Genomic DNA, 122838 nt, shown 5'->3' with positions numbered 1-122838 from the left:
GTGAAGCGAGGCAGAGAGTTCCTCAAGATGGGAGCCAGGCTGGAGAAGTCCTGTAAAAGGGAATGTGAGGAGGTAACAAGAGAGGAGAGTAGGAGGTTATGAGCAGAGCAAAGGAGACGGGAGGGAGAGTATCTGGAGACAAGGTCTAAGATATAGGGGGGAGCAGTGCAGTTGAAAGCTTTGTATGTCAGTCAGAGTTTTGTGTTTAATTCTGGATGTCTGGATTGTAAAGGAGCTAGACGGCAGCTAGGGAGACCAGAGAGGACAGAGTTGCAGTAGTCAAGGCGGGAAAGGATTAGAGAGTGGATTAAAATCTTAGTTGTGTCTGGTGTAAGGAAATGTCTAATTTTAGAGATGTTTTTAAGGTGAAAGCGGCAGGATTTAGCCAAGGACTGAATGTGAGGAGTGAAAGAATGATCTGAGCTAAATGTGACCCCAAGACATCGGGCATGCCGGGTAGGAGTAATGATGGATTAAACATCATATTGGATTAAACAGTCCTCAAACAAAAATTTGACTTTCTATAATTCTTTGAGGGATCTCATAGTACTGACAAGAAATCTTAGATAATCTCGCTTTAGATCATTGGGACCTAAAAGGATCAAGCAAAGAAGGAGGGTCTTCTTGTGATGTCATTCAGAACGTAAATAAAGAGATTTAAAGGTAAAGCCATGTTCTCTTGAGCACCATAAAGGCGAGTAACAGAACACTAGAGAATACAAAGAGGTGGTTGAAAGGCTGAAGTGTAGCCTTGTACTGCAAGTTAAGAGACTGAATTGTAGTGATACAGATAAAATAGTATAGTGCAATAATTATTTCTATCCAGAGAAAATTAAAGAAAAATGTAGAGAGGTTGAAACAGTGCAGGAAAAACGTACAGATGAGGTTCACCTTGTAAGGAAAAGGCAAACTTGTATATAGTGTGAGTCAGCGATTAAATCCTAACTTCATGCCACATACAGGAAGGCTATAATGTAATATGTAAATGTAAAACCTCTGCAGTATGAGGCAGGGTAGGACTTGCAATTCATACAAATGTAAAAGTAAGGAATAAGAGATATTCAAAGGAGAAAAGAAAAAGTTAACATGAGCAAAACTTTTAGCAAATCAGAATTCTCCAAATAGAAAGCTAAAGAAACTTGAAAGTGGGAGGAGAAACTGTTTCTGAAAAACCCTTCAATTAAAGTATCTGCCTTTCTCCAGAAGATTGGCTTTATATTAACCCAATAGTAATTGATCATCTCCTGCATTATGCACTGTCAAAATATTTTTTTTCTTCTCAAGATGTGAAATAAAAAATTGTTAAAGCGCCTTCTTCCTCCATATAACAAGCTTACAATGCAACTCACATACGTTATTACAAAGAAAACCGTATAATCGTGGTCTTTGCGTTATTTATTGTTGATCATTGTAGTATTCATTGTTGATCATGTTCTAGAGCAGATGTTTTGGAACTACAATTCACATGATGCTTAGGCACACTGCAGTCTAGCTGAGCATCATGGGAATTGTAGTTCTGAAACATCAGGGTTGCCAAGGGGTAGCTATCACTGCTCTAGAGCTTTGTAGCCTGTGGTGTCTTGCATTTCCTACTTTACCTGCTTTGTAAGTGGTGATTCCACATGGTGGAGGAGGGTGTGATATCTGCTTGGAGCAAAGTCTTGATAGGAGACTTGTAGATGTTATCTGAGTTAAAGGATCGGAATGCACTGAAGTCGTGAGTACCAAGCATCAGTTGAGCAGCTTCCTGAATTGCTTCTATATTCAGACGTCTAGAAATACAAATCAAACTAATCACAATAGTGTACATAAACATAAAGCTAATAGTTATTCATTAAAAGGTTACAATTATAGGTGGATTTAATATTGCAAAAATATATGGATGACCTAGTGAGCTACTATATTACACAAAAACTAATAAATAAGTTCCTTTCTTTTCACAATACCTCTTACCAACATTGCATCACAAATGCATATACGTAAATTCTATGAATTCTTGCACATGCACAGTAAGAGCTGGTGACCCAAAAAGTGTAAAATAAAAAAAGACTCTGCACATTTTGTCAATGGAAGTAAATTGGAAAGTTGTTTAAAATTGCCTGCTCTATCTGAATCATGAAAGTTTAATTTTGACATGAGTGTCCCTTTAACGGTTCATTGGACTATGCATTTACAACATTGCCGGGTGTTCTGTAATGTTTCCCTACCGCATTACGTTTTCCTACCTACTTAACACTTATGGCCACGCCTACAATAAACTTGAAAATACCCCTTGCACACATGTGCTCACTGCCGCAGTCGGCAAACATTATAGAACACCAGCCTACAAAAAACTTGGAAAAACATTTGTGCACGCACGCGCTCACTGCGGATGTCGGCAAATATTACAGAACACTGTCCACAATTTTGGCAACTAGCTGGGGACATCAAAATACCATTTAAAAAAAAGGCTTCCTACAACTATGTTATTTTGTTCTGTATATTCAATATTATTATACTGATTTCTTTGATTAAAGGAGCGAACGTCTTTCAATAAAGCAGACATAATCTAAATAGTTACAAAATGTATTAGCGTTTCATCATGAAAGGGAATGTTTGTAACAATTTAGATTATGTCTGCTTTATTGAAATACGTTCACTCCTTTAAAGGGACAGTCTACACCAGAATTTTTATTGTTTTAAAAGATAGATAATCCCTTTATTACCCATTTCCAAGTTTTGCATAACTAACACATTTATAATAATATACTTTTAACCTCTGTGATTATCTTGTATCTAAGCCTCTGCAAACTGCCCCTTTATTTCAGTTCTTTTGACAGACTTGCAGTTTAGCCAATCAGTGCCTGCTCCCAGATAACTTCACGTGCACAAGCACAGTGTTATCTATATGAAATACGTGAACTAACACCCTCTAGTGGTGAAAAACTGTTAAAATGCATTCTGAAAAGAGGTGGTCTTCAATGTCTAAGAAATTAGCATATGAACCTCCTAGGTTAAGCTTTCAACTAAGAAAACCAAGAGAACAAAGCAAAATTGGTGATAAAAGTAAATTGGAAAATTGTTTAAAATTACATGCTCTATCTGAATCATGAAAGTTTATTTTGGACTAGACTGTCCCTTTAATCAAAGAAATCAGTATAATAATATTGAATATGCAGAATAAAAATAGCTAGTTGCCAAAATTGTGGACAGTGTTTTGTAATATTTGCCAACTTCGGCAGTGAGCACATGCGTGCACAAGTGTATTTCCATGTTTTTTACAGGCTGGTGTTTTATAATGTTTGGCGACTGCGGCAGTGAGCACATACGTGCAAGGGGTATTTGCAAGTTTATTGTTAGCGTGGCCGTAGGTAGGAAAACATAAAGCGGTAGGGAAACGTATAGAACACCGGCTCTGCAAGCCTTAAACAGGGAGTGGAGTAATCAGACTGATATAAAGTTAAGCTCTCCAAACTTTTTGTTGCTTGTATTCAATACTTTCAGCCCTTGGGGATAGAGGCTGAAGGGGGACTACTATGTTAGCACCTTTGTGTGATAACTGGGTTTGAGCTTCTTAGTTTTTCCTAAAGCAATCATGTTTATAGTTAGTATTTTGCAGATGTGGGCATTCGGATGCTTCGTTAACATCTGAATGTGGAAGAAGGTGGCCGCTAGTATCCTTCAGCTCTTTACGGAGCCGCATTTATTCTTGTGAAATTGCAACACATTACAATCTGTGCAAATCCAGATCGTAGTGTGTTGCACTTTCACAAGAACAAATGTGGCTCCAAAAAGGAGCCAAAGGGCACGAACGACCGCCTTCTTCCGCATTCCAATGTTAACATAGCATCCAAATGCCCAATGTCTAGCATTTTGGCACATAGCCAAAACTGTTAAGGATGTCAAGATTCAGTGGTGGTGCACATTAAAGATACATGTAAAGGGAAAAATACATTGATTTAAACATAGTATATTAAAACAGAATGACGATTAAAATCAGAATTTATGCTTACCTGATAAATAACTTTCTCCAACGGTGTGTCCGGTCCACGGCGTCATCCTTACTTGTGGGATATTCTCTTCCCCAACAGGAAATGGCAAAGAGTCCCAGCAAAGCTGGTCACATGATCCCTCCTAGGCGCTGCCCACCCCAGTCATTCGACCGACGGACAGGAGGAAATATATATAGGAGAAACCATATGATACAGTGGTGACTGTAGTTAGAGAAAATAATTCATCAGACCTGATTAAAAAACCAGGGCGGGCCGTGGACCGGACACACCGTTGGAGAAAGTAATTTATCAGGTAAGCATAAATTCTGTTTTCTCCAACATTGGTGTGTCCGGTCCACGGCGTCATCCTTACTTGTGGGAACCAATACCAAAGCTTTAGGACACGGATGAAGGGAGGGAGCAAATCAGGTCACCTAAATGGAAGGCACCACGGCTTGCAAAACCTTTCTCCCAAAAATAGCCTCCGAAGAAGCAAAAGTATCAAATTTGTAAAATTTGGCAAAAGTGTGCAGTGAAGACCAAGTCGCTGCCTTACATATCTGGTCAACAGAAGCCTCGTTCTTGAAGGCCCATGTGGAAGCCACAGCCCTAGTGGAGTGAGCTGTGATTCTTTCAGGAGGCTGCCGTCCGGCAGTCTCATAAGCCAATCGGATAATGCTTTTAAGCCAAAAGGAAAGAGAGGTAGAAGTCGCTTTTTGACCTCTCCTTTTACCAGAATAAACAACAAACAAGGAAGATGTTTGTCTGAAATCTTTAGTAGCCTCTAAATAGAATTTTAGATCACGGACTACGTCCAAATTGTGTAACAAACGTTCCTTCTTTGAAACTGGATTCGGACACAAAGAAGGTACAACTATCTCCTGGTTAATATTTTTGTTGGAAACAACTTTCGGAAGAAAACCAGGCTTAGTATGCAAAACCACCTTATCTGCATGGAACACCAGATAGGGCGGAGAACACTGCAGAGCAGATAACTCTGAAACTCTTCTAGCAGAAGAAATTGCAACCAAAAACAAAACTTTCCAAGATAATAACTTAATATCTACGGAATGTAAGGGTTCAAACGGAACCCCTTGAAGAACTGAAAGAACTAGATTTAGACTCCAGGGAGGAGTCAAAGGTCTGTAAACAGGCTTGATCCTAACCAGAGCCTGAACAAATGCTTGAACATCTGGCACAGCTGCCAGTCTTTTGTGAAGTAAAACAGATAAAGCAGAGATCTGTCCCTTCAGAGAACTTGCAGATAATCCTTTCTCCAAACCTTCTTGTAGAAAGGATAGAATCTTAGGAATTTTTATCTTGTTCCATGGGAATCCTTTAGATTCACACCAACAGATATATTTTTTCCATATTTTATGGTAAATTTTTCTAGTTACAGGCTTTCTAGCCTGAATCAGAGTATCTATTACAGAATCTGAAAACCCACGCTTTGATAAAATCAAGCGTTCAATCTCCAAGCCGTCAGTTGGAGGGAAACCAGATTCGGATGTTCGAATGGACCCTGAACAAGAAGGTCCTGTCTCAAAGGTAGCTTCCATGGTGGAGCCGATGACATATTCACCAGGTCTGCATACCAAGTCCTGCGTGGCCACGCAGGAGCTATCAAGATCACCGAGGCCCTCTCCTGATTGATCCTGGCTACCAGCCTGGGGATGAGAGGAAACGGTGGGAATACATAAGCTAGGTTGAAGGTCCAAGGTGCTACTAGTGCATCTACTAGGGTCGCCTTGGGATCCCTGGATCTGGACCCGTAGCAAGGAACCTTGAAGTTCTGACGAGACGCCGTCAGATCCATGTCTGGAATGCCCCATAATTGAGTTATTTGGGCAAAGATTTCGGGATGGAGTTCCCAATCCCCCGGATGGAATGTCTGACGACTCAGAAAATCCGCTTCCCAATTTTCCACTCCTGGGATGTGGATCGCAGACAAGTGGCAGGAGTGATCCTCCGCCCATTGAATTATCTTGGTCACTTCTTTCATCGCCAGGGAAGTCCTTGTTCCCCCCTGATGATTGATATATGCAACGGTCGTCATGTTGTCTGACTGAAACCTTATGAATTTGGCCTTTGCTAGTTGAGGCCAAGCTCTGAGAGCATTGAATATTGCTCTCAGTTCCAGAATGTTTATCGGGAGAAGAGACTCTTCCCGAGACCATAGACCCTGAGCTTTCAGGGATTCCCAGACCGCGCCCCAGCCCACTAGGCTGGCGTCGGTCGTGACAATGACCCACTCTGGTCTGCGGAAGCTCATTCCCTGTGACAGATTGTCCAGGGTCAGCCACCAACGGAGTGAATCTCTGGTCTTTTGATCTACTTGAATCGTCGGAGACAAGTCTGTATAATCCCCATTCCACTGTCTGAGCATGCACAGTTGTAATGGTCTTAGATGAATTCGTGCAAAAGGAACTATGTCCATTGTTGCAACCATCAATCCTATTACTTCCATGCACTGCGCTATGGAAGGACGAGGAACAGAATGAAGTACTTGACAAGAGCTTAGAAGTTTTGATTTTCTGACCTCTGTCAGAAAAATCCTAATTTCTAAGGAATCTATTATTGTTCCCAAGAAGGGAACTCTTGTTGACGGGGACAGAGAACTTTTTTCTTAGTTCACCTTCCATCCGTGAGATCTGAGAAAGGCTAGGACGATGTCCGTATGAGCCTTTGCTTTTGACAGGGACGACGCTTGAATCAGGATGTCGTCCAAGTAAGGTACTACTGCAATGCCCCTTGGTCTTAGAACCGCTAGAAGGGACCCTAGTACCCATCTTACATAATTTCTCTGGAATGACCAAATTGTCACAATCATCCAGAGTAGATAACACCTCCTTAAGCAGTGCGCGGAGATGTTCTAATTTAAATTTAAATGTCACAACATCAGGTTCAGCTTGATGAGAAATTTTTCCTGAATCTGAAATTTCTCCATCAGACAAAACCTCCCTCATGGCCCCTTGAGATTGGTGTGAGGGTATGTCAGAACAGTTATCATCAGCGTCCTCTTGCTCTTCAGTGTTTAAAACAGAGCAATCGCGCTTTCTCTGATAAGTAGGCATTTTGGATAAAAGATTTGCTATGGAGTTATCCATTACAGCCGTTAATTGTTGCATGGTAATAAGTATTGGCGCACTAGATGTACTAGGGGCCTCCTGTGTGGGCAAAACTGGTGTAGACACAGTAGGGGATGATGTAGTATCATGTTTACTCCCCTCATTTGAGGAATCATCTTGGGCAATATCATTATCTGTTGCATTACTGTCCTTACTTTGTTTGGACACTATGGCACAATTATCACATAAATTTAAATGGGGAGACACATTGGCTTTCATACATATAGAACATAGCTTATCTGATGGTACAGACATGTTAAACAGGCTTAAACTTGTCAACAAAGCACAAAAAACGTTTTAAAATAAAACCGTTACTGTCACTTTAAATTTCAAACTGAAAACACTTTATTACTGAATATGTGAAAAAGTATGAAGGAATTGTTCAAAATTCACCAAAATTTCACCACAGTGTCTTAAAGCATTAAAAGTATTGCACACCAAATTTCAGAGCTTTAACCCTTAAATTAACGGAACCGGAGCCGTTTTTACATTTAACCCCTATACAGTCCCAGAATGAGGCTCTGTCTATAACTAGAAAGGCCCCCATCTGAAAAAGGTGTCCAACACAGTGCCTGCCGTTTTTCTAAACGTTCCCCAAGATTATAATACCAATAATTAGTTAGAATCTGCATAATATGCCTAGTAAAGCAATTGTTTTAGCCCAGAAAAAAGATCTGTCCCTTCAGAGAACTTGCAGATAATCCTTTCTCCAAACCTTCTTGTAGAAAGGATAGAATCTTAGGAATTTTTATCTTGTTCCATGGGAATCCTTTAGATTCACACCAACAGATATATTTTTTCCATATTTTATGGTAAATTTTTCTAGTTACAGGCTTTCTAGCCTGAATCAGAGTATCTATTACAGAATCTGAAAACCCACGCTTTGATAAAATCAAGCGTTCAATCTCCAAGCCGTCAGTTGGAGGGAAACCAGATTCGGATGTTCGAATGGACCCTGAACAAGAAGGTCCTGTCTCAAAGGTAGCTTCCATGGTGGAGCCGATGACATATTCACCAGGTCTGCATACCAAGTCCTGCGTGGCCACGCAGGAGCTATCAAGATCACCGAGGCCCTCTCCTGATTGATCCTGGCTACCAGCCTGGGGATGAGAGGAAACGGTGGGAATACATAAGCTAGGTTGAAGGTCCAAGGTGCTACTAGTGCATCTACTAGGGTCGCCTTGGGATCCCTGGATCTGGACCCGTAGCAAGGAACCTTGAAGTTCTGACGAGACGCCGTCAGATCCATGTCTGGAATGCCCCATAATTGAGTTATTTGGGCAAAGATTTCCGGATGGAGTTCCCACTCCCCCGGATGGAATGTCTGACGACTCAGAAAATCCGCTTCCCAATTTTCCACTCCTGGGATGTGGATCGCAGACAAGTGGCAGGAGTGATCCTCCGCCCATTGAATTATCTTGGTCACTTCTTTCATCGCCAGGGAAGTCCTTGTTCCCCCCTGATGATTGATATATGCAACGGTCGTCATGTTGTCTGACTGAAACCTTATGAATTTGGCCTTTGCTAGTTGAGGCCAAGCTCTGAGAGCATTGAATATTGCTCTCAGTTCCAGAATGTTTATCGGGAGAAGAGACTCTTCCCGAGACCATAGACCCTGAGCTTTCAGGGATTCCCAGACCGCGCCCCAGCCCACTAGGCTGGCGTCGATCGTGACAATGACCCACTCTGGTCTGCGGAAGCTCATTCCTGTGACAGATTGTCCAGGGTCAGCCACCAACGGAGTGAATCTCTGGTCTTTTGATCTACTTGAATCGTCGGAGACAAGTCTGTATAATCCCCATTCCACTGTCTGAGCATGCACAGTTGTAATGGTCTTAGATGAATTCGTGCAAAAGGAACTATGTCCATTGTTGCAACCATCAATCCTATTACTTCCATGCACTGCGCTATGGAAGGACGAGGAACAGAATGAAGTACTTGACAAGAGCTTAGAAGTTTTGATTTTCTGACCTCTGTCAGAAAAATCCTAATTTCTAAGGAATCTATTATTGTTCCCAAGAAGGGAACTCTTGTTGACGGGGACAGAGAACTTTTTTCTTAGTTCACCTTCCATCCGTGAGATCTGAGAAAGGCTAGGACGATGTCCGTATGAGCCTTTGCTTTTGACAGGGACGACGCTTGAATCAGGATGTCGTCCAAGTAAGGTACTACTGCAATGCCCCTTGGTCTTAGAACCGCTAGAAGGGACCCTAGTACCCTTGTGAAAATCCTTGGAGCAGTGGCTAATCCAAATGGAAGTGCCACAAACTGGTAATGCTTGTCCAGAAAAGCGAACCTTAGGAACTGATGATGTTCCTTGTGGATAGGAATATGTAGGTACGCATCCTTTAAATCCACGGTAGTCATAAATTGATTTTCCTGGATAGTAGGTAGGATCGTTCGAATAGTTTCCATTTTGAACGATGGTACCCTGAGAAATTTGTTTAGGATCTTTAGATCCAAAATTGGTCTGAATGTTCCCTCTTTTTTGGGAACTATGAACAGATTGGAATAAAATCCCATTCCTTGTTCTCTTATTGGAACTGGATGTATCACTCCCATCTTTAACAGGTCTTCTACACAATGTAAGAATGCCTGTCTCTTTATTTGGTTTGAAGATAATTGAGACCTGTGGAACCTTCCCCTTGGGGGTAGTTCCTTGAATTCCAGGAGATAACCTTGAGAAACTATTTCTAGCGCCCAAGGATCCTGAACATCTCTTGCCCAAGCCTGAGCAAAGAGAGAAAGTCTGCCCCCCACTAGATCCGGTCCCGGATCGGGGGCTATCCCTTCATGCTGTTTTGGTAGCAGTGGTAGGCTTCTTGGCCTGCTTACCCTTGTTCCAGCCTTGCATTGGTTTCCAGGCTGGTTTGGGTTGTGAAGTATTACCCTCTTGCTTAGAGGATACAGAATTAGAGACTGGTCCGTTTCTGCGAAAGGGACGAAAATTAGGCTTATTATTAGCCTTAAAAGACCTATCCTGTGGGAGGGCGTGGCCCTTTCCCCCAGTGATGTCTGAAATAATCTCTTTCAAATCAGGTCCAAATAATGTTTTACCTTTGAAAGGAATGTTAAGCAATTTTATCTTGGAAGACACATCCGCTGACCAAGACTTTAGCCAAAGCACTCTGCGCGCCACGACAGCAAACCCTGAATTTTTCGCCGCTAATCTAGCTAATTGCAAAGCGGCATCTAAAACAAAAGAGTTAGCCAATTTAAGTGCTTGAACTCTGTCCATAACCTCCTCATACGAAGATTCTTTACTGAGCGATTTTTCTAGTTCCTCGAACCAGAAACACGCTGCCGTAGTGACAGGAACAATGCATGAAATTGGTTGTAGAAGGTAACCTTGCTGTACAAAAATCTTTTTAAGCAAATCCTCTAATTTCTTATCCATAGGATCTTTGAAAGCACAACTATCTTCGATAGGAATAGTAGTACGTTTGTTTAGAGTAGAAACCGCCCCCTCGATCTTGGGGACTGTCTGCCATAAGTCCTTTCTGGGGTCGACTATAGGAAATAATTTCTTAAATATAGGGGGGGGAACAAAAGGTATGCCGGGCCTTTCCCACTCTTTATTTACTATGTCCGCCACCCGCTTGGGTATAGGAAAAGCGTCGGGGGGCACCGGAACCTCTAGGAACTTGTCCATCTTACATAATTTCTCTGGAATGACCAAATTGTCACAATCATCCAGAGTAGATAACACCTCCTTAAGCAGTGCGCGGAGATGTTCTAATTTAAATTTAAATGTCACAACATCAGGTTCAGCTTGATGAGAAATTTTTCCTGAATCTGAAATTTCTCCATCAGACAAAACCTCCCTCATGGCCCCTTGAGATTGGTGTGAGGGTATGTCAGAACAGTTATCATCAGCGTCCTCTTGCTCTTCAGTGTTTAAAACAGAGCAATCGCGCTTTCTCTGATAAGTAGGCATTTTGGATAAAAGATTTGCTATGGAGTTATCCATTACAGCCGTTAATTTTGCATGGTAATAAGTATTGGCGCACTAGATGTACTAGGGGCCTCCTGTGTGGGCAAAACTGGTGTAGACACAGTAGGGGATGATGTAGTATCATGTTTACTCCCCTCATTTGAGGAATCATCTTGGGCAATATCATTATCTGTTGCATTACTGTCCTTACTTTGTTTGGACACTATGGCACAATTATCACATAAATTTAAATGGGGAGACACATTGGCTTTCATACATATAGAACATAGCTTATCTGATGGTACAGACATGTTAAACAGGCTTAAACTTGTCAACAAAGCACAAAAAACGTTTTAAAATAAAACCGTTACTGTCACTTTAAATTTCAAACTGAAAACACTTTATTACTGAATATGTGAAAAAGTATGAAGGAATTGTTCAAAATTCACCAAAATTTCACCACAGTGTCTTAAAGCATTAAAAGTATTGCACACCAAATTTCAGAGCTTTAACCCTTAAATTAACGGAACCGGAGCCGTTTTTACATTTAACCCCTATACAGTCCCAGAATGAGGCTCTGTCTATAACTAGAAAGGCCCCCATCTGAAAAAGGTGTCCAACACAGTGCCTGCCGTTTTTCTAAACGTTCCCCAAGATTATAATACCAATAATTAGTTAGAATCTGCATAATATGCCTAGTAAAGCAATTGTTTTAGCCCAGAAACATGTCTACCAGTTTTTAAGCCCTTTTTGAAGCCCTTTATTCTTTTATGTTTAACTAAGAAAATGGCTTACCGGTCCCCATGAGGGGAAATGACAGCCTTCCAGCATTACATGGTCTTGTTAGAAATATGGCTAGTCATACCTTAAGCAGAAAAGACTGCTAACTGTTTCCCCCAACTGAAGTTACTTCATGTCAACAGTCCTGTGTGGAAACAGCAATCGATTTTAGTTACTGTCTGCTAAAATCATCTTCCTCTTACAAACAGAAATCTTCATCCTTTTCTGTTTCAGAGTAAATAGTACATACCAGCACTATTTTAAAATAACAAACACTTGATAGAAGAATAAAACTACATTTAAACACCAAAAAACTCTTAACCATCTCCGTGGAGATGTTGCCTGTGCAACGGCAAAGAGAATGACTGGGGTGGGCGGAGCCTAGGAGGGATCATGTGACCAGCTTTGCTGGGACTCTTTGCCATTTCCTGTTGGGGAAGAGAATATCCCACAAGTAAGGATGACGCCATGGACCGGACACACCAATGTTGGAGAAATATAATTTCAGCTACTTTTAAGACACACTATGACCTAAATTACAAGTATAGTGCAAAGAACACAGCGCTACTGTGTGTTAGCATACTGCAGTCACTATTACTTCTATTATTTCTTCATATTAAAAGTCCAAAGTTAATTGTTTTTGCTTGAGGAATAGTGTAGGACAGCAATCAATAGCGCAGGGTGCCTTATCTTGTGCTCGCACTACCGCAGTCCTCAAATACCCCCTACAGGACAGGTTTTCATTAAAGCTGAACTAGAGCACAGGTGAAATAATCAGCTGATAGGTGAGAGCAGGTTAGTAACCATGGTTACTGATCAGCTGATTTGCTCTATTTCAGCTATAATAAAAATCTGGACTGTTAGGGGTATCTGAGGACCGCGGTTGAGAAACACTGACCTAGAACATGATAACATCTGCATATTGCATAGCACAGGTGTGCTATAACCTTAGATAATGGGCTTGTATGGGGGCCCTAAGCCGATGGTGTGCAAGTAGTGGAGTTCTTCATGTAGTTATGTGGTATGCTATTGTTAATAATGGTTTACTTCATGTCTCAAAAAGCATTATATTTCAAAGTGGTATTCTCAATTGCTCTTGATTGCAAACTCATCATTTGCAATGAGTGCACTAATACCACTCCCTGTGCTATCCATTAAAGGGATACTAACCCCACATTTTTTTCTTTCATGATTCAGATAGAGCATGCAATTTTAAGCAACTTTCTAATTTACTCCTATTATCAATTTTTCTTTGTTTTCATGTTATCTTGATTTGAAAAAGCAGTAATAAAAGGTTAGGAGCCGGCCCATTTTTAGTTCAGCACCTTGGTAGAGCTTGCTGATTGGTTTGCTACATTTAGCCACAAATCAGCAAGTGCTACCCAGGTGCTGAACAAAAAATGGTCCGGCTCTAAAGCTTACAGTAATGCTTTTTCAAATCAAGATAGCATGAGAACAAAGAAAAATTCATAATAGGAGTAAATTAGAAAGGTGCTTAAAATCTCATGCTCTATCTGAATCATGAAAGAAAAAAAACATAATTTATGCTTACCTGATAAATTCCTTTCTTCTGTTGTGTGATCAGTCCACGGGTCATCATTACTTCTGGGATATAACTCCTCCCCAACAGGAAATGCAAGAGGATTCACCCAGCAGAGCTGCATATAGCTCCTCCCCTCTACGTCAGTCCCAGTCATTCGACCAAGAATCAACGAGAAAGGAGTAACCAAGGGTGAAGTGGTGACTGGAGTATAATTTAAAAGATATTTACCTGCCTTAAAACAGGGCGGGCCGTGGACTGATCACACAACAGAAGAAAGGAATTTATCAGGTAAGCATAAATTATGTTTTCTTCTGTTATGTGTGATCAGTCCACGGGTCATCATTACTTCTGGGATACCAATACCAAAGCAAAAGTACACGGATGACGGGAGGGATAGGCAGGCTCATTATACAGAAGGAACCACTGCCTGAAGAACCTTTCTCCCAAAAATAGCCTCCGAAGAAGCAAAAGTGTCAAATTTGTAAAATTTGGAAAAAGTATGAAGCGAAGACCAAGTTGCAGCCTTGCAAATCTGTTCAACAGAGGCCTCATTCTTAAAGGCCCAAGTGGAAGCCACAGCTCTAGTGGAGTGAGCTGTAATTCTTTCAGGAGGCTGCTGTCCAGCAGTCTCATAGGCTAAACGTATTATGCTACGAAGCCAAAAAGAGAGAGAGGTAGCAGAAGCTTTTTGACCTCTCCTCTGTCCAGAGTAAACGACAAACAAGGAAGAAGTTTGGCGAAAATCTTTAGTTGCCTGCAAGTAGAACTTGAGGGCACGAACTACATCCAGATTGTGTAAAAGACGTTCCTTCTTTGAAGAAGGATTTGGACACAAGGATGGGACAACAATCTCTTGATTGATGTTCCTGTTAGTGACTACCTTAGGTAAGAACCCAGGTTTAGTACGCAGAACTACCTTGTCTGAGTGAAAAATCAGATAAGGGGAATCACAATGTAAGGCTGATAACTCAGAGACTCTTCGAGCCGAGGAAATAGCCATCAAAAACAGAACTTTCCAAGATAACATTTTTATATCAATGGAATGAAGGGGTTCAAACGGAACACCCTGTAAGACGTTAAGAACTAAGTTTAAACTCCATGGTGGAGCAACAGCTTTAAACACAGGCTTGATCCTAGCTAAAGCCTGACAAAAGGACTGGACGTCTGGATTTTCTGACAGACGTCTGTGTAACAAGATGGACAGAGCTGAAATCTGTCCCTTTAATGAACTAGCTGATAAACCCTTTTCTAAACCTTCTTGTAGAAAAGACAATATCCTAGCGATCCTAACCTTACTCCAGGAGTAACCTTTGGATTCGCACCAGTATAGGTATTTCCGCCATATTTTATGGTAAATCCTTCTGGTAACAGGCTTCCTAGCCTGAATCAGGGTATCAATAACCGACTCAGAAAAACCACGTTTTGATAAAATCAAGCGTTCAATTTCCAAGCAGTCAGCTTCAGAGAAGTTAGATTTTGATGTTTGAATGGACCCTGTATCAGAAGGTCCTGTCTTAGAGGTAGAGACCAAGGCGGACAGGATGACATGTCCACTAGATCTGCATACCAAGTCCTGCGTGGCCAAGCAGGTGCTATTAGAATTACTGATGCTCTCTCCTGTTTGATTTTGGCAATCAATCGAGGAAGCAGCGGGAAGGGTGGAAACACATAAGCCATCCTGAAGTTCCAAGGTGCTGTCAAAGCATCTATCAGAACTGCCCCCGGATCCCTGGATCTGGACCCGTAGCGAGGAAGTTTGGCGTTCTGGCGAGACGCCATGAGATCTATCTCTGGTTTGCCCCAACGTCGAAGTATTTGGGCAAAGACCTCCGGATGAAGTTCCCACTCCCCCGGATGAAGAGTCTGGCGACTCAAGAAATCCGCCTCCCAGTTCTCCACTCCCGGGATGTGGATTGCTGACAGGTGGCAAGAGTGAGACTCTGCCCAGCGAATTATCTTTGATACTTCCATCATTGCTAGGGAGCTTCTTGTCCCTCCCTGATGGTTGATGTAAGCTACAGTCGTGATGTTGTCCGACTGAAACCTGATGAACCCCCGAGTTATTAACTGGGGCCAAGCCAGAAGGGCATTGAGAACTGCTCTCAATTCCAGAATGTTTATTGGAAGGAGACTCTCCTCCTGATTCCATAGTCCCTGAGCCTTCAGAGAATTCCAGACAGCGCCCCAACCTAGTAGGCTGGCGTCTGTTGTTACAATTGTCCAGTCTGGCCTGCTGAATGGCATCCCCCTAGACAGGTGTGGCCGATGAAGCCACCATAGAAGAGAATTTCTGGTCTCTTGATTCAGATTCAGAGCAGGGGACAAATCTGAGTAATCCCCATTCCACTGACTTAGCATGCATAATTGCAGCGGTCTGAGGTGTAGGCGTGCAAAAGGTACTATGTCCATTGCCGCTACCATTAAGCCGATCACCTCCATGCATTGAGCTACTGACGGGTGTTGAATGGAATGAAGGACGCGGCATGCATTTTGAAGTTTTGTTAACCTGTCTTCTGTCAGGTAAATCTTCATTTCTACAGAATCTATAAGAGTCCCCAAGAATGGAACTCTTGTGAGAGGAAAGAGAGAACTCTTCTTTTCGTTCACTTTCCATCCATGCGACCTTAGAAATGCCAGAACTAACTCTGTATGAGACTTGGCAGTTTGAAAGCTTGAAGCTTGTATTAGAATGTCGTCTAGGTACGGAGCTACCGAAATCCCTCGCGGTCTTAGTACCGCTAGAAGGGCACCCAGAACCTTTGTGAAGATTCTTGGAGCCGTAGCCAATCCGAATGGAAGAGCTACAAACTGGTAGTGCCTGTCTAAGAAGGCAAACCTTAGATACCGGTGATGATCTTTGTGGATCGGTATGTGAAGGTAAGCATCCTTTAAATCCACTGTGGTCATGTACTGACCCTCTTGGATCATGGGTAAGATTGTCCGAATAGTTTCCATTTTGAACGATGGAACTCTTAGGAATTTGTTTAGAGTCTTTAAATCTAAGATTGGCCTGAAAGTTCCCTCTTTTTTGGGAACCACAAACAGGTTTGAGTAGAACCCTTGTCCTTGTTCCGACCACGGAACCGGATGGATCACTCCCATTGTTAACAGATCTTGTACGCAGCGTAGAAACGCTTCTTTCTTTATCTGGTTTGTTGACAACCTTGACAGATGAAATCTCCCTCTTGGGGGAGATAATTTGAAGTCTAGAAGGTATCCCTGAGATATGATCTCTAGTGCCCAGGGATCCTGAACATCTCTTGCCCAGGCCTGGGCGAAGAGGGAGAGTCTGCCCCCTACTAGATCCGGTCCCGGATCGGGGGCTCTCGGTTCATGCTGTCTTTGGGGCAGCAGCAGGTTTCCTGGCCTGCTTGCTTTTGTTCCAGGACTGGTTAGGCTTCCAGCCTTGCCTGTAACGAGCAACAGCTCCTTCCTGTTTTGGTGCAGTGGAGGTTGATGCTGCTCCTGTTTTGAAATTCCGAAAGGGACGAAAATTAGACTGTCTAGCCTTAGCTTTGGCCTTGTCTTGAGGTAGGGCGTGGCCCTTACCTCCCGTAATGTCAGCGATAATTTCTTTCAAACCGGGCCCGAATAAGGACTGCCCCTTGAAAGGTATATTAAGTAATTTGGACTTAGAAGTAACATCAGCTGACCAGGATTTTAGCCACAGTGCCCTGCGTGCCTGTATGGCGAATCCTGAGTTCTTAGCCGTAAGTTTGGTTAAATGTACTACGGCCTCCGAAATGAAAGAATTAGCTAGTTTAAGGACTCTAAGCCTGTCCGTAATGTCGTCTAGCGTAGAGGAACTAAGGTTCTCTTCAAGCGACTCAATCCAAAATGCTGCCGCAGCCGTAATCGGCGCGATACATGCAAGGGGTTGTAATATAAAACCTTGTTGAACAAACATTTTCTTAAGGTAACCCTCTAATTTTTTATCCATTGGATCTGAGAAAGCACAGCTATCCTCCACCGGGATAGTGGTACGCTTAGCTAAAGTAGAAACTGCTCCCTCCACCTTGGGGACCGTTTGCCATAAGTCCCGAGTGGTGGCGTCTATTGGAAACATCTTTCTAAATATTGGAGGGGGTGAGAACGGCACACCGGGTCTATCCCACTCCTTAGTAACAATTTCAGTTAGTCTCTTAGGTATAGGAAAAACGTCAGTACTCGCCGGTACCGCAAAGTATTTATCCAACCTACACAGTTTCTCTGGTATTGCAACAGTGTTACAATCGTTGAGAGCTGCTAAGACCTCCCCTAGTAGTACACGGAGGTTCTCCAATTTAAATTTAAAATTTGAAATATCTGAGTCCAATCTGTTTGGATCAGAACCGTCACCCACAGAATGAAGCTCTCCGTCCTCATGCTCTGCGAGCTGTGACGCAGTATCAGACATGGCCCTAGCATTGTCAGCGCACTCTGTTCTCACCCCAGAGTGATCACGCTTGCCTCTTAGTTCAGGTAATTTAGACAAAACTTCAGTCATAACAGTAGCCATATCTTGTAATGTTATCTGTAATGGCCGCCCAGATGTACTAGGCGCCAAAATATCACGCACCTCCCGGGCGGGAGATGCAGGTACTGTCGCGTGAGGCGAGTTAGTCGGCATAACTCTCCCCTCGCTGTTTGGTGAAATTTGTTCACATTGTACAGATTGACTTTTATTTAAAGTAGCATCAATACAGTTAGTACATAAATTTCTATTGGGCTCCACCTTGGCATTGGAACAAATGACACAGATATCTTCCTCTGAGTCAGACATGTTTAACACACTAGCAAAAAAACTTACAACTTGGTTATAATCTTTTTTAGCAAAAAAACGCACTGTGCCTCAAAGAGGTACTAACGATTAAATGACAGTTGAAATAATGAACTGAAAAACAGTTATTGCATCAAACTTTAAAACAACACAACTTTTAGCAAAGGGCGCCAAAAACGGCCCCTCCCTCTCCCACACAGCAGTGAAGAGAAACGAAACTGTCACAATTAAAGCAAAAAAACTGCCAAGTGGAAAATAATGCCCAAATATTTATTCACACAGTACCTCAGCAATGTAAACGATTCTACATTCCAGCAAAAACGTTTAACATGAGAATAGTTATTAAAAGGATTAGTGACTTTTAACACAGTAGTTCCGGTGAAATACCATCCCCAGAATACTGAAGTGTAAACATACATGTCATTTTAACGGTATGGCAGGCTTTTCTCATCAATTCCATTCAGAAAATAAAAACTGCCACATACCTCAATGCAGATTCATCTGCCCGCTGTCCCCTGATCTGAAGCCTTTACCTCCCTCAGATGGTCGAGAACAGCAATATGATCTTAACGACTCCGGTTAAAATCATAGTAAAAAATCCCTGTCAGATTCTTCCTCAAACTCTGCCAGAGAAGTAATAACACGCTCCGGTGCTATTTTAAAATAACAAACTTTTGATTGAAGTCATAAAAACTAAGTATAATCACCATAGTCCTCTCACACATCCTATCTAGTCGTTGGGTGCAAGAGAATGACTGGGACTGACGTAGAGGGGAGGAGCTATATGCAGCTCTGCTGGGTGAATCCTCTTGCATTTCCTGTTGGGGAGGAGTTATATCCCAGAAGTAATGATGACCCGTGGACTGATCACACATAACAGAAGAAATTGGGTTTAGTATCCCTTTAAAAGTATAGGGCGGGATAAAAATAAATTCTGCCATGTTAAGATTCTCTGGTTAAAATTTGTAATCATCCACTTGTAATTGTATTATGTGTTATTTGTAGGGGAAGCACAAGATAATGCACCCTGCGCTATCGATTGCGCTCACCTTGTAAATCTAGACCTATTTGTGCCACAGCTTATGTAGTCATGTGACCTCCTCACATACTGAGAGTAACGTAAGCTAACGTTAAAAAATAGTAATCAATCAATTATCTTATTCCAGGAAAATTAATTTGGATCAATAAGCTCTATAGCAGAACTTTAGGGAGCAGAAGTTTTAAGGCAGTGCGCACAGGAAGTCTCTCAAAGGCCTCGCCTCGCTATCTGTCTGAACAAACAATGAAGCCATACGTTGCTCTTATAAAGCCACTCTAGGTATTTATACGCTGAACAAACTTTTATTATACAAAGGTGACATAGCAAACACATTAATTCCATGCTCACTGGTGTGTGAGTCACATCAGAATGTTACCACCTGACAATGAGCAATACTTATACATGCATTAAGACTCACCCTCCATGTGCTGCCCAGCAAAGGTCCCTCTCAAACACTGGAAGGTCTATTCTGCTGCATCCAGTCACCACCCTGTACGTGTAGGTACGAGACAAAGCATTGTACCTTGCATGGAAGTTGTCACTCACACGAATGGCTTTAAGCACACTGGTAAAGGAGAAACAAGAATGTTTGTGACATCCATACAGCTTTTCAGTGTCAGACACAGGGGCATTAAAGGGACACTAAACATGTTCTCATGAAAAACATATCAGCCAAGTTTAAACATTTGTAAAGCAAATCAAATACCTTGTTTGCTGCAATTAGTTTTCAATAGCCAAACTCTGCAGGAAGACCACGCTATTATACCCCCCCCCCCCCCACTATTGAAAAAACAAGCCACATAGAAAGACCTGAAATGTACTGGCTATGTCGCTGGTCGTTAAGGGGTTAAGGGGCATGAAACCCAAAATTTCAGATAGAGGATACAATTTTAAACAACATTCCAGTTTATTTATTTGTTTGTTTGTTTTCTTTGTTGAAGAAACAGCAATACACTACTGGGAGTTAGCTGAATACCTCAGATGAGCCAATGACAAGAGTCATATATGTGCAGCCACCAATCAGCAGCTAGCTTCTAGTAGTGCGCTGCTGCTCCTGAGCCTAGCTAGACATGCTTTTCAACAAAGAATACCACGAGAACAAAGCAAATTAGATAATAATAGTAAACTGGAAAGTTTTTTTTCAAATTGTATGCTCTGCCAGAAAAATAAAGAAAAAAGTTTGGATTTCAAGTCCCTTTAAACAACTAATATAGAGGCTGGTCACAACCTATTGTTTGATCATTTGATAATTATCAGCATGACTTATTAACGCAATCACAATCACATATTTTCATTGCTTATCAGTGTACTTTTTTATTATTGTTTTGACGAGAAATAGCATGTGCCTGTCCTGATTTTCTGCTCACAATTCAAATTCTTTACACTTAAAGCGACAGTCAACACCAGAATTTTTGTTGTTTAAAAAGATAGATAATACCTTTATTACCCATTCCCCAGTTTTGCATAAACAACACAGTAATATTAAAGGGACAGTCAACACCAGAATTTTTGTTGTTTAAAAAGAAAGATAATCCCTTTAATTACCATTCCCCAGTTTTGCATAAACAACACTGTTATAGAAATACTCTTTTTACCTCTGTGATTACCTTGTATCTATGCCTCTGCAAACTGCCTCCTTACTTCAGTTCTTTTGACAGACTTGCATTTTAGCCAATCAGTGCTCACTCCAGGGTAACTTGACGTGCATGAACTCAATGTTATCTATATGAAACACATGAACTAATGCCCTCTAGTGGTCAAAATGCATTCAGATTAGAGGCAGTCGTCAAGGTCTAAGACATTAGCATATGAACCTCCTAGGTTTAGCTTTCAACTAAGAATACCAAGAGAACAAAGCAAAATTGGTGATAAAAGTAAATTGGAAAATTGTTTAAAATTACATTCCCTATTTAAATCATGAAAGTTTTTTTTTTGGACTTGACTGTCCCTTTAATTTACTTTTTACCTCTGTGATTACCTTGTATCTAAGCCTCTGCAAACTGCCCCCTTATTTCAGTTCTTTTGACAGACTTGCATTTTAGCCAATCAGTGTTGACTCCTAGGTAACTCCACGTTTGTAAGCACAGTGCTATCTATATGACACACATGAACTAACGCCCTCTAGTGGTGAACTGTCAAAAAACATTCACATAAGAGGAGGCCTTTAAGGTGTAAGAAATAAGCATATATTAGCCTACCTAGGTTTAGCTTTCAATTAAGAATACCAAGACAACAAAGCAAATTTGGTGATAAAAGTAAATTGTAAAGTTGTTTAAAATGACATGCCCTATTTGAATCATGAAAGTTTATTTTGGACTTGACTGTCCCTTTAACTACACATTTGTGGAGCTATTTTGCACTCATCAAATTCAAAATCTAAAAGGAATTAAGAAACCACAAACAATATTGGTTTAGTTTAGTTGGCTTAATTGGGCATTGCAATCTTATTTTTTTCCTTTTGTATACACATAGTTATGTTTTCATATAAATTAAAAAACAAATTAGGTTAAAGAGACATTTAACTCAAAATTAAGGGAAATAACTGCATTTTACTTCTACTATTTACCTACATTTCCTGTAATTTAACAGTAGAATTGCATAAACAAGTACATAATAAAAAGACAATGCAATAGAAAATAGCCAGCCTCATGTATCATGTGACAGGTATCAGCCAATCAAAGACGCATATACCTATGCACTATGAACTCTTGCACATGCTCAGTAGGAGCTGGTGCCTCAGAAGGGGTGCATATAAAAAGACTGCACAATTTGATAATGGAAGTAAATTGGTATTGCATGCTCTATCTGAATGATGAAAGTTTAATTTCGACTTTAGCATCCCTTTAACTTAGCAGTTCATTACAAAAATAGATCTGACCCTAATTGGTCACTGCAAAGGAGAGCAGATAAACATGCTTAAAAGGACACTAAAGTAAAAATTAAACTTTTATGCATCAAATAGAAATGTCCAACTTCTATTATATCTAATTTGCTTGTTCTCTTTGTATCTTTTGTTGAAAAGCATAGATAGGTAGTTTCAGAAGCAGCAATGAACTACTGGAAGCTAGCTGTTGATTGGTGGCTGCAATATCCAGTTGTGTGAAGAAAAAAACTACACCCTCTTTGAATTCTATGGTTTTATGGATCAGGACACAATAACAATCATCTGGTCCTTAGCAGGTCCTAAAATGAGGTAAATACTACCTCAGATGAACAACAACACATGACATATTACACTGTGTCATGATTTATTTAACAAAAATAAAGCCAAAATGGAGAAGCCATGTGTGAAAAACTAAGTACACCCATACTGCTTCCATAGGAATTAAGAGGCTAAGTAGCAGCCTGGTGCTGCTTATCAAATGCCCTTGATTAATTGATCATCAGCAAGTGTGACCACCTCTATAAAAGCCAAAGATTTAGCAGTTTGCTGGTCTGGAGCATTCAGGTGGGTTTTAACACAATGCCAAGTTGGAAAGACATCTGCAATGATCATAGAGAAGCAATTGTTGCTGCCCAATCAATCTGGGAAAGGTATAATGCCATTCAATAAAAATGTAATCCATCATTAAACAGTGAGTCATATATGTGCAGCCACCAATCAGCAGCTAGCTTCTAGTAGTGCGCTGCTGCTCCTGAGCCTAGCTAGACATGCTTTTCAACAAAGAATACCACGAGAACAAAGCAAATTAGATAATAATAGTAAACTGGAAAGTTTTTTTTCAAATTGTATGCTCTGCCAGAAAAATAAAGAAAAAAGTTTGGATTTCAAGTCCCTTTAAACAACTAATATAGAGGCTGGTCACAACCTATTGTTTGATCATTTGATAATTATCAGCATGACTTATTAACGCAATCACAATCACATATTTTCATTGCTTATCAGTGTACTTTTTTATTATTGTTTTGACGAGAAATAGCATGTGCCTGTCCTGATTTTCTGCTCACAATTCAAATTCTTTACACTTAAAGCGACAGTCAACACCAGAATTTTTGTTGTTTAAAAAGATAGATAATACCTTTATTACCCATTCCCCAGTTTTGCATAAACAACACAGTAATATTAAAGGGACAGTCAACACCAGAATTTTTGTTGTTTAAAAAGAAAGATAATCCCTTTAATTACCATTCCCCAGTTTTGCATAAACAACACTGTTATAGAAATACTCTTTTTACCTCTGTGATTACCTTGTATCTATGCCTCTGCAAACTGCCTCCTTACTTCAGTTCTTTTGACAGACTTGCATTTTAGCCAATCAGTGCTCACTCCAGGGTAACTTGACGTGCATGAACTCAATGTTATCTATATGAAACACATGAACTAATGCCCTCTAGTGGTCAAAATGCATTCAGATTAGAGGCAGTCGTCAAGGTCTAAGACATTAGCATATGAACCTCCTAGGTTTAGCTTTCAACTAAGAATACCAAGAGAACAAAGCAAAATTGGTGATAAAAGTAAATTGGAAAATTGTTTAAAATTACATTCCCTATTTAAATCATGAAAGTTTTTTTTTTGGACTTGACTGTCCCTTTAATTTACTTTTTACCTCTGTGATTACCTTGTATCTAAGCCTCTGCAAACTGCCCCCTTATTTCAGTTCTTTTGACAGACTTGCATTTTAGCCAATCAGTGTTGACTCCTAGGTAACTCCACGTTTGTAAGCACAGTGCTATCTATATGACACACATGAACTAACGCCCTCTAGTGGTGAACTGTCAAAAAACATTCACATAAGAGGAGGCCTTTAAGGTGTAAGAAATAAGCATATATTAGCCTACCTAGGTTTAGCTTTCAATTAAGAATACCAAGACAACAAAGCAAATTTGGTGATAAAAGTAAATTGTAAAGTTGTTTAAAATGACATGCCCTATTTGAATCATGAAAGTTTATTTTGGACTTGACTGTCCCTTTAACTACACATTTGTGGAGCTATTTTGCACTCATCAAATTCAAAATCTAAAAGGAATTAAGAAACCACAAACAATATTGGTTTAGTTTAGTTGGCTTAATTGGGCATTGCAATCTTATTTTTTTCCTTTTGTATACACATAGTTATGTTTTCATATAAATTAAAAAACAAATTAGGTTAAAGAGACATTTAACTCAAAATTAAGGGAAATAACTGCATTTTACTTCTACTATTTACCTACATTTCCTGTAATTTAACAGTAGAATTGCATAAACAAGTACATAATAAAAAGACAATGCAATAGAAAATAGCCAGCCTCATGTATCATGTGACAGGTATCAGCCAATCAAAGACGCATATACCTATGCACTATGAACTCTTGCACATGCTCAGTAGGAGCTGGTGCCTCAGAAGGGGTGCATATAAAAAGACTGCACAATTTGATAATGGAAGTAAATTGGTATTGCATGCTCTATCTGAATGATGAAAGTTTAATTTCGACTTTAGCATCCCTTTAACTTAGCAGTTCATTACAAAAATAGATCTGACCCTAATTGGTCACTGCAAAGGAGAGCAGATAAACATGCTTAAAAGGACACTAAAGTAAAAATTAAACTTTTATGCATCAAATAGAAATGTCCAACTTCTATTATATCTAATTTGCTTGTTCTCTTTGTATCTTTTGTTGAAAAGCATAGATAGGTAGTTTCAGAAGCAGCAATGAACTACTGGAAGCTAGCTGTTGATTGGTGGCTGCAATATCCAGTTGTGTGAAGAAAAAAACTACACCCTCTTTGAATTCTATGGTTTTATGGATCAGGACACAATAACAATCATCTGGTCCTTAGCAGGTCCTAAAATGAGGTAAATACTACCTCAGATGAACAACAACACATGACATATTACACTGTGTCATGATTTATTTAACAAAAATAAAGCCAAAATGGAGAAGCCATGTGTGAAAAACTAAGTACACCCATACTGCTTCCATAGGAATTAAGAGGCTAAGTAGCAGCCTGGTGCTGCTTATCAAATGCCCTTGATTAATTGATCATCAGCAAGTGTGACCACCTCTATAAAAGCCAAAGATTTAGCAGTTTGCTGGTCTGGAGCATTCAGGTGGGTTTTAACACAATGCCAAGTTGGAAAGACATCTGCAATGATCATAGAGAAGCAATTGTTGCTGCCCAATCAATCTGGGAAAGGTATAATGCCATTCAATAAAAATGTAATCCATCATTAAACAGTGAGAAAGATTATTCACAAGTGGCAAACATTTAAGACAGTTGACAATATCCCCCTGAGGGACACAGGTATATCCTACTACAATTCCCTGCGGTACCCAATACCTGCACTGGATGGGCGCTTCATGAGATACTGCTGCAGCTGTATGGACAAGGATTTGACATGCCTGGTAAGCCAGTGCTGCTTAAAGGGACACTAAACCCAAACATTTTCTTTCATGATTCAGATAGAGAATACAAATTTAAACAACATTACAATTTACTTCTATTATTTATTTTGCTTCATTTTTTTTAGATATCCTTAGTTGAAGAAAAAACAATGCACATGGGTGAGCCAATCACATGAGGCTTCTATGTGCAGGAACCAATCAGCAGCTACTGAGCCTATCTAGATATGCTTTTCAGCAAAGAATATCAAGAGAGTAAAACAAATTAGATAATGACTTAGCTTGCTCTACACCTGACACACATTTTTTTCTTTTTTTTCAGATTCTACTTAATCACAAGTATAAGACTGTTCTTTGTACAAAATATGATTTTCTTCCTAAGGTAGTTTCTATGGAAAATATCAATCAATAAATAGTTTTTCCTTCATTGTGTTCAGATCCTGCTAACTCTAAGTAGTGGCTATTACATAATCTTGATGTTGTCAGGGATTTGAAATTCTATCTCCAAGCTACTAAAGATTTCAGACAAACTTCTAGTTTGTTTGTTCACTACTCTGGGATTCGTAAGGGGCAGATAGCTACTAAGGTAGCGTTGACATCTTGGCATAAACAAGTGATTCACAAGGCTTATTTGGTGGCGGGAAAGTCGCCTCCTAAGCGTATTGCAGCTCTTTCTACAAGAACAGTTGCAACATTGTGGGCTTTTAAAAAATTATGCATATTTGGAGCAGATTTGCAAAGCTTCAACATTTTATCGCTTTGATGCGTTTGATTCTTCGCAAGCAGCTTTTGGCAGTAAAGTCCTTCAGGTTGCAGTGTCGGCTAAATAGGAACTGCCAGAAAAATTGTCCCACCCTTTCCGTAACATAGACCATCTGCTTGGGTATTAATGGAGGACTGTGGACCATCATCATTTTTCAAAAGAAAACAAAATTTATGCTAACATGATAAATTATTTTATTTAGTAATGATAATGGTTACCAAGCCCCGTCCATTTGAATTTTTGGACGACAGTTCTAATGACACCTCTACAGACCCTGCTATGACTTTCCTACCTATATGTTTCCTATTCTCTATTTGGCTATACATTAAACTAAGAGAGAAATGGGAGGTATTTTAAGATCTGATATGGGTTCTTGACCTTCTCCTAATGGCGGGAAATATATCCCATATGTTATAGAGGACTGTAGACCATCATTATTCTGAAAGAAAATAATTGACCAGCTAAGCATAAATGTTGTTATTTTAATGTATTTATATTGTGTTTGGTAAAACTTTTTATTTAGTCCTAACCCTTTACGTGAGGACTTCCGTCACGCTAACCCGGCAAATTTAGTTTGCGCACGTGCGGTAGTGTTTACTTTCGACAGTTAACTCGGGCTTACAGTGCACCACTTGTAATCTTGCCCATATTGTTCACAAAAATTCAGTGATATATGTGGAAAATGTGTAAAAGTTTGAATATCTGAGTGAAAACCATATGCAGTTTTGTATCTTTGGGTGAAAACCATATGAAAGTTTGCTCTTTATAATTTAATCAGGCATTTAAAAAAAAACCAAAAACAATATTTTACGTATATCACAAAATATGAGAAACTGCTTCAATTTATGCTTCATTTTTATTTAATTATTGTTGCTTAGGATGAAGAATCACTGCCATAAAACACATAGATTTGTGTGTCCCCCCACTGTCTTGGTTCTACTTGCCCAATCGCTTACAATAGAATTCTCCAGACTTTTTGTTGCGTGATTATGTGTGGATTTTTTATGGACAAGAAATTTAGGACATTTTGAATAGCAATTCCAGGACCATGGCTGCCTGAGGTGAGAAAATTGCAAGTCTGTGTTGTCTTCAGCAAAAATTAATACATCCGGGGAAATTAAGTTACGAGACAACATATGCATATTATTTCTGCCGTTGTGCTTGATTTTTTAAAGACTTATATATGATCTCTAGTGATATGTCTTACATATGTCATACAGCACATTTCACCTTAAAGTAAGGAAGACTACCAGATAATGCAGTATAGATGGTTAATAATAAATACCTAATGCGCTAAACAAAATGAGATTACAGATTTCCAAAAGCATGTTCTAAGGAGAACATACATTGGATTCTGTCTGCTACCCCTTTAAGGCAAAATATGAACATCCAGTACAACAGTGGGTTGCGTGATAATTAGTTACTATGGGAACCGCTCTTTGTGTCTGAGGGTTGCAATATGGACAGGAATGTAGTCTTGTGTGATCACAATCCAAGAATTATTTCTGCTCCATCTCATCTGTTAACAGCAATAAACATGCAGTGCATCGCTAACTTATCCTTTTTTACTGAGGTCCATTTCACCGCCAGCGACAACTGCAATATATTTAAAAAGAACGCTTTTCTGGCCTCAGTGAAAGTTTCCTTCATAATTGAAGCAAGGTGGCTTTGTAAATGAATGGCCTTGACATGTGGCTCTCCTACTGTCTAAAAACAATATCCGAGAACATTTTAAACAACAATTACTAATTTAGTTATTAGACATGTTTTATGCTTTATTTATACAGCGCCAAATCGTCTCCTGAGCTCTACAAGAGGGCAATAAATATATCATGAAAACTAAACAGAACATAAAGAGGAGATGGCATTGTTCCAGTGGGAATTTACAATCTAGGTGTCATCTTGTTAGACTGAACTCTCGCTTCTGTTGCATTTAAAAAATGAATGCTTTCTAGCACCTTAAAGGGACATTAAACACTAAAACATAATTTATGGAGAGTCCACGGCTTCATTCCTTACTGTTGGGAAATACAACACCTGGCCACCAGGAGGAGGCAAGGACACCCCAGCCAAAGGCTTAAATATCCCTCCCACTTCCTCATTACTCCAGTCATTCTGCCAAGGGAACAAGGAAAAGTAGGAAAAACATTAGGGTATAAATGGTGCCACAAGAATAAAATAAATAATAGGGGACTGCCCATAGACAAGAAAAAAAACAGGGGCGAGGGCCGTGGACTCTCCCTATCCGGAAGAAAAAGAATTTATATGGTAAGCATAAATTATGTTTTCCTTCCTAAGATAGGGAGACTCCACGGCTTCATTCCTTACTGTTGGGAAAACTATACCCAAGCTCCAGTGGACACTGAAAGAATAACAGGAGGGAACAAAAAGGAAGAGGTGGACCCTATTCTGAGGGCACCACAGCCTGCAAAAGTTTTCTCCCGAAAGCTACTTCAGCCGAAGCAAAAACATCAAACTTGTAACATTTTGAAAAAGTATGTAAGGAGGACCAGGTAGCCGCCTTACAAATCTGATCCATAGAGGCCTCGTTCTTAAAGGCCCAAGAGGAAGCCACTGCTCTTGTGGAATGAGCCGTTATCCTCTCAGGAGGACAATGTCCCACTGTCTCGTAAGCGTAGAAGTAGCCTTCTGCCCCTTACGCTTCCCCGAATAGACAACAAACAAAGAGGAAGATTGTCTAAACACCTTAGTAGCCTGAAGATAGAACTTTAAGGAGCGAACCACATCAAAATTGTGAAGTAAGCGTTCCTTTGATAAAGAAGGATTAGGACACAAGGAAGGAACCACAATCTCCTGACTGATGTTGCGATCTGACACAACCTAAGGAAGAAAACCTAATTAAGTATGTAAGACTGCCATATCTGCATGAAAAATGAGATAAGGTGGCTCACATTGCAAAACAGAGATCTCAAAAACTCTGCACGCAGAGGCAGCCGCCAATTAAAAGAGAACCTACGAAGATAACAATTTAATGTCAACGGAATGAAAAGGCTCAAGCGGAACCTGTTGTAAAACCCGAAGAACAAGATTTAGGCTCGAAGGAGGAGCCCCAGATCTAAACACAGGTCTGATCCTAATCAGAGCCTTAACAAAGGACAGCACGTCTGGAAGCTCAGCCAGTCTCTTGTGCGATAAAACCGACAGGGCCGAAATCTGTCCCCTCAGGGAACTAGCAGAAAGGCCCTTCTCCAGCCCATCCTGGAGAAAAGATAAGATCCTGGCAACCTTAACTCTGTGCCAGGAAAAACCACGCTCTTCACACCAGATTAAGTAGGTCCTCCACATATTGTGGTAGATACGCAGAGCAACTGGTTTACAAGCTTGAATAAGAGTATTAATGACACTTTCTGAGAAACCTCTCTTGGCTAAGAATAAGCGTTCAATCTCCATGCAGTCAGCCTCAGAGAATCTAGATTTTGATGAACAAATGGACCTTGTATCAGCAGGTCTCTACAACAAGGTAACTTCAACGAAGGAGATAAGGACATCCCCACTAGATCCGTGACCACGTCCTTCGCGGCCACGACGGAGCAATCAGGATTACTTATACCCACTCCTGCTTGATGCAGGCCACCACTCGAGGAAGAAGAGGTAATGGTGGAAAGAGATATATGAGTTTGAACCTCCAGGGCACTGTTAGTGCATCTATTAGATCCGCTTGGGGATCCCTTGACCTCGACCCATACCTGGATACCTTGGTATTGAGACGGGATGCCATGAGATCTATCTCTGGCATCCCCCACTTGCTGCATATCTCTGCAAACACCTTGGGATGGAGAGACCATTCCCCTGGATGGAAGGATTGCCTGCTGAGAAAATATGCCTCCCAGTTGTCCACACCGGGAATGTGGATCACTGACAGCGAACAGAGGTGGGCCTCCACCCACTCTAGAGTCTGAGATATTTTCTTCATCGCCAAGGAACTTCTCGTTCCCCCCCTGATGGTTGCTGTAAGCCAACAAGGTTATATTGTCTGATTGGAATCTGATACACTGGGACAAATCCAGAAGTGGCCAAGCCTTCTCCTGAGTCCACAACCCTTGTGCCTTCCTGGCACCCCAAACAGCTCCCCATCCGGATAGGCTTGAGTACATAGTCACAATCTCCCAGGATGGTCTTAAGAAGCATGTCCCTCGGGACAGATGATCTGGACAGAGCCACCAAGAGAGCGATTCTCTCGACCGGCTGTCTAATACAATCTAAGACAGATCTGAATGATCGCTGTTCCACTGTCTCAGCATGCACAGTTGTAAAGGTCTGAGACGGAACCTGGCAAAAGGAATGATGTCCATGCAGGACACCATGAGACCAATCATCTCCATACACTGAGCCACAGAGGGACTCAAGGAGGTCCTGAGGGCAAGACAGGCCGTAGTTAGCTTGCAATGTCTCTGGTCTGTTACAGTACCTATTAATTCCACCCTGGTTCTTGGGATAAGAGAACTCTTTTCCAGGTTTATCTTTCATCTATGTGATCGAAGAAGACTGAGAAGGGACTCCGAGAATTTTTCCGCAAGACAAAAGGATGGTACCAGAATATCGTCTAAGTATGGGGCTACTGCAATACCCTTAGTTCTGGAAATGGCTAGAAGAGCCCCCAGAACCTTTGTAAAGATTCTCGGAGCAGTAGCTAGGCCAAACGGAAGGGCAATGAACTGGAAGTGCTGGTCCAGGAATGCAAACCTTAGGAACTGAAAGTGTTCCTTGTGTATTGGAACATGAAGGTAAGCACCTTCAGATCTATAGTGGTCATAAACTGGCCTTCCTGAATTAAAGGAAGGATGGACCTTATCATCTCCATCTTGAAGGAAGACAGAACTTTAATTCTGTCTTGAATATCCTCAAGGGGAGACTCCACCTTAATGAGTTCCGACAAAGAGTCGCACCAGTAGGTAGCCGCTCCAGCAACTGCGGCAACTGCAGCCACCAGTTGAAACAAAAAACAGAATTTATGCTTACCTGATAAATTACTTTCACTTGCGGTGTATCCAGTCCACGGATTCATCCTTACTTGTGGGATATTCTCATTCCCTACAGGAAGTGGCAAAGAGAGCACACAGCAGAGCTGTCCATATAGCTCCCCCTCTAGCTCCGCCCCCCAGTCATTCGACCGACGGTTAGGAGAAAAAGGAGAAACCATAGGGTGCAGTGGTGACTGTAGTTCAAACAAGAAATTTTACCCTGACTTAATCGCCAGGGCGGGCCGTGGACTGGATACACCGCAAGAGAAAGTAATTTATCAGGTAAGCATAAATTCTGTTTTCTCTTGCAAGGTGTATCCAGTCCACGGATTCATCCTTACTTGTGGGATACCAATACCAAAGCTTTAGGACACGGATGAAGGGAGGGAACAAGACAGGTAACCTAAACGGAAGGCACCACTGCTTGTAAAACCTTTCTCCCAAAAATAGCCTCCGAAGAAGCAAAAGTATCGAATCTGTAAAATTTGGCAAAAGTATGCAGTGAAGACCAAGTCGCTGCCTTACAAATCTGTTCAACAGAAGCCTCATTCTTGAAAGCCCAAGTGGAAGCCACAGCTCTGGTGGAATGAGCTGTAATTCGTTCAGGAGGCTGCTGCCCAACAGTCTCATAAGCCAATCGGATAATGCTTTTCAGCCAGAAGGAAAGAGAGGTAGCAGTCGCTTTCTGACCTCTCCTCTTACCAGAATAGACAACAAACAAGGATGATGTTTGTCTGAAATCTTTAGTTGCTTGTAAATAGAATTTCAAAGCACGAACCACATCAAGGTTGTGTAATAGCCGATCCTTCTTTGAAACTGGATTAGGACACAGGGAAGGAACAATGATTTCCTGGTTAATATTCTTATTAGAAACAACTTTAGGAAGAAAACCAGGTTTGGTACGCAAAACTACCTTATCTGCATGGAACACCAGATAAGGAGAATTACACTGCAAAGCAGACAATTCCGAAACTCTTCGAGCAGAAGATATAGCTACCAAAAACAAAACTTTCCAAGATAATAACTTAATATCTATGGAATATAAAGCTTCAAACGGAACCCCTTGAAGAACTGAAAGAACTAAATTTAGACTCCATGGAGGAGCCACAAGTTTATAGACAGGCTTGATTCTGACTAAAGCCTGTACAAACGCTTGAACGTCTGGTACTACTGCCAGACGCTTGTGTAAAAGGATAGACAACGCAGATATCTGTCCCTTTAAGGAACTAGCTGACAAACCTTTCTCCAATCCTTCTTGGAGAAAAGACAAAATCCTTGGAATCCTAATCTTACTCCACGAGTAACCCTTGGATTCACACCAACAAAGATATTTCCGCCATATCTTATGGTAAATTTTCCTGGTGACAGGCTTCCTAGCCTGGATCAGAGTATCTATAACTGATTCAGAGAACCCACGCTTAGCAAGAATTAAGCGTTCAATCTCCAAGCAGTCAGTTGCAGAGAAACTAGATTTGGATGCTTGAATGGACCCTGTATTAGGAGATCCTGCCTCGTTGGCAGTGTCCATGGTGGGACAGATGACATGTCCACTAGGTCTGCATACCAAGTCCTGCGTGGCCACCCAGGCGCTATCAGAATTACCGAAGCCTTCTCCTGTTTGATTCTGGCTACCAGACGAGGGAGAAGGGGAAACGGTGGAAAGACATAAGCCAGATTGAAGGACCAAGGCGCTACTAGAGCATCTATCAATGCCGCCTTGGGGTCCCTGGACCTGGATCCGTAGAGAGGAAGTTTGGTGTTCTGACGGGACGCCATCAGATCCAATTCTGGAATGCCCTATAGCTGAGTCAGCTGAGCAAAAACCTCCGGGTGGAGTTCCCACTCCCCCGGGTGAAAAGTCTGACGACTTAAAAAATCCACCTCCCAGTTGTTAACTCCTGGGATGTGAATTGCAGATAGATGGCAGGAGTGATCCTCCGCCCACCTGATTATTTTGGTTACTTCCTTCATCGCTAGGGAACTCTTTGTTCCCCCCTGATGATTGATGTACGCTACAGTCGTGATGTTGTCCGACTGAAATCTGATGAATTTGGCCGCCGCTAGTTGAGGCCATGCCTGGAGCGCGTTGAATATCGCTCTCAGCTCAAAAATGTTTATCGGGAGAAGAGACTCTTCCCGAGACCATAGACCCTGAGCTTTCAGGGAGTCCCAGACCGCGCCCCAGCCTAACAGACTGGCGTCGGTCGTTACAATGATCCACTCTGGTCTGCGGAAGCACATTCCCTGAGACAGGTGATCCTGAGACAACCACCAGAGAAGAGAATCTCTGGTTTTCTGGTCCAGTTGTATTTGAGGAGACAAATCTGCATAATCCCCATTCCACTGTTTGAGCATGCACAGTTGCAGTGGTCTAAGATGTATTCGTGCAAAAGGGACCACGTCCATTGCCGCTACCATTAATCAGATTACCTCCATGCACTGAGCTACAGATGGCCAAGGAATGGAATGAAGAACTCGGCAAGTAGTTAAAAGCTTTAACTTCCTGACCTCCGTCAGAAATATTTTCATTTCTACCGAGTCTATTAGAGTTCCTAAAAAGGGAACCCTTGTGAGCGGAGACAGAGAACTTTTTTCGACGTTCACCTTCCACCCGTGAGACCTTAGAAAGGCCAGAACAATCTCCGTGTGAGCCTTGGCTCTGGGAAAAGATGACGCCTGTATTAAAATGTTATCCAGATAAGGTGCTACTGCAATGCCCCGCGGTCTTAGTACCGCCAGAAGGGACCCTAGCACCTTTGTGAAAATTCTGGGAGCAGTGGCCAACCTGAAGGGAAGGGCCACAAACTGGTAATGCTTGTCCAGAAAGGCGAACCTTAGGAACTGATGATGATCTTTGTGGAAAGGAATATGTAGGTACGCATCCTTTAGATCCACAGTAGTCATATATTGACCTTCCTGGATCATAGGTAAGATTGTTCGAATGGTCTCCATCTTGAATGATGGAACTCTGAGGAATTTGTTTAGAATCTTTAGATCCAGGATTGGTCTGAAGGTTCCTTCTTTTTTGGGAACCACAAACAGGTTTGAGTAAAAACCCAGTCCTTGTTCTGCAATTGGAACTGGATATATCACAACCATCTTGATTAGATCTTCTACACAGGGTAAGAACGCCTCTTTCTTTGTCTGGTCTGTAGACAGACGAGAAATGTGGAACCTTCCCCTTGGAGGGGAGTCCTTGAATTCTAGAAGATATCCCTGAGTAACAATCGCTAATGCCCAGGGATCGTGAACATCTCTTGCCCAAGCCTGAGCGAAGAGAGTCTGCCCCCTACCAGATCCGGTCCCGGATCGGGGGCTACCCCTTCATGCTGTCTTAGTAGCAGCTGCAGGCTTCCTGGCCTGTTTACCCTTGTTCCAGCCCTGCAAAGGCTTCCAGGTTGCCTTGGGCTGTGAAGCGTTACCCTCTTGCTTTGCGGTTGCAGAGGTTGAAGCAGGACCGCTCCTGAAGTTACGAAAGGAACGAAAATTAGCTTTGTTTTTAGCCTTAAAAGGCCTATCCTGCGGAAGAGCATGGCCCTTTCCCCCGGTGATATCTGAGATAATCTCTTTCAACTCAGGCCCGAAAAGGGTCTTTCCCTTGAAAGGGATATTTAGAAGTTTTGATTTGGACGACACATCGGCCGACCATGACTTGAGCCAAAGCGCTCTGCGCGCCATAATGGCGAAACCTGAATTTTTTGCCGCTAACTTAGCTAATTGCAAAGCGGCATCTGTGATAAAAGAATTAGCCAGTTTTAAAGCTTTAATTCTATCCATAATTTCGTCATATGAGGTCTCTCTCTGGACCGACTCCTCCAGCGTCTCAAACCAGAAAGCCGCTGCAGTAGTTACAGGAATAATGCAGGCGATCGGTTGTAGAAGGAACCCTTGTTGCACAAAAATGTTCTTTAGTAAACCTTCTAATTTTTTATCCATAGGATCTTTAAAAGCACCACTGTCTTCAACTGGAATGGTTGTGTGCTTAGCCAGTGTAGAAACTGCTCCTTCTACCTTAGGGACCGTCTGCCATGAGTCCCGCCTGGGGTCAGTAATCGGGAACATTTTCTTAAAAATAGGAGGGGGAACAAAAGGGACACCTGGCCTTTCCCACTCCCTGGTAAAAATATCCGCAACCCCTTTTAGGAATCAGTGTATACAGGGACCTCTAGGTATTTGTCCATTCTACACAATTTCTCTGGAACCACCATAGGGTCACAATCATCCAGAGTGGATAGAACCTCCCTAAGCAATAAGCGGAGGTGTTCCAACTTAAATTTAAATGCTAATGAATCTGAATCTGCCCGCTGAGGAACCTTTCCTAAATCAGAAATTTCTCCCTCAGACATCACATCCCTCGTAGAGTGTTGTGAGGGTACGTCAGATAAACCTCCCAAAGCTTCCGACTGCTCATAATCTGTTCTTAAAACAGAGCTATCTCGCTTTGTAGGAAAAACTGGCAGTTTGGATAGAAAGGCCGTAAGGGAATTATTCATAACTGTCGCTAATTGTTGCAATGTAATAGGCGCCAATGCCCTAGAGGTACTAGGTACTGCTTGCGCGGGCGTAACTGGTGGTGACACTTGGGGAGAGGAAGGTGGACTACCTTCATTACCTTCCGTCATAGAATCATCTTGGGCTACATCTTTAAGTGACACAATATGATCTTTAAATTGTATAGACACATTAGTGCACTTGGAACACATTTTGAGTGGGGGTTCCACCATGGCTACTGAACACATAGAGCAAGGCTTTTCCTTAGTGTCAGACATGTTAAACAGATTAGTATTATATGCAAACAGGCTAAGAAAACACTTTAATCAAATAAAAATCACAATTTGAAATAAACGGTACTGTGCCTTTAAGAAATAAAAGTGCACACAATTTTTACAAAACAGTGAAAAATGCTCCAAATCTTCTGAAATTTTCACAGTATGTGCCTAATGCTTCGATATGATTGCACAACAAGTTTCAGCCTGATTAACCCCTTAATGCCCAAACCGGGGCAGCCTAAAGCCCACAACCGGTAAACAAAACTACAGCACCATGCCACAGCAGTCTGCTGTGGCCCTACCTTCCCTTATGGATTAGTTTAGGGGAAAAACAGCTTCTGTGAGTCCCTCAAGCAGTCTATGGACCCTCCACGTGAAGCAGCATGAACTGTCTGAAGAAATGAACTGCGCAACAGAGGCGCGAAATTAGGGCCCCTCCCACTCCACTCCGGAGTTGTGAGGCCTTCAAAATCACTAATTTTATGCCATGTGGATAGAAAAATATATAATAAATACACCAAAGGTGCTAAAAGTGTCTACCAATGAGTATTTGCTGAATAAAATAATCGATTGCCCTGTCACAGTGTCCACCAGTCTATTGAGCCCTGTTAATAAGCCTGTAATTCTATACTGAGTCTCAAAACATGGCTTACCCTTCCCACATGGGGATTCTTGTCAGTCTTCTAGCATTAACATGTCTTGACTAGAAAAAAGATGACTGAAACATACCTTAATGCAGTTAAGCCTGCAAACTGTTCCCCCCAACTGAAGTTTTCTGCTACTCCTCAGTCCTGTGTGGGAACAGCAGTGGATTTTAGTTACAACATGCTAAAATCGTTTTCCTCTCAGCAGAAATCTTCATCACTTTTCTGCCAGAGAGTAAATAGTACAAACCGGTACCATTTAAAAATAACAAACTTTTGATAGAAGATAAAAAACTACAAATCTAACACCACATTCACTTTACACTCCTGTGGAGATGCTCTTCTGTTAGAGCGGCAAAGAGAATGACTGGGGGGCGGAGCTAGAGGGGGAGCTATATGGAATGCTCTGCTGTGTGCTCTCTTTGCCACTTCCTGTAGGGAATGAGAATATCCCACAAGTAAGGATGAATCCGTGGACTGGATACACCATGCAAGAGAAATCCTGTATATTAAAACATCTTTCTCAGAAAGGTTTCCAGTTTCTTATCCATCGGCTTTCTGAACAAAGAATTATCCTCAAGAGGTATAGTAGCACCATCCACCTTAAGAATGGAGCACCACAAATCCAGTTGAGAGTCTAGGACCAGGAAAAACTATTTAAAAGTAGATGAGGGGGAAAAGGAAGAACCAATTTTTTCCCATTCGTTCTTAATAATGTTCGCCATCTTAACCGGCACAGGAGAAGTCAAAGGAACTTTCATGTCTTCATAAACTCTGTCTAATTTAGGTATCATAGGTTCTTCAGGCAGCGCGGCCTCTGGAACCTCTAATGTAGACGGAACCTCCTTTAATAAAAAACGGAAGTGCTCAGTTTTAAAACTAAAGGATGGTTCCTCAGCAGCAGGAGGCTTAGATGCTAAGGTCTTCGACCCAGAAAGTTCACCCTCTGAAGCTACAGAGGTTAACTCATCATCAGATAACTGGGACATAATAGCTAAATCTGATAAATATTTAGATGACTCCAGGTCAGGTGAGCTATGTTTAACCTTTCTCTTGCGTTTGTTAGAGCAAGGCAATGCACTGAGTTACACCGCGGATTTTAACTGCGCGGCAAAGTCCGCAGGAAGAAGGATTAGATGTGCTACAGGGAACTGCATGTGGAGTGGATAATGTAGCAAGGGTAGTAATCTCATGGGACGCCGAGTCCTGAAAGGTAGATGGCTACGAGGGACTAAGAGCCTTAGCAGGCTTGCCTCCGTTCTTAGACTTTATAACGGTGTTAAGGCATGTTGAACATAATTGAACCATGGCCTCCTCACAATATAAACAGGTATGATTTAGTACAGAAGAAGTACCTTCTAACATGTCAGAGTCCTCCATAGCTCAGGTTATACCCACAGAAGGACACAAGTAAAAACATTTTTTATTATAGAAAACTGCACCTTTATACTCCCAATGGCTGGGGCACTCACCACCTCCTAGACCCAGACAGTTAATAAAGGAAACGCTCTCCTCAGGTTCAAGTATCAGCCGGAATGAAGGGAATGAACACAGACCATACCCGGTCACATGGAGTGCAAGACAGTACTTCCCCTGTTATTACAAGTACAGCAAGTAATAGGAGCTGTGCAACACTTTCAAAAACTGTTTGTTCCAGTCAAAAACACAGTCTATCAGCCCAGGAAAAAAATCACACAAAGCAGCATGTAAATAATTATTACACTGATTAATTAACCCCAAATGTTCAATAAACCCCCTTCAGAGGATATTAATCCTGGATCCTATCAAGGTATAAAGGAGCCACACTGTGACCCTGTTATAGCATTTTATGTGTAAAAAACATAATTTATGTAAGAACTTACCTGATAAATTCATTTCTTTCATATTAGCAAGAGTCCATGAGCTAGTGACGTATGGGATATACATTCCTACCAGGAGGGGCAAAGTTTCCCAAACCTCAAAATGCCTATAAATACACCCCTCACCACACCCACAAATCAGTTTTAACGAATAGCCAAGAAGTGGGGTGATAAGAAAAAAGTGCAAAAGCATAAAAAATAAGGAATTGGAATAATTGTGCTTTATACAAAAAAATCATAACCACCTCAAAAAGGGTGGGCCTCATGGACTCTTGCTAATATGAAAGAAATGAATTTATCAGGTAAGTTCTTACATAAATTATGTTTACTTTCATGTAATTAGCAAGAGTCCATGAGCTGCCTGAAGTACTTTTCAACCAAAGACTGCTTCAGAAGAAGAAACACATCAAAATATTAGAATTTAGTAAAAGTATGCAAAGAAGACCAAGTTGCTGCTTTGCAAATCTGATCAACCGAAGCTTCATTCCTAAATGCCCAGGAAGTAGAGACTGACCTAGTTGAATGAGCTGTAATCCTTTGAGGCGGAGTTCTACCCGACTCAACATAAGCATGATGAATCAAAGACTTTAACCAAGATGCCAAAGAAATGGCAGAAGCCTTCTGACCATTCCTAGAACCAGAAAAGATAACAAATAGACTAGAAGTCTTTCGGAAATCTTTAGTAGCTTCAACATAATATTTCAAAGCTCTAACTACATCCAAAGAATGCAACAATCTTTCCTTAGAGTTCTTAGGATTAGGACACAATGAAGGAACCACAATTTTTCTACTAATGTTGTTAGAATTCACAACCTTAGGTAAAAATTTAAATGAAGTTCGTAACACCGCCTTATCCTGATGAAAAATCAGAAAAGGAGACTCACAAGAAAGAGAGCAGATAATTCAGAAACTCTTCTAGCAGAAGAGATGGCCAAAAGAAACAAAACTTTCCAAGAAAGTAATTTAATATCCAGTGAATGCATAGGTTCAAACGGAGGAGCTTGAAGAGCCCCCAGAACCAAATTCAAACTCCAAGGAGGAGAAATTGACTTAATGACAGGTTTTATACGAATCAAAGCCTGTACAAAACAATGAATATCAGGAAGATTAGAAATCTTTCTGTGAAACAGCACAGAAAGAGCAGAAATTTGTCCTTTCAAGGAACTTGCAGACAAACCTTTATCCAAACCATCCTGAAGAAACTGTAAAATTCTAGGAATTCTAAAAGAATGCCAAGAAAAATGATGAGAAGAACACCAAGAAATGTAAGTCTTCCAGACTCGATAATATATCTTCCTAGATACAGATTTACGAGCCTGTAACTTAGTATTAATTACGGAGTCAGAGAAACCTCTATGACTGAGAATCAAGCGTTCAATCTCCATACCTTCAAATTTAAGGATTTGAGATCCTGATGGATGAATCGGAATATGCAGATATGCATCTTGTAAATCTATGGTCGACATATAATGCCCTTGCTGAACAAAAGGCAGAATAGTCCTTATAGTTACCATTTTGAATGTTGGTATCCTTACATAACGATTCAATATTTTTAAATCCAGAACTGGTCTGAAGGAATTCTCCTTCTTTGGTACAATGAAGAGATTTGAGTAAAACCCCTGTCCCTGTTCCAAAACTGGAACTGGCACAATTGCTCCAGCCAACTCTAGATCTGAAACACATTTCAGAAATGCTTGAACCTTCACTGGATTTATTGGGACACGGGAAAGAAAAAATCTTCTTGCAGGAGGCCTTATCTTGAAGCCTATTCTGTACCCTTGTGAAACAATATTCTGAATCCAAAGATTGTGAATCTAATTGATCCAAATTTCTTTGAAAAATCGTAATCTGCCCCCTACCAGCTGGGCTGGAATGAGGGCTGCACCTTCATGTGGACTTGGGAGCTGACTTTGGCTTTCTAAAAGGCTTGGATTTATTCCAGACTGGAGATGGTTTCCAAACTGATACTGCTCCTGTAGGGGAAGGATCAGGTTTTTGTTCCTTATTGTGACGAAAGGAATGAAAACGATTAGCAGACCTAAATTTACCTTTAGATTTTTTATCCTGTGGTAAAAAAGTTCCTTTCCCCCCAGTAACAGTTGAAATAATAGAATTCAACTGTGAACCAAACAATGTATTACCCTGGAAAGAAAGGGAAAGCAAAGTTGACTTAGAAGACATATCAGCATTCCAAGTTTTAAGCCATAAAGCTCTTCTAGCTAAAATAGCTAAAGACATATACCTGACATCAACCCTAATGATATCAAAGATGGCATCACAAATAAAGTTATTAGCATTTTGAAGAAGATTAACAATGCTATGAGTATTATGATCTGTTACTTGTTGTGCTAAAGCTTCCAACCAGAAAGTTGAGGCTGCAGCAACATCCGCCAAAGATATAGCAGGTCTAAGAAGATTACCTGTACATAAGTAAGCTTTTCTTAGAAAGGATTCAATTTTCCTATCTAAAGGATCCTTAAAGGAAGTACTATCTGCCGTAGGAATAGTAGTACGTTTAGCAAGAGTAGAGATAGCCCCATCAACCTTAGGGATTTTGTCCCAAAACTCTAATCTGTCAGATGGCATAGGATATAATTGCTTAAACCGTTTAGAAGGAGTAAATGAATTACCCAAATTATTCCATTCCCTGGAAATTACTCCAGAAATAGCATCAGGGACGGGAAAAACCTCCGGAATAACTACAGGAGGTTTAAAAACCGTATTCAAACGTTTAGATTTAGTATCAAGAGGACCAGATTCCTCTATTTCTAATGCAATTAAGACTTCTTTAAGTAAAGAATGAATAAATTCCATTTTGAATAAATATGAAGATTTATCAGTATCAACCTCTGAAACAGAATCCTCTGAACCAGAAAAATCAATATTAGATGTTGATGGAACAGCAACAGGTAATGGAACATTACTAAAGGAAATATTATCTGCATTAACAAGTTTGTCATGACATTCATTACAAACAACAGCCGGAGGAACAGTTACCACAAGTTTACAACAAATACACTTAACTTTGGTAGATCCAGCATCAAGCAGCAATTTTCCAGAAGTATCTTCTGATTCAGGGTCAATCTGAGACATCTTGCAATATGTAATAGAAAAAACAACATATAAAGCAAAATTGATCAAATTCCTTAAATGACAGTTTCAGGAATGGGAAAAAATGCCAATGAACAAGCTTCTAGCAACCAGAAGCAAATAAGCAATGAGACTTAAATAATGTGGAGACAATAATAACGCCCATATTTTTTGGCGCCAAACATTATTTTGCGCCTAAATGCTTTAAGCACCAAAAATGACACCACATCCGGTGACGCCGACATTTTTGGCGCAAAAAAAACGTCAAAAAAATGACGCAACTTCCGGCGACAAGTATGACGCCGGAAATGACGAAGAAAATTTTTGCGCCAAAAAAGTCTGCGCCAAAAATGAGGCAATAAAAAGAAGCATTTTCAGCCCCCGCGAGCCTAACAGCCCACAGGAAAAAAGTCAAATTTTAAAGTAAGAAAAATTGATTATTCATATGCATTATCCCAAATAATGAAACTGACTGTCTGAAATAAGGAATGTTGAACATCCTGAATCAAGGCAAATAAATGTTTAAACACATATATTTAGAACTTTATATAAAAGTGCCCAACCATAGCTTAGAGTGTCACAAAAATAAGACTTACTTACCCCAGGACACTCATCTACATGTAGTAGAAAGCCAAACCAGTACTGAAACGAGAATCAGTAGAGGTAATGGTATATAAGAGTATATCGTCGATCTGAAAAGGGAGGTAAGAAATTAATCTCTACGACCGATAACAGAGAACCTATGAAATAGACCCCGTAGAAGGAGATCATTGAATTCAAATAGGCAATACTCTCTTCACATCCCTCTGACATTCACTGCACACTGAGAGGAAAACCGGGCTCCAGCCTGCTGCGAAGCGCATATCAACGAAGAATCTAGCACAAACTTACTTCACCACCTCCATGGGAGGCAAAGTTTGTAAAAACTGATTTGTGGGTGTGGTGAGGGGTGTATTTATAGGCATTTTGAGGTTTGGGAAACTTTGCCCCTCCTGGTAGGAATGTATATCCCATACGTCACTAGCTCATGGACTCTTGCTAATTACATGAAAGAAATTGAAACAATCTTACCTCCAGGATCCATGCTGTGGAACAGAACACAGCCTCTCAAGTGTGACAGTCTTATAGCAGCGCTCCTGACATGGACTTGAGTGAGAGAAAGCAGGCAGTGAAACTCGTCAACACTGAATGCTTAGGAGCTGGCAGTTTCTCAGGAAAACACTTTCCCTGCATCTCCAGACTAACTGTCATCAATACTCTCACTGAGAGGTTGACATGACTATTTAAAACTCGAGTCCTATCTCGAATGGCATATACCCTTTTTCAGGACTCTCCGAATCTTTTGATACTTCTCTGCCACCTTCTAACATGACGAAAGGCAAAGAATGACTGGGGTAATGAGGAAGTAGGAGGGATATTTAAGACTTTGGCTGGGGTGTCTTTGCCTCCTCCTGGTGGCCAGGTGTTGTATTTCCCAACAGTAAGGAATTAAGCCGTGGACTCTCCCTATCTTAGGAAGGAAATATATGATAGATATAATGATGCATTCAAAGAAAAGATTAGTCTGAGAATAACACGTAGATGTATCTTTAAAGTTTCATTAGCTGTTTAAATATTGACAAAATAAGTATCCCGTTTTAGGGCCAGATTAAGAGTGGATAGCAAACAGTTACGCGCAAGTGATAAGGGGTATATTGCAGGTATTTTCTCTCTTATTATAAGTTGAAAGTTAACGTTATCGTTTGAGCGAAATTAAAGTTAACGCCCTCAGAGCTCTGGTTAACTGTTTCACGAAACAAAAAAGTGACACAAAACACATCAAAATACATAACAAAGTACAATTAGATCGGATTCCTGGAAGGGGAAACAAACAGAGGCGCCTCAAATTGCAATATCATCAGCGTAAAGACACAGAGCAGGCAAATAAGAAAACCACTCACATGCGGTGAAGCACACAATAGTGCTAATTGAGAAAGCTGAGACTTCTGACCCGCTCGGCTGACTCAACAACCAGCTCTCCTGGCCAATAATTTCCAATGGTTGCGGTCCCACACTCCTGGCGAGCCCTGCTTAGCTTAACGTTTGTGTCCTTCAAAGTTTACATTTAGTAATACAGGCTGAGTGAGCAGTGTAGGGTTTTTTAATTTTGTAGTACTACTTGGTTTATTTAACACCCCCCTGACCTTTAGGGGAATCATATGGGTATGACCAGGAAGTGCAGACAGGCAGGATTTTGGCGTGGATCTTGCTTTACTTCAAGCAGAATAACATTTTGGCTGTAATCTTCCTGCATTATACTATAGCGTAGCCTCTTAAACAGCTTTAGCAGATATGTGCTTTTTTTACTTATTTGATTCAATGTTGTATGTATGCCTTATCAGTATTTGGCTCTGTTCCTTAATTAGACACATATTACACTGCAGATATTAAATTGTGTGATGTATACGCTTTTCACTATTTTATGAAATTGATAATTATGCTTGATGTTTGGCATTATTTAGAATCTGAGATTTAGACAAATGATTTATTTGCTCATGTTGTGTATGGGTTGCCATGACAACGTAATGGTGCCTTTTTCACTAGGGGGTGGTGTTATGGTCTATTTAAACTGTGTGATTTACTTGTTGTTTGACTGAGGAAGGGTAGAGTATTCACAAAACATTACCCACATAAAAGCTACTACTTTAAAAGGACTGGTAATCACCACACCCTTGACCACGCCCCTGACCACACCCCCACTGGCACTGCACCAGGTGGTCCCAGTTTCACCTCTAAAAATGATGGTAAGCCTATATATATATATATATATATATATATATATATATATATATATATATATATACATATACATATACATACATTATAGAGGTTTGTACATTTAAAAAAAAAATCATGTTAGTGGTCCACGGAAGTCAAAATTGAGAGTTTAGTGGTCCCTGAGGTCTGAAAGGTTGGCGACCCCTGGCCCAGTGGACCTGTAGTGGAAATGTGTCAGGGTTTTTTCCCTGTTGTGTTTGCCATGTGCTGCTGGCAGCCATTTTACTCACCTCTCTTCCTGACTATGGTGCATTGTGGGAGATGCTGCTCACTTCCTGCACTTCCTTTTATGGCCAGACTGGTGTGCATCATCCATGTGAGACAGGATGCAGTCTCAGAATTGTGATGTCATCACTTATTATTTAAAGGGCCTCTGTTCAGTATGCTTTGCCTTTGCGTTGTCTCAGACCTGTTTGTGAGAGTTCCTGTGTATTACCTGGCTGCCTGACGTCCTTCCTGATCCCTGGCTTGTTCCTAACACTGCTATTTTCCTTGTTCCTGATTCCAGCTCGTCTGACTATTCGCTTTGGCTCCTGACTCGGCTCGTCTGACTACCAGGTCTGGTTTTGACTCCTGGCTTGTTATTTGACTTGTGGACTTTTTATTATTTTTTGTTATTAAGGTGTGATTATTTTTGCACTTCTCGTCTCAGTCTGATTCCTGGCACCCTGACAAAATGGCAGTCTACGGCATCTCCGCCCACCGCTGCAGCCTATATTGACTTAAGGCCTGCGGACTGTAGTAGTGATAATAACCCACAAAACGACATCACCTTTGGGCTGCGCCTGCACACCTAATGTATTGAATGACCGGAACACATGTATTGAATTCTAGTGCGCCAGTATCACAAACAACATTGCGAGTGTTATGGAGTCCATAAACTACGACTATATATCACTGGTCTGTGTCTGTGAAACGCTCCCCTCTCAGCTGCATAAGCATACTTAATTCTGGTTACCGGGTACATCGGTCTAATTCATCGCCTGTTGCAAAGGGGACATAAATGTGCACAGTCCACCTATAAACTAGAGACACAACCTTACACCTCCTCTCTATTAGACAAGTTGTCATGAGAGAGGGGAAAACTTACCCATGTTAAGTTTGTAATTTAATGTGAGTCACACCGCTTTACCAGACAGGGGATTTAGGAAACTGGAAAGGAGGTGTGGGCTATATCATCCCTGGCTCTATAAAAAAAGCCAAATCCATGTTGAAAACTTAATTTCCTCATTTCTTCTACAAAGCACCTCTCTCTGCCTAACTCCATGACACCAGGCAAAGAACTACTGGGAGGGTAGGGGAAGTGGGAGGGATATTTATTGCTTTGTTTGGGGTGTCTTCCTCCTGATGGCCAGATCGAGTAATTCCCATATGTTAAGAATGTTTTAATGGAGTCTCACTGCCAATAGAAGGAAATATATATATATATATAAATTTAAATTACATTAAAAAGTTATAATTCATGTCATGGTTAGCGCACTTGAATAAACAAGTTTTTATTAGTGCGTGAGTTACCCAGTCGATATTCGAAGTTCAACTTTTTGCACTCGTCAGGTTTTCGCTCACAAGCTAACTTTTTAATTTAAATTTGTAATACAAGCGCAATCCGACGCACAAAAAACCTCAGTCTAACGAAGTTAATACACAACAGGAGAGCAAAATAGAGCTCCACTTGTAATCTAGCCAAAAATGTTCGCAGTGTATCTGTTATGTTTTACCTGAACATTTAATGGAGTAGTTCTGGTGATAAGGATTTGTGAATTATACAGTACTGTAGGGGAATCCCATATTTATCCAACTGATATACAGAAGTATTGGACTATATGCATTTGCTGTATTTTATGCAAAACTGTAATATCTATCTCTCAGGAGTATGCAGTTTGGAGATTGATATATATCTCTATTTTATAGTGCGATGTTAAGATTCCTCATAATTTTGGTTTATTCAGTGGTAGTGCCCCCTCAAAATATATATTTTTATTTTAAGAGATACTTTTTATTGACACTTTCAAATCAAGCATATGGGTATCATATCTGAATCTATTAATTCCCCTGCTTGTTTGCATTTGTGCAATAACTTTGGCATTAACATTTTGTTTCTGGCATTGCAAAAGATATAAGTACCATGGAGAGGGACTGAACTTCAAACTGAAATTTGACCTTTTTGCATTTGTATTATAACATAAACACCCTTTCTTCCATGTAATTGGCAAGAGTCCATGTGCTAGTGACGTATAGGATTTACAATCCTACCAGGAGGGGCAAAGTTTCCCAAACCTAAAAAATGCCTATAAATACACCCCTCACCACACCCACAATTCAGTTTTACAAACTTTGCCTCCTATGGAAGTGGTGAAGTAAGTTTGTGCTAAGATTTCTACGTTGATATGCGCTTCTCAGCATTTTTGAAGCCCGTTTCCTCTCAGAGTACAGTGAATGTCAGAGGGATGTGAAGGGAGTATCACCTATTAAATGCAATGGTTTTCCTCACGGGGATCTATTTCATAGGTTCTCTGTTATCGGTCGTAGAGATTCATCTCCTACCTCCCTTTTCAGATCGACGATATACTCTCATATACCATTAACTCTACTGAAAACCGTTTCAGTACTGGTTTGGCTATCTGCTATATGTGAATGGGTATCTTCAGGTAAGTATGTTTTCATTACTTAAGACACCCTCAGCTATGGTCTGGCACTTTATGTATTTATATAAAGTTTTAAATATATGTATTGTACTTATATTTGCCATGATTCAGGTTTCAGTATATTTCCTTTTGCAGACTGTCAGTTTCATATCTGGGAAATGCATTTTTTAGAAATTTATTTCTTACCTGGGGTGTAGTCTTTTTTCAATTGACTGTCATTTTTCAAATTTGCGGGCAGATTTAGGCTCGTGAGGGCGAGGAGATTTTTTTGGCGCGAAGTTACGTTTGTTGACGCAAATTCATCCTTTCCGGTGTCTTAGTTGACGCCGGGTCCTTTCACAATGTTGCGCCATCTATGATGCGAGTGTGTCATTTCTGGACGTTTTCGGCGCCAAAAAATATTTTTCTGTTTGTTGCGCATCATTCTTGGCGCCAAATATTTTCATTATTTTAGACCCCATTCCTATTTGCCTCTTGCCTTTTTCTATGTCAGAGGGCTATACTGTTTGCATTTTTTCCCATTCCTGAAACTGCCATATAAGGAAAACAGAATTTATGTTTACCTGATAAATTACTTTCTCCAACGGTGTGTCCGGTCCACGGCGTCATCCTTACTTGCGGGATATTCTCTTCCCCAACAGGAAATGGCAAAGAGCCCAGCAAAGCTGGTCACATGATCCCTCCTAGGCTCCGCCTACCCCAGTCATTCGACCGACGTTAAGGAGGAATATTTGCATAGGAGAAACCATATGTTACCGTGGTGACTGTAGTTAAAGAAAATAAATTATCAGACCTGATTAAAAAAACCAGGGCGGGCCGTGGACCGGACACACCGTTGGAGAAAGTAATTTATCAGGTAAACATAAATTCTGTTTTCTCCAACATAGGTGTGTCCGGTCCACGGCGTCATCCTTACTTGTGGGAACCAATACCAAAGCTTTAGGACACGGATGAAGGGAGGGAGCAAATCAGGTCACCTAAATGGAAGGCACCACGGCTTGCAAAACCTCTCCCCCAAAAATAGCCTCAGAAGAAGCAAAAGTATCAAATTTGTAAAATTTAGAAAAAGTGTGCAGTGAAGACCAAGTCGCTGCCTTACATATCTGATCAACAGAAGCCTCGTTCTTGAAGGCCCATGTGGAAGCCACAGCCCTAGTGGAGTGAGCTGTGATTCTTTCAGGAGGCTGCCGTCCGGCAGTCTCATAAGCCAATCGGATAATGCTTTTAATCCAGAAGGAGAGAGAGGTAGAAGTTGCTTTTTGACCTCTCCGTTTACCAGAATAAACAACAAACAAAGACAAAGTTTGTCTGAAATCCTTAGTAGCTGCTAAGTAAAATTTGAGAGCACGAACTACATCCAAGTTGTGCAACAAACGTTCCTTCTTTGAAACTGGATTAGGACACAAAGAAGGCACAACTATCTCCTGGTTAATGTTTTTGTTAGAAACAACTTTTGGAAGAAAACCAGGTTTAGTACGCAAAACCACCTTATCTGCATGGAACACCAGATAAGGAGAAGAACACTGCAGAGCAGATAATTCTGAAACTCTTCTAGCAGAAGAAATTGCAACCAAAAACAAAACTTTCCAAGATAATAACTTAATATCAACGGAATGTAAGGGTTCAAACGGAACCCCCTGAAGAACTGAAAGAACTAGGTTGAGACTCCAAGGAGGAGTCAAAATTTTGTAAACAGGCTTGATTCTAACCAGAGCCTGAACAAAGGCTAGAACATCTGGCACAGCTGCCAGCTTTTTGTGAAGTAACACAGACAAGGCAGAAATCTGTCCCATCAAGGAACTTGCAGATAATCCTTTTTCCAATCCTTCTCGAAGGAAGGATAGACTCTTAGGAATCTTAACCTTGTCCCAAGGGAATCCTGCAGATTCACACCAACAGATATACCAAATTATGTGGTAATTTTTCTGGTTACAGGCTTTCAGGCCTGAACAAGAGTATTAATAACAGAATCTGAGAACCCTCGCTTTGATAAGATCAAGCGTTCAATCTCCAAGCAGTCAGCTGGAGTGGGTCGAACGGACCTAGAACAAGAAGGTCTCGTCTCAAAGGTAGCTTCCATGGTGGAGCCGATGACATATTCACCAGATCTGCATACCAAGTCCTGCGTGGCCACGCAGGAGCTATCAAAATCACCGACGCCCTCTCCTGATTGATCCTGGCTACCAGCCTGGGGATGAGAGGAAACGGCGGGAACACATAAGCTAGTTTGAAGGTCCAAGGTGCTACTAGTGCATCCACTAGAGCCGCCTTGGGATCCCTGGATCTGTACCCGTAGTAAGGAACTCTGAAGTTCTGACGAGAGGCCATCAGATCCATGTCTGGAATGCCCCACGGTTGAGTGACTTGGGCAAAGATTTCCGGATGGAGTTCCCACTCCCCCGGATGCAATGTCTGACGACTCAGAAAATCCGCTTCCCAATTTTCCACTCCTGGGATGTGGATAGCAGACAGGTGGCAGGAGTGAGACTCCGCCCATAGAATGATTTTGGTCACTTCTTCCATCGCTAGGGAACTCCTTGTTCCCCCCTGATGGTTGATGTATGAACTTGGCCCTCGCTAGCTGAGGCCAAGCTTTGAGAGCATTGAATATCGCTCTCAGTTCCAGAATATTTATCGGTAGAAGAGATTCTACCCGAGACCAAAGACCCTGAGCTTTCAGGGATCCCCAGACCGCGCCCCAGCCCATCAGACTGGCGTCGGTCGTGACAATGACCCACTCTGGTCTGCGGAAGGTCATCCCTTGTGACAGGTTGTCCAGGGACAGCCACCAACGGAATGAGTCTCTGGTCCTCTGATTTACTTGTATCTTCGGAGACAAGTCTGAATAGTCCCCATTCCACTGACTGAGCATGAACAGTTGTAATGGTCTTAGATGAATGCGCACAAAAGGAACTATGTCCATTGCCGCTACCATCAAACCTATCACTTCCATGCACTGCGCTATGGAAGGAAGAGGAACGGAATGAAGTATCCGACAAGAGTCTAGAAGTTTTGTTTTTCTGGCTTCTGTCAGAAAAATCCTCATTTCTAAGGAGTCTATTATAGTTCCCAAGAAGGGAACCCTCGTTGACGGAGATAGAGAACTCTTTTCCACGTTCACTTTCCATCCGTGAGATCTGAGAAAGGCCAGGACAATGTCCGTGTGAGCCTTTACTTGAGGAAGGGACGACGCTCGAATCAGAATGTCGTCCAAGTAAGGTACTACAGCAATGCCCCTTGGTCTTAGCACCGCCAGAAGGGACCCTAGTACCTATGAGAAAATCCTAGGAGCAGTGGCTAATCCGAAAGAAAACGCCACGAACTGGAAATGCTTGTCCAGGAATGCAAACCTTAGGAACCGATGATGTTCCTTGTGGATAGGAATATGTAGATACGCATCCTTGAAATCCACCTTGGTCATGAATTGACCTTCCTGGATGGAAGGAAGAAGTGTTCGAATGGTTTCCATCTTGAACGATGGAACCTTGAGAAACTTGTTCAAGATCTTGAGATCTAAGATTGGTCTGAACGTTCCCTCTTTTTTGGGAACTATGAACAGATTGGAGTAGAACCCCATCCCTTGTTCTCCTAATGGAACAGGATGAATCACTCCCATTTTTAGCAGGTCTTCTACCCAATGTAAGAATGCCTGTCTTCTTATGTGGTCTGAAGACAACTGAGACCTGTGGAACCTCCCCCTTGGAGGAAGCCCCTTGAACTCCAGAGAATAACCTTGGGAGACTATTTCTAGCGCCCAAGGATCCAGAACATCTCTTGCCCCAGCCTGAGCGAAGAGAGAGAGTCTGCCCCCCACCAGATCCGGTCCCGGATCGGGGGCCCGCATTTCATGCTGTCTTGGTAGCAGTGGCAGGTTTCCTGGCCTGCTTTCCTTTGTTCCAGCCTTGCATAGGTCTCCAGGCTGGATTGGCTTGAGAAGTATTACCTTCCTGCTTAGAGGACGTAGCCCTTGGGGCTGATCCGTTTCTGCGAAAGGGACGAAACTTAGGTTTATTTTTGGTCTTGAAAAGACCTATCCTGAGGAAGGGCGTGGCCCTTGCCCCCAGTGATATCAGAGATAATCTCTTTCAAGTCAGGGCCAAAGAGTGTTTTTCCCCTTGAAAGGAATGTCAAGCAATTTGTTCTTGGAAGACGCATCCGCTGCCCAAGATTTTAACCAAAGCGCTCTGCACCACAATAGCAAACCCAGAATTTTTTCGCCGCTAACCTAGCCAATTGCAAGGTGGCGTCTAGGGTGAAAGAATTAGCCAATTTAAGAGCACGAATTCTGTCCATAATCTCCTCATAAGAAGAAGAATTACTAATAATCGCCTTTCCTAGCTCATCAAACTAGAAACACGCGGCTGCAGTGACAGGGACAATGCATGCAATTGGTTGTAGAAGGGAACCTTGCTGAACAAACATCTTTAGCAGACCTTCTAATTTTTTATCCATAGGATCTTGGAAAGCACAACTATCTTCTATGGGTATAGTGGCGCGCTTGTGTAGAGTAGAAACCACCCCCTCGACCTTGGGGACTGTCTGCCATCAGTCCTTTCTGGGGTCGACTATAGGAAAACAATTTTATAAATATGGGGGGAGGTACTAAAGGTATACCGGGCCTGTCCCATTCTTTACTAACAATGTACGCCACCCGCTTGGATATAGGAAAAGCTTCGGGGGGCCCCGGGGCCTCTAAGAACTTTTCCATTTTACATAGTGGTTCTGGAATGACCAGATAATCACAATCATCCAAATTGGATAACACCTCCTTAAGCAGAGCGCGGAGATGTTCCAACTTAAATTTAAAAGTAATCACATCAGGTTCAGCTTGTTGAGAAATGTTTCCTGAATCTGAAATTTCTCCCTCAGACAAAACCTCCCTGGCCCCCTCAGACTGGTGTAGGGGCCCTTCAGAAACCATATCATCAGCGTTCTCATGCTCTACAGAATTTTCTAAAACAGAGCAGTCGCGCTTTCGCTGATAAGTGGGCATATTGGCTAAAATGTTTTTGATAGAATTATCCATTACAGCCGTTAAATGTTGCATAGTAAGGAGTATTGGCGCACTAGATGTACTAGGGGCCTCCTGTATGGGCAAGACTGGTGTAGACGAAGGAGGGGATGATGCAGTACCATGCTTACTCCCCTCACTTGAGGAATCATCTTGGGCATCATTTTTACTAAATTTTTTTTTTTTTTTTTTTTTTTTTATGACATAAAATACATATAGTTAAATGAGAAGGAACCTTGGTTTCCCCACAGTCAGAACACAATCTATCTGGTAGTTCAGACATGTTAAACAGGCATAAACTTGATAACAAAGCACAAAAAACGTTTTAAAATAAAACCGTTACTGTCACTTTAAATTTTAAACTAAACACACTTTATTACTGCAATTGCGAAAAAGTATGAAGGAATTGTTCAAAATTCACCAAAATTTCACCACAGTGTCTTAAAGCCTTAAAAGTATTGCACACCAAATTTGGAAGCTTTAACCCTTAAAATAACGGAACCGGAGCCGTTTTTATATTTAACCCCTTTACAGTCCCTGGAATCTGCTTTGCTGAGACCCAACCAAGCCCAAAGGGGAATACGATACCAATGATGCCTTCAGAAAGACTTTTCTATGTAACAGAGCTCCACACACATGCAGCTGCATGCCATGCTGTCCTCAAAAACAAGTGCGCCATACCGGCGCGAAAATGAGGCTCTGACTATGATTAGGGAAAGCCCCTAAAGAATAAGGTGTCAAAAACAGTGCCTGCCGATATAATCATATCAAAATACCCAGAATAAATGATTCCTCAAGGCTAAATATGTGTTAATAATGAATCGATTTAGCCCAGAAAAAGTCTACAGTCTTAATAAGCCCTTGTGAAGCCCTTATTTACTATCTTAATAAACATGGCTTACCGGATCCCATAGGGAAAATGACAGCTTCCAGCATTACATCGTCTTGTTAGAATGTGTCATACCTCAAGCAGTAAGAGACTGCACACTGTTCCCCCAACTGAAGTTAATTGCTCTCAACAGTCCTGTGTGGAACAGCCATGGATTTTAGTTACGGTGCTAAAATCATTTTCCTCATACAAACAGAAATCTTCATCTCTTTTCTGTTTCTGAGTAAATAGTACATACCAGCACTATTTTAAAATAACAAACTCTTGATTGAATAATAAAAACTACAGTTAAACACTAAAAAACTCTAAGCCATCTCCGTGGAGATGTTGCCTGTACAACGGCAAAGAGAATGACTGGGGTAGGCGGAGCCTAGGAGGGATCATGTGACCAGCTTTGCTGGGCTCTTTGCCATTTCCTGTTGGGGAAGAGAATATCCCGCAAGTAAGGATGACGCCGTGGACCGGACACACCTATGTTGGAGAAATTGATAATTTTGCTTTATATGTTGTTTTTTTCTCTTACATTTGCAAGTTGTCTCAATCTGATCCTGTCTCAGAATTCACTGTTGGATCCCTGCTGCCTGATAACAGTTCTACCAAAGCTAAATGCATTTGTTGTAAACTTGTAGAGATTATACCTTCAGCTGTGGTTTGTAATAGTTGTCATGATAAACTTTTACATGCAGATAATGTATCCATCAGTAGTAGTTCATTACCTGTTGCGGTTTCCTCAACATCTAATGCACAAGATATACCTGTAAATTTTAAATAATTTATTTCTGATTCTATTCAGAAGGCTTTGTCTGCCATTCCGCCTTCTAATCAACGTAAAAGGTCTTTTAAAACTTCTCATAAGGTTGATGAAATTTCAAATGACCAGCAACATACTGAATTATCCTTCTCTGATGAGGATCTATCTGATTCAGAAGACCCTGCCTCAGATATTGACACAGATAAATCCTCTTATTTATTTAAATTGGAGTATATTCGTTTGTTGTTAAAAGAAGTGTTGATTACATTGGATATGGAGGAAACTAGTCCTCTTGATATTAAAAACTAAAATATTAAATTCTGTTTATAAACCTCCTGTGAATATTCCAGAGTTTTTTCCAGTTCCTGATGCTATTTCTGATATGATTTCTAAGGAATGGAATAAGCCTGGTACTTCTTTTATTCATTCTTCAAGGTTTAAAAAATGGTATCCTTTGTCAGAAGTTAGATTGGAGTTTTGGGAAAAGATCCCCAAAGTTGATGGGGCTATCTCTACTCTTTCTAAACGTCCTACTATTCCTACTGAAGATAGTACTTCTTTTAAAGATCCTTTAGATAGGAAACTTGAATCTTATCTAAGGAAAGCTTATTTATATTCAGGTCATCTTCTTAGGCCTGCAATTTCTTTGGCTGATGTTGCAGCTGCTTCAACTTTTTGGTTGGATACTTTAGCGCAACGAGTATCGGATCATGATTTGTCTAGCATTATTAAAATGATTCAACATGATAATAATTTCATTTGTGATGACATTTTTGATATTATCAAAATTGATGTTAAATCTATGTCTTTAGCTATTTTAGCTAGAAGAGCTTTGTGACCAAAATCTTGGAATGCTGATATGACTTCTAAATCCAGATTGCTATATCTTTCTTTCCAAGGTAATAAATTATTTGGCTCTCAGTTGGATTCAATAATGTCAACTGTTACTGGGGGGGAGTTTTTTGCCTCAGGATAAAAAACATAATTTATGCTTACCTGATAAATTCCTTTCTTCTGTTGTGTGATCAGTCCACGGGTCATCATTACTTCTGGGATATAACTCCTCCCCAACAGGAAATGCAAGAGGATTCACCCAGCAGAGCTGCATATAGCTCCTCCCCTCTACGTCAGTCCCAGTCATTCGACCAAGAAACAACGAGAAAGGAGTAACCAAGGGTGAAGTGGTGACTGGAGTATAATTTAAAAGATATTTACCTGCCTTAAAACAGGGCGGGCCGTGGACTGATCACACAACAGAAGAAATGAATTTATCAGGTAAGCATAAATTATGTTTTCTTCTGTTATGTGTGATCAGTCCACGGGTCATCATTACTTCTGGGATACCAATACCAAAGCAAAAGTACACGGATGACGGGAGGGATAGGCAGGCTCATTATACAGAAGGAACCACTGCCTGAAGAACCTTTCTCCCAAAAATAGCCTCCGAAGAAGCAAAAGTGTCAAATTTGTAAAATTTGGAAAAAGTATGAAGCGAAGACCAAGTTGCAGCCTTGCAAATCTGTTCAACAGAGGCCTCATTCTTAAAGGCCCAAGTGGAAGCCACAGCTCTAGTGGAGTGAGCTGTAATTCTTTCAGGAGGCTGCTGTCCAGCAGTCTCATAGGCTAAACGTATTATGCTACGAAGCCAAAAAGAGAGAGAGGTAGCAGAAGCTTTTTGACCTCTCCTCTGTCCAGAGTAAACGACAAACAAGGAAGAAGTTTGGCGAAAATCTTTAGTTGCCTGCAAGTAGAACTTGAGGGCACGAACTACATCCAGATTGTGTAAAAGACGTTCCTTCTTTGAAGAAGGATTTGGACACAAGGATGGGACAACAATCTCTTGATTGATGTTCCTGTTAGTGACTACCTTAGGTAAGAACCCAGGTTTAGTACGCAGAACTACCTTGTCTGAGTGAAAAATCAGATAAGGGGAATCACAATGTAAGGCTGATAACTCAGAGACTCTTCGAGCCGAGGAAATAGCCATTAAAAACAGAACTTTCCAAGATAACATTTTTATATCAATGGAATGAAGGGGTTCAAACGGAACACCCTGTAAAACGTTAAGAACTAAGTTTAAACTCCATGGTGGAGCAACAGCTTTAAACACAGGCTTGATCCTAGCTAAAGCCTGACAAAAGGACTGGACGTCTGGATTTTCTGACAGACGTCTGTGTAACAAGATGGACAGAGCTGAAATCTGTCCCTTTAATGAACTAGCTGATAAACCCTTTTCTAAACCTTCTTGTAGAAAAGACAATATCCTAGCGATCCTAACCTTACTCCAGGAGTAACCTTTGGATTCGCACCAGTATAGGTATTTCCGCCATATTTTATGGTAAATCCTTCTGGTAACAGGCTTCCTAGCCTGAATCAGGGTATCAATAACCGACTCAGAAAAACCACGTTTTGATAAAATCAAGCGTTCAATTTCCAAGCAGTCAGCTTCAGAGAAGTTAGATTTTGATGTTTGAATGGACCCTGTATCAGAAGGTCCTGTCTTAGAGGTAGAGACCAAGGCGGACAGGATGACATGTCCACTAGATCTGCATACCAAGTCCTGCGTGGCCAAGCAGGTGCTATTAGAATTACTGATGCTCTCTCCTGTTTGATTTTGGCAATCAATCGAGGAAGCAGCGGGAAGGGTGGAAACACATAAGCCATCCTGAAGTTCCAAGGTGCTGTCAAAGCATCTATCAGAACTGCTCCCGGATCCCTGGATCTGGACCCGTAGCGAGGAAGTTTGGCGTTCTGGCGAGACGCCATGAGATCTATCTCTGGTTTGCCCCAACGTCGAAGTATTTGGGCAAAGACCTCCGGATGAAGTTCCCACTCCCCCGGATGAAGAGTCTGGCGACTCAAGAAATCCGCCTCCCAGTTCTCCACTCCCGGGATGTGGATTGCTGACAGGTGGCAAGAGTGAGACTCTGCCCAGCGAATTATCTTTGATACTTCCATCATTGCTAGGGAGCTTCTTGTCCCTCCCTGATGGTTGATGTAAGCTACAGTCGTGATGTTGTCCGACTGAAACCTGATGAACCCCCGAGTTATTAACTGGGGCCAAGCCAGAAGGGCATTGAGAACTGCTCTCAATTCCAGAATGTTTATTGGAAGGAGACTCTCCTCCTGATTCCATAGTCCCTGAGCCTTCAGAGAATTCCAGACAGCGCCCCAACCTAGTAGGCTGGCGTCTGTTGTTACAATTGTCCAGTCTGGCCTGCTGAATGGCATTCCCCTGGACAGGTGTGGCCGATGAAGCCACCATAGAAGAGAATTTCTGGTCTCTTGATTCAGATTCAGAGTAGGGGACAAATCTGAGTAATCCCCATTCCACTGACTTAGCATGCATAATTGCAGCGGTCTGAGGTGTAGGCGTGCAAAAGGTACTATGTCCATTGCCGCTACCATTAAGCCGATCACCTCCATGCATTGAGCTACTGACGGGTGTTGAATGGAATGAAGGACGCGGCATGCATTTTGAAGTTTTGTTAACCTGTCTTCTGTCAGGTAAATCTTCATTTCTACAGAATCTATAAGAGTGCCCAAGAATGGAACTCTTGTGAGAGGAAAGAGAGAACTCTTCTTTTCGTTCACTTTCCATCCATGCGACCTTAGAAATGCCAGAACTAACTCTGTATGAGACTTGGCAGTTTGAAAGCTTGAAGCTTGTATTAGAATGTCGTCTAGGTACGGAGCTACCGAAATCCCTCGCGGTCTTAGTACCGCTAGGAGGGCACCCAGAACCTTTGTGAAGATTCTTGGAGCCGTAGCCAATCCGAATGGAAGAGCTACAAACTGGTAGTGCCTGTCTAAGAAGGCAAACCTTAGATACCGGTGATGATCTTTGTGGATCGGTATGTGAAGGTAAGCATCCTTTAAATCCACTGTGGTCATGTACTGACCCTCTTGGATCATGGGTAAGATTGTCCGAATAGTTTCCATTTTGAACGATGGAACTCTTAGGAATTTGTTTAGAGTCTTTAAATCTAAGATTGGCCTGAAAGTTCCCTCTTTTTTGGGAACCACAAACAGGTTTGAGTAGAACCCTTGTCCTTGTTCCGACCACGGAACCGGATGGATCACTCCCATTGTTAACAGATCTTGTACGCAGCGTAGAAACGCTTCTTTCTTTATCTGGTTTGTTGACAACCTTGACAGATGAAATCTCCCTCTTGGGGGAGATAATTTGAAGTCTAGAAGGTATCCCTGAGATATGATCTCTAGTGCCCAGGGATCCTGAACATCTCTTGCCCAGGCCTGGGCGAAGAGAGAGAGTCTGCCCCCTACTAGATCCGGTCCCGGATCGGGGGCTCTCGGTTCATGCTGTCTTTGGGGCAGCAGCAGGTTTCCTGGCCTGCTTGCTTTTGTTCCAGGACTGGTTAGGCTTCCAGCCTTGCCTGTAACGAGCAACAGCTCCTTCCTGTTTTGGTGCAGTGGAGGTTGATGCTGCTCCTGTTTTGAAATTCCGAAAGGGACGAAAATTAGACTGTCTAGCCTTAGCTTTGGCCTTGTCTTGAGGTAGGGCGTGGCCCTTACCTCCCGTAATGTCAGCGATAATTTCTTTCAAACCGGGCCCGAATAAGGACTGCCCCTTGAAAGGTATATTAAGTAATTTGGACTTAGAAGTAACATCAGCTGACCAGGATTTTAGCCACAGTGCCCTGCGTGCCTGTATGGCGAATCCTGAGTTCTTAGCCGTAAGTTTGGTTAAATGTACTACGGCCTCCGAAATGAAAGAATTAGCTAGTTTAAGGACTCTAAGCCTGTCCGTAATGTCGTCTAGCGTAGAGGAACTAAGGTTCTCTTCAAGCGACTCAATCCAAAATGCTGCCGCAGCCGTAATCGGCGCGATACATGCAAGGGGTTGTAATATAAAACCTTGTTGAACAAACATTTTCTTAAGGTAACCCTCTAATTTTTTATCCATTGGATCTGAGAAAGCACAGCTATCCTCCACCGGGATAGTGGTACGCTTAGCTAAAGTAGAAACTGCTCCCTCCACCTTGGGGACCGTTTGCCATAAGTCCCGAGTGGTGGCGTCTATTGGAAACATCTTTCTAAATATTGGAGGGGGTGAGAACGGCACACCGGGTCTATCCCACTCCTTAGTAACAATTTCAGTTAGTCTCTTAGGTATAGGAAAAACGTCAGTACTCGCCGGTACCGCAAAGTATTTATCCAACCTACACAGTTTCTCTGGTATTGCAACAGTGTTACAATCGTTGAGAGCTGCTAAGACCTCCCCTAGTAGTACACGGAGGTTCTCCAATTTAAATTTAAAATTTGAAATATCTGAGTCCAATCTGTTTGGATCAGAACCGTCACCCACAGAATGAAGCTCTCCGTCCTCATGCTCTGCGAGCTGTGACGCAGTATCAGACATGGCCCTAGCATTGTCAGCGCACTCTGTTCTCACCCCAGAGTGATCACGCTTGCCTCTTAATTCAGGTAATTTAGACAAAACTTCAGTCATAACAGTAGCCATATCTTGTAATGTTATCTGTAATGGCCGCCCAGATGTACTAGGCGCCAAAATATCACGCACCTCCCGGGCGGGAGATGCAGGTACTGTCGCGTGAGGCGAGTTAGTCGGCATAACTCTCCCCTCGCTGTTTGGTGAAATTTGTTCACATTGTACAGATTGACTTTTATTTAAAGTAGCATCAATACAGTTAGTACATAAATTTCTATTGGGCTCCACCTTGGCATTGGAACAAATGACACAGATATCTTCCTCTGAGTCAGACATGTTTAACACACTAGCAAAAAACTTACAACTTGGTTATAATCTTTTTTAGCAAAAAACGTACTGTGCCTCAAAGAGGTACTAACGATTAAATGACAGTTGAAATAATGAACTGAAAAAAACAGTTATTGCATCAAATTTTAAAACAACACAACTTTTAGCAAAGGTTTGTTCCCATTAGTAAAAAAAAAACAACACTAATTAAATTTGTACATAAGAAAACAAAACAACGTTTTTTATACACAGTCACTATAAGAATTCTCACAGCTCTGCTGAGAGAATTTACCTCCCTTCAAAGAAGTTTGAAGACCCCTGAGATCTGTCAGAGATGAACCGGATCATGCAGGAAATATAAAAGTAGCTGACTGGAATTTTTTGATGCGTAGCAAAGAGCGCCAAAAACGGCCCCTCCCTCTCCCACACAGCAGTGAAGAGAAACGAAACTGTCACAATTAAAGCAAAAAACTGCCAAGTGGAAAATAATGCCCAAACATTTATTCACACAGTACCTCAGCAATGTAAACGATTCTACATTCCAGCAAAAACGTTTAACATGAGAATAGTTATTAAAAGGATTAGTGACCTTTAACACAGTAGTTCCGGTGAAATACCATCCCCAGAATACTGAAGTGTATACATACATGTCATTTTAACGGTATGGCAGGCTTTTCTCATCAATTCCATTCAGAAAATAAAAACTGCCACATACCTCAATGCAGATTCATCTGCCCGCTGTCCCCTGATCTGAAGCCTTTACCTCCCTCAGATGGTCGAGAACAGCAATATGATCTTAACGACTCCGGTTAAAATCATAGTAAAAAATCTCTGTCAGATTCTTCCTCAAACTCTGCCAGAGAAGTAATAACACGCTCCGGTGCTATTTTAAAATAACAAACTTTTGATTGAAGTCATAAAAACTAAGTATAATCACCATAGTCCTCTCACACATCCTATCTAGTCGTTGGGTGCAAGAGAATGACTGGGACTGACGTAGAGGGGAGGAGCTATATGCAGCTCTGCTGGGTGAATCCTCTTGCATTTCCTGTTGGGGAGGAGTTATATCCCAGAAGTAATGATGACCCGTGGACTGATCACACATAACAGAAGAAAACCTAAAGTTAAATCTAAAGCTTTTAACCGTTTTCGTTCCTTTTCGTCAAAATACGGAACAGAAACCTAATCCTTCCCCCAAGGAATCTGCTTCCAATTGGAAGCCTTCTTCAAATTGGAATAAATCCAAGCCATTTAAGAGATCAAAACCAGCCCCCAAATCCGCATGAAGGTGCGGCCCTCATTCCAGCTCAGCTGGTAGGGGGCAGATTAAAAATTTTCAAAGATGTTTGGATCAATTCAGTCCAAAATCTTTGGATTCAGAGTATTGTCTCTCAGGGGTACAGAATAGGATTCAGAGTAAGACCGCCTGTGAGAAGATTTTTTCTCTTATGCATTCCTGTAAACCCAGTAAAGGTCCAGGCTTTTCTGAAGTGTGTTTCAGACCTGGAGTTATCTGTGGTAATCATGCCAGTTCCGTTTCAAGAACAGGGTCTGGGGTTTTATTCAAATCTATTTATTGTCCCAAAGAAAGAGAATTCATTCAGACTAGTTTTGGATCTAAAGATTTTGAATCGATATGTAAGAGTACCAACTGTCAAAATGGTGACTATAAGGACTATTCTGCCTTTTGTTCAGCAAGGGCATTATATGTCCACAATAGACTTACAGGATGCATATGTTTATATTCCGATTCATCAAGATCACTATCAGTTCCTGAGATTCACTTTTCTAGACAAGCATTACCAATTTGTTGCTCTTCCTTTTGGCCTAGCGACAGCTCCAAGAATCTTTTCAAAGGTTCTAGGTGCCCTACTCTCTGTAATCAGAGAGCAGGGTATTGCAGTGTTTCCTTATTTGGACGATATCTTGGTACTCGCTCAGTCTTTACGTTCTGCAGAATCTCACACAAATCAACTAGTGTTGTTTCTTCGAAGACATGGTTGGAGGATCAATTTACCAAAAAGTTCTTTGATTCCTCAGACAATGGTAACCTTTTTAGTTTTCAAGATAGATTCAGTGTCCATGACTTTGTCTCTAACAGACAAGAGACGTTTGAAATTGGTTGCAGCCTGTCGGAACCTTCAGTCTCAGTCATTCCCTTCAGTAGCTATGTGCATGGAAGGTTTAGGTCTCATGACTGCAGCATCGGACACGATCCCCTTTGATCGTTTTCATATGAGACCTCTCCAGCTTTGTATGCTGAACCAATGGTGCAGGGATTATACAAGGATATCACAATTAATATCCTTAAATCTCAATGTTCGACTTTCTCTGACTTGGTGGTTAGATCACCATCGTATAACTTTAGGGGCCTCTTTCGTCCGTCCAACCTGGACTGTGATCACAACAGATGCGAGTCTTTCAGGTTGGGGAGCTGTTTGGGGATATCTGACAGCACAAGGAGTTTGGAAATCTCAAGAGGCGAGATTACCTATCAATATTTTGGAACTCTGTGTGATTCTCAGGGCTCTTCAATTTTGGCCTCTGTTGAATAGAGAACCATTCATTTGTTTTCAGACAGACAATGTCACAACTGTGGCATATGTCAATCATCAGGGTGGGACTCACAGTCCTCAAGCTATGAAAGAAGTATCTCGGATACTTGTTTGGGCGGAATCCAGATCCTGTCTAATTTCTGCGGTTCATATCCCAGGTATAGACAATTGGGAAGCGGATTACCTCAGTCGTCAGACTTTACATCTGGGAGAATGGTCTCTCCACCCAGATGTGTTTTCTCAAAATTGTTCAGATGTGGGGGTTTCCAGAAATAGATCTGATGGCATCTCATCTAAACAAAAAACTTCCCAGGTACCTGTCCAGGTCCAGGGATCCTCAGGCAGAAGCAGAGGATGCATTGACACTTCCTTGGTGTAATCAACCTGCTTATATTTTCCCGCCTCTAGCTCTTCTTCGAAGAGTGATCTCCAAGATCATCATGGAGCAATCGTTTGTGCTGCTGGTAGCTCCAGAATGGTCTCACAGGTTTTGGTATGTGGATCTTGTCCGGATGTCCAGCTGCCAATCTTGGCCACTTCCACTAAGGCCAGACCTTCTATCTCAAGGTCCGTTTTTCCATCAGGATATCAAATCATTAAATTTGAAGGTATGGAAATTGAACGCTTAGTGCTTAGTCATAGAGGTTTCTCTGACTCAGTGATTAATACTATGTTGCAGGCTCATAAATCTGTTTATAGAAATATTTATTATCAAGTTTGGAAGACTTACATTTCATGGTGTTCTCATAAATTCTCTTGGCATTCTTTTAGAATTCCTAGAATTTTACAGTTTCTTCAGGATGGTTTGGATAAAGGTTTGTCTTCAAGTTCCTTGAAAGGACAAATCTCTGCTCTTTCTGTTTTATTTCACAGAAAGATTGCTAAACTTCCTGATATTCATTGTTTTGTGCAGGCTTTGGTTCGTATCAAGCCTGTCATTAAATCAATCTCTCTCTTAGTTTAGTTTTGAAGGCTTTACAGGCTCCTCCGTTTAAGCCTATGCATTCTTTGGACATTAAACTACTTTCTTGTAAAGTGTTTTTCCTTTTGGCCATCTCTTCTGCTAGAAGAGTTTCTGAATTATCCGCTGTCTCTTGTGAATCTCTTTTTCTGATTTTCATCAGGATAAGGCGGTTTTGCGGACTTCATTTAAATTCTTACCTAAGGTTGTGAATTCTAACAACATTAATAGAGAAATTGTTGTCCCTTCCTTGTGTCCTAATCCTAAGAATTATTTGGAGAGATCCTTACATTCTTTGGATGTGGTAAGAGCTTTGAAATATTATGTTGAAGCTACTAAAGATTTCAGGAAGACTTCTAGTCTATTTGTTATATTTTCTGGTTCTAGGAAAGGTCAGAAGGCTTCTGCTATTTCCTTGGCTTCTTGGTTGAAACTTTTGATTCATCAAGCTTATTTGGAGTCGGGTCAAGCCCCACCTAAGAGAATTGCAGCTCATTCTACTAGATCAGTCTCTACTTTTGTGGGCTTTTAAGAATGAAGCTTCAGTTGATCAGATTTGCAAAGCAGCAACTTAGTCTTCTTTGCATACATTTTACTAAATTCTACCGTTTTGATGTGTTTGCTTCTACAGAAGCAGTTTTTGGTAGAAAAGTTCTTCAGGCAGCTGTTTCAGTTTGATTCTTCTGCTTTTTTATTTAATTTTTTTCCTTTCATTTATGAGAATAAACTTATTTTTTGGGTTGTGGATTAATTTTTTCATCGGAAAAATGGCTGTTTTTATTTTATCCCTCCCTTCTAGTGACTCTTGAGTGGAGTTCCACATCTTGGGTATTGCTATCCCATACGTCACTAGCTCATTGACTCTTGCCAATTACATGAAAGAAAACATAATTTATTTAAGAACTTACCTGATAAATTAATTTCTTTCATATTGGCCATGAGGCCCACTCCTTTTTTATGGTGGTTATGATTTTTTTGTATAAAGCACAATTATTTCCAAATTACTTTGTTGATGCTTTTTACTCCTTTATTTATCACCCCTCTACTTGGCAATTCGTTAAACTGAATTGTGGGTGTGGTAAGGGGTGTATTTTTAGGTTTGGGAAACTTTGCCCCTCCTGGTAGGATTGTATATCCCATACGTCACTAGCTCCTGGACTCTTGCCAATATGAAAGAAATTAATTTATCAGGAAAATGCTTACATAAATTATGTTTTTTTTATGCTAAATGTGCATTAAAATCTATTCCCTACAACAGGAGTAGACAAGGTTTTGCGAGTGCTAAGAGTGCATCAGAGTATCAGTTTCTTTAAAATGCTCCTGTCAGTCAAACACCCTAATTAGACCACAGCTTAGTCCCCTGGTCAATGAGATTCTTGCCCATCTACCTCCTCTATCAGCTCTATCAGTACTTAAAGGGACAGTCTAGTCACAAATAAACTTTCATGATTTAGATAGGGCATGCAATTTTAAACAACTTTTCAATTTACTTTTATCATCAACTTTGCTTGTTCTCTTTGTTGAAAGCTAAACCTAGGTAGGGTCATATGCTAATTTCTTAGTCGTTGAAGGCTGTTTCTTATCTGAATGCATTTTGACAGTTTTTCACAACTAGAGGACGTTAGTTCATGTGTTTCATATAGATAACATTGTGCTCACGTCTGTGGAGATACCTAGGAGTAAGCACTAATTGGCTAAAATGCAAGTCTATCAAAAGAACTGAAATAAGGTGGAAGTCTGCAGAGGCTTAGCTACAAGGTAATCACAGAGGTAAAAAACATAATTTATGCTTACCTGATAAATGTATTTCTCTTGTGATGTATCGAGTCCACGGATTCATCCTTACTTGTGGGATATTCTCCTTCCCTACAGGAAGTGGCAAAGAGAGCACCCACAGCAGAGCTGTCTATATAGCTCCTCCCTTAGCTCCACCCCCCAGTCATTCGACCGAAGGCTATGAAGAAAAAGGAGAAACTATAGGGTACAGTGGTGACTGAAAGTTTTAAAATAAAAATATATATGCCTGTCTTAAAAAACAGGGCGGGCTGTGGACTCGATACATCACAAGAGAAATAAATTTATCAGGTAAGCATAAATTATGTTTTCTCTTGTAAGATGTATCGAGTCCACGGATTCATCCTTACTTGTGGGATACCAATAACAAAGCTTTAGGACACGGATGAAGGGAGGGACAAGACATGGACCTTAAACGGAAGGCACCACTGCTTGTAGAACCTTTCTCCCAAAAATAGCCTCAGAAGAAGCAAAAGTATCGAATTTGTAAAATTTGGAAAAAGTATGAAGCGAAGACCAAGTTGCCGCCTTACAAATTTGTTCAACAGAAGCCTCATTTTTAAAAGCCCATGTGGAAGCCACAGCTCTAGTAGAATGAGCAGTAATTCTTTCAGGAGGCTGCTGTCCAGCAGTCTCATAGGCCAAACGGATGATGCTTTTCAGCCAAAAGGAAAGAGAAGTAGCCGTAGCCTTTTGACCTCTCCGTTTACCAGAATAAACAACAAACAATGAAGATGTTTGACGGAAATCTTTAGTTGCTTGTAAGTAGAACTTTAAAGCACGAACCACATCAAGATTGTGTAACAGACGTTCCTTCTTTGATGAAGGATTAGGACACAGAGAAGGAACAACAATCTCTTGATTGATATTCTTATTAGAAACAACCTTAGGAAGAAACACAGGTTTGGTACGCAAAACCACCTTATCTGCATGGAAAACAAGGTAAGAAGAATCACATTGTAAAGCAGATAGCTCAGAAACTCTTCGAGCCGAAGAGATAGCTACTAACAACAAAACTTTCCAAGATAGAAGCTTAATATCTATGGAATGCATAGGTTCAAACGGAACCCCTTGAAGAACTTTAAGGACTAAATTTAGGCTCCAAGGCGGAGCAACAGGTTTAAATACAGGCTTAATTCTGACCAAAGCCTGACTAAATGCTTGAACGTCTGGGACATCTGCCAGATGTTTGTGCAGTAGAATAGACAAAGCAGATATTTGCCCTTTTAGGGAACTAGCTGATAATCCCTTCTCCAAACCTTCTTGGAGAAAAGACAATATTCTAGGAATCCTAATCTTACTCCACGAGTAACCTTTGGATTCACACCAATAAAGATATTTGCGCCAAATCTTATGATAGATCTTCCTGGTGACAGGCTTTCTAGCCTGAATCAGGGTATCAATGACCGACTCAGAGAAACCACGCTTTGATAGAATCAGGCGTTCAATCTCCAAGCAGTCAGACGCAGAGAAATTAGATTTGGATGCGTGAACGGACCTTGGATTAGAAGGTCCACCTCATTGGCAGAGTCCACGGTGGAACCGAGGACATGTCCACTAGGTCTGCATACCAAGTCCTGCGTGGCCACGCAGGTGCTATCAGAATCACAGAAGCTCTCTCCTGCTTGATTCTGGCAACCAGACGTGGGAGGAGAGGAAACGGTGGAAATACATAGGCCAGATTGAAGGACCAAGAGCTAGAGCATCTATCAGTACTGCCTTGGGATCCCGGGACCTTGACTCGTAACGAGGAAGTTTGGCATTCTGACGGGACGGCATCAGATCCAATTCTGGTGTGCCCCATAGCTGAATCAGCTGGGCAAATACCTCCGGATGGAGTTCCCACTCCCCCGGATGAAAAGTCTGACGACTTAGGAAATCCGCCTCCCAGTTCTCTTCTCCTGGGATGTGGATTGCTGAGAGATGGCAAGAGTGATCCTCTGCCCATCGGATTATTTTGGTTACCTCCATCATCGCTAGAGAACTCCTTGTTCCTCCTTGATGATTGATATAAGCTACAGTCATGATGTTGTCCGACTGAAACCTGATGAATTTGGCCGCATTGAATATCGCTCTCAGTTCTAGAATGTTTATTGGAAGAAGAGATTCCTCCCGAGACCATAAGCCCTGTGCTTTCAGGGAGTTCCAGGCTGCACCCCAGCCTAGCAGGCTGGCATCTGTCGTTACAATGAGCCACTCTGGCCTGCGGAAGTACATTCCCTGAGACAGGTGGTCCTGAGACAACCACCAGAGAAGAGAATCTCTGGTCTCCTGGTCCAGATGCAGTTGAGGAGATAAATCTGCATAATCCCCATTCCACTGTTTGAGCATGCATAGTTGCAGTGGTCTGAGGTGTAGGCGGGCAAAAGGAACTATGTCCATTGCCGCTACCATGAGTCCGATTACCTCCATACACTGAGCCACTGATGGCCGAGGAATGGAATAAAGAGCTCGGCAAGTGGATAAGAGTTTTGATTTTCTGACCTCCGTCAGAAATATTTTCATTTCTACCGAATCTATTAGAGTCTCTAGAAAGGAAATTCTTGTAAGAGGGAAGAGAGAACTCTTTTTTTATCTTCACCTTCCACCCGTGAGATCTCAGAAAAGCCAACACAATGTCCGTGTGAGACTTGGCTAGCTGGAAAGTCGACGCCTGAATTAAGATGTCGTCTAGATAAGGCGCCACTGCTATGCCCCGTGGTCGTAGAACCGCCTGAAGGGACCCTAGCACCTTTGTGAAAATTCTGAGAGCCGTGGCCAACCCGAAGGGAAGGGCCACAAACTGGTAATGCCTGTTAAGAAAGGCAAATCTGAGAAATTGATGATGATTTGACCCTCCTGGATCAGAGGTAGAATAGTCCGAATAGTCTCCATCTTGAATGATGGAACTTTGAGGAACTTGTTTAGAATTTTGAGATCCAAGATTGGTCTGAAAGTTCTCTCTTTTTTGGGAACCACAAACAGGTTTGAGTAAAACCCTAGCCCCTGTTCCTCTTTTGGGACTGGGTGGATCACCCCCATGGTATGTAGGTCTTCTACACAGCGTAAGAACGCCTCTCTCTTTGTCTGGTTTACAGACAATCAAGAAATGTGAAATCTCCCCCTTGGAAGGGAGTCTGAAGCAAAGATAGAGAGTCTGCCCCCTACTAGATCTGGTCCCGGACCGGGGGCTACCCCTTCATGCTGTCTTAGAGGCAGCTGCAGGCTTCTTGGCCTGTTTACCCTTGTTCCAAGCCTGGTTAGGTCTCCAGACTGACTTGGATTGGGCAAAATTCCCCTCTTGCTTTGCAGCAGAGGAAGCTGAAGCTGGACCACTCTTAAAGTTCCGAAAGGAACGAAAATTATTTTGTTTGGTCCTCATCTTATTTGATCTATCCTGAGGGAGGGCATGACCTTTCCCTCCAGTGATGTCTGAAATAATCTCTTTAAGTTCAGGCCCGAATAGGGTCTTTCCTTTGAAAGGGATGTTCAAAAGTTTAGATTTAGATGACACATCAGCAGACCAGGACTTAAGCCATAACGCCCTGCGTGCTAAAATGGCAAAACCTGAATTCTTTGCCGCTAATTTAGCCAGTTGAAATGCGGCATCTGTAATAAAAGAATTAGCCAACTTAAGGGCCTTAATTCTGTCCATAATCTCCTCTAATGGAATCTCCATCTGAAGAGCCTCTTCTAGAGCCTCAAACCAGAAAGCAGCTGCAGTAGTTACAGGAACAATGCACGCAATAGGTTGGAGAAAAAAACCCTGATGAACAAAAAATTTCTTCAGGAGACCCTCTAATTTTTTATCCATAGGATCTTTGAAAGCACAACTGTCTTCGATAGGTATAGTTGTATGCTTAGACAGAGTAGAAATAGCTCCCTCCACCTTAGGAACTGTCTGCCACGAGTCCCGCATGGTGTCAGATATGGGAAACATTTTCTTAAAAACAGGAGGGGGAGTGAACGGAATACCTGGTCTATCCCACTCCTTAGTAATAATATTCACAATCCTCTTAGGGACTGGAAAAACATCAGTGTAAACAGGAACCTCTAAGTATTTATCCATTTTACACAATTTCTCTGGGACCACTATAGGGTCACAATCATCTAGAGTCGCTAATACCTCCCTGAGCAATAAGCAGAGGTGTTCAAGCTTAAATTTAAAGGCCGTCATATCAGAATCTGTCTGAGGAAGCGTCTTTCCTGAATCAGAAATTTCTCCCTCAGATAACAAATCCCTCACCCCTACTTAAGAGCATTGTGAGGGCATATCAGATACGGCTACTAAAGCGTCAGACGGCTCAGCATTTTTCATAAACCCAGAGCTGTCCCGCTTTCCTTGTAAACCAGGCAGTTTAGATAAAACCTCTGTGAGGGTTGTATTCATAACTGCGGCCATGTCTTGTAAAGTAAAAGAATTTGACGCACTAGAGGTACTTGGCATCACTTGTGCGGGCGTTACTGGTTGTGACACTTGGGGAGAGCTAGATGGCGAACCCTCATTTACTTCTGACTGAGAATCATCTATTGCTCTATTTTTAAGTGCTAATATATGTTCTTTATAGTTTATAGACATATCAGTACAATTGGGACACATTCTAAGAGGGGGTTCCACAATGGCTTCCAAACATATTGAACAATGATTTTCCTTGGTGTCAGACATGTTAAACAGGCTAGTAATGTAACAAGCAAGCTTGGAAAACACTGTAATCAAAGTAAATAACACTTAGAATTAAAACGGTACTGTGCCTTTAAGAGAAAAAAAGCTGCACAAATTCTGCAAAACAGTGTAAAAAGCAGTAAACTTAACGAAATTTTTACAGTAGCATCATAAAGCCTTAGTAACTTTGCACAGCTATGCAAATAAACAATTAACCCCTTAATGGCAAAACCGGATTGAAAAAACGTCAAAACCGGTAAAAAGGACTTTCAGCACCTTGCCACAGCTCTGCTGTGGTTCCTACCTGCCCTTCAGAACGATTTGTTTTTTACAGCCCTCAAACACAGCAGGAACCTCTGGAGAAGCAGTTAGATGTCTCTGAAGAAAAGAAACTGTGCAACTGAGGCGCGAAAATAGGTCCCTCCCACCTCACTCGATGTTTTGAGGCCTATCAGAAAAACACCAGAGTGTCTCTTAATTAACCATGTGGGTTAAAAAAACCAAAAACAAGCCACAATGACCCCTTTAGTCCCTTCAAAAAAACGTTATATTTGCATCATTTACTGAATAAACAAAAACATTTTTTCCTAACAGTGTCACCAGTAACTAATGAGCCCTTCATGCAAGCTGAAATTCCTATCCAAGTGTCTGAATACAGCTTACCCTTCCCTCATGGGAATATTGCCAGCCTTTTCTAGAATTAACACAGTCTGTCTAGAAAAATATAGACTGAACATACCTCATATGCAGCTTAGCATGCAAACCGTTCCCCCAACTGAAGTTTTCCTGTACTCTTCAGCCCTTGTAAGAACAGCAGTGGATCTTAGATACAAAGTGCTAAGATCATCATCCTCTTTGCAGAAATCTTCATCCCTTTTCTGCCAGAGAGTAAATAGTACACACCGGTACCATTTAAAATAACAAACTTTTGCTTGAGAAATAAAAAACTAACATTTTTGTCACCACACTCGCTCTGCCCTTCCTAGTACTTAGAATAGGCAAAGAGAATGACTGGGGGATGGAGCTAAGGGAGGAGCTATATAGACAGCTCTGCTGTGGGTGCTCTCTTTGCCACTTCCTGTAGGGAAGGAGAATATCCCACAAGTAAGGATGAATCTGTGGACTCGATACATCTTACAAGAAAAAGTGTATTAATATAACTGTGTTGGTTATGCAAAACTGGGGAATGGGTAATAAAGGGATTATTTATCTTTTTAAACAATAAACATTCTGGTGTAGATTGTCCCTTTAAATTGGACTCCTGAGCCCTGAAGCTCCCTCCAATGTCACATAACCAGCAAGGAGACTGAGCTCTGCTTGCAGTGCTGCTTCTTGCAGGCAAGGGTGGCCACAATATCAGCACTCTGAATAAACACCTGACATTTAGTCCCCATCTGCTAGCCCTATGCCAATATCAGTCTCACAGCACAGAGGACATGTGACAGTAGCAATTTCACTTAAGGAGTCAGCTATCTTCCTCTTACAGCGCTGCTGCACTCAGGCAAGGTATGCAAGGGTCCTGCACCCTATATTGGACATCAGATTGGACCCCAGGTCCTTGCAATCTCTCTGTCACCCCCACATTAGTACTCCGATTGAAACCCTAGGTCTACAGCAACTTGCTTACACTGCCTGAGTACAGCAGCACTCAGATTACAGTTCCTTGTCAGTACAGGGGAGGTCAGCAACACTACGTTTGGCAGCCACTGTTATGTGCCATGCAAAATAACACAGCATGTCAGACATGGCATGTGTTCTTAATTATGTAATTAATTTGTGCTTTGGATAGCTGAAAATGATATAATATTAGAAAATATTACACTGCCCCACTGCAACATTATTCCTGCTCACAGAGCTGGCAGTGGTGTTTATTGTGCCAGTGAAGACTTAATTTGTGTCATATAAGCCACTGCTGACTCTCTGTAAAAGTGTGGTATCCGATTACTGGTGCACGGGCCCTCACAGCATATGTGTGTATGCCACCAGTAATAAGTTTTACTAGAAGCTTTTTATGCCAGTAGAAGTATATTACAAAAATGATTCTGTTTAAAATGAAATGCACTTCATATTTTACCTTTCTATCCCTTTAATTCATTTACATTTACTTTCCTGGAAGAACTCATAGAGGCCAAAGTGTTATTTATAACCATTCATGTATAAAGCCCCAACATATTCTGTTTAATATTCTGCTCACCGGATGGGTTCAGGTATCAGGTGATGATTCAACGCTTGCTCCAGAACGGTCTCAGAAAATGGGGTCTTCCCTGCTGCCCTCTCAATGTCCACATGCGCAGAGTTGCAGATTGCATGGACACCGGAGTCTGTGCGGCTGGATATGTAGAACTTAATGCGGCCAACAGGCTTTAGCTTCTGTGCTGCCATCTACATGCAAAGCAATACATACAAAGAACGGGTCACAGAGGGGTTAGACTATAAATAATGAATACAAACATAAAATCCAGGAACAGAGCTTCAGCATACTATATCATTTGAGGAATATGAATCATATAAATTGGGTACAGGACCTTCAATATATCTATATCATAAGGTGTTCATTAATATAAATGGAAAATCTGCAAATATTTCATGGCAAATCTTTTGTACATTAAAGCTGAATAAAGTTGCAAAAAACAATCTATCAAAAAAGTATGTTGTTTTATTAACCTCTGAACGACCAGCGACGTACCCTGTACATCGCTGGTCTTTTAATGGGGCTTACATTTTTGAAAGCGAGACTATTTTAGCCGGCATGCAAAAGGGAGGGAGATCATAATAGCGTGGTCTTGCTGCTGGATTATTATGGGCCAAAAAGAAAAAAAAAGTTACGACCAGCGATGTACAGGGTATGTCATGGTCATTAAGGGGTTAAAGGGACAGTAGCCAAAAGTAAATGTTCATGTTTTAAAAAGAACATACAATTTAAAACAACTTTCAATTTTACTTCCGTTATTAAATTTGCTTCATTCTCTTGGTATCCTTAAAAGGGACAGTCTACACCAGAATATTTATTGTTTTAAAAGATAAATAATCCCTTTATTACCCATTCCCCAGTTTTGCATAACCAACACATTTATATTAATACACTTTTTACCTCTGTGATTATCTTGTATCTAAGCCTCTGCAAACTGCCCCTTATTTCAGTTCTTTTGACAGACTTGCATTTTAACCAATCAGTGCGGGCTCTTAGGAACTCCACGTGCGTGAGCACAGTGTTATCTATATGAAACACATGAACTAACACCCTCTAGTGGTGAAAAACTGTAAAAATGCCCTGAGCTAAGAGGCGGCCATCAAGGGCTTAGAAATTAGCATATGAACCTCCTAGATTTAGCTTTCAACTAAAAATACCAAAAGAACAAAGCAAAATTGGTGATAGAAGTAAATTGGAAAATTCTTTAAAATTACATTCTCTATCTGAATAATGAAAGTTTGTTTTGGACTAGACTGTCCCTTTAATTGAAAAGTAAGCTCAGCGGCAGCAATGCCCTACTGGGAAACCATTTGGAGAGCCAATTACAAAAAAGCATAGGGATGCAAGCTCCCAGTAGTGCATTGCTGCTGCCGAACTACCAAGGTTTACTCTTCAACAAAGGACAAAGCTAATTTAAAAATAGAAGTAAAATGAGTGCGCATGAAAATAATAAAAAGTTACAAAAGCAAAATGATACACTAACCGTGTAACAATGTGTATTTTATCATTTAAAGGCTATAATCCAATGTTTCAATCTAAGATCCAAGTGACCTCAAAAGGAAAGGGAGAAAAATTGCAATAGTGAAGTTCTGTTTAGTATATATAACGGGTGCAGCAGACAGGAACTTAGTTAAAGGGACACTGAACCCACATTTTTCATGATTCAGAAAGAGCTTGCAATTTAAAGCAACTGTCTAATTTACTCCTATTATCATTTTTCTTTCATTCTCTTGATATCTTTATTTGAAAAAGAAGGCATCTAAGCTAAGGAGCCATGGACAGCACTTGTTTATTGGTGGGTAAATTTATCCACCAATCAGCAAGAACAACCCAAGTTGTTCACCAAAAATGGGCCGGCATCTAAACTTACATTCTTGCTTTTCAAATAAAGATACCAATAGAATTAAGAGAATTTGATAATAGGAGTAAATTAGAAAGTTGCTTAAAATTGCATGCTCTATGTGAATCACGAAAGAAAAAAATTTGGATTCAGTGTCCCTTTAATCACTGAGGTGTGCATTTCATCAAATCTCATCGAGAATGAACTGCAGCCGAGACTTGCAAGTTGAAGATTTAAAACATTAAAAAAACAAACCGACTTGGCATAGAGGATATACAAGACAAGAATAAACAATCTGCAGTTCTACGGTAAGGAAAGAAATCAGACACAACTCAGCATTCACACCTGATCTTGGAACTAACATTAGGTAGTGCAATGTCCCCGTTTCTGATATAATCTGGTTAAAAGTATGTCCGATGTACGTTTTACCAATAGTTCCTTTGGCTTTTTCAAGGAGTCCTTATCTTTTGAGGTCATTTGGATATTCACATAGATTGAAAGATTGGACTATATCCTTTAAATTATACTATGCACATTGCTACACAGCGTTAGTGTATAATTTTGCTTAAATGAAAAGTTGTTTAAAACTGCATGCTCTATCCTATCTAAACCATGCAAGTTTGTGACTTTACTTTTCCTTTATTTTTTTAATATAACCGTGACATCATTTACACGTAGGTTACCAAAGTGACAGTACAACTCAAGTACCAGAACATGTAGTAATGTCCTGAAGAACAGGGCGCTCTAATACGGCATATCAAACATAACTGAGTGACTTGTGTCAACGGGGCCAATTCGCATTCTTCACAAGTCGAAGAATCTGAATCTGAAATTTGAATAGACTCAGCATCAGAATCCTCCATAACTAGATAGAGAATTAAATAATATGGATTAAAGAAAAAAAACTTAAACGGCACCTGACACCCACAATGGCTGGGGCACTCACCACCTACTAGAACCAGACACTAGCAGACTAATTTTTCAGTCGCCACACGGTCAGAAATGGGGAAATGGAAGACCAGAACGACCCAACCATAAGGTTGCGTCACTACCAAAGGCCTTTATGTTCTAGCCAAGAGCCCAGTTAACACTACACATAAGCAGATCAAGTGTGATGAATAGTAACAGCGCCTCCGCCATAGACTTGAGAAAAGAAAGCAGGCGCCGATTGCTAGTGGAGCTGTTAATATGAGTCGGGATGGTTTTGCAGAAAGACTCTCCCTGCATCTCCGGACTCTAACTTTCATCCAGGACCTCACTGAGAGACTGATAGGATTACTTAAAGCTCCCGTCCCATGTAGAAGAGTACTACTCTCCATAAGAGACAAAAACTTCTGACACTTCTCTGCCAACCTCCTGGGACAAAAGGCAAAGAATGACTGGGGAATGAGGGAAGTGGGAGGAGTATTTAAGCCTTTGGTTGGGGTGTCTTTGCCTCCTCCTGGTGGCCAGGTTCTTATTTCCCAGAAGTAATGAATGCAGCTGTGTACTCTTTCCATTTAGGAAGAAAATCTTTCACTTTTATACAGCAATATTTCCATCATCTGCTGGGTAAATTCCCTGAGACTTGTCTGTAAAAAATAAATATCAACTAACTGCGAATCCAGACAAACAACATTTTGCTTCTAACTTTTCTGCTCCCCCAGGTGTAGTACTTCTTCATACAGAATAAAAATAGGAAAGGAACAATACTTTAATGTGATCTAAGTGGTAACAGTACATTCTAAAATGAAAAGGCTTATTTTGTCTTACACACTGGGGTTTCAACTGTATTAAAACCATCATTTCTTTAACTTCCTACATTTTTAGAACAATCCAATTTTGTCAAGGCAGCAACATTATAGTACAAAGTGAACTAGCCTAGCATCAGAGATACATACGGCTAGATCACAAGTTTTTTTCGGTAAGGCTTACCGGGCTAACACTCTTTTTTTTCTTACCGCTCCCTTAAGCCAACGCTGGTATTACGAGTGTTCTTTAAGCCGGCGTTAGCCTCGGAAAAGTGAGCGTTGAGCTAAATTTAGCTCCACATCTCACCTCGATACCAGCGTTGCTTACAGTAGCGGTAAGCTGTCAAAACGTGCTTGTGCACGATTTCCCCATAGGAAACAATGGGGCTGAGCTGGGTTAAAAAAAATCTAACACCTGCAAAAAAGCAGCGTTCAGCTCCTAACGCAGCCCCCATTGTTTCCTATGGGGAAATAAAAGTTATGTCTACACCTAACACCCTAACATGAACCCGAGTCTAAACACCCCTAATATTACACTTATTAATCCCTAATCTGCCGCCCCCAACATCGTCGCCACCTGCATTATACTATTAACAACTAATCTGCCGCCCCCAACATCGCCGACACCTACATTATATTTATTAACCCCTAATCTGCCATTGACAACGTTGCCGCCACTATAATAAAGTTATTAACCCCTAAACCTAAGTCTAACCCTAACCCTAACCCACCCTAGCTTAAATATAATTTAATTTAATTAACTAATAGTTACATTGTAGCTAACTTAGGATTTATATTTATTTTACAGGCAACTTTGTATTTATTTTAACTAGGTAGAATAGTTATTAAATAGTTATTAACTATTTAATAACTACCTAGCTAAAATAAGTACAAAATTACCTGTAAAATAAACCCTAACCTAAGTTACAATTACACCTAACACGACACTATCATTAAACTAATTACCTAAACTACCAACAATTAATTACAATTAAATAAACTAAATTACGGGAAAAACCCCCCACTAAATTACAGAAAATAAAAAAAGAATTACAAGAATTTTAAACTAATTACACCTAATCACCCTAATAAAATAAAAAAGCCCCCCAAAACAATAAAATTTCCCTACCCTATACTAAATTACAAATAGCCCTTAAAAGGGCCTTTTGCGGGGCATTGCCCCAAAGTAATCAGCTCTTTTACCTGTAAAATAAAAATACAATACCCCCCCAACATTACAACCCACCACCCACACACCCCTACTCTAAAACCCACCCAATCCCCTCTTAAAAAAACCTAACACTAACCCCCTGAAGATCACCCTACCTTGAGCCGTCTTCACCCAGTCGGGCACAAGTTGTCCTCCAGAGGGTCCGAAGTCTTCATCCGATCGGGGCAGAAGAGGTCCTCCAGACGGCAGAAGGCTTCATCCAGGCTGCATCTTCTATCTTCATCCTTCCGGAGCGGAGCGGGTCCATCTTCATTCCAGCCGACGCGGAGCATCCTCTTCAAACGAAGTCCTAACGAAGAATGAAGGTTCCTTTAAATGATGTCATCCAAGATGGCGTCCCTTGAATTCCGATTGGCTTATAGCATCCTATCAGCCAATCGGAATTAAGGTAGGAAAAATCCTATTGGCTGATGCTATAAGCCAATAGGATTGACCTTGCATTCTTTTGGCTGATTGGAAAAGCCAATAGAATGCAAGGTCAATCCTATTGGCTGATTGGATCAGCCAATCGGATTGAACTTCAATACGATTGGCTGATTACATCAGCCAATAGGATTTTCCCTACCTTAATTCCGAGTGGCAGATAGGATTCTATCAGCCAATCGGAATTCAAGGGACGCCATCTTGGATGACGTCATTTAAAGGAACCTTCATTCTTCGTTAGGACTTCGTTTGAAGAGGATGCTCCACGTCGGCTGGCTTGAAGATGGACCCGCTCCGCTCCGGAAGGATGAAGATAGAAGATGCAGGCTGGATGAAGCCTTCTGCCGTCCTATTCTGCCCCGATTGGATGAAGACTTCGGACCCTCTGGAGGACCACTTGTGCCCGGCTGGGTGAAGACAGCTCAAGGTAGGGTGATCTTCATGGGGTTAGTGTTAGGTTTTTTTAAGGGGGGATTGGGTGGGTTTTAGAGTAGGGGTGTGTGGGTGGTGGGTTGTAATGTTGGGGGGGTATTGTATTTTTATTTTACAGGTAAAAGAGCTTATTAATTTGGGGCAATGCCCCGCAAAAGGCCCTTTTAAGGGATATTTTTAATTTAGTATAGGGTAGGGAAATTTTATTATTTTGGGGGGCTTTTTTATTTTATTAGGGGGATTAGATTAGGTGTAATTAGTTTAAAATTCTTGTAATTCTTTTTTATTTTCTGTAATTTAGTGGGGGGTTTTCCGTAATTTAGTTTATTTAATTTAATTGTAATTAATTGTAGGTAGTTTAGGTAATTAGTTTAATGATAATTTTGTACTTATTTTAGCTAGGTAGTTATTAAATAGTTAATAACTATTTAATAACTATTCTACCTAGTTAAAATAAATACAAAGTTGCCTGAAAAATAAATATAAATCCTAAACTAGCTACTATGTAACTATTAGTTATATTGTAGGTATCTTATGGTTTATTTTATCGGTAAGTATTTAGTTTTAAATAGGATTAATTTATTTAATTATGTTAAATTAATTTCGTATAATTTAAATTATATTTAAATTAGGGGGGTTTATGGTTAGGGTTAGACTTAGGTTTAGGGGTTAATAAATTTATTATAGTAGCGGCGACGTTGGGGTCGGATGATTAGGGGTTAATTAATGTAGGTAGGTGTCGGCGACGTTGGGGTGGGCAGATTAGTGGTTAATAAAATGTAACTAGTGTTTGCGAGGCGGGAGTGCGGTGGTTTAGGGGTTAATACATTTATTAAAGTGGCGGCGATGTCCGGTTGGCAGATTAGGGGTTAATAATTGTAGGTAGGTGGCGGCAATGTTGGGGGCGGCAGATTAGGGGTTAATAAATATAATGTAGGTGTCGGCGATGTTAGGGGCAGCAGATTAGGGGTTCATAGGTATAATGTAGGTGGCAGCGATGTCCGGTCGGCAGATTAGGGGTTAGATATTTTTAATTTAGTGTTTGCAATGTGGGGGGCCTCGGTTTAGGGGTTAATAGGTAGTTTATGGGTGTTAGTGTACTTTTTAGCACTTTAGTTAAGAGCTTTATGTTCCGGCGTTAGCCCATAAAACTCTTAACTACTGACTTTTAAATGCGGTAGGAGTCTGGTCAGGAGAGGGTCTACCGCTCACTTCTTCCAAGACTCGTAATACCGTCGGGGGATTTGTGGTAGCCTCGAGTCACGGAAGAAAAGTGAGCGGTACACCTGTACCTGTCAGACTCGTAATACCAGCGGGCGTTAAAAAGCAGCGTTGGGGCCGCTCAACGCTGCTTTTTAAGGCTAACTCCAAACTCATGATCTAGGCGATAGTCTCCCATCACAATCTCATAAAATAGTATAATATACATTACTGATAAGAGGGGAGTATCATTATATTTTAATAGTAAGGGGGAAAAGGTTAAAGCAACATTAAACTCAAAGGACCAGATTACGAGTGATGCGCCAACAGTTACGCGCGAGCGGTAAGGTTTTTTTTGGAGATGATGGTGCACATCAGGTTTTTCGCTCTTATTACAAGTTGAAAGTAAACGCGATCGTTTGAGTGCAATAGAGGTTAACATATAGCCGAGTAGAGAATAGGAAACATATAGTTATGAAAGATAAGGGTCTGTAGACTTGTCATTAGAACTGTCGCCCAAAAATGTAAACGGGCGGGGCCTGTGGACCATCATCGCTCCAAAAGAAAAGAATTTATTAGGCAAGTATACATTTTGTTTTCTTTCATAAAAACATAATTAATGCTTACCAGATAAATTCCGTTCCTTCCTGGCAGGGAGAGTACACAACTTCATTCCTTAAACTTCCTCTATCCCCCAGTCATTCTGCCGAGCGAACAAGGAAAAGTAGGAGAAACATGAGGGTATAAAGGTGAAATAATATAAAAAGGGAGCCGCCCAACAAAAATAAATACGGGCCGGTCGTGGACTCTCCCTGCCAGGAAGGAAAGGAATTTATCTGGTTAGCATAAATTATGTTTTCCTTCCATAAGGCAGGGAGAGTCCATGACTTCATTCCTTACTGTTGGGAAAACTACACCCAAACTCCAGAGAACACTGAATGAATAACGGGAGGGAACAAAAAAGAGGCAGACCCTATTCTGAGGGCACCACAGCTTGCAAAACTTTTCTCCCAAAAGCTGCTTCAGCCGAAGCAAACACATCAAACTTGTAAACCAGGTAGCCGGCTTTTACAAATTTGATCCATAGAGGCTTTGTTCTTAAAAGCCCAGGAGGAAGCCACTGCTCTAGTGGAATGAGCCGTTATCCTCTCAGGAGGTTGTCGTCCCGCTGTCTCATAAGCTAAGTAGATGACACTCCTCAACCAGAAAGATACCACCCATGCGGCTGTGCAAATACAAAATAAATTTATAGGCATCATACATACTTTACGTGTAGGTATCTAATACCCCTTTGTTTATAACTGGCTTCAGTAGCCATCACCGTGAAATAAAGAGAATTATTACCATACATTGGTCCATCATATGTGATGATCCCTTTCTGAAAAATCAGATATCCAGCAAATCTAGAGTAGTCTTTAGGAGAACCCCTACTATCAAAAATAAATTGGTACCCAGTAAAATAGTGAGGGACAAAATATATTTAAGCAACACAAATAATGTCACTAATTTGAATAAGAAAACTTTTCTGGGTAATTTTGTACCTAAATGTGGTATTTTTAAATGTCATAAATCTATTTAGTATAGTTTATATAGCAAGTGTTTGTTAAACGTTTTTATGCCTGATGAAACAACATTTCGAGGTTGAGAAATGCGTTGCATGTTTTTATACTTTTATTAAAGTAAGTTTTTACTTACCACTTGCTGACATTCTTTTATTTTTATATTGACAACCTTTGATGTACAATAATTTGGGGATTTTCCATCTGAGTCCTTGGAGCTCCTGATATACCGAAGGCCAGTCTGCTGGGTGACTGTTATAATCCCAGCCTGCTACATTTGCACCAAGAGGGGTGCTATACCACACGTGAGTGAAATATCACTTTTATTACTACTATTCACCGAGCCATACAATACTAGGCCATATTGGCATTGTTTTGCTTTCACCTCATCTAGAGATTGCTGATCCTATACTAGAGGCCAGTCAGCTGGGTGACTGTTTGATCCCAGCCTGTTCCATCTGCACTGTACAAGTGCTTCACCAAATGTGAGTGCAATATATCACATAAGAATTTCCATATAGTTAGACAATACTAGGCCATGTGGCGCATCTGTCTTCCTATGTCATTTACAGATTTCTGAACCTGGATCGTGACCTGATCCTCTACAGATAGCTGCCTGGACCTACAACTACATACTGTTCCTGAGGAGTATACTAACACCTATCACCATTACTTAGGACTGTGGTATAATGGCGTTTTAATACACTATATTATAACATTTTTATATGGTTTCACATTTGATGGGTTGTCATGTTTGCCTATAAATATATCATAACCTAATCTGTGTGACATATATTATCTGTTTGGATGTTATCCAAGGGCGCCCCCTATATATATATACTTTTCTATTTGGTCCCACAACAACACACCCCTTACTAGAGAAAGGGCTACAACACAGATTCTGCCAAAAAGGAGAAAAGGACTCGGATAAGACATCCATAAAGGACACCAATGAATCACAAAGTGGGGCACAAACGAGCCCCAAGGACACAAAGCTAAAACCCAGAAAACCAGGGCCAAGCTAACAAGAACCAAACCATCCAGCAGACGGAGGCAGACCCAAACCCCAGTCTGCACAGCATCCAAGGGTTCAATAATCCTGGAGTCTGAACAGAGAAGATAATCTTCCCTAAGTAGAGTGTATCCACACCCTAGAGACACCTGAAGACAAAGGTCTCCAAAAAACGCTGAAAAGCAGCTCAGAATATCTAAATATTCCAAAACCCTAAGCCTCGTGCTCCAAGCTCATACAGGCGAACATCTGCATCCCAAGATGCAGCCAAACCTTCCCACAAGATATGAACATGGAAGATAAACAGAGCCCTCTAAGGAAGACTCACCAAAAACTCACATAGCCCGAGTACTAAATTAGCAGAGCAAACAGATCTCTGAGCACCAGACCAGCCCAGCTATAGGCATGTCTGATAGACAAGGGGAACAAGGAGATCCCAAACCCCAAGCCTCCTGGGAAATGGAAAATTAAGGGCACTCCCACGGAGAACCCCCTAGGACTTGGTATAGAAAGAGCGCAAATGGACCCCCTTAGGAAGTCCTGGCACAATACCCCTGTCATTGACCACAGGAAGACTTAAATCTCCAACAGTCGGAACAGAACAAGCCACAGAGCCGCAGTAAGCTGCCCCCATGCATAAAAGCAATAAAAGTTACTTGCTCCAACCTCCTGCACGCAGGGCAGGAAAACAACCCTCCAGAGATAGGGAAAAAAAATCACCTCTGAGAACCAGCCGGTACTGAGGTAGTCCAACCCCCCCCCCCCAAAGGGGAGGGAACGGACAAAAACAGCACCCATGCCCACAATGACATGAGGAGGCCGTAGCCTGAATCAAAGTCCAAGACCGAATGACGAATCATCCAGACACAACTGTTGATTGCAACAGAGAAAAACTCCCTCACCAAAAAGGGAAACACATTCTGCCCTTAAGGGCAAACAGTCCACCACTGAATACACTGGGTCGTCATGAACCATTCCAACAGGATCATAAAATATCCAGACCTTCCAAGAAGAATACGAGACAAGAACCCTGTCCTGAACAGTCCACCGGAACGTAAGTTTCCAGACATCCAAAGAAGGATCAGAACAAGAACCTGGAACCGGTTCCCGAGGCCATTCTTAAATAAACTATACCCCCAGGGGAGCACAAGAAACCCCATCTGAAGCAGAGCAGACATCACAGGGAATGTGATCTGGGCTAACCCGGAAACCGGGTACAGGACTCACTCATAAAATTCCAAGCCCAAAAGGGAAGAGAACACCCCTAGTAGGAGACCAACTTCCTACCAAAATGGAGCAAGGCAATGACAAGTCACGCAGCCACTCTAGAGCTCCAGGCACAATGGACAACACTCCCAAAGTCAAAGACTAAGGGAATATTTATGAGAACAAAGTCACTCAAAAATATAGTTCAGAAACAGACTAGTCTCCATAATCCTCTTAGATTATTTTTCCGTAGGCCACACCCAAGAGAGAAGAATGCAAAGCATCCCAAGTCCTGGCGAAAGAACCAAAGCGGAAAGCTATCAGTGGAAAGAAGGAGACAACACAGTCTATTGTCCCCAATGTGGAAACGACTAACTCCCGGAAGTGGCAAGAGCCGCAAGGCCCTCAACTTCCTAACTTAAACGGCCAAAAGCCGTCAAGAAAGGCAGGACAAAGTCCAGACAGCCTCGACCCAAAGGAAGAGAAATATAAACAGGAAATAAATCCTAAAAGGACAAACCCAAGGAAGCCTCGGAAGGCAAGTCTATCAGGAATGAAGGACATATAATCCACCGAACCTCCAACCCCCTACGGGGAGAAGGGTACACTAGTCCCCACAGAGATCGGGAACCAACTGGAATGTTGCAGTGGATCTCAACATGCCCCGGCTGACTAAAATCAAAAAGGCCAATGAGGACTGAATACAATCCCCCATGCCTCTAAGCAAACCAAGGACCATTGTGTCCTCTTAGATGCTAGCTGTAACTTGAAATGAAAAACAAGGAAAACAACCCATTAGTGGTGAGAACCACTCAGTGCCCCAGCCGAACAAGCCAGGCACAACAGGTGCCACGTGTCTGATATAGACCTCAAGACAGAAGGATCTGTACCCAGTCAGGATCAGCCTGAAGCAAAGGGCACCCAGGACTGTCAAAGGCCACACAAGTCACCCCCTAGAAGGGAGAGATAAACAAACAGACAGAGGACGAAAACATGTCCTCACTCTTAAAAAAACCTACATAGAAAAAAACAGAGCGACCACAAAATCGCGAATATCCATTCCAGAGAAGAAATTTCCAAATGAAATATAATAACAAACATGAGCTTTAAAATCAAATAAAATCCATCCTAACCAGATTAACATTAAAGATAGTGCAACCCGCAGGTTATCGCCCAGGAAGAACGGACACCCCTGCAGGACCAGCCCAACAGGGATTCGATACTCCCAACCTCAGAACTGGAAAAGGATACTCAAAAGAAGACGATAAGAAGATCACTTCATCCCCTTATGTCTAATAGTGCATGCCATTCGAAGAGGAAGACTGAGAATCCACCAACCCATTAAGAGTGGGATCCTCTAGCAGCGCCAAAACGTGCCTCAGTAGAACACGAAGGCGCGCCAGTCTATAACGAAAAGAAAAACTTACCCCCGCCAGGGCAAATAAGGACCCTGGCCCCGAAGGTTGCCCCCCTGAAGCCTCAGGGGTAGTCACTCCTCCAGAAGGCTGAACTGGACCAAGCGATCCCAGGCCTGACGAGCCCTGGTTAACAGAACATGGACAATATCGTAAACACACTCCTGGGAGCTGTAAATGAGCCAGCGCCAAGGATATGGCCATGCGGGACCGTGCCGTAACCTCCGGAGGAAACAAGCCACCTTCCAGAGAAGGATAAGCAGCATTTGGGTCACCTGCATGCATAGTAAGGGATGGTTGTAGGGAACGCGCTTCTCGAGAAACAGAATCCCCAGAGGCGGATGACTCAGTGGACCGCTGAATCCCCGATCACGAGGAATGGAGCACTCTAAAACGGCATTCGGAACATAACTGATGCACATGTATTACCCGGGCCAATTCATATTCTTCGCAAGTAGTAGAATCTGAATCAGACATCTGTTTCCAAAAAATAAGAATTCTCCATAACTGGGATACTGAAAACAATGGACCAATAAGACAAATATCAATGGCATCTTAAACCCACAATGGCTGGGGCACTCACCACCTCCTAGGACCCAGACACCAGTGAACCAGAAATTTTTCCGTCGCCACACAGTCAGGAATGTGGAAATGGAGAGCAAAAATGTAACCACGCCCTGTCACAAGGTGTACAGTGTGGTCCATGGAAAAGTGCGCCAGACTGTAAAGGCTGCGTCACTTGCCATACACATAAGTGCCACTACACATTAGCAGACATAATAAAATAACAAATATTATTAAAGACCCCCCTGTTCAATAACCCCCCTCAGGAGATATTAACCCTTGATTCCAAGATACAAAGGCACCTCACTGAGACCCTGTGTTAAAGTTATCCCCAAAAGGTTGTAGCCCCTCTCGGATAAACTTAGTATGATGAAAGTAAAATAAAAAGATCTTACCGGAATCTACGCCGTGGAACAGGAACATGGCCCTTCAAGTGTGACAGATAGTAGCATCGCTTCTGACATGAACTTGAAAGAAGAAAGCAGGCAGCGAAACTCGTCAACGCCGATTGCTGGTGGATCTGTTAACATCAGTCGGAATGGTTTTGCAGAAAGACTCTCCCTGCATCTCCAGACTCTAACTTTCATCCTGACTCTCACCGAGAGGCTGACAGGACTACTTAAAACTCCAGTCCCATTTCCGAAGAGTACTACTCTCCATAAGAGACTATCAAAACTTCTGACACTTCTCTGCCAACCTCCTGGGACGAAAGTATTCTAATGGATATGGAGCCTATTATTGTCCCTAGGAAATTCACCCTGGTACTTGGGGTAAGAGAACTCTTTTCCAAGTTTATTTTCCATCCATGTGATTGAAGAAGACTGAGACTCTGAGTGTTCTTCCGCTAGACAAAAAGATGGTGCCTGTACCAAGATATTGTCCACGTAAGGCGCTACTGCAATACCTCCTGTTCTGACAACGGCTAGAAGAGCCCCCAGAACCTTCGAAAATATCCTTGGTGCAGCAGCTAGGCCAAACGGAAGAGCTTTCAACTGGAAGTGCTGGTCCAGAAAGGCAAACCTTAGGAGCTGGAAATGCTCCCTATGTATCGGAACGTGAAGGTATGCATCCTTCAGGTCTATGGTGGTCATAAACTTACCTTCCTGAACCAGAGGAAGGATTGACCGTATTGTCTACATCTTGAAAGAGGGAACACTCAGGAACTTGTTTAGGCACTTTAAGTCCAGAATTGGACAAAAAGTTCCCTCCTTTTTAGGAACCACGAAAAGGTTTGAATAGAACCCCAAACCTCTTTCTGCTGTAGGTACTGGGACAATTACTCCTAGAGAGGAGAGATCCCGTAAGCAACCTAAAAAGGCAGTCCTCTTCTCTGGTCTTGGTGACAGTCTGAGGAGAAGGAATCTGCCCCTGGGCGGATGAGATTTGAATCCTGTCCGGTATCCCTGAGATATAACCTCCAGGACCTAAGGGTCCTGTACATCCTGGAACCAAGTGTCTGAAAAAAGAGAGAGTCTGCCCCCTACTTGATCCGATCCCGGATCGGGGCTGCTCCTTCATGACGATTTGTTCTCTGCGGGCTTCTTAGTCTGTTTGGACTTATTCCAGGACTGAGCCGGCTTCCAAGTACTCTAGAGCTGCTCGGACTTGGATGAGGATTGCTGTCATTGTGATTTGTACGAAGTTTGAACAAAAATTAGACGATTGCCATTCCTTAAGGCCTATTCTTCTTATCATGCGGTAGGAAGGCACCCTTCCCTCTGGTAACCATAGAAATAATGGAGTCCAGCCCTGGACCAAATAAAATCTTCCCCTTGAAAGGAAGAGAAAGAAGTCTGGATTTAGAAGTCATATCCGTAGACCAAGACTTGAACCACAGAGCCCAGCGGGCTCTCTGGTTTATTCAAAGCCAGAAGTCTTAGCATTAAGGCGAATAATCTGTATATTTGCGTCACAGATGAAGGAGTTAGCAATATTCAGAGCTTTAATTCTCTCCTGAATATCCTCGAGGGGAGTTTTCACCTAAATGAGCGCAGACAGAGAGTGTTGCACCAGTAGGTAGCTGCTCCAGCAACTGCAGCTACAGCTACCGCTGGTTGAAATAAAAATCCTGTATGTTGAAACATCTTCCTCAGAAAAGTTTCCATTTTCTAATCTATAGGCTCTCTAAAAGAAGAACTATCCTCCAGGGAGGATAGAAGTACGCTTACCCAGTATAGAAATAGCACCATCCACCTTAAAGATGGAGCCCCACAAATCCAATTGAGAGTCAGGGACCGGAAATAATTTTTTAAAAGTAGACGATGGAAAAAAAAAGTTCCTATTCTTTCCCATTCGTTATTAATAATGTTCGCCATTTTAACTGGCACAGGAAAAGTCATAGGGACCTTCCTGTCTTCATAAACCCTGTCTAATTTAGGGATCTTAGGTAGTTTAGCCTCTGGAACCTCTAGCGTAGACGGAACCTCCTTTAATAAAAAATGCAGATGCTCAATTTTAAATCTAAAGGAGTGCTCCTCAGCTGAAGGAGGTTTAGAAACTGAAGTCTCAGACTCAGAAAGTTCACCCTGTAAAGCTACAGAGGTTAACTCATCCTTGGATAGCTGGGATATAATAGCTAAAGCTGATAAATATTTAGATGACTCTAGGTCATGAGAACTATGTTTAACCTTTCTCTTACGTTTGCTAGAGGGAGGTAAGGCACTCAGGGCCCCAGACACCACCGACTGTAACTGTGCGGTAAAGTCCACAGGAAAAAAGCCCCCTCCAGATGGAGGATTAGTTGAGCCATGGGGAACTGCATATGGAGAGGGTAGAGTAGAAAGGGCAGTAATCTGTCGGGACATAAATTCCTGAGAGGTAGACGGCTCAGAGGGGCTAATAGCGCTATGAGTATTAGCAGACTTGTCTCCCTTCTTAGACTTTAGAACGGTGCTTAGGCAAATGGAACAAAATTGAGCAGACGGCAAACTACGGCCTCCTCACAATATAAATAAAAATTATTAATCATTACAGAAGGAGCGGAACCTTCTAATGTAGTATTCGAATCCTCCATAGCTAAGTATATATCCACAGAAGGACAAACAAAAAATGCTTTTATTAAAAAAATAGCCCCTTTATAATCCCAATGGCTAACCACCTACTATACCCAGACAGCTAACTGTGAAAACGCTCTCCTTAGGAGTGATGTCCGCAGCAGGATCATAGGAAAATGAAAAGATCGCACCCGGTCACGTGGTGCGTAGGATAGGACTTCTTTTGCTATGAAAAAGGTGCTAAGCTATTATGAGCTGCGGAACACTCAAAAAATGAAAGTGAAACCTGTTTGTTCCAAGCCAAAATCACACGGTCTATGAGTACAAAAACTCTCACATTAAAGCAGTTATAAATAACCCCTAGCTGTTCAAATAATCTCCATGAAGCCCTTGATCCTATCGAGGCATAAAGGAGCCACACTGTGACCCTGTATAGCAATAGTGTATATATAAAACCGTCTTACCCTTCAGGATCCATGCTGAGGAACAGGCACAGCCTCTCAAGTGTGACAGTCTTGCAGCGACGCTCTGACATGGACTTGAGTATGTAATAGCAAGCAGTGAAACTAGTCAACACTGATTGCTCAGGAGCTGTTAGGCGACAGTCTGGATGGGTTCGCAGAAAAACTTTCCTTGCATCTCCAGACTCTAACTTTCATCAATACTCTCACTGAGAGGTTGACATGATTACTTAAAACTCCAGTCCTTTCTTGAAGGGAACATACCCCATTACAGGACTATCCAAAATCTTCTGACACTTCTCTGCCACCTCCTATAGTGACGAAAGGCAAAAAATGACTGAGGGATAGGGGAAGTGGGAGGGATATTTAAGCCTTTGGCTGGGGTGTCTTTGCCTCCTCCTGGTGGCCAGGTGTTGTATTTCCCAAGAGTAAGGAATGAAGTTGTTGACTCTTCCTGGCTTTTGGAAGGAAATGATGATGGTCCACAGTCCTCCATAACATATGGGTTTAATACCCAAGCCGATGATCTATGTTAAGGAAAGGGTGACTCCTCATTAGATTTAGCGCTATTTAGCCCTTTAAAAGTGAGATATAATTTAACATAATAAAAAACAAATTAGGGATTTAGAAACTAACCAAGAAGTAATTTTTAGAGCAGCGGATAAGTGAAGAGGAATTGTTATCTTGGATAGAGAACATTAATTAAGAATTTACGAGAACCTCATACATGATAAGGGATATTGGATGGATGATATGGAATCTGAATATTTGTTGCTGGAATTTCCTAAGATCCTATTATTTTATTTTCTACCAAAAATTCATAAGTCTATAACTGACGTGACCACCCAGGTAGACTGATAATAGATTCCCTCACAGCAAATTTATAGCAGTATATTGATAAATACTTACATAAATATGTGGTCACTCTTATTTAAAAGACTTGAAAGATGTATTAAAATAATAAAACAATTTACAATGAGAAGTAGACATGATTGATAACGTGTGATGTTGCTTCTCTTTAGACTTCCATTAGACATAAAGATGATATTAATAAAGTGGAAAAAAAAATTTAATGGAGATGTTAATTTAAGTTGGTCAAAGATAGTTTTTTATAGAGGCTATTAATTTCATTCTAACACATAATTATTTTTGTTTTAAAGAAAAAATCTATAATCAAATTCAAGAAAAAAGCAATGGTGACTACTTTTGGGCCAAGTTATGTGAATTTGTTGATGCGATTTTGGGAAGAGAACTTCCTTTTTCAATATTAGAACAAGGGGCAAACCTAGTCACTTTTAAGATATATTTATGATATTTGAATTATATTAAAAGGTAATAAAAAAAATCATTGTTATTGTTTTTTAACTAAATAAGCATGAATGTTAGGAATTTGAAATTTACATATGAGATGAGCCAACAACAAATAGTTTTTTCCATGCAACCAGCTGCCATTTGGGTCGCTGGAAGACTAAAATACCAAAGAGTCAGCTGCTAAGAAATGAGAAAAAATCCAATAACGAGGAAGATTATTTGAAGCAATAAGAGATATTAAAAGAAAAGTTTATTGAAAGAGGGTATATGGAAAATGGGATAAAAGCTATTATACAATAAATAAAAGTGCAAAACATGAACATTTGTTACATGGCATGGTTAAAATCATGTGTGAACTGGCACCTGGACATGATATTTTTTAAGTAGACATAACAAAGGTCCGGATATAGCAAAATGTTTTGCTCTTTCCAGGCATGACAACAGTATAAATATATATATATATATATATATATATATATATATATATATATATATATATATATATATATATATATATATATGAATGTGTTTATTAGTATATCATGAAAATTGTTCTTTCATTGGTTATTTAAAGGGGCATGAAGCCCATTTTTTCATTTATTTATTTCAAACTTTTTTTTATTTTTTTAAGAGTAAAGGTATATATATGCAAAGGTATATATTTAAATGAATGTAAAGTTATCTATATAAGCAAAAGTGAAATGATAGTATTGAAAAAATGAATGAGAGTTTCATTCATGAAATCGTTAGTAGATACTTATCTTCAGAGATATTTCCCTATAAACACTGCACGGCTGATAGCTGAAGCTCCGGTCGCCATTTTCAGAGTTTGATGTACAGATTAATCATCTGCAATAAACTAATCGTTGTTCAGCCCCTTTGCACAAACGTAACTGCGGGGGGAAACAACAATTAATAGATTGCAGATGATTCATCTGTCAATCAAATTCTGAAACTGGCTACCGGAGCTTCAGCTATTACCTAACTTTACATTCACTTTTAGCACATGTCCACAAAAATCAAGTATTAATAGAAACACACATATTTCTCACAGACAAACATTAATAAGAAGTATTACTTATTAGCGTAATAGAAGGGGTACCCAATAACAAGGATTTGGTAATTAGGGGTGGGGATTGAAGGGTTACTTTTAAAAAAAATATATATATGAAGTGCAGCGCTCGAAACTCTGCCCACCTGCCTATCTGAAGTTACTACCTCCTTCCTAGGTAGTTATTAAGGTAATTGAAATCTAGAAGTATACAGATGGCGCTAAATAGCTGTGGGTGTTTAATAATGAATGGCAGTTGTGATAGCCTTAAAACATGCTTCTAAAATTGCCTAGCTGAGGATAGACTATGATTTAATTTTAATTAAATATAAAAAAGGGATATTACTAGAAATCAATGTTACTATCTTGGATAGTGCCTAAATTTTCTTATATATAAAAAGAGGGGTATTACTTTTGTTACAGTTTGGGAAATTGCTTATGTTATAGTTATATTTCTATGTATATATTGTTTTTATGTATGAGCATATTTATGTACTGGTATAATATTCTAGTCATATTAATTATCCATGAGAAATATATAAGCTGTCTATTTAATGCCCTGTTTCAGTTACAAAACCATAAAGCCTTTTGTTTACCATATTCTGTCTACCTCAAATAAAATCAGGAGATGGTAAATAAGGGAGTTATTTCCCCAGGCTTTCTCCCATTCAATAGAGTCACCAAATGTTTACATGTAAATAGGAGTCTTTGGCTGTTGGGGTGTGGATGTGGTAGATAACAGGTTATCATGATTTATAGCTATCCACCCCCTACAATAGCCCGTATTTACATGTAAACAGCTAGGACCAATGGTGTTCAGTTTCCCAAATATGGTTAGGGAGGGAAAAATTGAACCAATTGCATTAAAGTAATACTAACAGATGGGGACATGGTTTTAATATATAGAACAAGATTTAGTCAGTAGAGTTAGTGAGGAGTCAGAAGGAGAGGAGAGAGAGGGGAGGATGAGGACAGGAAGCTAGCAGAAACATCCGTACTGTCCCAAACAACCCTATTACAACATCTGAATAAGGTACCTGTATCATGTATATTTGTATAAGTGTATATTTGTCTTGTAAGTAAATGTTAATTGTTATTGTCTTTAGGCCTATGCATTGAATATTGTGCCATTTTATGTTTTTTAGCTGATCTTATAAATAATTGTGTATTTTGAAACCAGCAGTAATTTTAAGAGTCTTATTACATACATTGGGTTATTTATCATTGTTTCATCTATATGTGTATTTATGCAATATTTTAGGCTAGAACCTAGTCAATTCTGCCTATTAATATAATATAAAAATATCTAATCCCATAGCTACAATTTGTACATTGTAAACCCCTTTTTAGCTAAATAATAAGCCAGATTTCATATAGTTTATGTTTTGCATGGTCAAGAAAACATACAATATATATATATATATATATATATATATGCGACAAAAAGCGAAAATGTATAAAGGCGCTAGGCTGAGGGGGTTGGAAAGAGATATGAGAACACAATAAAGTATACCTATATCATACTAGAAGGTGGTGATCCCCTTGGAGCAAAGAACCAACCATATAGCAGCTATCCCTTTGAGAGGAGAGAGAAAACTGCACCAGATGAAAAAAAGAATTCCCCAGCTAGCGCAGTACTTCCCCTCCTCAAAATAATGGAAAAGACAAGAGTACGTGAAAAGAGATGAAGTAGCGCTGGTTGTATAGAAATATAGTTGACACAATCACTATGTGTGAGAGAATAACGAGGAAAAAGACAGAATACACAGCAAATGAAACAACATAAAATATGTGGAATACTATTCTCTAAATGTCCCAGATGCTTGAACACTTATTTGGTATATATGGATAGTTAGAAAATTCCAGACTTGAGGTGTGAGTGAAATGCAGACTTACAAGAAAGAACCTCAATCGTATGAGGTAAGTGATCAGCACATCAGGGAATCCCTCTCGGTAGATTAGGCTTGGCCTCTTAGGATATTGGAGAAACTTCAAACAGCAAGCTTGCCTTTTTCCCTTCTGCTTTCCTGGGTATGGGTGAAACTTCAGGAGGTTAATACACCTTTTCCCTCGGCCTCTTTCAGTATGGATCCTCTCAGGATGGTGGAGAAGTATCAGCAATATATGTGAAAGAAAGAAAGGCCAAAATAGTGTGATAGCGTTTAAAAACCATACACTTTATTTACATACATTCACTCCTAAAAATGCCTGCTTACATCACAAATCCTCACAAGTATGAGGTATTTATACAGCGATAAACAACAAGTGCAATCCAATTTCTGCACTGTTTGCAATTTAATGTAGGTAAAAAGCCACCGATAGCCCCAAACCGATGCGGCCACAAATAGCCACAAACAAATGTAGCCAGTGGATGAGTAAAAAGTCTTATCAATAAAATAGAGTACACCAGAGTATCTGGTTTGTAAGATCAGTCCGTTCCTATTTGGTGAAGTCTAACGCGTTTCAAAGGTTATAGCAATAACTCCTTCTTCAGAGACTGTTTTGTATGTGGACGGATGATCCTTATATTCCCGTATAATCTCGCGGGATTTTTTGGGGAAAGTTCTAAATACACTTCTGATTGGGCTGAATGCTCACACCTCCACTGACGAATGTGAAGTCCATCCTGATTCGTCTGAAACGGAGGTGTGTGTTTTAGATATACAAAGCGGCGTGAACAGAGACCTCACATCCGCTAAGATGGGCGGTATTAAAATGCACAGTAATAGTTCATCTTTTCGGGTGATATAGAGGGATATGCCTGCACTATTTGACACATACTCATGAATCGCAACCTGTTTGCCATATGAAAACGGGCAAAAAGACCATTTGAACCATACATAGCGTATAAGAAACAAAAAACGAAAAAATGTTTCACAATTGGCCTACATCTTACCCCAAACGATGCCCTCATATTCATAATCTAATTAAACAATACTATATCGCAATTATACATTTAGTATAACAGGAGCGGGTTGGCAAAAAAACCCAAAAAAAAACCAGACATCATAATATTATTATACTTTCGTTTAAAAACTTATAGACCAGGTTCGAACCAACAACCTGTGTGTTCAGGGGCAGTGAACTTAACCACTGGGCTACAGCCGCCCAATATATATACACACACTACAGCTTATAATGACCACATATATGTTCATCTTTAAATTTTACATTCTTTATATACATATAACATACATAATCTTGCCCTCTTTCTTATCTTCAGGGAGGAGGGGGCCAATATGTAAGTGAACAGAAAATGGTGCATATACATTTTTGTTATCTGTTGTTGGAGGATCAATGGGTATATATTCAAATCATCTTTGATACAGATATTATACTATATCATAAAAATGGTTCCTTTAAAAAGTAATTCAAATACTTATGTGTAAGAATGTGTTTTAAACTGGAATGTTCCTTAGAGGTATTATAGCTAAAAAAATACATATAATCTAATTAAAAACTTTTCTAAAACTTATCCAACTGGGATGATATTGTAGTCAGGGAATAAAATATATTTATTTAATTTTATATATTTTGAATATTTGTATATTATATTATTATTATATTTTTCTTATATGCCATTTGAATGTGCCCTTGGTTCTATTTAGTAATTAGCAGGAACTTAGTATTTCTACATTACCTGATCTAGTCATGGAAACTAATATTACTGATACTGTAATGTACCTTCCAATGTAATGTATGAAAGTATATATATATATATATATATATATATATATATATATATATATATATATATATATATATATATATATATATGCTACCTGAGGATAACTAACCAGTCTTATATTTCTAAAAAGGCAGCAAGATCTATATCCTTGTTCAGACCGTTTGGTATTAGTGTGTTCATGGTATGAATCCACAAAGTTTCTTTCTTACATAGGGCAATGGTTCTATTACCCCCGCGTGTGTGGGTTTTGACATGTTCAATGATGGTACCTTTCAAACATGATGGGTCTTGGGTATGAACATTTTTATAGTGGAGAGATAGATTATGGGAAGTTTCTCCTGTAGTAATATTTGTCTGATGTTCAGATAATCTTTTCTTATATGGTCTGGTCGTTCTACCAATATATTGTAAATTACAGCTACATTGTAGCATGTATACAACAAAATCAGTTTTACAATTACATAGAGACTTGATATCGAACTCTTTTCCATTATTTGTGGATTTAAATTTTTTTGTTGGTTTGTGTCCATTCATATGATGGATACATGACTCGCAATTTTTTCGGTTACACTTAAAAAAAAACAATGTTTGTTTCCCCAGCCAATTTGAATGGGTCAGTTTGCTGTTTTTTTAACAAACTTGGTGCCAAAACTGATTTCACATTTTTGTTTTTCTTGTATATTATTTTAGGGTTTTCTTTTGTTATATCTTTCAAGAGAGCATCCTTTTTCAAAATGTGCCAGTGTTTGTTTAAAATTGTATTTATTTCCTGGGCCCCCTCGTTATAGGTTGTAACTAAGCTACATGTGGAGTAATTACTTTTTTTCTTTTTTTGAACTGACTCTTTCAACAGGTTCTTTCTAGGGATTTTTCTAGTTTTATTATCTGCATTTTTTAAAATATTGTGATTATAACCCTTTTTTAAGAACTTATTCTTTAGACAGTTTGATTCTTTTTCGTAATCCTCCATTTTGGAGCAGTTACGCCTGATCCTCATCCATCCTTTAAGATGAGGGATGCTTGTATATAAAGCACTTACGTCTAAAGTAGCCCATAGGTAATTTGGTTCCCAATTTATTTTTGTTATTTTGTTTATAGAATCCGTTGAGTCTTTTAGATATGACCTGAGAAGTGGGACTACTGGTTGTAGAAAAGTATCCACAAATTCCGACAATTTTGATGTTAAACAATTGATCCCTGATACTATGGGACGCCCAGGTGGGTTTTCCTTATCTTTGTGCACTTTTGGTAAGTGATAAAAGATGGCTGTAGTTGGATTCTCATTTTTAAAAAAATAAAATTCATTCTCATTTATACAATTGTTATTTTTGGCCATACTTATTAATTCTTGATATTCATTTTGGAAGATTTTTGTCGGGTCCCCCTTAATTCTTGTATAAGTGACCTGGTCCTCTAATAGACATAATGCTTCCTTTATATAGTCTGTTTTTTCCTGTATAACAAGGCCCCCTCCCTTGTCTGCTTCCCTGAAGATAATTGATGCATCTTCTTGTACATTTTTTAAGATTGATTTTTCTCTCACGTTTAAATTGTCTTTCTTAATTTTATATGTATTACAAAATGTATCCAAGTCCTCTTTGACTAAGTTATAGAATACTGGTATATAGTTTCCTTTTGATTGGACAGGGAAATAGGTAGAGGGAGGTTTAAATGTGGTATGTTTTGCATATGATAATGTTGCCTTTTCATTATCATTAATTTCACCTTCCATATTTAATTCTTGGAGGATAATTAAGGCCTCTAGGTCTGTATCAGACATTAATTGTGTGTTGAGATCATTAATGTTATTATAAACATCTTTTTTTTGTTTTTCAAAGTGACGTTTTAACGTTAACTTTCTAATGTATTTGTTCAAATCAATGAACAGTTCGAAAGGATTTGGTCCTTTAGTGGGGGCAAATGATAGACCTTTATCTAAAACACTGATTTCTTCACTTGACAAATTTCTTTTGGAAAGATTAAAGATTTTTGTATTTAATTCACTATTTTCATTTATATCTTTGTTTAAATATTGCGGTCTAATGATCTTATTCGTTGCCTTCCCTTTTCCCTTTCCTCCTCTGCATCCTCTCTGCCTCTTTTTGTTTTTCTGGTTTCTCTCTGGTTCCAATCTGGAAGTTGGGCCAATTGTTGGTTCTGAATAGTGTTGATGTTCCCTATTTGGCTTTTCCTCTGAGGTGGCACTAGAAAATTTATATTGTTCTCACCAGTATTGTGATCTTATTTGTACTGGGGTCCCACTATTCCTATGGGTCTGAGTTTTAGGGTTATTTCCTATATTGCGGTTCACCCAATTTGGTCTCATTCCATTTCGATTGTAGTAGGATTGTGGATTTCTATTGTGTTGGGACTGTGTGTTATTCCCAGATCTGTAGTAATTGTCATAATTTCTATCTCTTGAATCTTTATAATTATGTCGCCAGCTATTGGAAGGTAAATTCTCTCTCGGTCTGTTTGTTACTCTCCCATTGAAATGTCTATATTCATACGTGTTCCTATTAAATGACTGGCTATTTGTATGATGATTTCTATATTCATATGTGTTTCTTTTATCTTGTGGTATTCTAGATACATTGATGTAATTAGGATCTTGTTCCCTATGAGTTTCGTTTTGTAGTGATTGAGGCCTAGATTTGGAGTTCGGCGGTAGCCGTCAAAACCAGCGTTAGAGGCTCCTAACGCTGGTTTTGGCCGCCCGCTGGTATTTGGAGTCAGTGATTAAAGGGTCTAACGCTCACTTTTCAGCCGCGACTTTTCCATACCGCAGATCCCCCTACGCCATTTGCGTATCCTATCTTTTCAATGGGATCTTCCTAACGCCGGTATTTAGAGTCGTTTCTGAAGTGAGCGTTAGAGCTCTAACGACAAAATTCCAGCCGCCTGAAAATAGCAGGAGTTAAGAGCTTTCTGGCTAACGCCGGTTCATAAAGCTCTTAACTACTGTGCTCTAAAGTACACTAACACCCATAAACTACCTATGTACCCCTAAACCGAGCTCCCCCCACATCGCCGCCACTCGATTTAAATTTTTAACCCCTAATCTGCCGACCGCCACCTACGTTATACTTATGTACCCCTAATCTGCTGCCCCTAACCCCGCCGACCCCTGTATTACATTTATTAACCCCTAACCTGCCCCCCACAACGTCGCCGCCAGCTACTTAAAATAATTAACCCCTAATCTTCCGACCGCAAAGCGCCGCCACCTACGTTATCCCTATGTACCCCTAATCTGCTACCCCTAACACCGCCGACCCCTATATTATATTTATTAACCCCTAATCTGCCACCCTCAACGTCGCCGACACCTGCCTACACTTATTAACCCCTAATCTGCCGAGCGGACCTGAGCGCTACTATAATAAAGTTATTAACCCCTAACCCGCCTCACTAACCCTATCATAAATAGTATTAACCCCTAATCTGCCCTCCCTAACATCGCCGACACCTAACTTCAAACATTAACCCCTAATCTGACGACCGGAGCTCACCGCTATTCTAATAAATTGATTAACCCCTAAAGCTAAGTCTAACCCTAACACTAACACCCCCCTAAGTTAAATATAATTTACATCTAACGAAATAAATTAACTCTTATTAAATAACTTATTCCTATTTAAAGCTAAATACTTACCTGTAAAATAAATCCTAATATAGCTACAATATAAATTATAATTATATTATAGCTATTTTAGGATTAATATTTATTTTACAGGCAACTTTGTAATTATTTTAACCAGGTACAATAGCTATTAAATAGTTAAGAACTATTTAATAGTTACCTAGTTAAAATAATAACAAATTTACCTGTAAAATAAATCCTAACCTAAAATATAATTAAACCTAATACTACCCTATCAATAAATTAATTAAATAAACTACCTACAATTACCTACAATTAACCTAACACTACACTATCAATAAATTAATTAAACACAATTCCTACAAATAAATACAATTAAATAAACTAGCTAAAGTACAAAAAATAAAAAAGAACTAAGTTACAAAAAATAATAAAATATTTACAAACATAAGAAAAATATTACAACAATTTTAAACTAATTACACCTACTCTAAGCCCCCTAATAAAATAACAAAGACCCCCAAAATAAAAAATTCCCTACCCTATTCTAAATTAAAAAAGTTACAAGCTCTTTTACCTTACCAGCCCTGAACAGGGCCCTTTGCGGGGCATGCCCCAAGGATTTCAGCTCTTTTGCCTGTAAAAAAAAACATACAATACCCCCCCCAACATTACAACCCACCACCCACATACCCCTAATCTAACCCAAACCCCCCTTAAATAAACCTAACACTAAGCCCCTGAAGATCTTCCTACCTTGTCTTCACCATACCAGGTTCACCGATCCGTCCTGGCTCCAACATCTTCATCCAACCCAAGCGGGGGTTGGCGATCCATCATCCGGTGCTGAAGAGGTCCAGAAGAGGCTCCAAAGTCTTCCTCCTATCCGGCAAGAAGAGGACATCCGGACCGGCAAACATCTTCTCCAAGCGGCATCTTCAATCTTCTTCCATCCGGTGCGGAGCGGGTCCATCTTGAAGCAGGCGACGCGGATCCATCCTCTTCTTCCGTTGTCTCCCGACGAATGACGGTTCCTTTAAGGGACGTCATCCAAGATGGCGTCCCTCGAATTCCGATTGGCTGATAGGATTCTATCAGCCAATCGGAATTAAGGTAGGAATTTTCTGATTGGCTGATGGAATCAGAGAATCAGAATCAAGTTCAATCCGATTGGCTGATCCAATCAGCCAATCAGATTGAGCTCGCATTCTATTGGCTTTTCCGATCAGCCAATAGAATGCGAGCTCAATCTGATTGGCTGATTGGATCAGCCAATCGGATTGAACTTGATTCTGATTGGCTGATTCCATCAGCCAATCAGAAAATTCCTACCTTAATTCCGATTGGCTGATAGAATCCTATCAGCCAATCGGAATTCGAGGGACGCCATCTTGGATGACGTCCCTTAAAGGAACCGTCATTCGTCGGGAGACAACGGAAGAAGAGGATGGATCCGCGTCGCCTGCTTCAAGATGGACCCGCTCCGCACCGGATGGAAGAAGATTGAAGATGCCGCTTGGAGAAGATGTTTGCCGGTCCGGATGTCCTCTTCTTGCCGGATAGGAGGAAGACTTTGGAGCCTCTTCTGGACCTCTTCAGCACCGGATGATGGATCGCCAACCCCCGCTTGGGTTGGATGAAGATGTTGGAGCCAGGACGGATCGGTGAACCTGGTATGGTGAAGACAAGGTAGGAAGATCTTCAGGGGCTTAGTGTTAGGTTTATTTAAGGGGGGTTTGGGTTAGATTAGGGGTATGTGGGTGGTGGGTTGTAATGTTGGGGGGGGTATTGTATGTTTTTTTTTACAGGCAAAAGAGCTGAAATCCTTGGGGCATGCCCCGCAAAGGGCCCTGTTCAGGGCTGGTAAGGTAAAAGAGCTTGTAACTTTTTTAATTTAGAATAGGGTAGGGAATTTTTTATTTTGGGGGGCTTTGTTATTTTATTAGGGGGCTTAGAGTAGGTGTAATTAGTTTAAAATTGTTGTAATATTTTTCTTATGTTTGTAAATATTTTATTATTTTTTGTAACTTAGTTCTTTTTTATTTTTTGTACTTTAGCTAGTTTATTTAATTGTATTTATTTGTAGCAATTGTGTTTAATTAATTTATTGATAGTGTAGTGTTAGGTTAATTGTAGGTAATTGTAGGTAGTTTATTTAATTAATTTATTGATAGGGTAGTGTTAGGTTTAATTATATCTTAGGTTAGGATTTATTTTACAGGTAAATTTGTTATTATTTTAACTAGGTAACTATTAAATAGTTCTTAACTATTTAATAGCTATTGTACCTGGTTAAAATAATTACAAAGTTGCCTGTAAAATAAATATTAATCCTAAAATAGCTATAATATAATTATAATTTATATTGTAGCTATATTAGGATTTATTTTACAGGTAAGTATTTAGCTTTAAATAGGAATAAGTTATTTAATAAGAGTTAATTTATTTCGTTAGATGTAAATTATATTTAACTTAGGGGGGTGTTAGTATTAGGGTTAGACTTAGCTTTAGGGGTTAATACATTTATTATAGTAGCGGTGAGGTCCGCTCGGCAGATTAGGGGTTAATAATTGAAGGTAGGTGTCGGCGATGTTAGGGAGGGCAGATTAGGGGTTAATACTATTTATGATAGGGTTAGTGAGGCGGATTAGGGGTTAATAACTTTATTATAGTAGCGCTCAGGTCCGCTCGGCAGATTAGGGGTTAATAAGTGTAGGCAGGTGTCGGCGACGTTGAGGGGGGCAGATTAGGGGTTAATAAATATAATATAGGGGTCGGCGATGTTAGGGCAGCAGATTAGGGGTACATAGGGATAACGTAGGTTGCGGCGGTTTACGGAGCGGCAGATTAAAGGTTAAAAAAAATATGCAGGGGTCAGCGATAGCGGGGGCGGCAGATTAGGGGTTAATAAGTGTAAGGTTAGGGGTGTTTAGACTCGGGGTACATGTTAGAGTGTTAGGTGCAGACGTAGGAAGTGTTTCCCCATAGGAAACAATGGGGCTGCGTTAGGAGCTGAACGCTGCTTTTTTGCAGGTGTTAGGTTTTTTTTCAGCTCAAACAGCCCCATTGTTTCCTATGGGAGAATCGTGCACGAGCACGTTTTTGAGGCCGGCCGCGTCCGTAAGCAACTCTGGTATCGAGAGTTGCATTTGCGGTAAAAATGCTCTACGCTCCTTTTTTGGAGCCTAACGCAGCATTTGATTAAACTCTCGATACCAGAGTTAAATTTATGGTGCGGCCAGAAAAAAGCCCACGGAGCGTTAACAGCCCTTTTACCGCCAAACTCCAAATCTAGGCCATAGAGTGAGATCTTGTGTTGGTATGTTCCCCCTTTAGAGATTTGATTCTATTTCTACTTCTATTTTTCTGTTGAAATTGTCTATAAGTTATATTAGTTGAAAAATCTGGAGAGTTGAAATTAGACCAATTGTTACATTGTTCTGCTTGACTACTACCCTCTCCTATCTCATTCCAAATTTCTTCTTCATCTCCCTCTAATCTAATTACTCTTTCCATTTCTTTTTTATCATTAAGATCCAGTAGGAATTTTTTATTTTTCTTACTTTCTACTTCTTTTTCAAATCTCTCTATTTTTCTTTTATTTTCCATATCCAGTTCCTTGTAATACACATCTCCCCTGAACATATTAAGTCTTGTTCTTATATCTTTAATCTGATCACTACATTCCTCCACTTTTTTAGTTCTGAATTTAATGAGGATATTCATCAATTTGACAGATATTTCTTCCATAGTGGAATCCCATTCTGAGAGAAGTTCTATTTCAGAACTATCTATGATGGTTGTTTTTTCAAATTGTAACCCTTTGGGGATTATTTTGTATTTTAAATATCTTTCTAGATTGTTACAATCATACCAATGATTTAACTGTTTTTTATACAATTTCTCTAGTTTTTCAAATAATACTTTGGGATCTGTTAATTTATAATTGTCTAATGATTCAGTAGGGTCATCATTAATTGATAGATGTTTTTGTTTCTTTGTAATTTCAAAATAATCCCCATATTCAAAATCTGACATGTTAAAACTCAAATAGATATATAGACAAATGAAAATATATATATAAATATATTTCTGTGTAATAATATATCTGTATATAGACAATATATATATATATAAAAAAAAAAATATATATATATAATAACAGAAATCAGTATTCTATGAGGAAATAATTTGCTCCAAAAAAGGGAAAACAACCTATCTGTGTCCCAGTTCAGAAAGCAGCCTTCAAAAGGGAATAAAATATGCGACAAAAAGCGAAAATGTATAAAGGCTCCTCCCTGAAGATACGAAAGAGGGCAAGATTATGTATGTTATATGTATATAAAGAATGTAAAATTTAAAGATTAACATATATGTGGTCATTATAAGCTATAGTGTGTGTATATATATTGGGCGGCTGTAGCCCAGTGGTTAAGTACACTGCCCCTGAACACACAGGTTGTTGGTTCGAACCTGGTCTATAAGTTTTTAAACGAAAGTATAATATTATGATGTCTGTTTTTTTGTTTTTTTTTTGCCAACCCGCTCCTGTTATACTAAATGTATAATTGCGATATAGTATTGTTTAATTAGATTATGAATATGAGGGCATCGTTTGGGGTAAGATGTAGGCCAATTGTGAAACATTTTTTCGTTTTTTGTTTCTTATACGCTATGGTTCAAATGGTCTTTTTGCCCGTTTTCATATGGCAAACAGGTTGCGATTCATGAGTATGTGTCAAATAGTGCAGGCATATCCCTCTATATCACCCGAAAAGATGAACTATTACTGTGCATTTTAATACCGCCCATCTTAGCGGATGTGAGGTCTCTGTTCACGCCGCTTTGTATATCTAAAACACACACCTCCGTTTCAGACGAATCAGGATGGACTTCACATTCGTCAGTGGAGGTGTGAGCATTCAGCCCAATCAGAAGTGTATTTAGAACTTTCCCCAAAAAATCCCGCGAGATTATACGGGAATATAAGGATCATCCGTCCACATACAAAACAGTCTCTGAAGAAGAAGGAGTTATTGCTATAACCTTTGAAACGCGTTAGACTTCACCAAATAGGAACGGACTGATCTTACAAACCAGATACTCTGGTGTACTCTATTTTATTGATAAGACTTTTTACTCATCCACTGGCTACATTTGTTTGTGGCTATTTGTGGCCGCATCGGTTTGGGGCTATCTGTGGCTTTTTACCTACATTAAATTGCAAACAGTGCAGAAATTGGATTGCACTTGTTGTTTATCGCTGTATAAATACCTCATACTTATGAGGATTTGTGATGTAAGCAGGCATTTTTAGGAGTGAATGTATGTAAATAAAGTGTATGGTTTTTAAACGCTATCACACTATTTTGGCCTTTCTTTCTTTCACATATATTGCCGATACTTCTCCACCATCCTGAGAGGATCCATACTGAAAGAGGCCGAGGGAAAAGGTGTATTAACCTCCTGAAGTTTCACCCATACCCAGGAAAGCAGAAGGGAAAAAGGCAAGCTTGCTGTTTGAAGTTTCTCCAATATCCTAAGGGGCCAAGCCTAATCTACCGAGAGGGATTCCCTGATGTGCTGATCACTTACCTCATACGATTGAGGTTCTTTCTTGTAAGTCTGCATTTCACTCACACCTCAAGTCTGGAATTTTCTAACTATCCATATATACCAAATAAGTGTTCAAGCATCTGGGACATTTAGAGAATAGTATTCCACATATTTTATGTTGTTTCATTTGCTGTGTATTCTGTCTTTTTCCTCGTTATTCTCTCACACATAGTGATTGTGTGAACTATATTTCTATACAACCAGCGCTACTTCATCTCTTTTCACGTACTCTTGTCTTTTCCATATATATATATATATCTGGATTAGTTAGAATTTAATTGTTAATTCCTCAATGAGCCATAAAAAGCTGTGTAAATAAACAGATTTTTTTGGACGTAGTTATCTTGTCACTCTGGAATGAAATCAGAAAATATTGCATAAATATATATATATATATATATATATTTATATATGCACTTTACAAGTCAGATTAAGGAACTAAAATTCCTCATATTAAATAACCTTTAAGACTAAATATAATATTTGTTCTCATAGCATTTTTAAGAGTTAGACTTTTAAAAGTTGTACTCTCTATTATTTTTAAGAGTTGGCGGCCACTTCAGGTAATAGAAATTTACGTCTCCATTAAGATATTTTATCCGGCATATACGTTTTACACGTATGGTGAGGCTATTAGCAGTGTTCAGGCTGAGGCAGCCACCAGCAATAACTGAATTATAGTATATTCTCTTTATTGAGCTAGTAGTAATACCTTGTTGGAACGTTTACTTATATTCAAAGAATCCTCATCATTTGAAACAAATATAGTTTAACTGTTGGTATTCATTTACAACAATTTCTAGCTATGGTTCTGACCATAGAAGATTATTTGGCGAGTTCAGGCTGATCCAGCCACTCAGCAGTGATAAAACCACAATTATTCAATGCCATAAAATAAGCTTATTTCTGGCATCATTTTGAAACCAGAATATCCTTTAAAAGAAAGGATTAAATTTGAAACGTTTCTTTTTGAATTAATAAATAAATATTGTTGCCGGCTAAGCAAAGGGAAGCTTTGTTTTATTAATATTGAAAAGGTTTCCCTCTATTAACTTGTCTTGCCTTTGTTTTGATTTTTGTTTTGTTTTGGCAATTAATGGCATTACAAGTAGTACATAATTAAGGGAATCTTTATTTTTATTTTTTTATTATTTTTTTACTTTATTATCATTTTGTTTTTGTTTTTTTATTTTTTTGTTTCTTCCAAGATGGCTAAAGTATCTGCATTAGAAAGTTTTGTAGCTACTTACATCACAAGTCACAAAAGTAAAGATTTTGCTTGTGATGTTCATGAAAAAGAGAATCCTTGGAAATATGTCCAGGATTTATTTGAAAAAGAGATGACTTTCTCTAAAAAAAAACCCATAATTTATGCTTACCTGATAAATTTATTTCTCTTGTATTGTGTTCAGTCCACGGGTCATCCATTACTTATGGGATATATTCTCCTTCCCAACAGGAAGTTGCAAGAGGATCACCCAAGCAGAGCTGCTATATAGCTCCTTCCCTCACATGTCATATCCAGTCATTCGACCGAAACAAGACGAGAAAGGAGAAACTATAAGGTGCAGTGGTGACTGGAGTTATAATTTTAAAATTTAGAACCTGCCTGAAAAAGACAGGGCGGGCCGTGGACTGAACACACTACAAGAGAAATAAATTTATCAGGTAAGCATAAATTATGTTTTCTCTTGTTAAGTGTGTTCAGTCCACGGGTCATCCATTACTTATGGGATACCAATACCAAAGCTAAGTACACGGATGATGGGAGGGACAAGGCAGGAACATTAAACAGAAGGAACCACTGCCTGTAGAACCTTTCTCCCAAAACAAGCCTCCGAAGAAGCGAAAGTGTCAAATTTGTAAAATTTTGAAAAAGTATGAAGTGAAGACCAAGTTGCAGCCTTGCAAATCTGTTCAACAGAGGCCTCATTCTTAAAGGCCCAGGTGGAAGCCACAGCTCTAGTGGAATGAGCTGTAATTCTTTCAGGAGGCTGCTGTCCAGCAGTCTCATAGGCTAAACGTATTATGCTACGAAGCCAAAAAGAGAGAGAAGTAGCCGAAGCCTTTTGACCTCTCCTCTGTCCAGAGTAAACGACAAACAGAGAAGAAGTTTGTCTAAAATCTTTAGTTGCCTGTAAGTAGAACTTCAGAGCACGGACCACGTCTAGATTATGCAAAAGACGTTCCTTCTTTGAAGAAGGATTAGGACATAATGATGGAACAACAATCTCTTGATTGATATTCCTGTTAGAAACAACCTTAGGTAAAAACCCAGGTTTAGTACGCAGAACTACCTTATCTGAATGAAAGATCAGATAGGGAGAATCACAATGTAAGGCAGATAACTCAGAGACTCTTGGAGCCGAGGAAATAGCCATCAAAAACAAAACTTTCCAAGATAAAAGCTTAATATCAATGGAATGAAGGGGTTCAAACGGAACACCCTGAAGAACTTTAAGAACCAAGTTTAAGCTCCACGGAGGAGCAACAGCTTTAAACACAGGCTTAATTCTAGCCAAAGCCTGACAAAAGGCCTGGACGTCTGGATGCTCTGCCAGACGTTTGTGTAAAAGAATAGACAGAGCTGAAATCTTTCCCTTTAGCGAACTAGCGGATAAACCCTTTTCTAAACCCTCTTGTAGAAAAGCTAATATCCTAGGAATCCTAACCTTACTCCATGAGTAACTCTTGGATTCGCACCAATATAAATATTTACGCCATATCTTATGGTAAATTTTTCTTGTCACAGGTTTCCGAGCCTGTATTAATGTATCAATAACTGAATCCGAAAACCCACGCTTTGATAGAATCAAGCGTTCAATTTCCAAGCAGTCAGCCTCAGAGAAATTAGGTTTGGATGGTTGAAAGGACCCTGAATTAGAAGGTCCTGCCTCAGAGGAAGAGACCATGGTGGACAGGACGACATGTCCACTAGGTCTGCATACCAGATCCTGCGTGGCCACGCAGGCGCTATCAGAATTACCGATGCCCTCTCCTGTTTGATCCTGGCAATCAGCCGAGGTAGCAACGGAAATGGTGGAAACACATAAGCTATGTTGAAAACCCAAGGGGCTGCTAATGCATCTACCAGCACCGCTCCCGGTCCCTGGACCTGGATCCGTAACAAGGAAGCTTCGCGTTCTGGCAAGATGCCATGAGATCCAGATCCGGTTTGCCCCAACGACGAATCAGTTGAGCAAATACCTCCGGGTGAAGTTCCCACTCTCCTGGATGAAAAGTCTGGCGACTTAGGAAATCCGCCTCCCAGTTCTCTACGCCTGGGATGTGAATCGCTGACAGGTGGCAAGAGTGAGACTCTGCCCAGCGAATTATCTTCGAGACTTCCAACATCGCTAGGGAACTCCTGGTTCCCCCTTGATGATTGATGTAAGCCACAGTCGTGATATTGTCCAACTGAAATCTGATGAACCTCAACTTTGCTAACTGAGGCCAAGCTAGAAGAGCATTGAATATTGCTCTTAATTCTAGAATGTTTATTGGGAGGAGTTTCTCCTCCTGAGTCCACGATCCCTGAGCCTTCAGGGAATTCCAGACTGCTCCCCAGCCTAGAAGGCTGGCATCCGTTGTTACAATCGTCCAATCTGGCCTGCGAAAGGTCATTCATTTGGACAGATGAACCGGTGACAACCACCAGAGAAGCTAATCTCTGGTCTCCTGGTCCAGATTTAGCAAAGGGGACAGATCTGAGTAATCCCCGTTCCATTGACTGAGCATGCATAGTTGCAGCGGTCTGAGATGCAGGCGCGCAAATGGCACTATGTCCATTGCCGCGACCATTAAGCTGATTACCTCCATGCACTGAGCTACTGATGGGCTTGGAATGGAATGAAGGACACGGCAAGCATTGAGAATCTTTGATAACCTGGACTCCGTCAGGTAAATCTTCATCTCTACAGAATCTATAAGAGTCCCTAGAAAAGGAACCCTTGTGAGTGGTAACAGAGAACTCTTTTCCACGTTCGCTTTCCACCCATGCGACCTCAGAAATGCTAGAACTATCTCTGTATGAGACTTTGCATTCTGAAAACTTGACGCTTGTATCAGAATGTCGTCTAGGTACGGAGCCACCGCTATGCCTCGTGGTCTTAGTACCGCCAGAAGTGAGCCCAGAACCTTCGTAAAAATTCTCGGGGCCGTGGCTAACCCGAAGGGAAGAGCCACAAACTGGTAATGCCTGTCTAGAAAGGCAAACCTCAGGTACCTATAATGATCTTTGTGAATCGGTATATGAAGGTAAGCATCCTTTAAGTCCACCGTGGTCATATATTGACCCTCTTGGATCATGGGTAGGATGGTTCGAATGGTTTCCATCTTGAACGATGGTACCCTTAGGAATTTGTTTAAGATCTTTAAGTCCAAGATTGGTCTGAAGGTTCCCTCTTTTTTGGGAACCACAAATAGATTTGAGTAAAATCCTTGTCCCTGTTCCGATCGCGGAACTGAGTGGATCACCCCCATGATTAAGAGGTCTTGTACACATTGTAGAAATGCCTCTCTCTTTACTAGGTTTGTCGACAACCTCGAAAGATGGAACCTCCCTTGTGGAGGAGAGGATTTGAAATCCAGAAGGTATCCCTGAGATATAATCTTTAACGTCCAGGGATCCTGCACATCTCTTGCCCAAGCCTGGGCAAAGAGAGAAAGTCTGTCCCCCACTAAATCCGTCTCTGGATAGGGGGCCCTGACTTCATGCTGTCTTAGGGGCGGGAGTAGGCTTTCTGGCCTGCTTGCCCTTGTTCCATGACTGGTTGCCTTTCCAACCCTGTCTGTAACGAGCAGTAGTTCCTTCCTGTTTTGGAGCGGAGGAAGTCGATGCTGCTCCTGCCTTGAAGTTACGAAAGGCACGAAAATTAGACTGTTTGGCCTTTGGTTTGGCCCTGTCCTGAGGAAGGGCGTGGCCCTTACCTCCTGTAATGTCAGCAATAATTTCCTTCAAGCCGGGCCCGAATAAGGTCTGCCCTTTGAAAGGAATGTTAAGTAGTTTAGACTTGGAAGTTACATCCGCTGACCAGGATTTAAGCCAGAGCGCTATGCGCGCCTGTATGGCGAATCCGGAATTTTTAGCCGTAAGTTTGGTTAAATGTACTACGGCATCTGAAACAAACGCATTAGCTTGCTTAAGGGTTCTAACTTTGCTCAAGGCCTCATCCAACGGCTCTGTGCGAATCGCCTCTTCCAGAGACTCAAACCAGAATGCCGCTGCAGCCGTGACAGGCGCAATGCATGCAAGAGGCTGCAATATAAAACCCTGTTGAACAAACATTTTCTTAAGATAACCCTCTAATTTTTTATCCATTGGATCTGAGAAAGCACAGCTATCCTCCACCGGGATAGTGGTACGCTTGGCTAACGTAGAAACTGCTCCCTCCACCTTAGGGACCGTCTGCCATAAGTCTCGTGTGGTGGCGTCTATAGGGAACATTTTTCTAAATATCGGGGGAGGGGAAAAAGGCACACCGGGTCTATCCCACTCCTTACTTATAATTTCTGTAAGTCGTTTTGGTATAGGAAAAACGTCAGTACACACCGGTACCGCATAGTATCTATCCAACCTACACATTTTCTCTGGAATTGCCACCGTGTCGCAATCATTCAGAGCCGCTAATACCTCCCCTAGTAACACACGGAGGTTCTCAAGCTTAAATTTAAAATTTGAAATTTCTGAATCCGGTCTCCCCGGATCAGAACCGTCACCGACAGAATGAAGCTCACCGTCCTCATGTTCTGCAAATTGTGACGCAGTATCAGACATGGCTCTCGTGTCATCAGCGCGCTCTGTCCTTAACCCAGAGCTATCGCGTTTGTCCCTTAATTCGGGCATATTATATAATACTTCTTTCATAACATTAGCCATATCATGTAAAGTGATTTGTAAGGGCCTAGATGTACTAGGTGTCTCAATCCTACGCATCTCCCGAGCGGGAGACGCAGGTACTGACACGTGAGGAGAGTTAGGCGGCATAACTTCCCCCTCGTTGTCTGGTGATAGCTTCTTTATCGGTACAGATTGACTTTTATTCAAAGCAATATCAATACAATTGGTACACATCGTTCTATTGGGCTCCACATTGGCTTTTGAACATGATGAACAAACAGTTTCCTCTGAATCAGACATGTTTAAAACAGACTTAGCAGTGAAAAACTAACAAGCTTGGAAATCACTTTCAATAAGTTTTACAAGCAATATAAAAAACGCTGCAGCGCTTAAAAAATACAGATATAATTAAACAATTCTTAACAAGAAGTGTATTATTAACAGAGGATTGCACCCATTAGCAAAAGGATGATTAACCCACCAATCAGCAGCTTCTAAGATATATAGGTAAGGTAACCTTTTCAACAAAGGATACTATAAGAATACTATAAGGATACTATATAAGGATACTATAAGAACCAAACAAATTAGATTAAATAAATAAATTATAGCGTTGTATAAAATGATACGCTCTGTTTCATGTCCCTATATATATATATATGTATATATATTTAATCAACACCAATAGTGTGACACAACCTTTTTTCAAGCAGATCTTTACTTTGTACAACAACAACAACATACAAAAATACTGCAATAAGTATTTTTCTAGATTATTTTAACATCTAACTAGAAAACACATATAGATATCTCACATCTCATAGTCATCACCAGATCTCAGATAGAATACGTCTATATTCAGATAGAATACTTCTATATTAATTATAATTGTTATGGGGCCAAAAAAAAAACACAACAGATTTTAAATTACATGACGCACATTCAGAAAAGCACAAAGGCCAGACCAGGCTGCAACTTGCTACAACCACACAAATCTCCTAACATGTTCAGTACACCAAACAAAATAAATACCACTGTAAAACAGTTATACGTTTTTACTGATAAAATTATAACATAACATTAATTAATGTAGAGTTTCAGGTCATAATAAGCACTTCTAAAAACAGCATTTTATTTTAGCCAAATAAAGATAATGTGACTTTAATTTGGCGAAAATAAAATGCTGATTGTTTTTAAATAACAAGTCAAGTGCTGCTTCTGAGCTGAAACTCTATATTTGAAGATCTACAAATAATAAATACAAAGTATGGAATCCCTGATGGGGGCTAAAGAACCAGCCTCAAACAGACTCATCAAATAAAGTCCTCCGAGTCCTCACTATCTATCAATGTGACATAATGATGCATTTAAAACAAAGATTTGACTTATTATATATAACTTGTCAACTGTCAAGCAATAATTGAAAGATGGCTGACATTCTGTACCAGGAACACTGTGTCTTGGACTCTTACCCCCTGGCCCACAACTTGGGGCAAGACAGTGACACTGTCACAGTGCCATGTGTGTGGCCCTGGCACAGCATCTCAGCCATCTTTCAATTATTGTTTGACAATTGACAATTTGACATACAAAAAAAGAAAATAAAACCAAATAGAAAATAGTAAAATAAGGATTATATAATACCGGGCGGCGCCGGTTAAAACAATTTGGTATGACTGAGACACAATATAATAATAATACCATGGCTATGTAGGCAAGTTTGTTTAATTTTGAAAATTATTTTTAAATACTTGCAATTTTAAAAAAAAATTATGCAAACAATTTTTTGGATATACACTGTGATGACTGATCCCAACATGTTTTATGACACTTTAAGTCAATTTAGAACAAGGCACTAAGCAGCAGTTAATTACTAACCACCAGTTACAGTTAGGCATCAGAGCAGCCAGCCTCAGTCAGCCTGGCTGTGTATATTATATATATTATATATACAATAAAAATAACTATATCACACTATACAGGATTACAGTGTGATATATAAGTACAAATTAATTGCTGAGAGTCAGTCAGTCAGTCAGATAGTCAGACACACAGACTCTGTCTGATGCCTAGTAACATTCATTGGATATCATATAATATTACACTATTATGCCTCGTCTCGAGCAAATCACCCACCATAATGGGACATCTCCCACGCCACAACTTACTTAGGCTGTTGGTTGGGTCAGTTCCAACCAAGAAAAATATTTCAACACTCATCATACGTACCACACAACATTATAATATACACTCACACATTACATATACACTTGGCTTACTCCCTCTTGGCCTCTTCAGCCGCCCAGCCCTGCTGCCCCTGACTCTGAGCCCTTACCGACTGCAACTGCCCTGCAGCCCTGTGACTCACACATTACATATACACATACTCCCTCTTTGCCTCTTCAACCTAGCAACCTAACTCCATAGCATATTGGCATTCACACATGATCCTTCTCCTTCCTTCATCACAGTTCACAGCTGCCGCCTGCCTCCCTTAGCAACCTAACTCCATGGCTTTCATTCACACATGATCCGACCTTCATCACAGTTCACAGCTGCGCCTGCATGTAACTGTCTGTCTCAGACTGTCTGTATCAGATTCAGACACAGAGTCAGATTGTTGCCTGGTCGGTATCAGTCACAGTCTGACAGTATGGCCCACAGCCGCCCAGCCCTGCTGCCCCTGACTCTGAGCCCTTACCGACTGCGAGTGCGACTGCCCTGAAGCCCTGCTGCCCGTCCCGAGGCCGACCGGTCCGTCTGGTCTGCGTGCTGGCTTGTCACGTGTGGTCTTGTGCCTCTGCCTGCCTGGCCAGTAACTTCCCGCGCAGCGGCGCACGCTATTGTCCCGCCCCCTTCTCCCGCCCACCAAACCAATCAAAACTCAGAGCCCTCCGACTCCTGTCATGGTCCTGGGACTCCTGGGGGCAGAGTTTGATTTCTATGTTAAGCTGATTTCCCGCCACACATCAGAAATGGCGGTAAACCAGCTCAACATAAAAATCAAACTTGGAGTCAATGTTTCATTAGTCTGTGGGTGGTGTGTCACGTGACCAGCAGACGCTCAGCAGTCGAGGGAGGGAGGGTGGGTGGGTGAGCGGGCGGTGACGTCATCATCGGCACTTCATGCTGCCAGGGAAATAATAAAAAAACATTTTTTTTCTATGTCAGCAGGGTCCCGGGCCCCTGATCCTGGCCGGGCCCCTGAATGCTGTCACCCCTGTCACCCCCTGATGGCGGCCCTGAGAAAGACTGTGCAATAATTTTAACTGCGCAACAAGGCGCTAAAACAAGGGCCCTCCCACTCCAATCACAACAGTGGGAGCCCTGATATAACGGTTTCCATGCAGAAAAATATGTTAGCCATGTGGAAAAAATCATGCCCAAAGCGATTTATCACCAAAGTACCTCACAAAAAACGAATAACATGCCAGTAAACGTTTTATTAAAAAACAACATTTTTCAATGTCATGCAAAGCTATCACTAAGCCTGCTACCAGTCGCTACCACTGCAGAGAAGGCTTAAGTATTATTTCAGTGTTAACAGTATTTTCTCAGTCAAATTCTAGTCCCTAGAATATAACTCGACTGCGCATACATTTATCAGCCTGATACCAGTTGCTACTACTGCATTTAAGGCTGTACTTACATAATACGGTAACAGCAGTATTTTCTTAGTCAATTCCATTCCCAGAAATAAAGTACTGCACATACCTCATTTGCGGAGGACCCCGCATGCTATTCCCAGTTTCTGAAGTTACCCCACTCCTCAGAATGTCGAGAACAGCCAGTGGATCTTAGTTACGCCTGCTAAGATCATAGATAAAAAACGCAGGCAGTTTCTTCTTCCAAATACTGCCTGAGATAGAAAAACAGCACACTCCGGTGCCATTTGAAATAACAAAATTTTGATTGAAGAATAGTTAAGTAAAAACTCCAGCTCCTCTCGCGACCTCCTTCTTTGTTGAGGGTTGCAAGAGAATGACTGGATATGACATGTGAGGGGAGGAGCTATATAGCAGCTCTGCTTGGGTGATCCTCTTGCAACTTCCTGTTGGGAAGGAGAATATATCCCATAAGTAATGGATGACCCGTGGACTGAACACACTTAACAAGAGAAAGTAAAAAATTAAAGGGCAGAGCAGTAGCAAGTATGTTTGCTGCATGCTTGGCAATGAATGCCAAAATAGAAGTTTTAAATGAAGCCCTTCACAATTCTAAAGAAAATGTAATTCTCAAAGAAAAAGAAATTGACCAGAAAGAAAAAGAAATTGACAAATTGGAATGTAAAGTCAGTTTCTTAACATCACTCAATGATGAAATAAAATGCTTAAAAGAAAAAAGTGATGAAAAATGTGCTACTGAACAAACAGAACTTAAAATGTGTAAGGAAAAATTGATTAAAACAGAAAATGAAATGGTTAATATAATTTGTGAAAATAAAGTTATCCAAAATATACTTACACAGTCACAAAGTGTACAAAATACTCATTTGCTACAAACTTTGAAAAAAGATGCATCCACCCAAACATATTCATTGAATAACTGTGAAAAAATGGGGAAGACCAGGAATGCAATTTCATTTGATAATTCCAACAAAACTGATAAAACAATCAATTTGATTTTAAAAGATACAGTAAATAAATATAATGCAAATGCAGTAAACATAGTTAAAATCCCTGTTTTTCTAGAAACACCTATGCTATGCCCTTCTACTGGAGGTAATAATTCAAATACTGTATCTAACATTCACTCCACACCAATCTCAATTACTACAACACCCAATTCAATATTTCAGGCAAATTCAGGCCAAAATTGCACAGCTCAAAAAGAGTGTGAAAAATGTGTATCTAAATTAACAAATGATATTGTAAAAGTGCCACAGTTACACAATGATATCTGGAGTGATTTGCTTAAAAATGAGAACATGGATCTCTTCAAAATATGTTTCTTTAGTGTTGAATCTGGCTGCTTGATTTTATATATGCAGCGTGTCTTTATAACGCTACAGATGAAAAAGGATTAAGAGGGCACTAAATAGCTAAGTTAACCACCACACCTAGTCTTAAAATTAGAATTGAGAACAAATAAAAACAAAAATAATATAAGAATAAAACTTTACTGCATAAAAATTTCTTTAATCACAAACATTGAAATAAAATTTATAAATAACAAATACTAGGGACGTCTCCCTTTAAAATAAGACCATAACTCCAAAAATGTTAAAAATAAGACTGGATTACCACCCTAAAAATACGTTCAAAAGATATATAATAGAACGTTATCAGCAATTTGTTCTAAAAAGTTCATTCATGGGTTAACTATTGTTACAATGAATACAATAATGTCTCCAGCCAAGATGAGTTTGTTCCAAACTTTGAGTATTCAGCTACAAAATGTCTGTTTATAACAGAACCAGTAAGCGCTGCATAGATAACAAGTGGATTATAGTGTAAAATGATTTCTGGAAGATTTCCGTTTATAACGCTACCCACTGGATTTATTTCTATACCAAATTAGAAAGTATTGGAACGCTTTGTTTTAACTATTTAATGTCCTGTTATATTCTGATAATGGACTGATAGCTGGAATCTGACAATCTGCTTCTATATACTACATGCGCTATTGATACCTCATATTAATTGAGGTCACGTTTGTGAGTACCTTTTTACTGTGGCTAACAATAAAAGTATTTTTTAATTTACAAACAATATTATGCTATGTGCGATTTGTCTCCTCCTCTCCACATAACACCGACGGAAATTTGAAAAAAGAAAACCGATACTGTGAGAGATTGACAAGCCACCGCCTACGAACTAAAGCGGCCGCCCGGAGACTGACACAGCTGAATACGTGTAACAGCGCCCGTTCCTTACCTCATAGGATTGAGGTCAGTCGATGTAAGTAGGCTGTGAGCCCATTTGAGGATTGTCAACCCTACTGTTTATATGCTCTGCTAAGAAGTGCCTCAGCTTATGATAAAGAAGCATACTATCCAAAATCTATGAACTTTTTGTATGAGTTCCGTATGCTTTCTATGTCCACCATTTACGTGTTTAGAGTGTTAATTAGTTTGTATAACATTTAGCACAGAACTTGTTAGATCACTGTGCTTGTGTTAGATCACTGTGACCACACCTGTCATTTTATTCTGCTATTACGATACATTATTTGCTAAATTATCTCTGGAATTAATTGGTTTTATAGGATACTAATTAGCTGCTTTTAGCTTGTAGTTTGTATTTCTATTTTCCTATACCCAACTTGTATCAATTTAGGAATTTTTTGTAACCATACTATACTTTTGTGTGCTATATACATCAAGACACACATACAGTTCTGGGATACCCAGTTATTTCGGTACACTCTTGAATAAAGAATTCTAGTATCACTACTACTATTTACTATAGTGATAGAGTGGATTAGCGCTGTGCAGTGCACCATATCTTCTCCTTATATTAATCATACTGTGTGACTACAAGAAAGGGCCGTGTAGACACATATTCCAGGTACACTCCAGCAGCTTTTCCCTTTACAGTGTCAACTTTAGCGCCTCCAGTGTGGCCTCTACTTAGGTATAGACTTCACATCACAAACCCTTTTCACTATATATATATATATATATATATATATATATATATATATATAGTATATATACGCCATTATATTAATTATTGCGGGCCAGGTAGGTGGAGTTACTTTCTTCCATGATCTGGCAATAGATAGTTTTATAGCAGACAAGAGATATATACATTAATAGCTGTGATGGTTAGGCAAGGTGCATGTGCCTAGATGCAGCAAGGCTACAGCTGGTGACTTGGCAAGGGGTATCCCTATACATTTTGTTTTATGTATTTAGGCAAGGCCGTGCAACAGCTCTGGATTTGGAGTTAAAAAGTAAAAACATTTAAAAAAAAACTAAATTTATGCTTACCTGATAAATTTCTTTCTCTTGTGGTGTATCCAGTCCACGGGTTCATCCATTACTTGTGGGATATTCTCCTTCCCAACAGGAAGTTGCAAGAGGACACCCACAGCAGAGCTGTCTATATAGCTCCTCCCCTAACCCCCACCTCCAGTCATTCGACCAAAGACAAGTAAGAAAAAGGAGAAACTATAGGGTGCAGTGGTGACTGTAGTTTTAAAAATAAAAACACCTGCCTTAAAGTGACAGGGCGGGCCGTGGACTGGATACACCACAAGAGAAAGAAATTTATCAGGTAAGCATAAATTTTGTTTTCTCTTGTAAGGTGTATCCAGTCCACGGATCATCCATTACTTGTGGGATACCAATACCAAAGCTTTAGGACACGGATGAAGGGAGGGACAAGGCAGGAACTTAAACGGAAGGCACCACTGCCTGTAAGACCTTTCTCCCAAAAATAGCCTCCGAGGAAGCAAAAGTATTAAATTTGTAGAATTTAGAAAAAGTATGAAGCGAAGACCAAGTCGCCGCCTTACAAATCTGTTCAACAGAGGCCTCATGTTTAAAAGCCCATGTGGAAGCTACCGCTCTAGTAGAATGAGCTGTAATTCTTTCAGGAGGCTGCTGGCCAGCAGTCTCATAAGCTAAACGGGTTATGCTTCTCAGCCAAAAAGAAAGAGAAGTTGCCGAAGCCTTTTGGCCTCTCCTCTTTTCAGAATAGACAACAAACAATGCAGATGTTTGACGAAAATCCTAAGTAGCTTGCAAATAAAACTTTAAAGCACGAACCACGTCAAGATTGTGTAACAGACGTTCCTTCTTTGAAGAAGGATTAGGACACAGTGACGGAACAACAATTTCCTGATTGATATTCTTATTAGATACCACCTTAGGAAGAAACCCAGGTTTGGTACGCAAAACTACCTTATCTGCATGGAAGATAAGATAAGGGGAATCACACTGTAAGGCAGATAACTCTGAAACTCTTTGAGCCGAAGAGATAGCTACTAGGAACAGAACTTTCCAAGATAAAAGCTTGATATCTATGGAATGCAAAGGTTCAAACGGAACCCCTTGAAGAACTTTAAGAACTAATTTAAACTCCATGGCGGAGCAACAGGTTTAAACACAGGCCTGATTCTAACCAAAGCCTGACAAAACGCCTGAACGTCTGGAACATCAGCCAGACGCAACTAGCACTTAAACCGCAAAACAGTGTAAAAATATAGTAAAGACTTCAAAATTTTACAGTATGTGTAAGGGACTAAAGCAACATTGCACCCACTTGCAAATGGATGATTAACCCCTTAGCCCCCAAACCGGATTTAAAAAACGTCAACCACCAGTAAAATACAGTTGAGCACCTTACCACAGCTCTGCTGAGGCTCCTACCTGCCCTCAAATACGATTTAGGGAAGAAATAAACCCTTTATAATGGTCCTCAGAGGCCAGAGGACTCCTCTAGAGAAGCTGGATGTCTCAGTCTGAAGGAAACTGCGCATCTAGAGCACGAAAATAGGCCCCTCCCACCATGTACTGGATGTCAGAGGGGCCTTAAGAAAATACTCCTAGGAGTATCTGACTAGCCATGTGGAAACTAGGCCCCAAATAAAGACTTATCTCCCTCATAGAAAAAAACGTTCTATTTATGAAACATGTAAACGTTTTAACACTAAGTAATATGAGTATTAACATGAGTATTACCCTGTTTTGTAAGCATGATCCCAGTCGTTGTTAAATCACTGCATCTAGCTTACCTCAAATACACAAGGCTCTGTCAAAAATTTTCTAGAACTTATTCATCTCTCTAGAAATAAAAATACTGAACATACCTCAAAGCAGGTAATCTGCAGACTGTTCTCCCAACTGAAGTTTTCCCATACTCTTCAGTTATATGTGAGAACAGCAATGGACCTTAGTTACAAACCGCTAAGATAATCAATCTCCAGGCAGAATTCTTCTTCTAATTTCTACCTGAGAGTAAAACAGTACAACGCCGGTACAGTTTAAAAATAACAAACCCTTGATTGAAGGTAAAAACTACACTAAGTCACCACATGTCTCTTGATACTTCCTATCTTGTCAAGAGTTGCAAGAGAATGACTGGGGGTGGGGGTTAGGGGAGGAGCTATATAGACAGCTCTGCTGTGGGTGTCATCTTGCAACTTCCTGTTGGGAAGGAGAATATCCCACAAGTAATTGATGAACCCGTGGACTGGATACACCTTACAAGAGAAATACTTCATATTATATACATACTTATAAAGATGTTTGTCAAGATTATTAATAAGAGCGAAGATGGGATGCTTCAATAACAAATATAGGATGTTTGTGTTTCAAAAGGAAAAGGATGAATATTCCTTTAAAATTAAAAAAACTATATATTATGACTAACAGATTAAGGCAGTAGAAAATACTGTCTGCATATGTCCTCAATAGGCTACCATACGAGGTTGTGGTTGAAGCTGGTTACCAACTAGCAGAAGGACAGCAAAGACTGCTGGACAAGCTGTGCGGCTTGCACAAGGGGTAGTTTCACTAACGCATTCCTGCTGGAATAATAATACACAGACGCGGACCAAGAGGACATTGTAACATTAAACAACAAAAAAGGATAATGGCTTGTATGGGTATGAGGAAACCAAAAGTTTGAATGAGTATTGTTTTTTATATTGTGTGCGCAAACAGCTATTTATAAACAATGCAAAAAAGAAGGGGATCTAGTAGAGCGCAAAGGTCAGAGATATCAAACTCCTTACAAACGAATAGATCCTTCGTTCTATTCAAAAACAAGTGTGTAAGTATAGGAATAGTAAGGGCGCTGAAAGCAAAAGATATCCAAGATATGAATACTGAGGGGTTAATCACAAGGGGAGATTGTACAGTATCCTAACTAAAAAGTAAATAAGTGATAATCAAATATACATACATATGAAAAATATCTTGAGGGATCATATAATAAAAATCATTTATTGGTAGCAAACTCTCTAAAACTAATGAGACATCAAGATGAATAAATCTATAAAGCGAGTTAAATAAAAATAGGGACGTCTCCCTAATGAATATACACAGTTTAAAATAACATCAGGTATTGTATATACACAATCTAAAATAACATCAGTATGTAGTTTCCATGATGTGCACAATATCGTAAAAAAGGTCAGACTAGTACAAATAGCAATGTGTAGCCATAAAGACTGGGTTAACCATATAGACTGGATAACTAGTATGCAAATAGTCACAACAGGAAATCTCCACAGGAGCGTCTTTGGAACATAAACGTTTGTAGTAAGTAGCAAAGCTGTATTAGAGGCAAGATAGACAATGTCCCACTCTGGAGGAAACAGATGATTTATGTTACAATTTTTTATATGGTGTGTGTATATGGTGTGTGTGTGTGTGTGTGTGTATATGGTGTGTGTGTGTGTATGTATATGGTGTGTGTGTGTGTATATATGGTGTTTGTGTTTGTATATGGTGTGTGTGTGGTGTATGTGTGTGTATAGTGTGGGTGTTTGTGTGTGTGTGTGTGTGTGTATATGGTGTGTGTGTGTATATGGTGTGTGTGTATATATGGTGTGTGTGTGTGTGTGTGTATATATATATGGTGTGTGTTTGTACATGGTGTGTGTGTGGTGTATGTGTGTGTGTGTGTATATGGTGTATACACAGGCTGTACATGAACCTGTCCTCATGCACACCGAGTAAGGGCAACAAACACAGCAACACCAGCTTCTTAAAGACACTGCAGAAAAAAATTCACTAAAAAAAATCTCATCGCAGAAAATTAAAAAAAAAGTTCTGCCTCTGGGATAGTTGATATAAACCCTAGAGGTGATATTGTCCGACTGGAACCAAGCTAGGGATGACTGAGGTCAAGTCATCAGAGCATTGCGAATTGCTCTCAACTCCAAGATGTTTAAAGAGGAGAGCAGACATTTCCGAGTCCATAATCCTTAAAGACCCAGACAGCTTACCAGCCCAGCAGGTTGGCATCCGTGTTTACATCACCCAGTAATATCTCCAGAAGAACGCGCCCGGAGATAGATACTCCTGAAAAAATACTACGAAAGAAAGTCTCTTGTCATCTGACCTAAATCTATCCTTTAAGACAAATCTGAAAGTTCTCCATGTCATGGAAAATAGCAAAAGGAATGATGTCCATGGAATACCATCAGACCAATTCCCTCCATACACAGGGTCACAGAAAAGGGAAGACATATCAACTGCAGCTAAATCCAAACTCCCAACCTCCTGGTTGCAAGATGGCTAAGTTATCCACCGGCCACTAAAACTTACTGTTGGCCGGACAGAAGACTGCAGAGTGGGGAAAAAGAATAAATCCTTGATTTTCTGACCTCTGAAAGACATCTGCTAGATAAAGAATTAAATAAAGGTCCAAGCATACCGCACCTGGTGTTCCCAGGCGGTCTCCCATCCAGGTATTGACCAGACCTGACCCTGCATAACTTCCGAGATCAAACAAATTCGGGTGCATTCAGGGTATTGTGGCGGTAGTCCCAAATAAATTACCCTTGTGGATAGAACAAGGGAACGCTTCTCCAGATTCATTTCCCATCCCCAGAAAAGAAGATTGGACAAGATCTCTTAAAAGAGAGTTAGCTCAAAGTCAGGATGATACCTGAACTATATATTGTCCAGAAAAACACACTTGCAATATCCCAAGACCTAAAGGGATGGCGCAAACTAAGAAAACTAGAGAAGATCCTGATTAAGGAAACAATAAATCTCTCAGGTATAAGTTCGTTATGAACAGACCCACTAGAACCAAAGGAGAAAGGATACCACTTTGAAGGACAGAATCTGAAATATATGAGGTAAATACCTATATCCCGTTCCCAAACTGGGACTGGAACTGTCACTCTAAGAGATGAAGACCCTGAATCCAGTTCAAGGAATGCCTCTCATCCTACTTGGATTGCAGATACTCTAGAAAGAGAAATCTGCCCCTGGGAGAAAGACTTAGATTGGACTTGAAAAGGCATGACCCAAACAAAGTCTCATTCTTAAAAGGAGACACTAGAAGCATGTATTTGGAGGAAACAGAAAGTATTAAATCTACAACTGCAGAACTATAAAGCCTAGGCTGTACCACTAAACCACAGGTAGGCTTCTCAGCTGACCCTAGATTTCAGCCACAATGCCCGGCGGCTTGTACAGCAAGTCTAATATGACAAGACATTACTCTGAATGAACAATTAAACCTCCAGCTTCTTATTTATGTCAGAAAGAAAACTAGATTATCTCCGCAGAGATCTAAGTTCTCTGATTAAAAGTTGAAAGTTCCCTTCTACTAAAGACACCGTGCATTTCAAGAAAGATAGCGACAGGAAATCATAAAAAGGACGTGAGACAGGGAAAAATATCCCCAGATTCTCTATAACAATCCTGTGAACATCTCACAGCACGTCTAGAACCCTTCCAGAGAGGAAAGAAAAATATAGAACTAATAAAGTTCACAAAACTCCAAAGGAAAGACAATGATAGGGATCGGTGTCATCCAGTCAGCCAAGACTTCCTGACAATATAAGAGGCTTTGAAGCAAACAAATGAAGGATACCACTTCCGTAACAGATGAATTTTATTGTCCAGATCTGAGATTTCAGCCTCAGAAACTACCGGTGAATCCACCTCACTAACTTGGAAGACAAACCTGCGTAGCAGCATGTGGAGCTGTAATATACCTTTAAGGACTGATCCCTCCTACCAACAGCCAAACCCTATTTAAACCTCACATTGCCATATTCAAACTGCCTGTTAATTGATGTACTTTGTTTAAGCCTGCTCTGTTAAGAGTTTAGCTTTATATTCATAGTTCTTAAGACCAGGTCTCTGTTTATTTAACCTTTGAATCATTCAGCTATTCAGCACTTTTTGCAGCCGCAATATTTAGCTCTGTGTGAGATTCCAGCATCAGCTGTGTATCGGATCATCCTAACCGCAACCGGAAGTAAGTCACACTCTCACCGGCTTCTCACATCTCCACACGCTGTGGGACAAACAAACCTCCGGATCATTTCTCACATCAGGTATATTCCTCCCAAGACAAAGGTACTGTGATCGCTTACTTAGAGACTGAAGTGGTAAGATTATATGCCGATAAATCCTCTAAGAACTCGTAAGCACTATTCGTACTAACCTGTGACTGAACAACCAGTTATTCATATATGCTTCCAAAAGGATGTGAATGAATGTGTGGGACTTGTAAATATTTTATTCCAGTGAGAGTGTGTGAAGTTTGTTTGCGATACTATTGAAACACCTGTTACAACTTGTTGAAGTGATTATTCCTCCTGAACATTATACCTCTAACCAAGTCATTAAGCAGAAACCTGAGACTGCTATTCTAACACTGCTCATAGGAAACCTGTGTTAAAATAACACACGTTGTTTCTTTTCCAGTTTCATTCATTACTGTATTTGTTACTAATTAGCTCACAGTTTATGATCTTAGTAAATATAACCATTTTGCTGAGACTTAAAACACAAGAGCAACAAAACCAATTTTATATTGGTCAGGAGTATTACAGTATTAACAGGCCTAAAATATCTGTTTGTTTACTCTTTAAGCCATGGAACCACAAGAGATTCAGAATGAATTCTCTAACATACATCAAAAGTTGGGTTACCTTGCAAGTGGCTTAACAGAGGTGCAAGCAGAGAATACAGCTTTAAAAGCCTTACTAAAGGAATGTTTAACTCCTAAGGAGCAGGCTACTCCTGAACCTCAAATTCAGCCTCCTACTCCTTTTTCAGGTAAACGATCAGTTTTCAGAGATTTCAAAAATGCATGCAATTTGTTATTTACTTTGAGACCTAGGACTTACCATAGTGAGAGAATAAAAGTTTGCACTACTATATCTTACTTACTGGGGGAACCTAGAACATGGGCCAATAGGCTGTATGAAACAAACGATCCTGTAATGGATTCATTGCAGGATTTTTTCTCTGCTATGTCTATCTTATATGAGGACACTAACACACAGATTAACGCAGAGACCAAACTGCGAGCTCTTAAACAGGGCAAAAGAACCGTGGAAGAGTTTATCACTGACTTTCAGATGTGGGCTTCAGACTCCAAATGGAATGAGGTCAGCCTCAGAAATCAGTTCAGGCTGGGATTATCCGAGAGCTTAAAA

At 40.5% G+C, this 122838-nt stretch overlaps 1 protein-coding gene and 1 pseudogene across 1 annotated transcript; both read right to left on the bottom strand.

Moving 5' to 3' along the window:
• Positions 1-1598: 1598 nt before the first annotated feature.
• On the bottom strand, positions 1599-83911 carry LOC128643519 (tRNA pseudouridine synthase-like 1; the record flags this gene model as incomplete). The annotated part of the gene is made up of 6 exons (XM_053696363.1): positions 83639-83911; positions 83102-83164; positions 82293-82373; positions 71582-71769; positions 19573-19719; positions 1599-1772 (listed from the first exon to the last, which is right to left on the bottom strand). Coding segments are annotated over exons 1-6 (926 nt in total), but the record flags the coding sequence as incomplete, so codon positions are not given.
• Positions 83912-120079: 36168 nt separating this feature from the next.
• On the bottom strand, positions 120080-120198 carry LOC128643520 (uncharacterized; annotated as a pseudogene).
• Positions 120199-122838: the final 2640 nt, after the last annotated feature.

Source organism: Bombina bombina, unplaced genomic scaffold (assembly GCF_027579735.1).
Source record: "Bombina bombina isolate aBomBom1 unplaced genomic scaffold, aBomBom1.pri scaffold_925, whole genome shotgun sequence".
NCBI classification, from domain to species: domain Eukaryota; kingdom Metazoa; phylum Chordata; class Amphibia; order Anura; family Bombinatoridae; genus Bombina; species Bombina bombina.
This window is presented reverse-complemented; position numbering and strand designations above follow the sequence as displayed.